The 143,535-nt window shown below is 45.9% G+C and overlaps 4 protein-coding genes, 1 long non-coding RNA gene and 1 other non-coding gene across 15 annotated transcripts; 3 read left to right on the top strand and 3 right to left on the bottom strand.

The window, feature by feature from the left end:
- The first annotated feature begins 13,051 nt into the window (after positions 1–13,051).
- Positions 13,052–46,991, top strand: LOC142814306 (uncharacterized). The gene is made up of 12 exons (XM_075892949.1): positions 13,052–13,204; positions 19,168–19,323; positions 20,208–20,420; positions 21,834–22,087; positions 25,382–25,550; positions 29,270–29,461; positions 36,804–37,039; positions 40,605–41,066; positions 43,162–43,246; positions 43,564–43,698; positions 45,320–45,512; positions 45,980–46,991. The coding sequence occupies exons 1-12, from the start codon at positions 13,118–13,120 to the stop codon at positions 46,126–46,128; spliced, it is 2,331 nt and encodes a 776-aa protein (XP_075749064.1). The 5' UTR covers positions 13,052–13,117; the 3' UTR covers positions 46,129–46,991.
- A 15,851-nt stretch (positions 46,992–62,842) lies between these two features.
- Positions 62,843–67,599, bottom strand: LOC119171415 (uncharacterized). The gene is made up of 2 exons (XR_005109815.2): positions 66,992–67,599; positions 62,843–63,738 (listed from the first exon to the last, which is right to left on the bottom strand). It is a non-coding gene; the product is annotated as an uncharacterized LOC119171415 (long non-coding RNA).
- LOC119173030 (U12 minor spliceosomal RNA) lies at positions 67,092–67,246 on the bottom strand. The gene has a single exon (XR_005109985.2). It is a non-coding gene; the product is annotated as a U12 minor spliceosomal RNA (small nuclear RNA).
- Positions 67,600–67,911: 312 nt separating the features above from the next.
- LOC119172121 (THAP domain-containing protein 1) lies at positions 67,912–89,867 on the top strand. Of its 4 annotated transcripts, XM_075892942.1 has the most exons (4): positions 67,912–68,206; positions 70,108–70,369; positions 74,293–75,934; positions 76,921–81,816. In XM_075892942.1, the coding sequence occupies exons 1-4, from the start codon at positions 68,080–68,082 to the stop codon at positions 78,436–78,438; spliced, it is 3,549 nt and encodes a 1,182-aa protein (XP_075749057.1). In that variant the 5' UTR covers positions 67,912–68,079; the 3' UTR covers positions 78,439–81,816. The 4 variants fall into 4 exon arrangements, with proteins under 4 accessions (XP_075749057.1, XP_075749058.1, XP_037279020.2 ...); XM_075892943.1 differs by lacking the exons at positions 74,293–75,934; positions 76,921–81,816 and adding an exon at positions 88,459–88,848 and having other exon boundaries at positions 67,924–68,206; XM_037423123.2 differs by lacking the exons at positions 74,293–75,934; positions 76,921–81,816 and adding an exon at positions 89,066–89,867 and having other exon boundaries at positions 67,927–68,206.
- On the bottom strand, positions 82,255–104,266 carry LOC119172119 (uncharacterized). 6 transcript variants are annotated; one of them, XM_037423117.2, is made up of 9 exons: positions 104,110–104,247; positions 102,503–102,761; positions 98,006–98,192; positions 96,489–96,584; positions 92,914–93,028; positions 90,973–91,144; positions 89,866–90,136; positions 84,092–84,438; positions 82,255–83,145 (listed from the first exon to the last, which is right to left on the bottom strand). In XM_037423117.2, exons 1-9 carry the CDS (start codon positions 104,111–104,113, stop codon positions 82,497–82,499), a joined length of 2,100 nt encoding a protein of 699 aa, XP_037279014.2. In that variant the 5' UTR covers positions 104,114–104,247; the 3' UTR covers positions 82,255–82,496. The 6 variants fall into 6 exon arrangements, with proteins under 6 accessions (XP_037279014.2, XP_075749060.1, XP_075749061.1 ...); XM_075892945.1 differs by lacking the exon at positions 104,110–104,247 and adding an exon at positions 103,178–103,486; XM_075892946.1 differs by lacking the exons at positions 96,489–96,584; positions 104,110–104,247 and adding an exon at positions 103,178–103,220.
- Positions 104,267–104,467: 201 nt separating this feature from the next.
- Ciao1 (cytosolic iron-sulfur assembly component 1) lies at positions 104,468–136,860 on the top strand. Of its 2 annotated transcripts, none has more exons than XM_037423121.2 (5): positions 104,468–104,712; positions 113,361–113,627; positions 125,108–125,199; positions 125,884–126,152; positions 136,601–136,860. In XM_037423121.2, exons 1-5 carry the CDS (start codon positions 104,571–104,573, stop codon positions 136,839–136,841), a joined length of 1,011 nt encoding a protein of 336 aa, XP_037279018.2. In that variant the 5' UTR covers positions 104,468–104,570; the 3' UTR covers positions 136,842–136,860. The 2 variants fall into 2 exon arrangements, with proteins under 2 accessions (XP_037279018.2, XP_037279019.2); XM_037423122.2 differs by having other exon boundaries at positions 104,469–104,520.
- Positions 136,861–143,535: the final 6,675 nt, after the last annotated feature.

Raw genomic sequence — 143,535 nt, 5'->3', positions numbered from 1 at the left:
TCCATTCACCGGCACAAAGGTGGAATCTGCTGATTTCTTGAGAACTTAGGCACCGGCGATGTGACTAAAAACTCAGTGACAAATTCGTGGATACCACAGGAAAGCATTCTTGAAAGCAGGAGCCGATCTTTGCGCGTCCGCACTGGTAAACACCTAGAGCGTCTCCCCACAGCGTTTCGAGACGCGCGCCAAAACGGACTACTTCGCGTAGAGCTACATTTGCAGAAGCTCCACTTCCGTAGCTTTCCCTTCAGTGCCAAGAAAAGTTGTCGCAGAGTATAGTCGGCGCATCTTTCAGAAAAGAACCGGAAATTTCAGTTACTCTCTTTAATTCAATGGAACTGTAGAGGCTTCAAAAATAGGGCCAAACGGGCCCATTTCTGCCTTTATCTTGAAACATTTGAGCACCTGTGCGCCGTCATTGCCCTTCAAGAGCCAGGCAATGCCGTGCGCCTCTCAGGTTATAACACTTTTCAACGGGACCCATTCACCTGCCTTCTTGTTCATAAAAACTTAACTACGCAAGAGGTCGACCTCGAAATTTCAATACCGTACTCGTACACTATGGTCACGGTTCTTTCCCTGCGCAGAACCAACCCTCCCCCACCCCCGTGCACATCCTCAATATTTATTGCAAACCTAAACTCAAAAACATCACATTCGCTGACATCTTCAGCAGGGCACTGAAGCTCGCTGGGCATGACGCCCTTTTGATAGTGGGTGACTTCAACGCCCCTAGTAGGCTTTGGGGCTATCGCAAGGAAGAGGTGCGTGGAAGGAAACTTGCGGAGCTAACTTCCACGCCAGGCATGACTCTTCAAACAGACCCCGCGCAACCAACTCGTGTAGGTAACTCTATTAGCCGGGACACCTGCCCCTACCTAACATTCACGAAAAACATCAGACACGCAGACTGGTTCAATACCGAGGAAACCCTCGGTAGTGACCACTGCATTCTCAACACTACTTTTTCTACACGACCCCCACAACGCCCCATCGCACAGGCTCACCTACCAAACTGGGAAGCCTTCCGGCAGTCCTTACCTGACTCTCCCATCCTGGAGATCGGTTATTCCCAGTAGGCTCACTCTGTGCTTGAAACACTAAGGAAACACAAAACCAAATACAACTCACGGATAGTCATCCGGATGTAGATAACCATCTCCTTCATTTCGGGAGGCCCGTCGCAGCCTCACAAAGAGATGGCGCTGACAAAAACACAACCGCAAACTCTGCATGGCGCCGGATAATGAATTTCACCCAGAAGGCAGCCGAGTACGCTGCCCAGCTCGCCGACTCAAATTGGGTAGATCGCTGTAACACTGCCAGCAAGCAAATGTCCAGTCGCAATACATGGAAACTCGTCTGCAGTCTGATTGATCCCACTCAACCGCGAGGTGAAACGCAAAAACAACTGCGCCAAGCCTTTCACAATTTCCACGGCTCCACAACACAACTAGATACATCACTACGGGGCCGATGTCTTTGCACTCAGCAGGACACGCGAGGCTCCGAGTATCGCTATGTAGGCAGAGAGAACTCGGCCCTGGATGCTTCTTTCCAGCTACACGACCTTCGCGCCGCTTTTGCCAAAATGAGGCGAGGTACGGCTTCTGGGCGAGACAAAATTACCGTTAAAATGCTGGCAAATCTACCCGATGCAGCGCACCAGTTGCTTCTTGACTACATATTAATGCGATCTGGTTCGGAAAAACACCCCTCCCACTAGACTGGAAAACGTCTCTAGTAACCTTTATTCCAAAGTCAGGAAAACGATCAACACTGAGAATCTCAGACCCATTTTTCTTACTTCTTGTGCGGGGAAGCTAATGGAAACTATGGTCAGGGATCGTGTTTCTCCCTTCTTGGAAGAGCGCCACAATTTCGCCGATTCTATATATGTATGGCTTCAGGCCCAAGAAATCCTCGCAGGACATACTCCTACAACGACACCACGAAGTACTTAATTCCGTAGAACAACCCCACAATGACAAGATCATTCTGGCGCTTGACCTTAAAGGAACCTTCGATAACGTCAAGCACGAAGTCATCTTAGCTCACCTAAGTGCCACCAACCGCGGCCAGCGCACCTTCAACTACATCCTAAACTTTCTTACTGACAGAGCTGCGTACATTCGCATCCAAGATCAGGAATACGGCCCCTATCCCCTGGGCACGCGAGGCGCACCACAGGGCGCTGTGTATTTGCCTCTGCTGTTCAACTTAGCGATGGCACAGCTCCCGGCCAGCTTGGCTGCTGTCGACGGGGTAAAGCATGCGCTTTATGCAGACGACATCACTCTGTTGGCCACAGAAGGATGCCTGGGCCGCATGGAGGACAGCCTGCAAACCGCAGCCCATATAGTGGACGAATATGCGGCGTACTGCGGCCTCCTGTGTTCCACACAGAAGTCTGAATTCGTGCACCTTCGGCCGTCGGTGAAGTGCACTTCGTCCATCAACCTTTACCTGCATAGTGGACCTATTATTGAGGCACAGGAGATCCGTGTCCTTGGACTCCACATTCACAAACACCGCAGCGTCGGGACAACACTTCACAAGCTGCGGAAGTTTGGAGAACAGGTGGGCCACATGGTCCGCCGAGTCTTCAACAAGCGGGGACGTCTGAAAAGCAAGAATGCGCCTCGTCTCGCACATGCTTTTGTCACTAGTCGCATCTTGTATGCGACTCCGTACCTGCACTTACGGAAGCACGATGAAGATTCCTTGGAGGTCACCCTTCGCAAAATTGTCAAGAGAGCCCTAGATCTCCCGATCACTACTTCCAATGCAAAACTTCTTGCGTTGGGAGTGGTAAACACCTATCGGTAGCTCCGGGAGGCTCACCTAACAAATCAATACACGCGTCTGGCGCAGACCCCGTCAGGCAGACGACTCCTAGATCGCCTACACATTCGGCATGCATTCCACACAGAGGAGTGGGTACGAGTGCCCGAACATTAGAAATACGCGATTCATGTTCGACCTCTCCCCACCAATATGTCACGTGAGTCACACGCTGGCCGTCGAGAGGCGCGGGCTCTTGCTCTACGGCGCTAATTCGGCTTTAGACATGCATTTTACACGCATATCGCCGGCCCTTGCCACGTGGGTTGGTATACGGCCGCCATGGTCCACCAAGACAGGCAGGTGGATGGTCTGTCCTTCCGCGCAACCAATGCTACCCATGCTGAAGAGGTGGCCATAGCTCATAGCTGTGGCTATATCACACGACAGTTCTCAAATTATATTATCAGACTCCAAAGAAGCTTGCCGAAATTTTCAACTGGGATGGATCATACTCCTAGTTGCCGAAATTCTTAAATCTTGTCTGCGAGTAGGTTACCCCTCTCCGAGTTCAGTAATCTGGACTCCTGGCCATCAGGGCCTCACAGGCAATGAAGCGGCGCACGCTGCCGCCCGCGCACTCATTCCCCGGGCCACTGCCTCGCCCACCAATGACCTCTGTGTTCCTGAAGAAAACGCTCCTCTCCTAACTTATATAGATATAATTACCTATTACCGGGACTCCCACCACCGATTTCCTCCACCCTGCAAAGGACTTAGGAAGGCGGACGAAAGAATTCTTCTCCGCCTACTTACCAATACTTTACTGTGCCCGACAGTGCTTAAACACTTTGACTCTTCCTTTTCCGGCCTCTGCCAGTACTGTGCTGAGATGGCTGACACCTACCGCATGATATGGGCATGCCAGCTCAATCATTCTTTACCCCCGAACCCAAATCCAACAAGAGAGGACTGGGAGGCGGCCCTGCTCAGTTGCCAGGATCTGGCGGCCCAACTAGTCATGGTCCAACATGCCAGGGCAGCGGCCACGACCAATGGGGTCCCTGACTAGAGACTCCATCTAGTACTGCAGGGAGGCTGACCCACGAGAGGCTGGTCTCCTTAGCAACCTCTGTTTTTTTTCTAAATAAATGTTTACTACTACTACTACTTCACAAAGAAAGGGTTGCGCAAATTAAATATGCAGCACACCATAGACAGGGACACAGGTGTCGATCGTCTCTGTCTATGGTGTGCTGTGCTTTTTGCGCAACCCTTCCCCTCTGAGTTTGTGAGACAAACAGCAGGTGTCACCAGGCGATGAATTCCTCAAGTGATCTGCATTTAGACATGAAAAAATTGGCATATCCCACGTACAGTGGCAATCACATGCGAAGCACGAATAAGAAAAGTTGAAATGTCACTTTAAAATCAGCACAGCGTTACGAGGTAGAGGTAAATGACGCGGTACATGACTTTCATATCATGATTATCATGTTAAGATGTGTCGTTTACCTTCGTCATCTATTCACGTCACGTGATACCACATTTAGTATATGTGGATCTAGCGAAACAGCCGCGAGCACGCTATTACCGTGTTATGTTGTCATGTTCTTACATGACACGCGTGTCGGGATTATCATGTTTGCACCAGTCATATATTTTGTCATTTATTGACGTCACGTAACACCAATTCGGTATATGTGGAGCAAGCAAAATGGCCACGAGCGCATCATTGGATTGGATTGGATAAACTTTTATTTACACGAGCGCATCATGAAGGGCCCAATATATTCCAATGTAGCGTTGACGCGCGTGCACGCTGGGCACAGCGACGCTACGTTAGCAAAACGCGAGCATTTGTGCGACCAGCGTCCGTCGGCTTGGCCCGACGGCAACCGGCGCGAAATACGACATGTTGTATTTTACGCGGATGCGTTACCGCGAAAATGCTCGCGACAGCGACGCGACGTAGATTGCCTTCGCGCGAACAGTCGCCAGCGCAGGCAAGCCTCATTCACGCGACGGCTTCGGCGAGCGAACTCCACCGTTGCTTGCATGAGGCCGTCTACTCGTACTAAGAAGACCTCGTAGTGAGTAGTATGCAATTTAAAAATAAGATACATTGTTGTGCAATAGAACGGAAAGTGTTTATTGCCTAACAGCACTTTTTATGTGCACGTGCATAAACATTACGTTATTTCTTCGTTGTGCACGCGTGACTCAGGCAGAGATACGAGTGAGATGAGGGCACGGAGGAAGGAAGGGTAGGAGAGGCCCTGACGTCACTTGTTGGGAAGCCCCGATGAAGCCGGAAGTCGGCAATATTGACTGGGCAAATTCTTCTCTTTTGTTTACATCCGAATGTAAAGCATAAGGCACACCCTCTCTCCGGCTCTGAAAGCACGTGAGATGCGCAGCGCACGTGTCGTGACGATCCCAAACTAATGAAACGGGGCTCACATTCTTGGCCAGCGCGACACCTTCGGCAAAATCATTTCGTCCAAGTATTAACAGCGAGTAACAGCTCACCGACAACGAAGCAAGTACAAGAGAACGCATGCTAGAGGCACTGGCAGCGGCGAGTGTTTTCACGTCATTAATTCAGCAACTGTACAGACAACACGATCGGTCGCGTGCCTTTTTCGGTTGCATTCCACCACGCGGCCGACGCAGCGTCCGACCACTGTGTCCGTGTTCCGCGTGAAACTCACCTGCATCAGCAATCTGCGACTATGGTGACTTTGAGCACGGTGCAAGTGACACTTGAATGCGGTTGCTGTTACGTTGAGATTACACGCAATGCTGGGGGAGAGGTTTGGCCTTTGCCCAGACAACACTGCGTCTCCCTCTTTTCGTGAGGGAGGCGTGCGGATGCGCGCATGAGTGAGGACGCGCTGACATTGAGCTTCTGCGTTTTGGGTGTCTTTGTGCGAATTCTTCGGGTGCAATGACCAGAAACGTGCTTATTGTCTTCCTGAGGTGAGGAACTCAACGACATCAATATTTCGGGCGTGGACGTCTCCACTTCCGAAAATTCACCGAAAGTAAACCGGCTGCAAGTGGGCACGACGCTTACCCTAGCATTGACGACGGCGGCGTTGCGGTGACGAGGTGGATGAGCGGTAGCTCGCAGCGACGCTGAGGGACGCCCTGAGCCCTGTGACGATGAATTGTGGAGCGAAACTGACTTCGGAAACCACAAGTGCCAGTGGTGAGCCTTTTTTAATCATTTACGCTCGCCAGCGACCAGCCATCAGGCAGCGCAGCAGAGCTCGAAGACGGCTCCTGGGTCACACCAAAAACGACGCAGGGTGGCTTAGACCCCCTAGATCTGCAGCACAAGTACAGAATGGCTGCACCCAAGCCCTCAAAGGCAATGCCTGAACACGCCAGTGCCCCGGCACTCGTCGTGCAAGCAGCGCGTCTGCCGCAGCTACCACGCCGGAGGCCCATGCCGAGGCTGCCAAGTGAACATTACAAAATTGTAGTTCGACCCAGATACCCAATGAACCTGTCGAACATTGGCCTCGCTACGCTGATGGAAGCCATCCAAAACACTGCCAAAGTCGACCCGGCCCAAGCAGAAGAAGAAGACCAAATAAGATTTTACCCTATTAAAAATACCCTTACAGTCAGTACACCCGACAGAATCTGGGCAGAAGCCTACCGCTCACTGGAAGTGCTCAGAAGTAAGAGGTACAATATGAACTTGCCAGTGGCCACCTATGTACCAGCGCCGGACGACTCCATTCGTGGAGTAGTTACAAGGCCTACACGGACGAAACAGACCACGATCTTCAAGCACAACTCGTGAAGAAAAACCCTGATATTCCCATATCATATGCCAGGAGACTGGGCTCATCAAAACACCTGGTCATCACTTTCGCCGGACGCAAGCTTCCTGCCACGATCCGTTTCAGGTGTTTCACCTTAGAAGTGCATCCCTTCAGCGAGAGACCTGAGACCTGCTTCAACTGCAGGAAGCTTGGGCACCGCACAGATCTGTGCCCGCTGCCCAGCCCTGGAATACCAAAATGCTGAAGATGTGGTGGAGAACATCCCCCGCCGCCACTGGGAGAACAGCCAACATGTACACCACAGTGTGTAGTCTGCCTCGGCGAACATCCCACTGGCAGCAGGAGCTGCAAGCTACGCTTCACACCTGTCAAACATAATACCAGCAAGAAGACATCGATGTCCTCCAGCACCAATGAGGGAGGAAAATCAAAATCAACAGGCCATCGATCAAGATCAAGGTCACGAAAAAGAAGCAAGAGCAGGAACAGAAAATCTTCCATCTCTGCGCAGAAGAGCTGTAGTCCCAGTTGGGAGACATCCACTTCAATGCCAGCAATACACAACAACAAGAACGCCTGGAGCAACGGCCCACCAAAGAGCGTAGGTTGGAGTACCGACGATCCAGGGCAAACCAGCAAAGCGGCAACTACTCAGCCAGCACCCAACACCAAACAAGGGGGCAAGACCGGTCAACATCCCGGACTCGAGGCGGCCATTCCAGATCCAGTTAGAGATCAAGGACGCAGCCACCAGCCAGACCTCAAGACAATCAGGTGAGGGAACTTTCAGAGCTGGTAAACTCTTTACAGCAACAGTTGGCTTCGGCCAACGAACAGATCAGGCAACTGAAAAACAATTCCAATTCGACCTTTACCCCACCCGCGGCTGAGGAACAAATGGCATGCGCTCACAGTGAGGTAACTAACATGGAAACTGACACAATTAGAGGTGAAAAGCGCAGAGATTCTAGCCCAGCACGAGAAATTGCCACGGAATAAAAACGAGAAAAAGTAAAAAAAAACTCGACACTCAGAACAGCCAAGCTAGAAACTGCAATAAACGCGCGCTTAAAGGAGCTAGAAGCCAAACAGGCTGAGTTTCAGGCATCTACTGAGGCTCACCTCACCAGAATCGAAGCTGCGATCGAAAACATGCTGGCAGGTCTTAATCAGCTCAAAGTAGCTAACACAGGCGCACTGACACAGCAGCAGCAGCAACACCAAAGCCATGTTGCACAATTACCACTCCTAGTTAGAGGCGAGGGACCTAACAACAATACTAGCTTAGATCAACGAACCCCCGGCGGGAGGCCCAATCAGAATACACGGACCACGTGCAGAAACTCCTAAGCATTCATGATGGCCAGCGACCAACTTTTGATCCGGCAATGGAACTGCAGAGGGGTTCCGATCTAAAAGGCGTGATCTCGAATATAGGATCCATCATTCTACATTCAAACCTGATGTTATGGCGTAAACGCCAAGCTTGTTGGCTACACAACCTTCAACACGTCAGTGGCGGAAGGCTTTAGTCCCTCCACGGCACTCATGATACATAGAAACCTCACCGCTAACGCGATAGATCTTGCAATCGAGAATATAGCCTACAACTTAGTAGAAATCCTCCCCAAGAAGAAAACTTACCCCCCCCCCCCCCTGTACACCTTAAACGCATATCATCCACCAAAGAACAGAGGCATCGTCGCCTCTAAGCTTATTGTAAAGGCGCAGAAACATGCCAGAAGCTCACCACTAATCATAGTAGGTGACTTCAATGCTCACCATCCGGCATGGGGCTATAAGTCTTGTGACAAGAAGGGGACCAGCCTACGGACAGCCTCACTAGAGCTAGGCTTAACCCACCTCACAGACCCAGAGCGTCCCACCCGAGTAGGTAACAGCATCTGTCGAAACACATCACCTGATCTAACATTCATCAAAAACATAGAATTCGCCAAATGGGAAAACACAGAAACTAATGCAGGCAGTGATCATCACATCATAGTCACCACATTCCCACTCAGTAAAATAAAGAAAGGAAAATTCAGAGTGAAACATACTAATTGGGACACCTTTAGAGACATTAGAAATGAGAGAAAACCCACAGAACTCACAAACTTGGAAGAATGGACATCCACTCTAATCCAAGACGCGAACAGGGCCACGACTGAAGCCATGATCGAGGAGGATCCCCCTGCCCCTGACTCACGGCTTATACACTTGTGGGAGGCTAGGGAAAGTATTCAGAAGAGATGGATGTAACAAAAGCACAACAGAACCTTACGAAAGAAGATAGCTCAAATCGACAACGAAGTAGAGAATTATACACAAGCATTGAGTCGAGAACACTGGCACCAAATGTGTGACCGGCTCAATGGCCAATTAGCAAACAAAAACTCCTGGTTTCTACTCAGACATCTGATAGATCCCGAACAAACGAAATCTAACGCAAGTAAGAACCTGCAGAAACTCATTCATTCCTATCCTGGGGAGGAGAATGACCTAATACGGGAACTGCAAAGCAAATACTTCAACACCAACACGGACATGCCCACTCCGGCTAAATATGAAGGAGAAATAAATCCAGCTTTAGATAGCGATATAGACGAAGATGAAGTTAGAGCAGTCATCTACCAGATTAAAACCACTGCCGCCGCGGGGGAAGACAGAATAACAAACAAAATGCTCCGAAATTTAGATGACCACTCGATCAGCCAGATCACTAAACTATTCAACACTTACTGGGCTGATGGAAAAGTTCCACCTAGCTGGAAACATGCTACCGTCATTTTTATTCCGAAACCGGGCAAGAAGTTGGAACTGGGAAACCTTCGACCAATTTCTCTCACCTCCTGCTTAGGCAAGGTCACGGAGCATATCATATTAATCCGACTCGACAATTACACTGAAAAAGAGCATCTGCTACCTGACACCCTAATCGGCTTCAGAGAGTGTCTATCAACACAAGATATTGTGCTTCAACTGCAAGAAGACATCCTTGACCCAGGCCCAGTACGAGCCACTCGGACCATACTGGGCCTGGACGTCAGTAAAGCTTTTGACAATGTCGCGCATCAGGCCATCTTAAATTGCTTATCCCAGTTGAACGTGGGCGAAAGAACGTCTGCCTACATTTCCAACTTTCTCAGAGAAAGAACGGCCACCATCCAGCTGGGTGATGTGCGCGGTCAAAAGTTTACGCTAGGCACAAGAGGAACCCCGCAAGGTGCCGTCCTCTCACCGCTACTCTTCAATATCACCATGATGAACTTACCACACCAGCTAAACAGGATACCACACATCAAACATGCCATATACGCGGACGATGTTACAGTCTAGATGAACAGTGGCTCGGACGGTGCGATAAATGACGCGTTACAGGAGGCAGCCAACGTTGTTAGACACAACGGGTTAACATGCTCCTCCTCGAAATCCGAACTTCTAATCATTAGAAGTAAAGCCAAAAAGACGCCAGGCACGGACGCCCAACAACAAGCACTGATAAAAATTATGTTGGAAAGCGGCTCGGTTCCTCCGGTTCTGACCATTAGAGTGCTGGGTATGCTCATTCAACATAACACGCAAAATACCATGGCCCTCACAAAATTGCAGAACACCGCCAAACAAATTGGTGGACTGCTCAGGAGAGTGGCCAACAGACATAGAGGCATGAAGTAGATGGACTTGTGTAGGCTCATTCAGGCCTTCCTAATCAGCCGCATAGTCTACTCTTTCCCCTATTATCATCTCAGGAAATCAAACAAAGATAAAATTGAAGCTATAATTCGACAGGCGTATAAATGGGCCCTAGGTTTGCCTGTTTATACCAGCAGCGAAAAGCTCCTCCAACTTGGAATGCATAACACCCTAGAGGAGCTGATCGAAGCACACAAAACAGCACAAATAGCACGGCTTTCAGACACGATGACGGGACTATACATATCCTGCATAAACTGAAAATTCAACCCATACACACCACGGGAGGTAGAGCACCACTACCTCCCTCGATCAGACATTACCTACAGATCAAACCAATACCCAAAAACACCCTGGCAGGCAGACACGACGCCTATAGGAGAAAAGCCAGAGCAGATAGGCTAAGTGAAAAGCACAAGCAAGACCAAACCGCGGTCTTCGTCGATGCCGCCAACCAGGGACACAACACATACACCCTTAGTGCTGTGGACGGAGAACTTAAAATCGTAAATGTGGCTTATTCTAGAGCCACATCAATCAAAGAGGCCGAAGAAATGGCCATGGATAGCGCTGGCCATTATGCATCCAACTACCCATACTGTCCTTAGCGACTCTAAGAGCGCTATTGTCAGCTTTGTAAGGGGAAGTGTGGGACTAAATACAGCCAAGGTCCTGAGAAACTTTAATCAGAATGATAGAATCAAAATCAATCTGGTCTGGGTCCCCGCTCACTCGAGAAACCCCGGTAACGAGGAAGCGCATAAAGTGTCCCGAGGGTTAGCAAACCGGGTAGCGCTTTCATTGGAACCGGGCTCCCCGATAGGAGAGGCAGTGACCTCCTATAACGAACTTACAAATATGTATAAAGATGACAGGAAATTATATCCCATACTGCACAGCAACGTCACGAGAGCGCAGCCCACTATCCTCCGCCGAATTCAAACGAACAGCCTAACCACTCCTCACCGCTTAGCGGTATTCACAGGTGGAGAGGTTGACTCAACATGCAAAAATTGCGACAAAACTGCCATAGCAAACCAAAGTCACATCCACTGGGAATGCGAGGGCTTTCCCCCACCCAGAGAGCTTCTTCCAGTTCCCTTCGAAACGACATGGGAGACCTTAATATGGTCCCCCGACGAAAAACTGAAGAAAGCAGTCATTGCATGGGCACAAGAGGTCACCGCAGACAAGCGGCCACCTCGAAACCCATGAAATCTCTTTTAATAAAGTTTTATCCTCCTCCCTCTTTTCGTGACGGAGGGACGCCAGACGCGCTGATACGCGCATGCGTCAAGGAAACGCAGCGTGGTGCACACCTGCGAGTATATGGAAGAACCGGCACCTGGCTTTTTCTCTAAATGAATGCCGGCGAGCACGCGCACCATCTCCCGTTGAAATGCATTGGCGCCTTGACTGTGGCATGTAGTCATGTTCTCACATGATACGCATCTCGTGATTATCATTTTTGCACCAGTCACATACCTTCCTCATCGATTGACGTCGCTTAAAACAAAATTTGGCATATGTGAAGCTAGTGAAACGGCCGTGAGCGCATCATGAGTGTGGCATGTAGTCATCTTGTTACATGACATACATCTCATTCAAGTTTGAACCAGGCACATACCTTCGTCATCCATTGGCGTCACGTAATACCAAATTTCGCGTATGTGAAGCCAGCGAAACGGCCGCGAGCGCATCATCAGCGTGGCATGTAGTCATGTTGTTACATGACACGCATGTCGTGATTATCATGTTTGAGTGTGTCATTTACCTATGTCGTCCGTTCGCGTCGGGTAATACCGAGTTTGGTACATGGGAAGCTAGCGAAATGGCCGCGAGCGCATCACGAGCGTGGCATGTAGTCATGTTGTTACATGACACGCATCTCAAGATTATCATGTTTGCACCAGTCAAATACCTCCGTCACCAATTCACGTACTGTAATACCAAAATTGGTATATGTGACGCTAGCGAAACGGCCACGAGCGCATCATGAACGTGGCATGTTGTCAGTTGTTACATGACATGCATGTCATAATTTTCATGTTAGGTTCTGTCACTTGTGTTCGCCATGCAATTAAGTTACACCATACAAGTTTTGCAACATGCGATGCGAACGAAGCCACCGCAAGAGCTGCAGGACCATGAAATGTGAGTGATCACATTCATGACATAAATGTCGTGATTTTCATGTCATGACTAGTCAGATATGTTCTTCATACAGTCTTGTTATACCATGCCAAGTTTGGTATCGATACCGTTATCGAAACGACCAGAAGAGCTAAAAGTTGTAGGCGGCTAGATAGATATATAGATAGATAGATAGATAGATAGATAGATAGATAGATAGATAGATAGATAGATAGATAGATAGATAGATAGATACGCTCAAAGTCACCGAAGTGCGCTAAGAAATGCTTCGCATTTAATAAAAAGCTAGCTAGTGCACTTGTGCTGCAAAAAAAAGTAGCGCGAGGCCAATGGTATTCACCAAGTCATTGAATATTTAGTCATCGCGCCTGACAAAGCTCGTTGACGCCCCGTTGACCAAGTGCGTGCCGCCCACTGCACGCAGACTGCCGCTAGTCTGCTCGTAAGTGAATCGAGGCCCGAGGGAAAAGGGACGTGGGGAAGCGCGGGAGAAAAGGCGCTGCATCGAACGCGAAAATGGGGGAAAAGGGGAAACCCCAGACGTGCTGCGCCCCTGCGGCGGCGCTTTCGGCGGCCGCTTTCTCCTTGGTTCGCGAGAAGCCGTGGCTGCCACTGTTGCTGCCAGCCTACGAAAGCTGCTGCGACGGGGAGGTTGGGTCGGCGGTAGCCGATGGGGCTGTATGGCGGTGGGCGGCACATGGACCGACTTTCAGAGACTGATCGCCGAACCCCTGCAAGTGCGACTCTCGCCGCGACTCGACTCGCAGGTGGGTGCCACGAAAGATCGATTCGTACGCTAGCCGCCATCATCACCTGGTAAAGCATGTGCGGCCTCGAGCGTAGCTTCGCCTTCATTTTCCACTTATCTCTTCGCGTGCGCAGCAATCAGTCACGAGATACAATCTGCTTTCGAAGCACGTTACATGCTGTGTGTTTTCGCGTGGCGTCGTTCCATGTTAATATTCAAAGGGCCGCCAGCGGAATGACCTGGATCAAAATCACACTCACTCGTACTTTGACAGTGTGCAAGTTTCACGCCGAAGGCACCATTTTACATCGTGTTTTCCGATTATCCCGAAAAGGGCACCGCATTACCACGAAAAGCGCCCGTGTGACTGCCGTACGGCTGCTCTGATTGTCCATACGCTCCGCGGCCAGTCTATGTATCGTGGCACTACATGCAGCGGACCGCTCTTGCACAATCAAAAGAGCCACGGAACGACATCGCACTTTCGCATTCGGCCAAATTGTTGCGCATTCCCGCCACGAACCCCTGCTACTGGCGGCCTCCCCATTGGCTGAAAAGTGAGAATCACCCGATGACGAGTGAGTTCCGGTTAGAGAACATATGTTCCGGTTGTGTGCGTATGCCCGTTGTAACTGCAACGGCAGCGGGCGCGCGGAGCGCGTGAATTCGAACGCTGCGCGTGTATTATGAATGAGATGAACGCCAGGCAGTGAGGTAGCAGGGCGATCTTGGGGGCAGCCATTGCGTTTTGGCTGTCCCGATTATTGTGACGAGAGGCGTCGTTTGGATTGAGGGCACGATCTGCTGTTAGACCGTCAAGTTGCCTTCGGGCCTGAGCTTTCTGGAGCTGCATAATGGTACGTACGTTGTTAACATGGCCGCTGTCTCGAGCGTCCCTGCTATTTCTGTGCCGCGTACGATTGTTATTCGCGGTGTCGTGTTTCGAATTACGTATGTTACGAGATCACGCAGTGCCTCGAGTGCGCGTAGTGTTCCACCCTACTATGAAGTGCTCTTACCGCCGCAGTTCAAAGCTTGCGTAAAACAGGTGTACCGGCTGCGAACTGATCCGATTTTGAATCGAAGAACCGTTAACTTTGAACTGAATAACCGTTAATCGAATAACCGGGCGTTATCGCGTAGAAACGGTTCTTGTTACATTATCGTCTCGTGTAAGATAAAAGGGCTGATAAATTCTGCACACCTCGAAGTTTAATTTAGTCGTTCAATTTCGGGGAAAAAAAGAGAAAGGCTTCACACCGCGGCGTAGTTGCACATTTAATTCATTATAGCCTATTGTCGGTTGAACTGATTATTAATTAGATCGCAGCGCACTTTTTCTGTGTGCGTGGAGAAGGTCCTCGATTGAATATTTTGGGTATAATCGTGCACTTTCCTGTAAAAAAAAAAAGTTATTTTTAACCTACTGACTACAATGTTTCATCTTCGCTTCATTCCATGCTGATTACTGTGCAAGGGCTTAAGAGGTCAGAGGGAATTTGAGGCATGACAATTGCATTTCTTACAACATTGTTTATGACATCTCTTCAACACCGCATGTGTTCTTGCATGGAGCAGAGGATACCCCGGCATAGATTTTTCATTTGCCCAGGGGGAAGGAGGATTAAGCCAGGCTTGACCCTCTACCCCCTCCTCGAATTTATGAGTACTGGGCAAATATAATGTACTTGAAAGCTTGTTGATAAGCAATACTCTTTTCAGTAACTGCAGTACCCAGGAGAGCATAATTTAAAAAATTAAAAGTGATATTACTAAATTAAAAATATAATGATAGAAACGCAGTGCATGGGATGTGTTACTGTCGAGCTCTGGGTTTATGCACCCTTGCTACTGGGCTGCGGTGGTACTACGCCTCATAGCACAATTGCTCACAATACTTGCTTTTCTTCTCGTTTTTTATAAGAATATAACACCTCAAAGTACATTTGATGTCTATGCAAGAAACCAGTATATCACAATGTTTATCAACGTTACAAGAATATCGTCCACTCAGACACTTTTAGATATTCTTGTTGAACACTCTCAGCAGGAATGAAAGAAAATAAAATCATCTGCCTTCATCCTTATATGTATATTCCAATAAATATTCATGTGTTCTTGAAAACCAGCTGTGCATTTGCTCACACGGTGGTTTCCTGATTTATGGGCAAATACAAAGTATGCATACTTGGTAAATATTCGTGTATTGTATGTATATTTGAATAATACTGTGCCTTCTGTGATAGCCAAATGTACAACTCAAGTCTGTCTGTTACATGTAAAATAAGTAAGTAGTAATATTTCAGGTGCAAAGCAGCGTAGGGGCTAGGCTTGTCGGCTTCTGCCGTCGTCGAGTTGTGCCATGTAGTCATAATGCATCCTAAAGGTTGCTGTGTTCCACAATGGGGAAATGTCTCACCACCAGTCCATTGAAAATGACAAAGGCTACAGTTGTACCAATAAATAGTCAATGACGTTAGTGGAACAAGCACCCTTCTTTACATGCTGTGGGGAACTGACACCGAGCTTGTAGGGAAGAACAAGATGAAACACCTTAGGGGTGAGTTGCATTACGACAGTTTTCGAATGTTAGTGGAGCAGAAACATCCTTTCCTACATGCCTGGTTTCAGGATTGGCACCACTAGCGCATCAAAGAAATCAAAGAAAACACTGCGTGCTTCATCTCTCCCCCATGATTCATGTTAGTGGGGCTCAAACACCTTGCCATGCATTGTTCTGCACTCCCCTGTTTTTAGATGCGAAGCAGCTTAAGAGCCCTCTTACTGACCACCCTTACTGACCACCCTTACTTATGACCACCCTTACTGTGCATGCGCATCCAGTGCTTCGCAACGTTGATGCAGGGAGCGTCTGCTAACCCATGCTCGCTCCTCTAGACATTCCTCCCTGCAGCGCTTACACTGAGACATTGTGCATGCACGTACTCTCGGCCTCTCACGCTCCCCTCTCTCACCTCGCAACGCCGACGCAGGCAGCATTAGCTAGTGAGTTTCTTGGTTGAAAAAACCGACTGCTCGCGCTGCATAACCATTTATTAGCCACCCCGTATATACAGGCGCTGGATCTTGACCTCCAAAGGTAGTGCCGCTGGGAGATTTCTCCTGTGTGTTGTTGAACGATAGAAATTTGCAGCGTGTGTGCTAACTAAAAGCGGACTGCGGGTGTCTGTGTCCAGTCAGAGTCTTCTGTCTCTGATGGCCCATTAGCAGTGATTTGAATGTTCTAGTACGAAATACTGGTCTAATCACTGCATACTTTGTGCCTCCGCAGGTTTCTCTCCTGCACAACGCCGCGATGAGTGCCAGCGTTAATGGCGCGGCCAGTGTAAGCGTGACCGACTACCGCTTCACATCTACACATGGTTCCCTTTAGAGGGAGACTGTGTAATTTTTTTATTAGTTTTTTGTTTTCTTCAATACTTCTTAATCATGCTCTTCTGGTAGAGAGCTGTATTAGAGTCATCTGCCTGTTTGCATGTTTAAACAATAAGCAGGAAATTACAGTAGACTCTGATTTACAGCAGTTTTTAGTGTGCCGGTCGATCACTGAAAGCTGCTGCTGCATTGGCCGCTGGGCTCGCGACAGCTGCATGGAAATGACTCGAATCAGCACGCAACACCATGCATTCGCTAATTGTTATGATCTAATTACAGTAAAATCTTACTAAATAGAACTGAAAAGGTTGGGAAAATGTGTTTCAATCAATAGGAGCTTCGTTTACTGAGAGGTGAGCTGGGTTGCAGCATTTAAGTATAAAACAAATGACGTTTGAAGCAGTTGCTCTATTTAAGAAGCAGTTCTGTTTAACATATTTCCATTTACTGAGAGTCCACCGTATCTGTGCACATCAGGCACCATGTGTTTCAGGTACAGTGGTGTTTTATACTTAAGTTTATCATAACTATCAAGGCTCCTCATATAGCAATAGGGTGAAGCTACTGAATGTCGTTTGCAGGGCACATCACTTTGTGTTTCACCTCGGTCCCAGGTCTGAATCGGGGAACATTTCTGACAGAAAAGCTGTTGTAGCTCACCATAATTTGTGTGGTGTCACCAGAAAAACATTATCGTGAACCAATACGCACTCTCTTGCTTGCTCCTCTCTTCTGGCTTTTACCCACTAAGGAGTATTGGCCAAGAAGCTAGTGGTTGATGCAGGTTAACGATTATGGATTGTGCAGGACACTAGGAAAAGTGATTACTGTGTTTGTTTTAATAGAACACAATGATTTGGGTGCATGTAGAAAAAAAAAAGAAATAATTAATGACAGAATTATTCATGATACATCATTATTTAGCTGGTTAAATTAATGCAGTGTAATAACCAAATGCTAAATTTAAGCTTGGTTTGGAAAGAGCTGATCCATGACTTAGCAAGGTAATCCCCTTGTGTCATACAGCTATTCGCAGATGGCCCCGCACACGTTCCTGTCGCTAAATTTCAATGAAGCTGCCCCGAAGGACAGAATATTCAGAGTGCTAAGTGGAATTCCTAGTTTTTTAAAATAAACTTGTCAAACATTTTTTCCTTTGATTTCTGAAATGATGATATCCTAGTAGAAAACGGTCAATATTTTCAAGTTCGTTACAGCTTTCGTCATCCTTCTGCTTTGCTCCCAAAACAGAAGTGCTGATTTTGCTGGCACGGGATGCAATAAACTTAACAGGCAAATCGACAAGTAGAGAGAGAAAAATGAAGACAACGAAAAGTGAGAAATTCCAGGGGAAAAAACTTTCTTTGGGAGGCGAGTTTCGAACCCACATACACACCATTCAAATGCAAGTGGCTAGCAGAGTACATCGTAGCCTTATATTGTACACTATAACGAGAAAGTGAGAAAGGAAGGAAGGAAAGGAGGAGTGTGTGTAACTTACGATAAGGACAAACAAAAAGATGAAACAAAGAACAAAAGGCAGACAGAAAGAGATGGGGCAAAATAGAATCCAAGAGAGAGACAGATTGAGAAAGGGAGAGAAAGAGATAGACGGAGAAATCAAGGAAGACTATATTTATGTAGAGAGAAGTGAAAAATGGAGAAAGAATGGCATGGTTCATTCCTCAGTAGATAAATTGAGGCACATATTTCAGGAGTGAAGCAGAAGACAAAGAGCAGGACAGAGTTCTTGCGCTTATTCGCTGGCTGAGCTCATGATAATTATAGTGTTTGTACACAAACGAAGGAGTTTTTTTGCTTGTGAAGAAATTTTATTTAGTTTTTTACTCGGCACTGGGGTCGCCCATTTGCTTTGGTGTATACCCACCCAAGGTTTTTTGTCCATGATGCATGGGCTTGCGCTCGGCTTCAACAGATCTGCTGTTAGAACCTGTTTGAAATTCTTGTGTTCTTCAGCCTGCGAATAGGTTGTTGGCAGTTCATCTGTTTCATGTACCTTACAATCAAAAGGCAGATGCATACTGTATACTTTGATGTTGCATTGTATACGTTTAAGTGCCCTACCATAAAATGCCGAGCCAGCGCCCCTTCTATGCTGAAGAATAATCCGACCGGATTTGGGAGGGGAGCATTTGCTCAATCCTGCACAAGTTATTGGAGCTCATTTGGCGCCTATTTAAGATCTCCTGAAGAGGGGCGGGGGCCCTTGCTTGGCGTATTACGGTACCTCCACGAACCTCTGATAATGGTAATGGCCATTTAGCACTTTTTCACTGATCACTTTGCGTAGTCTGTCGAAGTATCCAAAGTGGTGCAATTGTAGGAGTAATATCAAGAAAATAAATAATCAAAAGACAAATCGAGTAATTTATTTATTTGTTTGATAGTAAACACTAAGTCGTTAGTGTGACACATTCGCTGCTTATTTACCACAACTGACTGCCGAAAAACCATTGCTGTCACTATGCCCCTTGCAGAAATGCTGAAGCCAGTAAATTAAGAACGCGTGGTTAAACTATATCTGCACTGGTAAAGCTATGGACATTTTTTTTTTCTTGGTAACAGGGCGATGAATGGTGCTCCGATGCCAAGCAATCCACGACGAGCTGGGCTGAAATATCAGGATGCCACAAGGAGTTCTCATCTATGATTGAACCGCTGCTCTCGCTCTCTTCCTACAATGCTAACTTGGGCTACCACCAGAAGACACCACTCAATGAAGTGAGTCACCAATACAGATCGACTTCTCAAGTTGAGTTGACTTCAGAATGTCGGTAATGCTGGGAAAAATTTTGTTTACTTTCTCGCTCATTGGTCTGCGCATGTTTCTCCGGTCTCACGTCTCTGTTCTTACTAGTCGATATTTAATTGTAGGGCTAATGACCCCGCATGACAGAGTAGTTTACAATATTTCAGATAACATAAGTGGGGACAAAAAAAAATTAGATGTTTTGAAATATGAGACACTGGCTGACAAATACTCTGTCCCTAATAGCTACCGTGTCTGGAAGTGTGGTTATGATCAACCGGTGTGCAGTAAAAGGATTAACGAAATAAATAAAAAGAAAACATGCTGTGTGATAGTCGCATGTCATGGTCAGTGATGTTCCAAGCAGCACCTGCTACGTAGGGCGTGCGTGCGTGAGACTTGTCTATTTCTCAAAGTGCTGCTGCCTCAAAAGGAGGAATGTATAGCCCTCTCTTTTGCAACTGAACTGCTTCTGCACAACGTTGATATTTCAGTCCTTGCGGTTGTGATCGCCACTGAGCGATCTATGTGTCACATTTCTAATAGCCGAGCTGTTTTTAAGCTTTTGGTTGGGCAACATAGCATTTAAAAAGACAATCATCATTATTATGAAGGGCTATGGCATCTCGTGTCGCCTAGCAAGGCATTGTAGAAAATAAGATGAGAGGAAGCTGTAATGGACAAGGAAAAAGTCACCAGCTGTGCTGTTTTCTCAGTCTCAACACTGCTAGTCCCTAGCTGCAGCACTTTTTTTTTCCACTGTGCAGGGGGCCCCTTCAATCTCAACATTAGTCTTTCACACATTTCACAAGTTGTAGTCTTTTGTTGAGCCCTCTCTGTCCCTTGGGATTGACAGGCGCAGCAGCAAGGCGACGTTGACAGCAAGCCGTGGTGGCTGTCAGAGCAGAGTCCAGGGCTGCTACCACATCCAGACAACAATCGCTTCAGTCCGCCCAACATCGAAAAAAACAATACTGGCAGTGGCACTTCATACTACTCTCCCTGGAACCAGCCCAGTCCGTGCCAGCGACCAGGAGGTAACAGAACCACAACCAATGGAATCACTCAGGTGAGCCCCTTTGTTTCCTTTGCTGGAATGCCGACATATAATTTTCGAAGTGGGAAGAATTACTGTACACTTCGTTTACAGGCATGAATAGATCGTGCTTCACAAGTTTTAGAAAACACCTGTAAGGGCTTTTATTTCATGCTTACTGTGGTGTTGAAGTCCCGCTCTGATGTCATCGACATTGTTGTGGTATGGCCCAGAGCAATGCAGTGAAGCCTCAATATAATGAGCTTGTACAAGCAGAAAAAAAAGCTTAGTGATAACGTAAATTTTGTAGCATTGAGCTTTTGATAATGTAGTACTAAAGATATAAAATGCGGCCAGCTCTATTTTATAAACACTGTGGGAACAGCAGTGCCAATGCCTGCTTCGTCAGGCTATTGCATTTCAGTGTTTTGCTCACGCTTTTAGGTTGGCCTCTCATAGCAAACCTTTAACTTCAGCCTTTTTTGCTCGAAGGACACTGGGGTTAGCTTGACAGCATTGGGATGTGAACGTCAGCATGGAGGCTGTGGTTAGCTCGGACCATCATAATTTGCTCGGACACTTTGGTTACTTTGACAGTATTGCGATGTCAACATCAGGGAGTATGGGTGGTTTGTTCCTTGTGAGGATGAGAAATCTGGATTGTTCCGAAATAGAAAGCCCCTGAACCCTGGTACAATCACTCATATTCCACTGAGCCTCATCCCTCCCCATCTTGGCGTGCCTCTCATGGGTACACCCTCTCCACTGAGCCTTGACATTCTCTCTCTTTGCGTGCCTCTGGTTGTTTCAGTCGCCCATCTTTGAGAACCTCTCATTGGTTCGCCTAGCCTCGCCCTCACCCATCTTGGCATGGCACAGCCATTTGCTTTCCAACTGAGACCCACTCACGCCTCAAGGCCATGGGGCCAACGCTACACAGCCAATGAATGGGGAAGCCTCCGTTTATTGGTACAACTAATCATAAAGATACACAAAGGTACAACTAATCAAAATACATAATACTTTTTTCAACAGCAGCCGTGAGGTGCCACATAAAAGCGAAACGCACAAACGCTACTCGACGGGAAACAGTAGGAAAGGGATGACAGAGCTGGTGGTTAATGGCCGGATCGGGCGCATCAACTGGTATGGAAAAAAATGTAGGAGGCACTGGTATAATGTAGCAAAGGGGCAGGAATGAAACTCACGCAAGTTGAGAGATGGTGAAGCATATTCTTGTATAGTACTATGGCATAGTGAGGGGTGGGAAAGATAAGTGAGGGTGAGGGGCAGGCAAAGGAGTGGGAAAGGCTGCCAATTCCGCTGTTTCCTCAGTCTTCGCGCCATTCATAACCACCCTACTGTATTTATGCAGTAGGGCGGTTATGCCTCTTTGCACCATTGTTTGGCTCCATTGCATTACATCTACATTTTCTGATGTCACAGGTTGGCCGCCAGCTGTCCGAGGGTAATGGCACGTTGTGTTCGGGAGGGCCACCTTCAGAAGCGGTCATGGCACTCGACGACATGGTGTCACGCCTGGTGGATGATGACCACGGGATGCCTTACCAGCAGGCAACACGTGGCCTGCTGACCACGAGGCAGGGTGTGGCTGGAGGTGGTGGCGGGGTTGGAAGAGGGCACTACGAAGCCTCCACTGGACAGGGCTTCTCCTTGCCAGGTCTTGGCAATGGCATCCTGTAAGTTTGATTGATTAATCTGGTTTATAAAATAATGCCAATAAGAAAAGCTGCTGATCAGGGTGGCAATGTGAGCATTTTGGTATTGCATTCTACATGATGGTAGTGTAGGCTAAAGGAGAGACAACAGAAAAAAAAACACACACTCTTCACAACACAGCACTGTGTTGCATTGGAGTTGGATTGAGTGTGCCTTTTCTGTTGTCTTGGCCTTTATCTTGTGCAAGCATCAAGTAGAGATAAGATATTTCACAAAATCAGAGAGTCTTACGAAATGTCCTTTGATCAAAAAGAATTCTTGGTGAAAACAACAGAAGGTGACGACCAAAAGGAACTCTTGTTTTATTTTTCTTCTAAAGTGGACATATCGAACTCCACTTCGTACCTTTGTTCACAGTCAAGGGGGCAAAAGTCCTTTTTGTCTTACAATCATGAAGAATGATTACATGTGGAGTCCCAAGGGTCAGTTTTCAAAGAAGAATGAAATACAGGAAAATCTTGAACAAAAATATTCCAAGTAAAACTGTCTCTTGAATAGAACTGCTTATAATATGATTTGTTTTATACAGGAATTCTGCACCTCTAGTTCATCTCAGTTAATAGAACCCCTGTTAAATGAAACATGTCCTGTGTCCCTTTAGGTTTGGGTAATCAGTCAACATGGTGATTCACATAAGATTGAATAAAGCATAGCCGGTTGACCAGTTAAATTTATTTCAGCGTTTTATATATTGTTGCCTGATGAGTGGAAAGAAAAGATCCGCAATCGGTTTTGCACGAAAAATTTTTGTTAGAAGCACAGTAAATGAATAATGACGAAGAGGTGGAGTGCCACGCTTACTTGTTCTACTGCTTTTTTCCGAATTTAGTGATGAAATACACAGAATGTATTGTAGCTGCCTACTTCGAATTTAGTTGGCCAAATATATGCATATTTATGCTTATGTTTAGTTCTTTTTTGTTTCTCTGGGTAGTGCTGATGTTTTTATAAAAGATTGTGAAAATGATTCAGAAAATTATTTTTGCCTACTTTGCAGGCCTTTATTCAAAAACGGCTTGCGACAGAGTGGTGAAAATTCCTCACTACTTTCTCGGCATGCTTATTTATGAAACTGTCAAAGCTTATATTATTAACACTTTTTAATAAAAAATTGTGCTAACTTCAAGAAAACAGCATGCAAGAGAAACTTCTGATGAGAATGAAAAAAAAAAAAAACATTGTTGATATTTTTAAACTTTCTCCACCTATTCTCTTTCAATCAATAAAAACATGTTGCATAACATGGTTTCACTTGAAGTTACGGCCCATCAAATAATGCCTTTGCGCAAAGATAGGCAATAGTACAGTGGCTAGAATAGGGAAGTGTGATGAACGCGCCGGCTAGCGCGCGAGCAATGTGAAACATTTAAAATATATTTTTTTGCTCGTGGATGGCCTCAACTGGCAACCGAGAAAATATGTTAATTGGCTTCTGGAAAACAGGATGCCTACGCGGGTGCACGACTGATCTGGAATATCGTCAGGTCGACAGGAGGCCGAAAGTGAGCGCGTAACGGCACTGAAACATTTTATCGATGAGAAGTGGTAGAAGAGTGGAACGATGAGCTCAGTTGTGAGCCATTGCTCACAACACTTTTCCCGGCGAACTGTCATTTTTTCAAGCACTAATTTGTAAATAAAGCCCATCAATCAAAACGTCATAATCAAAGGCGAGAACCACGAGGGGTGTCTGAATGAAATCCTTTCATTTCTGCACACAGGTGATAAAACACACTTCCGAGTAGTCACTCACTATCTGTTTACAACAATGCATTCATAATAATTTGTTGCACGTCCTTTTTTATCCCCAAGAAAAAAAGTTTATTAGTTCACAAGTGCCCCACAGAACATTGGGCTGCAAGCCTAGGTGATGCGCTTGAGCTTCAGACACTTCTTCTTTTCACGGGAAGATGCTTGCTTTTTGTGGAGTACCTTTGTGTAAAAACGCAAATGGGTCAGTAGAAAAAACTTGTTTACTTGATTGGTGAGGCTCGGACCATGTTGTGTGCAGCTCAGTGTGACATCTTTTTTTTTTTCTCTTCCAAGCTGCCACTGTGAAGCACGTTGTAGCTAAAGCAATTTGAAAAACTGATTTCAAAGGCGTCTACAAATGCGAAGAGCTTCTCTGAAAGTCCTACTCATAGGCGTCTGCATGAGGGGGGCAAAGGGGGCTGGAAGGGGGGCGCTAAATCTGTTCTATACATTGACTAGGCAGCGGGGCACTCTTTTAGTCATCTAGAAGGGTGGCGTAAAATCTGCCTTATACACTAATTTAATAAAAAAGAGGCACCTTGCAATAAACCTTCGCCCCCCCCCCCACCCCTCCCCTAAACCGCAAGCACGCCCATGGGTGTACCCCTTTCAATGGGGACAGTTTCGCCCATCGCAGTGTGCTCAAAGTGCCGGGAGATGTACCGCTCTTTGAAGTGCAGCTCGCACACAGTCGAGCTTTCCTGAAGCAGCTTGTCAGCGCACGGGATCGCTTTACGCCACTGCGCTAACAGAGCTATGTCCTTTGGAACGCTGAACAATGCATGCTTCTTTTTAGCTGACTTGTAGCCTGTAGTGAACCTGGGGACGAAGCAATGGCTTTGTTTTCGCGCCATGAGAGTGCATACAGAAGCATTGGTGTCAGAGTGCCACCACGATTGAAAAAAAACGAGGATGAACGCACCCGACAAATCTGTCGGAAACGTGCAAACGACGTATAAATGATTGCCCGCGCCCCCACGCGGTTCCTCCTCGGAGGCTTCAGTGCGCTCCGTAGGCGCCGCTTTCCGCTCATCACACTTTCCCATTCTAGCCACTGTAGCAATAGTAGATCGGACTTCCTGCCCTCAAAGTATGAAATGTAGGCCTATACTTCAGTTTCTTAAAAGGCAAGCAGCACTGAAATAGCTGTTGGCTGCACTGAGGATGTCAATTTAATTGGGCTAATTAAGGTCAATTAAGTCAAATTGGTGCTCTTATAAACTCTTAGTACAACTAAGTTTTGTGTGTTCAGACCGACCCCACCTGAGGTCCTTGAATTTTATGCGTCTTATTTGTGCAAATTAAGCCTAATCAAGCTAATTTATATTGAGCCTATTGTGGATTAGGTAGGAGACCACCAACTTTACTGTGACTGCGCCTTGCACCTGTAGCATAAGCTACCAACTTCCCCCTTTTTTTTTTACACTAAAGAAGAATAAGTACAAGTGTGCAAGCCCGAAAAGTACTGCATTATTCCAAATCCAACCTATGGACCCTTGCAGCTCCTGCAGCAGAGAAGGTAGCAACGATGGAAAGGGCTTGGACTTGAGCTCTCTGGCCCTGGCATGTGCCTCCGAAGCATTTACCCAAGATGCCTTGGGCTATCTCAGCAGCCTTGGAGGTGGAGGGCCCCTTTCCAACAGCAATGTTAGCGGTGCAAACCTACATCAGGTGTGCTTCTGTAACTTCATATTCGGAACTTGTAAACTGTGAGGTAAACATGTAGTAACTGACATGTAGGCGACATGAGTGCTGTGTAGGCTAATAACAATGTGTACAGCTAAAGTTGAACTGAGTGTGTCTGTATTGACTGCAAGGAGTTACAGAGTTGGGTTTTATCGAATGTGCCTTCATTGTGTGCTAGGCAGGATATTGCTGTACCCGCAGGTCGCGGGATCGAATCGTGGCTGCGGTGGCTGCATTTCCGATGGAGGCGGAAATGTTGTAGGCCCGTGTGCTCAGATTTGGGTGCACGTTAAAGAACCCCAGGTGGTCGAAATTTCAGGAGCCCTTCACTACGGCATCTCTCATAATCATATGGTGGTTTTGGGACGTTAAACCCCACATATCATCTTCAGGATACTGCCGTGCGCTCCTCGAAGAATTTGCTGCCGGCCCTTCACAAAACGCCTCCTGGAAGTGCTCCAGGATACTTCTGGATGTACTTTCAAAGCAAAATATGTTCTTTATGGCTAAAAAAATAATTTTCCACGAACAGAAAGCACAACATAGTTTGCAGTCGCTGTCTTTTTGCAGAAAGTGTAGTACTCTCTTCAGGCAATGAATGCAATGAGGACCCCCTGAACTCACCTCTTGCGTGAAATATGGGCAGTCGCTAAATGGAAACTATGTGAAATGTCTTGTTCAAGGTGGGACTGCCTTTATTATCAAATGGTGCATAACAGAGAAGCTTCAAGCCAGTGATTACACTGTTTCGCGGCAACCGACGGAGCTTTTGCATGTATGAGTTGTCTGCATGTATGTTCATACTGATATTTTTGCTTTCGCTATGAGCATGTTATGGTGTTGTGCCATTAACTTTAGGCAGCAAAATATGAGAATTGGTGAGTACGCAAACAGCTTTATTGTTGTGCGAATGCTATCAGACCAGCTAAAAAAGAATTTGGTTACAACTACGACTTCAGCTCATCTATGGAAACTTGTGATGATCTATTCTGACGATTCAGTGGTATTTAAAATTTTTTTTTTGGTCAAAGTTTGTGTATGTTTTAGCGACATTTAACATGTTGCCTTGCACTGCATATTAACCGGTCTTCTTAGTGAGCAATCACCGCTGCTTCTGTTATTTCAGTGGGTTTGTTTCGTTTGGTGCTTATACGAATCATGAGGAAACGCAATGCCTTTTTTCATATGGCTCTTAATTAGCTGCCTCCGTGATCAGTGGGCCGATCAGAGCCAGTCCTAAACTGCGATAGGTGCAAAATTTTTCGAAGTGGGGTGGAGGCAATCAGTACATTGACTGAGAAAAAAGAGAAGGTGACTTTTGCCTTCCATTTATTATAGGGCAATGCATAAGGAACCCTGTGAGTTTCGAAACAGTGGCACAAGTGTCCGCAGCCCATATTTTAGATGCTGAGCATGGAGCCAGTGATCAAGAGGCCTTGCAGGAACGTCCTGATATGGTATCGCACGAGGCAAAAGGCAGCGCCTTATCCGTCCTCCTGGAGATGAGGACCATTAGTCGGTGGGAAGCGCGTGGGAATCGCCATCTAAGTGCCCGCTATCTGCTACTCAACATCTCAGCACTGACGCAGTAGCGAAAGTAGCCGTCACGGAAGCGCTTGTTATACACACTACTCATAGACGATGGCTGCTTGCCAGTTCTCAGCTCTACAACCCACTCTTCACAGTTTAGGGGTGAAGCTCCTTAAGGCGTGGGTCGTGTGTCTCCTGTATGTAGTAGCCACCTCGCGTTTCAGTCCTTGGGATGTCCGCTGGATGGCGGTACTTGTATATGATGAATATATGATGAAAAGATGCGAGATGACGGCACTTGGAGTGCTCACTAGATAGACGGACGGACAGACATACAGGCGTACAGATAGACAGACGGACCAGGCCAGCGTATAATTCACAGTTGACCAATAAAACCCTTCGAAGCCTCGCTCCATTCATAACTGTTCAGTCCGTGGATATGCTGTGATTTTTTTTTTTCTCCCACGTGCACTGGTACAGGTTTACACAGAACTTTATTGCATATATGTACAGCAATGCAGCATAGAGCAGTCAGAGCAGCATGTTCATCGCTTTCTGAGGCAGCTTGTCGTGTTACGATAGGTTAATTTGTGTTAAAAATGCAAGAAAACCTCTGCATTCATACAGACTGCAGTGCAGGCAGAGCTTAAAACTCGTTTACAAAGCGTGTGGCTGTGCTTTATGGGTAGCTGACGTAGCCCCTGAGACCACGTGATCCTGCCAAGCACGTGACGGCGACGGTGGTGCCGGCATTTCCACTGGTGGCTTTTGATGCCAGATTGTATAGCGCAACTAATTGATCTAGCACTATACAATCTACTGGGATTAGGCTTGTGCGAATACTCGAACACTTGTAATATTTGAACAAGTATAAACGTGTTGGAATTTTCTTCGTTTTGAATTTAATGAAGTTATATGAATTTTTGAAGCATTCGAAATATATGAATAGGTGTATATGAATTCGCATATCACACCCCTGTAAAGGTGGTTTCACTGCAGTGAAGGTATGCTATCGCGAATACATTTCTCCAGGTGAACCTTGCACTGCCACGAACTTGCCTTTAGTTAATTGAACATATTGACATCGCATCGATTCGTCCTTTTTTCAATTCGAAAGGTTGTTATGCCAGCTTATATGCTCCAAGTGTAGCAAATTTTGGAGGTAGCATATTTTACTGTTAGTCATGAGTGGCGTTGTACCAAAAGTCATGTCCTGTGTTTATTCTAAGTTGCTTGCACTTCCTTTCGAACCAGATGAAATGACGTTTGCCTAGGCATTGTTTTGAATTTTAAAGAATGGTGTGCCGGTTAGTTGGTCATGACAAATATGCAAAATTTTTTTCTAATATTGAATATATATTATTTGAAGTCGATTCAAAAGTTATGTATTTGAAGGTTACTTTGTACTGAAAGTGTCACAATAAATGTTCGACTAATTGGACAGAATAAGAAAAAAAACAAATAATTTTATTAACAATTAGAAAACATTATGGTGAATGAAAGTGCTAGCAACCATGACTTGCTGCCACACATGTGGAGCTACCATCACAGTGGGCTTGCAGCACACACGAAGCTGGAAAAAAGACTTAAAAGAGAATGCAGTCTCAAGAACTGTGGTTAAGTGAAGCTGTCGTGACCCGTGGCTGCTTGTCATCAAAATGTCAAGTGTTGCCCCGAGCTGCCTGATGATGGTGTCATCCTCATTGAACTGAACTACTTTCTCACTTCTTAGCTTGATAATTATTGAACATTTAAAACCGTCGCTCGTTACAGAAATAAAGAGGCTTCTGTCTAAAACTGTGTTAAAGTAAGATGACTTCCTTTACGGACCCTCAGTTTGTGATGCTCGTGTTTTCCATATGTGACATCACATTTCAGAAGAATCTAGACAGCAATTGGGCAGCTTTTAGAGCCAAGTTTTAAATAGTGGAAGACTTTAGATAGCCATTGGGCAGCTCTTAGAGTAAAATTTTAAATAGTGCATAAAATTTTGCCACCACCTGTCATGCAGTTCAACTTATCCATCAATTAAAAAGAAGAGATGTGGAATTATATTTGGATTTTAGTGTAATGGCTTGTTGACTGTAGTGAAGTTATTATGTTGAAATTAATGCACACAGTCTTTTGCTTCAGTGCTTATTTAGGCCAGTTTAGACGTAATGGTGCACTTGCAGCAGGCTTCCCTGCTGAACATCGAGGACTGCCAGCCTTTGCAAAACAGCGATTCTGTGGGGCCTGCTTGGGCAACAGCGGCCACTGGTGCAAAGTGGCCCTTGCCTCCACTCAGCCGCCAAACCGTGCAGAACACGGAGTTTGAGCTAGTACCTCGTGGAGGAAGTTATGGCCATGCAAAACCGTTTCAGCAGGTGAGGCAGAATTTAAAAGCTCTCTTTGTAATTTATGCTGGTTTGTGGAAGCAAGGGCTGCGCTAGCAAATTATTTTAAATGATGTGATGATTTCCAGTATTTTTTTTCTTGTTGGTTACAGTTGAACCCGCGTATAACGAACTCGAAAGTGGCGCGGAAAGTAGTCTTTATATCAGTAGTTCATTGTTCGTATATGTACTCTCCCTTCAAAACACCCGCTTAGCTACAATACGCTATTTTTTTGCACGTTTTATTAAAAAGTGGTGGCAACGGCTCCAGTGCCTCCTTTTCGTGTTGTAAAATGACGCCCGCTGTGTGCACAAGCTAATTAAATTGCCTCTGCAATGAACCGACACCGTTTCATTGAAGCATGGTACCGCCACGTGAAGCCAATCATCCCTGGCTGGTTCCCTACAGCATGGTGCACCGGTTCGGCTCACGCCTTCACTGTGTGGCCGTTTGATGTATTACGTGCATTTGTGCGGTCTTTGTGCCCGCGTTTTATTCCGGACCGTTGCGACGAGTAGCCTGTTTGCTCAATGCGATGAAAACAAGCATTTTGCAAGCAACATGCACTCTGTCTCTGCGTTGGTGTGCCGGTCCCATATGACGAGGCGCGGCGTACTTGGCATGTCGCCCAATAAAACACACACTATACGCTCACTGTCACAGTATCGACATTTGTCGGGGCCTGTGCTGCTGAAACAAGCAAGCTCCTTTTGTTTCTAAGAAATGACGCGCACATTTATCTCACACGGTGCAGCGGCTGCAAACGGCACCATCGCACGCTTGTACGTCTTGTACTGCTTGTACCGCCGTCAATCTGAACAGTTCACAGCACACGTGCATCCGAGAAGGTAGCTGCAGACAACTGTGATAAGGTTTATAATAAGTTACCATTCACCTGCATCGCCGGCGGCCACATCACCTTCTATCTCTAGGCCTCGCTGCAATAGTGTGGAAGTTATCGAACATTGATCAGTCTTTACCATCACCGAAATGATGGAAGACATTTTGCAGCACATTTTGGTGGCCCCCGCAGGGGCGTCTGCGTAAGCAGGCGTTTGGTGTGTAGCGACACCACGAACCCGAGCTAACGGGGGAGTTTCGACTCCCTCTCACGCCTAGCCGTGCGTGGCTTTGCCGTGTCCGGGGAAAAGGGGATCCTGGGGGTTGAGCCGACACCTGGTGATTGGACCTTCAAGGCCCCCCGGCAGAGGCAACACACCCCTTTGGCCCCGGCTGCACGTAGACGGCACCCCTGGGCTGACCCACACTGGGGAAATCGACAGTCGCCTTTTCCTATCTCTCTCTCCCTACATCTTTGTCTTTCTTCCCACTTTTTGTCTGTCCTGTCTACTCCTCTCTTCTATTTGCTTCCTTGTTCTCTGGCGGCAAGGCCTTGTGTGGCTAACCACCCTGAGTTAAGCCATATTCGGTTATAGTCATGGTATACAGCTGGCGTGGGCAGGTCTTGTACGTGAGACCCTGTTCCGTCCTTTCGTTGGGCTCCATGGTGGGCAGCTGCTACTGCGGCTGAAGCACACACAAACTAGATGGACTCTCCAGTCTTTTCACATGATCGCCACCCTCAAAAGAGGTCGCGCACCGATGTAACATCAAAATTTTTCACTAACAACCAATGCACATTCCCAAGATTCCATGTGATTCACAGCGAGCACTCAGAAAGAACAGCGAGACATGTCTCCCCCTTTAAAGTATCCAGAACCCTAACCGCCACTTTAGGGCAAGGGTGTAAAATCAAGAAACTAGCCAATGGTGACCTTCTTTTGGAAGTACTGTACAAGCACCAGTATGAGAACCTTTCAAAAATCACTGCTTTCGAAGACATTCCAGTGTCTATTACACCTCACCGATCACTAAACACTGTCCGAGGCGTCATTTCTGATGATGACCTCAAATATATAAGTGAAGAAGAACTCCTGGATGGACTGAAGGACCAAAATTTCACAAATGTGTATAGAATAAAAATCATATGAGAAAAAAAGGAAATACAAACAAAGCACTTCGTTCTCACTTTCGCATCGAGCATGCTACCAGAAACTGTGAAGGTTGGATACACCAAACTCAAACTACGCCCATACTTACCAAACCCGCGACGCTGCTTTAAATGCCAACGATACGGCCACGTCTCGCAGAGCTGCAGAGGCCAAAACACATGTGCTAAGTGTGCCTCTGACGAACACACTTCCGAAAATTGCGAAGTCGAACCACACCACTGTGTGAACTGCGAGGGTAGTCATCCTGCGTACTCGTGTGCTTGCCCAATATGGAATTAAAAAAAAAGAATTGTTACTCTCAAAGTTAAGGAAAACATCAGCTTCAGAGAAGCGTGGAAGCGTCTTTCGTTTATGTAAAGCAGAAGCTACTCCGTTGTGCTGCAACAGGGCACGGCAATACAGCGGCCTTCAACCCCTGCCCAGGGCACACCTAGTGACGTCAGGGCACAGCACCCAGCGTCCAAAGTGGCGCAGCTCCCGCTGCACCACTACCTCAAACTCGGGCTGTGCGAACCCTAGGGTCAGCGAGCCTCAGAGCCTCTCTCCATGCGGCGAGGCTGAACGAGAAAAAATCCGTACAATCAGGACGGACGTCCATCGTATCAGGCGATGCGATGGACACGTCAGGGTATTCCTGTACCGTCGATGTTAGAACGGCGGGGGTACTCCTTAGATCGGAAAAAAGACAAGCCCAGAATCACTAGGCCTGATAACAAAACTTAAGTTTTACACTACCCGTAACATACAACATGGCTTTTATAAACTGGAAGTGTAGGGGACTCCTACATAACTTAAACGACATAAAGGACATACTAGCCACTTTCTCACCAGTAGCCTTGTGTTTACAAGGAACTAATCTAGGTCCTAAACATAGAAACATCTTGAAAAACTACAGTGTATTCCGGCACGACCGAGAGCAGGCAAGTAGGCTCTCAGGTGGTGTTGCAATTATAGTCAAGAGTGGAGTACCAGCGCGAGAACACAAACTTTCAACCAGAATAGAAGCCGTGGTGGCCACCATACACACATTTAAATCGATTACATTGTGCAGTGCATACTTGGAGCCACATCTTAAAATATCCATTTCTGATTTAGAACACCTTATAGAACAGCTGCCGGAGCCATTTTTGGTGGTTGGAGATTTTAATGCACACTCCGTTTTTTGGGGTAGTGAAAAAACTGACACTAGAGGCCAAATCATTGAAAATTTCTTATTGAGCAATAACATATGCCTACCTAATACAGGAAAAGCAACCTACTGCTCTCCTAGCTCAAGAAAATGAGCTGCATAGACTTATCATTTTGTTCACACTCTGTTTTTATGGATTTTAAGTGGGATGTACTGAACGACCCATATGGAAGTGACCATCTGCCCATACTAATCAGCCAAACAACACCTCAAGTCATTCAACAAAAACCACCATGTTAGAAGCTACATTTAGCCGACCGGGCCCTATTCCAAGAAAAGGCTTGCCTGGAAAAACTAGAAACAGAAGGCCTCAACATAGATCAACATAATGAATGTATTACAAACTGCATCGTAACAGCTGCCCGGCTATCTATCCCTCAGACATCTGGACTCACAAAAGAAAATCGCAAAGCCTGGGGGACCTTTCGCAGGTACCCAACACCGGAAAACTTTGTAAGTTTTAAAAAAGCTAGAGCCAAGGCCAGATACATCCGTTGCAATGCTGAAAAAGCATCGTGGCAAAAGTACATCTCTTCCATAAACAGCACCACGACATCAAAGGAAATGTGGGAACGAGTCCGGAAGATAGACGCAAGTTTTTTCCGTTTACTGTACCGTTGCTGATGCCTCCTGGCATACAGACAAGCATTGAAGAACAGGCGAATATTCTAGGTGAATTCTTCTGTGCTGTTTCCAGCTCGTCGCATTATACACAATCATTTCTGAAACACAAACACGCAGCCGAAAAACAAAGACTTCCAACAAATGGAAATGCAAATGAACCATACAACTGCTTGATTACTTATCAAGAAATACACTACGAAATGTTAGCCCACCTCTCCGAACGCGCCGTAGAAATACTTTTAACATTCTTCAACCAAGTTTGGATATCCGGAAAATTACCTGAAGCCTGAAGGAAGGCCATCATCATCCCTTTTTTGAAACCGGGAAAGCCACCAACCAGTGCTAGTAGCTTCAGACCGATAGCTCTCACCAGCTGTCTCGCAAAGTCCTTCGAAAGTGTTGTTAATATCAGGCTGTCATTCGTCTTAGAATCACGCAAACTCCTCGATATTCATTAGTGCGGTTTTAAAAAATCATGCTGCACAACCGATCACCTAGCACGGCTCGAACACACCGTCCGTGAAGCCTTCGTACTCAAACGAAATTGTCTGGCCGTCTTTTTTGACTTAGAAAGGGCATAGAACACTACCTGGAGGTTCGGTATCCTCCAGGACCTGGCTGAGCTAGGAATCTGCGGAAGGATGTTGAACTGCCTCAAAGACTTCTTCTCTAACCGTTCATTCCAGGTACACCTAGGTTCAACACTATCGAAAAGTTTCACTCAAGAAAATGGTGTACCACAAGGGTGCATTGTAGGCACAACACTATTTGTCACAAAAATGAACTCGATCAGCAAAGTAATACCCAAGTCCATCATGTACTCACTCTACGTCGACGACCTCCAAATAGCTAGCACATCCTGCAACACATCGACATGTGAAAAACAAGTGCAGTTAGCGATTAACAAACTAACAACATGGGCAGACAGAAACGGTTTCCGCTTTTCTGCACAAAAAACTGCGGCCATTCTCTTCTCTCTCAAACGAGGCATACAGATAGACCCTACCTTACACCTAAATCAAACCGAATTACCAGTAAAGAAACAACATAAGTTTTTGGGTATAGTATTTGATAAAAGGCTTACATTCCTTCCACACATAAAAGCGTTAAAGAAAAAAGCATCCCAATCTCTGAACATACTGAAGGTTCTGTCACGCAAATGCTGGGGTTCAGATAGGACAGGCCTGCTACAAATTTACCGCTCTGTTGTACGATCCTGCCTAGATTATGGTAGTATAGTATATAGATCAGCAAGAAAATCTTATCTGAAACAGCTGGATCCGGTACACAATCAAGGTCTGCGCCTCGCAACCGGTGCATTTAGGACGTCACCTGTAAAAAGTCTGTATGTAGAAGCAAATGAACCACCACTGGGAGACAGAATAATCATGCTCACATGCTAATACGTTCTAAAGATTCGATAAATGCCCAACCACCTTTGTCACGCTATAGTGACTCAGTGCCCATCCAGAACACTATTAACAAACCCCAAGCAATTAGGCCGCTCCTCCTCAGATTTGAAGAGATGTGCCAAGATTTAAATATAAAGGACACGTTGTCGACGATTGCACAGAGACCCAATGCACTCCTTTGTTGGTACTGCCTCCCCTGTGTGTGCGACTTCACGCTGACTCAATTTCAAAAAAAGAAAACCCCGCATGAGCATATACTACAAGAATTTGTAGCAATTCAGGCAAAATATGCGAGACACACAGCATTTTACACCGATGGTTCCAAATCAACACGATATGTTGGAAGTGCGATAATACACAATCACTGGGAACACACAGTTCGGTTACCACAAAGTGCATCCGTATTTACCGCAGAATGCTATGCTGTATCAATAGCGGTGAAAAAAATCAAAAATGAAAACATCGAGAAAAGTATAATATACACAGACTCATTAAGTGTACTAAGAGCCCTTCATCCGAGAAATGCGTGTGTACTAATGATAGGCGACACCCTACACAACATAACAACAGTTATAGAACAGGGACACAACATGATGCTTTGCTGGGTATCGAGCCACGTCGGAATCTGTGGAAACGAGAAAGCAGATGAAAGTGCAGCAAAAGCACGACGTAAAGAAATAAAGAACGTCAGCATTCCCTACAAACATGTCGGAAAATCAGTACACCACAAACTCAGAAATGCATGGCAGGCTAGATGGCACTCAAAGACAGAAAACAAGCTCCACCTAGTGAAACCCACTGTAGAAGAATGGAAGTCCTGCTCGCACCAAGAACGGTTCATAGAAGTAGTTTTATGTCGTTTATGCATTGGACACACACACCTCACCCACAGTTACTTACTAGCAAAAGAGGACAAACCTCCGTGTCTGAAATGTGGAGGCGAGCTATCAGTAAATCATGTTTTAATGTCATGCACTGAACTAGAAGAACTACGGAAAAAGCATTTTATCGTATTTTACAATCAACGTATACCTCTTCATCCTGCACTGCTTTTAAGTGAAGAGGCGCTTGTTGATAACTCAGAAGTTTTTAGCTTCCTAAAAGAAGCAGGTTTCTTAGACAAACCCTAAACTTATACACTGCATCGTCTAATTACACAGGAACACCTCGTAGGGCTTCCCACTTTTGAAAAGACGATCAAGGTTTTTTTTTGGGGGGGGGGGGGGGGGGGGACCTAGTTGGTATCCTAAAGGCCCTTGCCTAGGCAAGGACTCGGCGAGGCATCCCAACATTTTAAAAGAATCATACCATGCGTTTGGTGCATGATGGCCTAAGCTGCGTATGTACCACAAAAACCAAACCAAACCAAACCATTTTGGTGGCAAGTTAGAACATTTATACAAGGAAAAGTTACCACTGTCATTGTTTATTGCATTTCATGGCATCTTGCATTTTGAAGCATAGGTTCATCGTAGGTAGCCATAGCTACAGAGAACGGCACCAGAACAACTTTATGTGATAAAGTTGATTGCAGTGCTTCATGCTATCTCCTATTTCTTTCCTTTTTTTTTTCATATTGCACTATCATTCTGCTGCTGCAAAAACGTCTGAAATCTAAGCAACCTCGCTCACAGCTTCCAAAGTCAGCGCACGGCGCTCGCCGATCTAGGTTACCTTCACAGAGAGTAAACTAGGAGAGCAAGCGCACGTGGGCCTATCTCATGCATTAGAAGGTCCAGTTTAGCTGTTTAAGAGCTTTTCATGCGTCATATTTTCACTGCGACCGTGTCTGAAGTGTTTGTTGTGAGAGTAGGTGGCCTTAAAAAAGGCTCTCTATATGTGAATGCAGTTTCAAAGGGTAGCATAAGAAGATTGCAAGTGCACTGAAATACGGTCGTTCTGACGACTTGGGACATTGCGATGATGGCATACGGTGATGTCATCACATTATGATGATTTTTTGCATCGCTCATGTTGACGCCACCACAGTCACTTTTCGAGTTTGAAAGTCTTAGACTAGAGACAGCGTTGGCAAACCTCGCTGTCAATGTCGCGTTTGAAAGTGTCCATCGCGCTCATTGTACTGTGCTTGCAGCACAATGTGCCATTGGACCTGAGCCCCCGTGGGTTTGGAGCGGGCGCTGGCAACTATAGCGGCGGTTTGACAGCATCTGCGACCAACGAGTATCGGCAGCGGCAGCAGCTCCTGCAGCATCTACTAACCACTACGGGGGGCTATCCCGCTTTGCAGCAGCACATGGCTGCCATGGCAGCTGCTGCCAGGGAAAAGGAGAATTTCCCGTGCTCCCCGCTGTCCTCCACTGACTCTCGGTAAGCGAAATTAAGACCTTTCGACATTAAAGTGAACAAACGAATTTAATTTATAACACTCAAACCTCATTACTGTCGAACCCCTTTATAAAAGAAAAATGGTTTTAAGGGACACCACTGTGCCTGTAGTAAAGAAAGGGTTGAGAAAAAAATGCTTACGAGGTACCCTGCTTATAAGAGACGTCTCATAAAAAAGGCAACAATTGCTGCCTGGAGCATGCTTCTAATAAAGGGGTTCAACTGTATAACAGCGACATCTGCCATGAAAATGCTTTGTTATATCCAAAAATTTGTCATCATATATTTGTAGCACTGTATCTATGACAGAGCTATTCTTCATTTACTTTGTTATAACTGATAATGCATTATATCTGAATTTGGTTATTTAGAGGTTTGAGTGTTCTAATAATTTAATGATTCGTCCTCCACTGATTCTCGGTAAGTAACATTAAGACCTTCCGACACTAAAATGAACGAACGAATTTGGTTTATACCACTCATACCTCATTATAGCAGTCACACCTGCCATGAAAATGCTTTGTTATATCCGAAAATTTGTTATGAACATATATATGTAGCACTGTATTTATGATGGAGCTGTTCTTCATTTACCTGGTTACAACCGATAATGCGTTATAATCAGAGTTCATTTTTTCTATCGAGGTTTGAGTTTACTAATAATTTTTCTTTGGAAACGTTGTCATTATTTCTGTGATTATAGGTTTTCTAATTAAGAAGAAAATGGCTATGGAAATTTCTATTTTATAATTTCGCCCTGATATTTGAGCACATGAATTTCAGCATGATGTCAAGAATTACAGGCGTTTCATAAGTTAGGTGCATTGGCTTGGGGAAATTTCCTGGGAGAGAAAGGTAGAGGAGAGAGGGAGAGGTTAACTGGGGTACATGCCCAGTTGGCTACTCCATGCTGGGGAAGGAGGAAGGGGGTGTGAAAGAAAGAAAGAGAGGAAGGCAGTCTGATACGGCACTACAAGGTCATGGAAATGGCTCTTTCTAAAAGCAACATAAGCATGTAGCACTGAACTGTCACTTGTAGGCTTGTGTGAATATTCGAACACCTTGAATATTTACACGAATATTAACATATCTGAATTAAGATTACTGGAAATTTGGAAGTACTTGAAATGAGCGAGTAGGTGTATGTTTCATTCTGCATGCAACACCTTGTAAAGGTGGTTTCACTCGGTGGAAGAGTGCTGTAATTCAAGCCTTGATTTAGTGGACCTGGATATAACGAAAGTAAATAAAAAAAAGTCTTCGAATTTATATAGCTTCAAGAACATACCTTTATAACAAATTTTCACATATACATATAATGAACTTATTTTCATGTAAGTTGTAACTTTGTTATAATGAGGCCTGAGCGTATTATGATTACACCATTATGAGAAAAATCCACACTGCCTCTAAGCCATATTTTAAGGTTACCTTCACATTGATTCTTCCTTTTTTTTAGGTTAGAAGCTTCTTGTGCCAGCGTTTATGCTGCAAGTATAGTAAATTTTAAAACATCACAAGCTTTACAAGTTATCACTTGGCATTCTCGAGTGAAAGTGAAAGTCTGCTACCATTAAAAGTTGCTTATATATATATATATATATATATATATATATATATATATATTAAAGCTTAGTGGGGTCATGGCAAATATGCTCATTTTTTTCTCATTATATGTGACATACTAATACAGTCCGATTCAAAATTACACGAAACATATCACTGTTTGCCTTGAACCTGAAATTTACCATTCGTACAAGCCTAGTCACGCGTCATTCTGTCATGTTTCTGTAAGGAACTGCAGCGACGCCCTTCTCTCACAACGGCCGGTGTTGACATTAAATTTGTCTGATCAGAGTTCGTTAGATATCTTACAAATTCCTGAAACTTGGCAAGTGTCTGTGGCTTTCATAGATGACAATGTAGCTTACATTTACCAATTATGAATTCAGTAGGCCGTGGTGGACATTGTTGAAACCTATGCCATCGTGGCGAGTTAAAGAGAAAACTTTAAAAGGGCACTGCAACACTTTTTGAGCATGGTCAAAAAACGCTGCTGATCGGTAGTACAGGCTCTCGACAACTCGCGAGCCAAATATTATAGCGCAGCACGCGACCTGGAATTCAGGATAAATGATTAAAGCCAGCTAGAAAGTGCTTTCTCTTCTCTCGAAAAATGACAGAAGATGCTCAAAAATCACTGTTAGCATGCCAATCTATCAGCCATTGGCTGCTTTGAAAATGGCGTGCTTGGTCGTTACAGAGATCGCCGCAGGAGGCCACGACTTGTCCACGCATGCGCGTGCGATCACACTGAAAAGCCATGCATTCGAAGAAAAAAAAAAGCACTCAAGGTCATGTGATGCGGGTGACGTTTTTTCTTTGCCCCTGCCATTCCTCCCTGCTTAGGTTCCAGCGCTTTCTTCGGGGCGAGAAAAGAGAGAATGCAATTGCAACATGCGACAAATCTTGGTAGCTCCACTCACGCTGGACGGATTCTTAAATTTTTTGCGGCATGAATTTGTAAGACAACAAGCTCTTACACTGAATTCCTTCCATGGTTACTTAAAAAAGTGTTTCAGGGCCCCTTTAAGGGAGACATTGTGAACTGAATTTTTCTTTTGTGCATTTTCTCTCTCGCCAAGCATCTTGTCGTGGCAAGAGTTGTGCTCTTCGTACTAAAAAGGTGATGTAATGTTACTGAAAAAATTGCTTGCCTCGTTAGTATCCCTTTAAAAATTCTCTTGGGTGTTTTTTTTTTTTTTTAATTTCGCACGCAGTTGGGCTACTACTAAAGTATATTACTAGCACCATTATTTAAACGAAGAACAAAGCATCAAAGTACCACAGTCGCCTTTGATATTACTGCTTACCTGTGTGCTTTCCAACAAAACTGCACCCTAATTTTAGGTGCCGTAAGAGGCTGTGCTAAATACAAATGGAATTTCATGTCATGTAGGAAAAAATAGCAAGTTGCACACCTCAGCTTCTTTATGGCAAAAGGAGCAAGGGCCTTAATTGCACTCCACAATGACATGTTTGCTTTAGTAAGCTTCATCAAAACACAGTTGTGTAAAGAGGTGAGGCATGCTAATATTGGAAATCGAGCCCAATGCAATAAAGTGTGCTGCATGTTGCCCATAAATCTTGTACTGAATTACCAATTGTATAACTGACTATACTGTTATACTCTCCAGATTCAAAATATATCTTGGTTGAACTGTAGTGTTGTATGGAGATACCTTTGTTGCACCCAAAATTTCTTGAAAGTATAGCTTGTAGTCTATTGACATTGGCATTTAATATATAGCAGGCAATTTTCTGAAGCATGAGAGCAAGATATTAATTTCTGGCCACGACGGCCACGTTTCGATAAGGGCTAAAAGCAAAACACTTAATGTGAGCAGACCTGAAGGAATGGAACCTCTGGCAGCCGGAATTAATTTGGAGTGTTCCACTATAAGGTGTCTCATTAGCATATAGTCATTTTGGTACATAAAGCTTACTATTTTTTCTTATCATATGCATTTATTATTGGTACATGCAGCATGGCACCCAGCTGTGGGGCTCGCCCAAGTGTAGGACTGCTTCGGCCTACTGGTAGCGGCGGCGGCATGTGGAACGGCTGCGGCAGTGGCAACAACAGCTCGTACGAGCCAGGAAGCCTGACAAACGGCCAAGTGGTCGGTGGGGGGGATGGCTGGCCAGTTTCGCCAAGTGCCAAGCGGCCTTCCGACGTGCCAGCGAGCTACCAAAATTTTCCGCGAAACTTTAACGTCGCGGCTGGCGGATCATTCCGAAATCACCACCACAACCCGCGTCACCCACTGGCGCCACCGTGCTGGCCTCCTTCTGAGTATCCCACTTCCCAGCTGGGCTGGCCTCTTGGAAACGGCAGCATGGTTCCTTGGGAACAACTGTCTGCCTCCAGGGGACGCCTTTTGACGACCCTGCCTGCTGCGGCTGCCGCTACCCAGCAGGCCAACTGCTTCGGGCCGAGACTGCTGCGGTGAGGACCCGACGAAAGGAGTGTGACGCTCCCTGTATAAGCGTTGGAGTTCGTTTTTCAGTCTGGTACTACAGTACACTCATGAAATGGAATCTCAAGGAATGAAATGAGACGACTTGATTTAGGTTCTTCAGGGTAAAAGTTACTGAAAAATCTTGAGCAAGTTCCCTCATCTCGTTTCAGGGATATTTAGGATATGTAGCTATAACTAAGCAAGTCCCCCGACCCTGCTACCTGCCACTTTCAATATTTTTATTTGCCTGTTGGTGGCGAATAAATGCATTTAATCAATGCATAATCAATAAAGTATTTCATAAGAAGCACAGCTGCGCATTCTTATTTCTAAGCGGCTGTCTCGCCACCTCTTTGAATTTAGGTCCACCAACGAGCAAGGGCCCCACACCCAAATCTTGTACGATTATCCTTCACTGTAAGAGTGTGCGCTTGTTCGGGATTTTACGGTAGCACATGGCGGGCCGCTCCTACAATGCGACACATGGACCTAGCATATTTGCCATGTTGCCGGCCTGTTGGACTGCCCATAGGTTTGCTTCGAAATTCGAGCTGCATAGAGCAGCATCCTGCTTGGATGACGTAACGCCTTAGTAACAGTGGCGTGCCAACTCTTTCGCGAGTGGGGGGCTAACATACCTCACTCATATATATATATATATAATATATATATATATATATATATATATATATATATATATATATATATATATATATATATATATATATATATATATATATATACATATAGCAGGAGAAAGAACTTCATCGAAGCGCTCGCACTTCTGTATGAATTTGCATACACAGAGGAGACACGAGGTTCAATCAATCTTTAACAGACCGAGCAATGGCACCCTTAGCCCAATTTTCGCGTCCAGTATGCGATGCTCATCTTGCTATCACACCTCATTCTCTTATTATGCTTTGGCGGTTAACATCTACAGATACCACAATAGTTTAATCAATTTATCGCGGATGTTAGTCGTCGGTATAAAATGTACCAAGCGTCAAAGAGCATATATCCATGTTGAACGGGGTTATAGCTGCCAAACACCGAAACATACATTCGGTTAACCCTTTTTTTATTAATGTACAGTAAACAGTTAATTACTTCTGTAGGCGCATTGTATATATTCTTTGAAGAAAATTATTTTCTGGAAGCAGCAAATGCTTTGACTGGTCCATAAACTGTTTGCTCATTCCCATCCATAAGTGTATCAACAAGTCACAGCAGAATAAAAGCATGAACATGTCAGGTAATATTATAGGGCCCCTGTTCAGTGCTTGCCTGCTCTGGTATACTACAGCACAAGACGCGAAAGCATCGCACAGGCGACCCGCGCCGCAAAGAGCCTACAAGGAAAATGATCACAGTGGAAATGTTGGCGAAATTTTGCTCTGTTGTTACATTGCCTTGTAACAATTTCATTCTCCCGTAAGAACAAAATTGAGCCATTACTGATGTGATGGGAAACTTCGCCCTGCTTGTTAGTTTCCCCAGCGTGCAGCCAAGAGTGACCATGGTGCACTGTCTAAAGTGGGAGGGCTCAGCCCCCCTACTTTTCTCAGCCCCCCAAACTTTTCCCGACTGATAAGCCTATGCTTAGTAACCCCATAATTCGGGGCATCGTCGAAGCGTGCGTTCTAAACTGGCGCAGTCTGAGCAAAGCACATAGGTGTTGGATGCCTGAACTTGGCGATAAACTCTGTGCAAAAAGTACAAGGCTAGGATATGCCCCGAACTACAATTGTCTCGAGTGTCAGTGCCTCAGGCTTATTTATGATGAACTAATACTGAAGGAACAAGGAAAGTGTGTTTCATTCAAGAGGAGTTCCATTTAATGACAAATGAATAGGGGTACAGAATTCTAGTATGAAATCAACCGTGTTAGAGGGAGTTGATTCGCTTGAGCAGCGTTTCTATTAAAAGATTTCTACTTACTGAGAGATAAATGTTATCTCAAGAGATACATGTTCTCAATTCATCACTTTATCTGTTATCATTTTCAGATAACTGTTATCTGAAAGTAGTAGCCCAACCTAAAGTCGCCGAGGCTAAAAAAGTGATCCTTTGCCTTTGCAGGCGCAGCGGCCCTTCCAACGAACTACATTTGCATCTGGAGATGTGCTACGAACAGTTTCACAGCCTCGAAAAGGAGCGCAAGAAAGTGAGCACAGAAGCATCTACAAGCATGGGCAGTGGGGATTACATCTAAATCCTGCATCGAAGTAAATGCAGATAACTCACATTTATTATTATACTGAAGTGCCACTGTTGTAAAATTTATTCGGGGTATCCTGTTATTAAGTCAGCGACATTTACACAATGCATTGCTCTATTTTTTTGGGGGGTAACTTTGACCATCCCATACTATTACGTCACCATCCTACAACTTTGTCAAAGGGGGTGTCGTAGACCGAATCTTAAGGACCTAGCGAAGGTATTGTTACGCAATTTTCAAAAGTTAATATTATTATTGTCCAGACGGAAGCTGAATTGGCTCGACAGAACCCTGGGAAGCGCGTGTCTAGTGCCAACAACATTCCCGTGCCACGGCTGCCCCTAAATCCGTCCCGTGTGGATCGCCTGATTGTCGACCAGCTTCGAGAACACGCTAAGGTGAGCACCGTCATCTCATCCAATTTTGATAGTGGATTTTTTCGCCTCTCTTACTCTTTTAGTCACACAAAAATTCTCACTAGGTAAAAAAAAAAACTGGAGCCCTTGTTTCATTGGAAAATGGTGGCAAGCGAATCTCGGCATGCACATTCCTGATGTACCGTATTTACTTAGTTGTAAGTCGACTCGAATGTAGGTCAACACCATTAATATCGCACCGTGAAAAAAAAAAAGCATGAGCACACTTCATAAAAAAAATGTTCACGATGTCTCCAAACAAAACAAAGTCGATCTCTGGTGTGTAGGCTTGTGCGAATATTTGAACGAGCAATGCAGTATTTGAATTCGCTTCGAAACGAACGAATACTACATGCATATGATTCCGCATGTGACACCTTCTCTAACAGTTCGCGTGTGACACCGGCTCTTGAACCTCGTAATAACAAAGTCACGCCTACTATGAAAATACTTCGTTATATCCGAAAATTTGTTATAAACATATACTCATAGCACTGTACCTATTAGACTACTATTCTTCACTTATTTCGTTATATTATACACTTCGTGTATACCATGCCCGCATTTAACGTCTATTTTGTGTCATCCCCTCAATGTCTTTCCTTATTTATTTATTTAATACTGCAGGCCCTGTACAGGTTCAAGCATGGTGAGGGCAAAAAATTACAAAGCAAGTACAGACATTGCGACGAGTGGGACATTTGCGAAATGATCCCAATGACATCAGAATAACAACCTACAATTGATCACTATTAATCTAGCGAGCTGCACTAAATAGAGAATCTTCTGCGCATTAAGAGATGTAAAAAATGCTGTTTGTTCATTTCTGTTTGATTCACAAAAAAAAAAAAAACAACAACCGTGGGACGTTACTATATAGGGATTGGCACGAGTGATTCAAAAATTCAATTTTCGCCTGGTTAAACTGGGCAGGTCGTGCAGTCTAGCGAGGCCCAATTGAACCATGCATGCCTGCCATCCCAGAGGCCATGGTGGGAAATTGTTCAGTGGCCGTTGTTGCTGCTGTGGCTCCCGCTGCTTTCACTCTCTGCGACTAGTTGTCGGCGGCTGCGCAGTAAAGCCGGGCAACGTTATGCGTGTCAACAGTGACGCGAGACAGCCACTTTCAGGCGGGGGATTCGAAATGTGTTATGCGATGCGGACCTCTAACACGTGATTTTATTTCAAAATAAGCATTTTCTTGGCACAAAAGTAGCACTAGACTGTTTCTGGATCGCTATTTCAGCAATCAACATGGACTTAATATCTGCGTTTAGTGTCCCTTTAATACTATTTAGAACCATCACGGCGTGACTGAAGGCTACAAAGAATCATTGCAGTCTGTTGTGGTGCGTGGGAAAAAAGAAAATTTGAATAAATCTGTTCTCGTAAAATATGATGCCAATGAATTAGGATATGGTGGTGGGGAGTAAGTCTTGATGTTGAAGGCGAAAGATAGGGTCGTATCATCATGGTCCCACTGCAAGCCGTTTTGATGGCAGGTATGGAGCCTCGTGTTATGGGTCCTCACTGTGTTTGGTAAGTTTGTTAAAAAAAGAAAAAAGAGATATAAAAAATTCAGTTCGACTGAACACTCTTTCAGGTGCTGACATTGGTGGCCAAGATGGAGCAGTTGCGGGGCGCTGAGATGCACCCGGACGTGCATGCCAGCGTGGAGCACTGGCTGGAGACATTGCGACGTGTTCAGGCCTGCAGGCGTGACGAGATGATGCGTCAGACTCACCGGCACCCCCGCCATCTGCTCAACCCACCTGCCCGCTTCCAAGACGATGCTGGTGAGCTTGCACCAGCATCATTTGCTCCTTTCAGATTCCGTTTAACACGAGTATACTGTGTGCTGCACTCAGTGACAGCTTTTCAGTGATGCTATGTAATGCGATGGTAGTGTAAAATCTCTGCCGCATAAGTCGTGGTATTATTGTTGACATTAAACAACAACGTTAATGCAGAGTTGCACATAATGTGAACCAAAAGATTTATATTCATTGCAAAATTACCTGTACAGCACTCATGAATCGAAACGCGACGTTTTTTTCTTTTTAGTAACAACTGCTTCGAGCAATGATCGGTATAACTGCATCATGTTGCTTCAAAGCTGGCTGGTAATGGCAGTTTTGGCTCTAGTGTAAGTGTTTGAGTTAAAATTATGCCGGCACGATTCGAACTGTAGACATCGGAAATGAAAGTATGTGTATTGGCGCTTAGTTCTATAAGTCGTAACGTCTGCTTTGGCTCAACGCAGATGTGGTTGCCCTGGCCCACAGTATCCAGCAACTGAGCCAGGCGTCACGCCGTGCCCGCACCGCCCTGTGGTGTGCCCTGATCACCACTCTACTCGTTCCCCCACATTCAACGCCACTGCCTGCGATTGCCTCTTCCTCTTCCGCCTAGTCGACCTGCCTACTCTGTCTTTTCTTTTTTTACCACGCGGAAAAGGCTGTCGAAGCTTCCGTGGCTGCACCAGCCGTTGTTCACTGTGCATTTGGCTTTCTTGTAGTTTTCTACCTCGAGGGGAAAGTGCACGCCATGGTTAGAGTGAGTGGAGGAGAGGTTAACAAACTTGGCAGGGTTCGCTTCATAGGCTGGACACGAGCCAGTCTGATCATTTGACTCTAGCACATCCAGGAGCGTGTTCTGAAGGCAAATGTATTCTTGTTCTCATACGGTGCAGCTCACTCATGTGAATGTCCACAAGCCAAAATGAAGTCTTCCTAAAGCCACGTTTCAGTCACTTTAGTCCTCGGCTTGTGTAGTTTAAAGAAAAGCTGTTTGGTACATTCCAATTTTAAACACACTGGCAGTGCACTTCCACATGGTCTCAAAGGTCGTTTCATTCAATGAATTTCGGCTTCTTTAAAATTTTCAGTGCACTGCATTACCTGCCACGTTTTTCGGACACCTATTGTTATTTGAACAGTGGCGAAATTTTGAAACTCCGCTGGTCAAGTTGTTGCAAAGGCAGCGGCAAACTCTTAAACTGTGTGAGCTGACTTGCCTCGGCTGACTGTGTCACGATACTTTCGCTAGCTCACTCACAGTGCTCTGCCCAATGGTGAGAGCGGCTATTGCCACTATTGGCTGTACCAGAGAAATAAGAGATGGGCATTTCTTCTGCATCAGAAAAAACAGTTCGGCAAGAACACATGCACTGCTCGTTAAGTGACAGCACAGACGAGCTGACTGCCTTCAGAACACCCGATGCCACTTAGCTCAGTAGGGCAATTAGCACAATCTGGTGCAGCCTATTTTAATTGGCAAGATGAGCTCTTCCACTTGCTCATACAGCTTGCCGCTTTCCTCTGTCATGTTATCTGGTCAGTGCCTACAAGGTGCCTCTTGATTGCCGGTGCTAAACAACATCTGTCGATTAGCACCGGCAAAGTGAAGACAGGCTATAGGAAGCCTGACTTTCTATCAGTAGAACCTTTGCTTTTCTACGTTTTCGCCACTATGATAATTTCTCGACTAACATTGTCGTACTATTTCAAAGCACTTTATATGGTTTCCTTCTTTGTGTCTTTAAGGGGTTGTCAGATTTAAGGAACATTGTCGCATTACTTGTAACTTGTTTCTGCTCGTACTCACAGGCACATTAAAGCCAGGTTAAGCATAAGCGATATTTTCGGCGTGCCATCGATGTAAAAATTTGCTCGAGGTTACCATTGGGGCTCGATACTTTTTGGCACCATGTAAGCACTTGACCAGAAATTTGTTTTATCCTGTGTGCCTCTCTGCTGTACACATGCTTCTATTATGCAAGGCTGCAGTGTGGATATGCTGTGAGCACGTTGCAAAAAGTCTTATGCTTGATTTTTTACAGTTGTTGCTTTTTTGTTTTGACACGAGTGTAGTCAGACTGCTGACAAAGCTTACGAAGACAGAGCGCTCTGTGTTGCCCGTGTTTGTGAAAGCAACCGTTTTACTGGTTGGGCTACCTTGTTCTTGACTTACAGTTGTTGCTTTTTTTTTCTGTTTTGACACAAGTGTAGGCAGACTGCTGCCAAAGCTTACGATGACAGAGCACTCTGTGCCGCCTGTGTTTGTGACAGCAACCATATTACTGGTTGGGCTACCTTGTTCTTGTCTTACAGTTGTTGCTTTCTTTTTTTTTTCTGTTTTGACACAAGTGTAGGCAGACTGCTGCCAAAGCTTACGATGACAGAGAACTCTGTGCCGCCTGTGTTTGTGACAGCAACCATATTACTGGTTGGGCTACCTTGTTCTTGTCTTATAGTTGTTGCTTTCTTTTTTTTTTTTCTGTTTTGACACAAGTGTAGGCAGACTGCTGCCAAAGCTTACGATGACAGAGCACTCTGTGCCGCCTGTGTTTGTGACAGCAACCATATTACTCGTTGGGCTACCTTGTTCTTGTCTTACAGTTGTTGCTTTCTTTTTTTTTTCTGTTTTGACACAAGTGTAGGCAGACTGCTGCCAAAGCTTACGATGACAGAGCACTCTGTGCCGCCTGTGTTTGTGACAGCAACCATATTACTGGTTGGGCTACCTTGTTCTTGTCTTATAGTTGTTGCTTTCTTTTTTTTTTTTTTTCTGTTTTGACACAAGTGTAGGCAGACTGCTGCCAAAGCTTACGATGACAGAGCACTCTGTGCCGCCTGTGTTTGTGACCGCAACCATATTACTGGTTGGGCTATCTTGTTCTTGACTTACAGTTGTTGCTTTTTTTTGTTTTGACACAAGTGTAGGCAGACTGCTGCCAAAGCTTACGATGACAGAGCACTCTGTGCCGCTTGTGTTTGTGACAGCAACCGCATCACCGGTTGAGCTACCTTGTTCTTGACTGCATTGGGAAGCCTGACTGCTGGGTTATTGTTAACAACAGCGAATGATGGGCTTCCCTTTGCTGTTTTGTAGTTATGTGTTTACTAGTCTAGTTTGTCTGTTCTTGTTTGTTTGGTGCCATGGAACTTGTATGTTTTTGTCTTGTTTGAGGGTGTGTTTTGGGATATTGTTTGCATTCCTCGCGTTTGATTTCTTTTATTTAGTTTGTTTCTTGGCAGACAATGAAATTTACACATGATGGTTTTAGCTTCTGCGGGCGACGTGCACTGCGTGAATGGATTTTGCGACGGGATCTTCACTCTGTGAGCTTTGGAGTTAGCCGATTGCCAAAAGAATGACTTAGCGATCAGTGCTTTGCATTGGTTTCTCTGCGAGATTCTATTTTTCGCTGGTTGTTGAGTCTCTGGTTGTGAATGTAGTAAGCCTGCCGGTCACTCCTTTAACGCGCACACTTTGATGGCACGGTTTTTTTTTGTGTTACTTTTTCTGTCCGCTTGGATCATTAAGCGGGCATAGCGTTCCAGCACAGTGTACTGGCTGTAACAGATGCTCATTTGTTGGAGCCTAGCAGTCAGATCAAGACAATTTTTTTGTTTGCCAACTACAGCACGATATCTCCCATTTCCTATTTGATATTGAAGCCTAATGAGTAGCATACATTTTTAGTTCCTAACAGGCAGAACATGTCTATTAGAAATCCTCAAATGAAAAAAATTTGTTGATCTTTTTTGTATTTGAATGTAGCCCTGCAATGTCTGCAGGGAAGATAACTTGGCATTCCAGCCTGTGCTGCATTTAAGCTGACCCAGAACAGTAGCCCACTGAAGGATACTCACGTCGACAGATTTTGAGTAGACCGGCACGGTATCGTATCTTTTCTAGGTCTGTGTCGAGAATACGAGTGTTAGTGTAGTGGTAGTCCTCACTAGATGCATTCTGCCGAACTCCACGAGGAGCTTCTTTATTTTAGTTGTTGACTGTACACAATGTCATTCCTTGCGTCATCTCGTGCATTTGTCTGTTAGTTGGGACTAGCAGCTTTGCCTGTTGAAGCTTCCTTGGCGCATGCCTAATGACGCCCCGGAGCTGTTCAGCTTCTAGTCAGTTTTTCCAAACCCCGGTGACTGTGTAGTTGTGCCCTATATCTCATGTCTAGGTTCTTCTATAGTTTCTCAGCCTGTTAATTGTTATGCGAGTTCTAAGCTACACATTCCAAACGTTTATCTCTGCATATTTTGGGGGGGGGGGGGGGGGGGGGGCAGAGGTTAACAGGGGGGTTTATTGTTATTTTTTGTTTTTGTTCGACATGTGGGACTGTGCAAATATGTACACACAGTTGCTTACCAGTTAACGAAATGGCACTTTCCCAATAAAAAAAAAAACAAGCTTTGCCATTTGAACTTAACGTAAGAAATGTGGCACAACGACATCTATACTAAATGCTGATACTCATTCCTCTTCTACTTAATATTCGTTTTCGATTGTTTGTTTTTCTGAACATTTTGAGTTTGACTAGTCTTCTTTGAGGCGCTACTTTTTTAACTTTGTCACATAGGACACAAAGCAATTCTGTGGCTGCTCCCAACCTTTTGTAATCCTCAACTGTTAACGTTTGGAAATTAGCGCGGAGGCTTTGCTTGGTGCTGATTGACAAAAACAAAAATGAGCTGCTAACGGCAATATTAGCTTTGGGTGTGCCTTTTAGCGTTTAGTTCCTCGCACCTTACACCAAGAGCGACGAGGATTGCCTTTCGAAGGGCCTCGTCGTGTACTTCTTCGAGGTGTTGCTATAAGCGGTTTCTAGTCTTTAGAGCTGAAGATATTTTGCACAAAAGCTTACTTTCTTTTTTTATCAGCACGCTAGCGCCAAGTCGTGGCCCAATCTCACCAAACGCAGAGCACAGAACCTCAGCCACATGCACACCTGGGGTTTCGTAGTGCAGAAGTAAGTTCTGCCAACTATACTAGTTAGAAATAGTCAGAGCAATAGAGGGATGTGTCATTTTATGAGGTCACGTAGATGCAAGAAGTACACTTACCTGTTGTGATAATTGTCTTTGGGTGTGTGTGCTTTCTACAAGTGTTCTGCCGTGATTGTTCCTATTTGATTCGACTCTTCTTTCGCGATATATGTGTGCAGTAGACCATGTAAATGTGTTGTTTGTGGCAGTTCCATTGTTGTTGAGTGCATATTGTTGTCGTCCTCTCTTGACGCTGTTTGAACGTGGTGGTATACGTTTTCTGGATGGCAGACATGTTGAATGGCATTTGGTGCACACCCCAAGAAGTAACTTTCGTTCGTGGTGAACTGTTTGCAGTAACAATAACGTTGCTTCACTGATTGTAACTGTGTCGGAACATGATGTGTACTAATGTGTGTTTAACTGTTAACAGAAGAACTGATACAGGATTGGCCGGCTGGTTCATCTTCTTGTGCAGTATAGCTTTAAGTGGGTGATCCACGCATAACCATTGAGTTTTCTTAAACGTATTGCCTGGCCTTGCTAGCATTACTATCAGCTAAATAATGGAAAACAAAGAAATTCAAGAGGTTGGTGCTGTTAATACGTTAAATTTTCGGGCAATAGGGCAAGAGACTCTGGTTTGAGCGACAGTTTGAAAGCCATGTTATTTTGCCAACATGATTATTGTTTTGCATCCAGCAACAACCTTGAAAAAGGCACAAACATTCAGACTCATTTTATTTAGATACATACTACTTTCTCCTGGTGCATGCCCGGAGTGAGAGAAACGGTTGAAAAAACAAAAAAAAAAGTGTTGAACAGCACGTGTGAACTAGCACAAAAATGCTCAAACGTGCATATGCTATTGTCACCAAGTCATCTAGTGCAGCAATTATCCTTAGCAATCGGATTGAGCAATCGGAGTGTGCAATGGCACATGTAATAGCCATTCCCAGTCGTGATTTGCAATCTCGAAAAAAAAAAAAAGAATGTCACCCCCCGTCTCTTTTCTTTCTTTCTTTGCAAAGTTATAGCTTTTTGTGTGTTGTCATGTTTTCCTGAGGTATAACTTAATCACAGCTTTCCTCCATATTTGTTTTGCAACTGTTGGAGTCCTTTGCACCTGAGCTATGTTGCGCAGTTTTGAATGTTTGTGTTAATTTTTGTATTTACAAGGTGACAAGCAACTACGCTTACTAGTGAAGGACTTTCTGTTTTGTACTCACTCTCATCAGAAAGTTTTGGACTCCTGATTGCACCCTTTGCACAAAACTGTTAAGCCAGTAACTCTCGCTATGCATTAGGGAAACAGTCATGTAATTAAAACAGGGAATGTATTATTTTTATAGTCACCATATTTGATGCATGTGTATGTTAAAAAGTAATGTAGGAATAGGTGTACGGAACTATTGAGTTTGTTTGAATGTGATTCAATGCCAGGGCATGCAGTATTTCGCTGCACGATGGGTTTGCGACATTTCACAACGCAGTTCCGAATTGTAGCTCTGTAGTCTTCATCTATGATGGTGCAGTTTCGCTAGTTCAAAACCCGCTACTAGTCCCTGGTCTCCCAGAATGCGTGATCTTTTGTCAAATCACTTCCATCTGTGTCATTTTTGCTTTTCGAGAGTTTGTTCAGACATTGCTTTTTATTTACCTTGCTTAAAGTGCCGAACAATTTCAGTTATTACTCGTGCTTGTGCAATGCCACCTGTTCACAACGACAGTTGTTTCAGTGTTGATTCCAGACTCGCCGCAGATGCGAATGGCACGCTTCCACTCTGCGTTTGTAAGGCATTCTTCTGCTCTGTATTTTGTAACGCTACTCCTCACCTGCCCGTAGCTTCAAACCCTACCGCAGGAAAAAAAAAAAATGTGAGCTCAGGAAAGGGCACTAGTGAAATCTCTCTATTGTCTCGTCACCCTACACCCGTGAATCTCTTCTCCGAGGCTATAGGATGGTTTCTCATTGGCTGGAGTCTGGCAGTGGCATAACTGCAGTCGTGTTTTCATCATAACAGAGGCCAGAATCATCACGGTAGCCATGATGCAATGAAAAGAAAGATGTGCAAGATCCTAGCTACTGTCACACAGCCAAGATTTCTGGAAAATGAGGGGAAAAAACTTTGTAATTCATGTTCATCCTGCCATCAAAATTGCTCGATGATAGACCACTCTCCTAGATGTGAACCAAGTATTTTCTGTGTTACAACTCCACGTGCTGCTAGCAGTTCATTTAATAAAAATGTGACGAAACTAATAACAGTAAGATATATATTATATATATACAGTATATATATACATTGCCGTATACACATTCCGGCATACTATTACTTGATAGTGGTGGTCAGTCAGTGAAAGTGCCTCGATAATTTTATAGCTTTTACAAGGAGAGCTCGACAGCACTGCGAAGTGACGGCGGGGCTTGTCCGGGTGTCTCTGCCAACCCCTTGCATGGTCGCTAGATGTCTCCGCTAGAGCCGCTTTATTGTTGTTGTTGTCCGAAGGTCTCCAGGTGGGGGGCTAATGGCGTGGACGAACCACTGATGTCTGGTGCTGTTTTTTCTCATGTCTCTACCCTGTTGGCCACTGCACTGCATTGGGTGTTCCCGTTGCCTTTGTAAGCTCTTTCAAATATCAGGTCGATTCCGTGGAGGTGTCAAAAATCCTCAGTGGAGCCCTAAAGGTTTCTCTGGAGCTTGCTAAGTATTTTGCTGCTGCGTGCATCTAGAAATTCCTGCACTTTTGTAACTGACGATGGCATTTAGCCTTCGTACATTGATGAATACGCTTACCTTTTGCATTTAATGGATATTAAAGCCAAGTGTGACTTTATGCTACTTGGGGATTTTATTATTTTTTTTGTACCATTCGGGGCCATTGGAGTGTGAGGGCTAGGAATTTTGTAAAGCAATACATAGGGGTAGAAGCTGGGCATATTGGCCATGTTTTGTGACGTATTTACTGTGAAGCAGATGAAGTATGCTTAACCCTTTAATGCCCACTGTTATCATATTTTATAGATTGAATATGATACCCCAGTAACACTACAAAAAGCTACTATAGGTGTCACGCTAAGCAGCTATAGTAGATTCGACATGTTATGATGAAGGTAGAGTGACTTACATATTCTAAAATAGCAATTAATTATTTTCAATTATTGCTAATTAAGTTATGCCTCAAACGAAACTTCATTCATGTTTTGCTTAAAATGAACTGTACAAGAAGAGTAAAAATGGTCAGCGTTTTCTCACAATTTTTCTGATGGCATAACTGTTCCTAGGCACTAAAGGGTTAAAGACATAACAGATAAGCCACCCGTTTGCACGGTAACATTCTTTGTCCTACATTGCACTGTGTCACTATCGGCTCATGCTTCAGCTCATGTAGCTGCTTTGATTGTGTACCGAGGGAGCATCGTTGTAAAGCACAGATGTATATTTTCACATGAACAACCAAGTTGTGTGTGGGATTCGATTAAACTTACTCCAAGCTCCAGTGGATTGTATTTGAGTCTTAAACAATTTTCAAATGTTGACGAAATCGTTTCGCATTTCATGAAGCGAATCCTGTAAACCATAACCGCTGACATCAAGTCCCGACAGTCTTGACCACTGTACCGCAGAGCTGTGGCAGGGCAGGTATGCATCCATAAGCAACCTGCATCATGCTTGGCAAAGCATTCTCGTCCGCTGAAAAGACTACACTTAACAATGCTTCCTGCGGAAAACATTGATTAAAAAATGCAGTGGGTGTAACATTCCGCTTTTCTTTGATCTGTTTGCTAAATCACTCTATATGACTGACCGAGAAAGTATTTCTGGAGTAATATCCTTGATGCGGCCGAATATCTTAAATGTGCTTCTTCTCGGCTGCAAAGTAAATTATTGTCGTCATTTTCTGTTCTTTCACATACTGGGTGCTTCAGAAACAGTACGTGGCTGGCCATTTTAAAAGCGACCTCGACAAATTTACTCAGGGAGAGCAGCGGTCGTCCGAAAGCAAGTACGAGTTAGTGATGCTGTGCTTCAAGCTGACCGTAGATTGTTTTCAGATGTTGTGACAGCTAGATTGGAAAAGATTCCCCCTTTCTTTTTGGTTTGCTATCAATTATTGAGGTAAAAGCACATCACCTATTGAACACACACACATACAAGCACCACTGTAGAGAGTGAAGTGTTCGTTAGCCAGCTCGGTTATTTCCCAAAGCGTAACAAATGCAAAGCGTACGGGGACTTCGACGCACGGTGTAGTAGCCAACAACCAACCCATGACTACAAGTCTATTTTCTCTGTGTGCATTCAAAAGTGGTGCACCATCCTGAAAATAGTTGCTGTTCGGGCAACATGGTCTTAGTGAAGTTGCACTCTTTGAGCACACACATCTTCCGTTGGCCCAGCATGATGCACGGGCTTTTGCAGGGTTCCAGAAGCTTCACACCGACGAACTCGGTGGATAGTCATGTTAAGTAAGGCATGTTAAATTTTATCCGACTCTGTACCACGTGTTTCGTGATCATCCTTTTTGTCACACGGAACAGAGACAATGTTTGGTGCATGCCGATGGCAGTGTGCAGCTTCGTAGTTTCCATGAGCCTGCAATTATAACTATAAAACCATAAGGAGATTTATTTACATGGCGCTTGAGGGCCACAGCAAAATTAATTCTAGCCGCTTTATTTACATGGTGCTGGAAGGCCACAGGGAAATTAATTCAAGCCAGGCAAAGTGATGTCATGCCTTTCACTAGTTAGGCTGTCGGTGCAGAACTGCTTGTTTCATTTTCTAATGTGTTCACCAAATTTTGTCTCTGTTCCAGGAAGCAGCTTGAAAAATGTGATGCATTTGTTTGCACTGAGGAAGAATGTGCATATTCTGCAGTCTTCTCTGCCCATGAGACTGTAGTTCTTGCTTGGTTTATTTCTCAAGTGAATTTGAGTGCTTTATAGAGAAGATTCCGGCTGTCTACTCCTCTGCAGATATTATTGAATGTCTTGTAAATATATTAAGCAACATTTATGGCCTATGCCACTAGATGTCTTGCACTAGGCGCCATTTTATTTCAAATTTGATTGTAGATATGAGGTGGTAGTTCATGAAAAAAGTTTAGTTTTTCTTGTAATTGCATTTGTTGAAGCGTACGGTGTCACAGTGACACTTATTGTAAGTCTTTGAAACTACTCAAAACTGTATTTGCTTTTGGGCATGTAGTTTAAACCTGTGAAAGTGTCACAGCACTGCTCTTTCTTCTTTAAAAAGAAAAGACGTGGTCTTATGACTGATGAGATGCCGCTATGGTTGTGAGTTACTAAACTCTTTATACGTCTATGGCAATATTTGTAGAGTGTGCCGGTATATTTAACTGGCAGAACTGACCATAGTGAGGCATATTTCTATGTCAGCCGTCAAGCAATTGGTAGCATGTGCTATTAATAAAGCTGTTTGCTGTACTGTCATGATTGGGGCAACTTTAGTCGCAGGGATGCAGACATGTACGAGAGGTGTAGTTATCATAACATTCATGCCATATGTTGAGTCTCTTTAAAGCTGAAATTAAATATGTTGCTTTTGTAGGGTCTCGGAGTAGCATTGTAGAATGCTTATCAGCTGTATGCCTATGATCTTCCACAAATACAGGGAAAAGAGGTTACTTATCAGTGTTTATGTTTCTTGATTGCTTCTGTTGAAATGCATGTGGCTGCATATAAATGTGTTTTTTTGAGCAGCAAAATGAGTTGTGCAAACTCGATCTGAACTTGGACTCTGTCATGCCCAATAAGCCAACAATGAAATGTGCACTCGCATGCAATCTTCGGGTGCAATGCCAAGCCAGGGTGAGGTTCAGATAAAATATGCTTTCGCGTATGCTAGTGGCCAGACATATCAAAGCGGGGGCGGCGCTCATGCATGTGCTATCGATATTGTGATACTTACATCTCGCTGTGGTGCCGGTATGCATTTCTGTGTTTTGTGTGTGAACAAAGTGTGCTTGTCTCGTGTGTTCCTGCACTGGTAGCACAATGTATAAGCTATGCCGTACATAACTGAGTCATGTGTTTGATGAGCAGCGCAGCAGTACACGTAAGAAGTCGTATAATGTGTTAGATGTGCAGAAGAGTATGTGAGTTAATGTTGTTTAAAATTGGCAGCATTGTAAGTTGAATTCGGGAATCAGTAAATCAAAATTTCTGTCAAAATTGAATGTGAGACTTTGTTATATGCTCCCACCACTATTTCCTGTAAATCCAAATATGCGAACACCAAGAGTGGTCCTTTCACTAGCGCATTAAAGCATCGCCACACGGCAGGAGACCCTGCAAATTTTGGCAGAAGTAACCTGTGTATATGTAACAAAAAAGTGTTGGCATTAGCTCCTCGGCCAGTCACCTAAAACTCTCTTGCAATCAACTGGGAACAATGTGTACATCTTAAACTTCTAATCTGCGAAAAAATTCCCCCGTCTCAGGCATCCTGCTTTTTGCATAGGTAGCCTAAATGCTGTAGCCCACACATACATTGTTATAAACATTCCCAGTGTATACGACTGCAATGAGTTGTGCAAGGTGAGAAGAGAATGCGACAAAGTCGACAGCATTAAGTGTAAAATTTTAACTCCAACAAACATGGCATATCACAAAGGCTGCTGCGCTGCTCAACTGTTCTGCAGATCGTGACACGGTAACCAACAGGAGCATGCATTTTAGTGGAAGGTCCGCACCTTCTTGCCAAACACTGGTGTCTGGGTCGCAAAACATGCAATACAATCAGCAGCACCTTCACGTGCCGCGCTTGCTCTGTGCAAGCGACTCCTCCTCTGTGAACCACACATGCATCGATCGACGTTGTCTGTTTTCTCTCTCATCACCGTTGTTTCTGCGGCGTTTCTCCTTGGCTGTGCGCGACTCTAGAACCCAACAAGAGAGTTGGAATGTGTTGTTTGTGTTCGCTCGGTGTGACATACCACGCTTGTTGTTTGTGTACGTTGCCAGAGAGCCTGTGCTCTGGACATTCATGTTTTGTTCCTCTCCCTCCCTTTAACTGGCCAAGGTCACATGTCTGTAGTTGCTCAACATTACATCACTCTCAGTGTGACATCTTGGCAGTGGTCGCTTAGCTAGTCGTTTTTTCGAAGTGCGTTTTTCTATTTACAATAAAGCAATGTTTCAGACTGTACAGAGTTTGCCTGTCTCTACTTTGTGTGCTTTAATTAAGGAGGTATTCTGATGTAATGCAAGTGTTAGCTCTGCTGTGCTTTTAAATTGAATTCTCATGTCACTCCCCGACTGCCTCGTAGTAGTACTAAATTAAAGCCCATGTTGGAAAAAAAGATCGAAGATGGCGAGGAGAGCTGGCTCCGGATTCACGTGCTGCAGCAGCAACCCACGGAGTCGGGCTTTTTGCTAGGCAACAAGAGGCTCGATTTCCTAGAAGATATGAGGCCAGCTCTCGTCATCGTCTTTATCGTTATCATTTTCCAACAAACTGCCCCGCGTGCAGAAGGTCATCTAAAATTAGATTCAGGAGGGTAAAGGCGTTGAACTGCCCACTTAATGGTAGTTCCACTCGGTAGCCACAACGTACAGGATCTGACATTGCTATCTCTTCCTTTGCGGAGCTCTTCTATTCGAACAACGTTCCATAGTTGTCGGGGGCTTACTAGTCTCTTGAAGGAGAATAAGGTCGCCTTTCTTGATTCGATCAGATGAAGTCGCTGATTTGGGAAATGGCATTGCTTTCAACTCCGAGAGGTATTCTTTAGACGAACGCTCCTAAAAAATTCTGAGAGTGTTGTTTCTTTGTTCCCACATAGGTAACATATTATGACTATTGACTGTGATCTCGGCGGGAGTTTGGTCGGGAAGTGCAGATAAGCGTCTTCCAATGAAAAAGTGAGCTGGAGAAAGTGGTTCTAGCTCTCAACAGTCGTTATAAACGTATGTTATTGGTCAGGAGTTGATGACAGCTTCTACTTCAGTTAAGGTCGTCTATAGCTGTTTCTCTGTAAGAGACGCTTTTCCTATGCACTTCTTCAACGTCAGTTTGACAGACCTGACAAGTCTCTCGTGAAAGCCACCTCACCATGCATGGCCGGCTCGATTTTCTAGAAGTGGTGCCGAAAACCATCGAAATAGTGAACCACATCGATGGACTCAAGGTAATCGGCTTCCCGCTTACGGATTCAACCGACCGACTTACAGCTGCTCACCGCGTTGACGAAACATGGAAGCTCTCAAACTGAAGCGTAAATCCGAGAGAGCCCAGGCACGACATCAACAGTCCACAACCGAGTCATTAACCACATCGGCGAAACCAGTTACAAGCAAGAACGCCTGCTTTTTTTGTGAGGCATACACCCATAACACAGAGCAGTGCGACTGTCCGATTTCTCTTGAGGAAAAGAAAACAACGACTACCCAGTGCAGTTCGATGTTTCTGATGCACATTTCAACATCATTTGGCAAAAATTGCAGAAGGAATGTGACATGTACAAAGTGCAATCGAGGTCATGCCGAAACAATATGTGAACCTCGGTTGCTGAATTCAATTAACAGTCCACAAACATCACCAGCGCCGATGCAGCTAGAAATGATTGAAACTGGCAGCTCCAAACCGTGTGTGTTTCTTCAGACAGCTAGAGCTTGGGCCATCGGACAAGGAAACAAATGCCTAGTTCAAGTTTTATTCGACGGATGCAGTCAGCGCAGTTTCATGACGAAGCGACTGGCTGATAAACTTGCGTAGTTGATTACACGGTCACGAAAATCTTTCAGTGGGCTATTTAGGAGGACGACATGATGAGGATCCCTTCTCACACGTGTTTATCACCTTGAGTTCAGTGCGTGGTTGCAAGTCACAGCAGATAGCCCTCGTCACGACGAAGATCAGCCATTAATCAATCCCACGACCAACAAGAGAGTTCAACGATAAACTCGGACACTAAGGACTTGACTTCTCCAATGTAGACCAAGCTGAGAGTCCAAAGGCTGTTGACATCTTGATCGGCAGTGACTATTACTGGTCTTTTGTCACTGGAACCATCGACAATTTAGAAAACGGACTAAAAGCAGTTGAGACTTAGGCTGGACGCTACATAAACTAGCAACATCTTGTGCTACCGCCACACACTGCAACGAGGTCATTGTACTAAAACCAGAAGTGATGAACCGTGAGACAACAGAAAATTACGAGGACTTGTAAATAATGAAAATAAAATCAGAGGGAAGTAAGAACATGTACAACGAAGACCCAGAAGCTCCTTCATTCGAAAACGCATCCCTACAGCGGTCACAAGCCGGCGAGATATCATATGCTTCTGTGAAGTTACAAAACGGGGCTTCGGACGATCCACATGTTATTGGAATGAAGTCTACGCGACCCCCACAGTTTAATCTCGCTGATGTGGACAATGTACCGAAGGCCTTGAGTGAGACTGCTACAGCACACTGATGCCGGCGTATTGTCGTGTGGTGCGAGAAACGCTGATGAATTCATTCAGCAAAGGACCGACAAGAAACCCTTCATCCTGCATATGGCATCTTGCTTACGCTGCATATGTGGCAGGTTGAAGTCTTCCTCGGATAAGAGGAAGCAGAACTCTGGAAAGCAGAAGACTGCTGAATTTTTAAGAAGAAGAGCATCCTTAGCCTGGTGGACTAGAATTGGCTTACTTGAGAAGACAGTGAGTGGTCATCACGCTGTCTCTACACAAACTCTGCCAACCGTGTCACAGCTTGGCTACTACAATATGCCTCCAAGCGCAAACTGAAGGGTGTTTCTAAGGAAGCCTTCAATGCCGAAGATATAAAAGCCGGTGCAGCATGCTTTCCTGGGAACACTTATTTAGCGGAGGCCTTTCTGACATGAGAAGAAGTTTAAGCCAAAAGTTAGCGCCCCGTTTACACTGGTCAAGCAAGCACTGGAAAATATATATATATTCTTCAAATAGTGGAGCTCCACAGCCTACCACCAGGTAGAGCTACTGTGAAACAACCGGACCTTTCAGCATCTGTATCCGCTGGAATTGAACTTTTTGCAAAATTCTGCGCGCAGGGCGGTTTGTTAGAAAGAAAGATCGAAGACGACGAGGAGAGCTTGCTTCAGATTCACGCGCTGCAGCATCAACCCAAGGAGTCGCGCTGAGGTTTATTTCAAATAAACCCTTTTTTGCTACGGAACGGGAGACTCGATTTTCTAGAGCCCAAACCTAGTCTAAATCAGTCTTTTTTTTTTTTTGAGCACTTGCGTTTTCATTTCTTTTAAAAGGAGGATTATTCAGTGGAGAAACAGTACACTAAGGTTCCTTTTGTCAATGAGAGAGGATGAGTATTTCTGAACAGTTTTGATTCGTGACAGATTCCTTTACAAAAAAACTTTCAAAGCTTGGGGTGCTGAATTTTATGTTGCTTTAGAATGCGAATCAGTGTTTCAATGAATAGTCACCTAGCACTCAATGAAACGAAGTAGTATCAAGTGAAAGTTATATGTAACAGTTCCCTTATGTAATAGTTTGTTTTGAGAACTAATTAATTTTACTGCACTTTATTCATTGAGATGGCACGAAAACTAGTTACTGATATTCGAAATAGCATGTGGCTACATGTGTCTATAATAGGCATCGCTGCTTTTATTATGTAGTGTTACTTGTTGTGTGGATAGTAACAGCACAGTCAGCCAACTTTGCTCCTGCCTATAAATTGGGTAAGTATAGCAACCGGACAGAAAAGCTGCAATAAGTCAGCATGGCTTTATCTAAACTTGCACCTGGTCCACACGAGAATCAGATGAATTATTGCTATAAATGTATTGGGAGATGTAAAAGTAAATGTAACCTAAAATTGGTAATTTAAAATGCTTGTCATCAGAGGATATTATACATGCACATTACATGTACAGTCTATGTGGCATATATGTTGTAGAGGATGTAATGAATAAGGTTACGGAGTACGACTGTGGCAATGAACAGCTGCTGTGCTCTGTAGCCAGTATGTATATGTGTACTTTCTTACTTGCAAATGCTTCACTAGCCATTCCTTGCTTTGCTAGTGAAATCTTTGTCACTTGCAAGTCACTTTACAACAAATAACACCTATTATTATACTCTCTAGCGAATGTCGGTAAGTGAAAACCTGTTTATTTTTCACATTTATTATCTTGTTAACCTCCTGTTGATCATGTTGTTTCATGTACATTTTCGGCATGTCTTTGCAAAACCAAAACAGCTTTGACAGTCAACTTAATTTAGGCTTGGTTTCAGAATATTGGCTTGCTTAACAAATATCTATGTAAAGTTTGTTGTGGATGCAATTCTATGCTATGTAAAACTAGCGTATTTGTACGTTATCTCGTAGTGAAATACTATGCGGTATGGTTCGCTATCAGCCAACCAAGATAAAAGATTGTGGGTCAGACACCTTGAGTGTAAGTTCGGTCGTTGAGCACATAGAGTTTCCCACAATACTTACTAGAGGGAACTCTGGCGCTAGTGTCTAGGGGAGCAGCAACGCACGGCGCTTCAGCGAGCATGGGAATGATGGGTAGTACACACATTTGTCTATTATTCATACTTCTGGCCTGCCTTTGGCTCTGTGTGGGTTCGTGTGGCTTGGAGCTGTTTTCTTACGAAACAAGTATTAGCAAATGTTCAGCGATTGAGCTTCATCATTTTATTTTTTTAGACTTACTTTCCAAATTGGCTCGCGAAGTTCAAAAGCATTCAATCTTTCTTTCAAAACAAAACCGAAACACAGCAATAAACGAAGCCGCAAGTACGATTCGCCGCCCGCAAGTACGAAGACTAGGCAAATGTGTGTACTACCCATCATTCCCATGGTCGCTGAACGATCGCAGCGCCAGAGTGCCCTCTAGTTAATTTTGAGAAACTCTATGGTTGAGCAAGGTGATGATTGCGATGTGGTGAAAGTGTGTGCCAACATTCTCCAGAACATGTATGCAGACTCAACACACGTGATACAATGCAACCAAATGTGATGCACACAATTCTGCTTCAGTTTGTAATGACATGCGGTATCATGCTCTTGACTTTTCAAGATCTGTGCACCAAAAAGCAATGTTCAATTGAAATAAGTGCAAATTAGAAATGCCTTATCAGAAGAAAAAAAAAGGATGGTGCACAGAAGTGTATGCAGTCAGATAAATGACAAATACAGTATGCATATGTAACATCGCTATCCTCTCACAAATATTTGGCTGCCAGTGTGGAACGAAAATGGTCATTCAAGTGCACGGAGGACTATTTACAAAATTCTGCTATTCATCATTGAGGTGAACACACAGCATGAAATTGCAATGCCTCTCGTGAACACGAATGCACACTGGTACCACTGAAGTTCAGCATTGAGTTTATTCAAACATACATGAACTGACATAACACATTGGTGTAAAGACGAGGATACCAAAGTACAGTACTAGGCTACTTTGAAAACAGGCCCCGACGAATAAGCGATAGGAAACAAGAATTATGAAATACAGAGCAGTCGTAAAAAGTGATACTGTATGTCTCTCTCGATATAGAGTAAACGCTCATTAGGTAGAACCTGAAGGGACTGGGAAATTATGTCCCATGAGGGTGCACAATAAAAGTATGAAACCAATCATATCAAACGCAGTTGTTCTATTTAGGCAGCAGTTCAGGATAAAGCAGATTTCTATTTACTGAGAGTTTACTGTACAGGTTGTTTCAAGAAATGTGTCCTAAATTGAAAAAAAAAAAAATCAGGAAGATGTGTTATTTGCTTGCTGTCTTCATAATTTCTCTTTCTGTTGTATTAGGTGCCTCATTCTGGAGGCCTCAGATGAATATGGCAGTTGCGCTCGTAGGCCTTCAGTTTCACCGTTTTCATGGTTGAGTTTTATTACGTGGCAGTTATTACATGAACAACTTCAATTGTTCCATTTAACATAGCCATCTAACTTTACTAAGAAGTTAATTACTATAACTTCTCTAATTGCTATCTCAGATTATGTCCTTAGCCATATTAGGAAGTCTGTAGTTACGTAACAAACAATTGTGAAGGCGTCAAACAAATATCCCATTTTCTTGTTTTTTAAGGATTCTGGGCACATTTATTGAAACACCCAGTGTTACGCGCGTGCATCTGTGACAGAAGGTAAAAACAAGTGATGTTCAACCATAGTGTGAACAGATTGCAAACAAATACAATTAGTCACTAGCCTGTGGAGTAAGCCTTCACCTACGCTGATGAGGTTCACAGGTGATTCTGCAAAGAATCAAGTAGAATCATGAAGCCATGGCACACACCCACGCTGGGAGACTGATCATGAACTGAGTAACTTCAGAAGAAATGTCTTAAATATATGTTATAATTTATTTATTTAACAATGACAGAAAATAAAATAAAAACAATATTGCAAATATTAAGAATAAGTGAATATGGAAGCACTGATATAAGTAGCAAGTGGAGAACTTGGGCAAGGAAAAAAAAAGGCAATTGGGAAAAGCAGGACAATAAAAATTAGGTTTATTAACGAGAAACAACTGTTGAGTCCATCCCAAATTGGCTTTAGATCTGGATATTCCATATGGCATGCACATGTAGATCTGGAAAGTCGTATTCATATTGCCCGTCACAAAAAGCAGTTTGCGGCTTTAGTAACATTAGACATATGTAAAGCATACGATAGTGTAGAGTATTCTATCTTGACTAATCGGTTATGAAGTCATGGTCTTCCACCTTGTATAGTAGCATGGGTGACGAAATTTTTAAATAGAAGAGAATTCTATTGTTATCAAGACGGTTTCTCTTCCTGTAAGCACAAGCAAACCCGAGGTGTACCTCAGGGTCAGTACTTTCCCCTGTATTATTCAACATATTGCTTAGTACCATCCCCGTTCATCCAGATGTGAAAACCTATGTTTATGCCGATGACATTGCTTTCTTTGCTATGGCACATGACTTCCACTGTCTCTACACTATCTTGCAAGCATATCTTAATGAAATAGAACATTGGCTGGATGGATTGATCTTGAACCTGAATACCGGTAAATGTGCTATTCTCGTTTTTCCTATCAAAGATCCCGTGCACATATCTATTAATTACAAGCTTCAAGATATCCAACAAGTACAATCATTGAAATATCTTGGAGTTATGTATAATGAACATCTAAATTGGCACCCTCACATTGAATACATCGCGACAAAAGCAGTACGCGCGATGGGCGTATTGCGGAGGTTGAGCAATTGTAGATCAGGTATGAGAAGGACGGCACTTTTGATTATATATAAAATGTATGTCCGACCTGTGTTAGACCTGTGCATTCTTTTTTCTGGTGCGCCAGCCTACAAACTTCGGCCGCTCGTTCTATTGGAAAGAGAGGCTTTACGGCTCTGCTTAGGACTTCCAAAGTATACTGCAAATGCAGTGTTATACCTTGAAGCACGAATACCAACCTTATTATGTCGCTTTAACATCATCACTGTGCAGACCTTTTTACGACTATATGAAGCACCGTTTAACCCTGAACAAATTATTTTTATTTCCAATCCCGACCTATTCTTCTCCATGCATTGGCCCAGATTTCACAAACCACAAATAGTATTTGTTCAATCGTTACTTCAGCCTCTAAATGTACAACTTCGTGATCTGATTCCTTTAATTGAGCAACAAAATTCTCCAGAAATTGTTTACCATGATATCTTCCCAACTCACGCTAAGCTATTACCGACAGGCATTTTAAATGGTTTATTGCAGGACCATTTAAGTACTCTGCCAACAAATGTCATTATAGCAACGGACGCATCTAAATCACATGAAAAATCAGGCGTTGGAATATATTGCCCCGTACTTGATTGGTCATTTTCACTTCGCTTACTTCATTTTCTTCCTGTCTTTCTGGCTGAATTCATGGCAATAATGTTAGCTTTGCGAAAGGTAAACATTTCCGTTCCAGTCGTAGCAATCATTGTGCTCTTCCCTGTCCACATCTGGTCGCTCACCCATACTGAAACTTTTTAAATCATTGGTTCCCTGTCATCTCCGAAGTATTCATTTAATCTGGACACCAGGGCACAAAGGTTTGTTGTTAAACGAAATAGCTGATTCTTTTGCGAAGGCATCGCTTTCGACACCAATTATTCCTATTTTCCCTCATGCAGTATACATTACGGTGGCGCAATTTCGCACACTTAAAATCGGGCAAAATTTATCAGACCCTGCACTTATGGCTTCTCCAGAGTACAAACACTTGTTATTTCCCTGGCGCAGTGAACTGTCCAATTCAAGGATGATGGAAGTTGTCATCACGAAATTTCGTTGCCACGTTATCTCCCTCAATTTTTACTCGCATAGATCAGGTATATTGAATTCCCCTATGTGCATTTACTGTAATCAAGAGGAAACAATCAGTCATTTTTTATTACATTGTTGCCGTTTCGATGTATTCAGGCAAAGCATACTAGCACCACCTCTTCAAAGACTGGGCTTGCAATTATCACAACCTGATCTTTCATTTGGAGCCTCTACACTGGGTTTCAGCCACAGGGATGTTTTATTCGCGGTTCAGGCATACATCACTGCGACTAAACAATTTTATTGCTGAATTACGGTCTCACTATTTTTCTTCAAAGTTACAAAAGTTCTGTAGTAATGACGCAATGCTGAAAGTATAGGGCGAATTCACCTTATAATCGGCCAATCCCCTCCTTTGGGTACGAGCCATTTGCACAGGGAAACAACAACAACAACAAGGCATTGGCAATCAACCTTCTGGTCACTCTATCTGAGAGACGAAGCCCTCTAAGAAAGTACATTTGGTGCATGAAATCTAATCAAATGGGTCAACTGGCGCACGGAAACCAAAGTAATTGTGTGCAAGGTAGAGTACTACAGCGAATGATGCTCTGTTGTCTCATTGATTTAAAAAAAAAAAAAAGTAGGCAGGGCAAAGCTGCTTGACTAACTCATTTGACAATGTAGTCCTTTGATAGCAATTCACTTGGTCGTGTTTGACATAAGATCTAGTGATCGATTCACGCGCTGTAACTCTAATGAGTCGCCCCGCCGCGGTGGTCTAGTGGCTAAGGTACTCGGCTGCTGACCCGCAGGTCGCGGGATCGAATCCTGGCTGCGGCGGCTGGATTTCCGATGGAGGCGGAAATGTTGTAAGCCCGTGTGCTCAGATTTGGGTGCACGTTAAAGAACCCCAGGTGGTCGAAATTTCTGGATTCCTCCACTACGGCGTCTCTCATAATCATATAGTGGTTTTGTGACGTTAAACCCCACATATCAATCAATCAACTCTAATGAGTAGGTCACCGACGATGCAGAAAGTTCATTTGGCACTTATAATGAGTTTGGATGCCGGAATTACATGGATAACCGGGCCATTGACATATTTCATTGTTGGAGCATCCGCCCTTTCTTTCAGAGTGGGGCCTTGATGTTCTGCAACATTCACCAACTAACGTTATTCTTATCTGCGTGAAAATGAATGACATTGCACTCGACACATACCATTACTCATCAGCAGTACGGGAAGACCACTTCGACGGTGACTCAACCAACCCGCAGCGACATGTCCATCCAAGTTAATCATGATTTTCATTTCAGGTTTGGGGCAGATCGCAACAACCCGAGCACCCCACAAAAGTAGGCGGGGCGCCCCTGGGACGACCTGTGCCCCCGCAAAAATTCCGACCGTATTGCGAGTACGGTGGAGCCGGGCGTCAATCCGGCTCGTTATTTTCCTTACTCATTAGTTTAAGGCACGAATTGATAAGGGCATGGGTAATGAGACTGACCAACAACGACCATACTAAATGCGCAAGGTACGCGAAGTAATTTTTGACAGTTTATGTTCACAACTCTAAAGTTCGTCCAATTATTTTACACGTTTAAGTTTTGTAATTTTACCTCAAGCGCACCTTTTATTGAATATTAATCATTTACTTCATTTCTTTATTTAAAACAAGTTAAAGCTTGCGTTCGGACCATCTCACAGTTTGCTAAATTCGTCGGCGCGTTGAGATGCAAATATTACTTGGCTTGGCTACCTCAAAAAAATGCGGTTATGAAGCTGACGCATAAAAATAACGCTAAAAATGGCAAACGTACTATTCTGCACAAACTTTTGCGCATTTTTTTCACAGCTTTTATACTCAAGATTTTGAAACTTGCACAAATTTTATAGAGCTATTATGAAAGTTGTAGTACTTGTGTTTAGACTGCGTACGCTAGCAATAAATGACAAATAAATAAATAAAACATTTAATAATTTATGTTTAAAGCATAAGCGGTAGTTTACTTACTGGTTAGCAATGGTTTTCAACGAGTATAAAAATTTAAATCTCTGAGGCTATGCGTAGCGATGGGCCGACGGCGTGAATATTAGCGACACTTAGCTTGGAGTCTGTTCTAAGTTCGGGTTTTGGGCCCTTGCTGACCCGCTATGATTATGGTTCCCGCATCGTATGCAAGCTTTGCTCGGTGGTACCGTCAGTTTGGTGCCGTTACGATTCTATATTTACTGACAGCTATGTGCGACAGCGATTGGCACAACTGAGGGAATCTCACAAACCCGAGGACCGTGTTTGCGTAGCGAAATGGTGCAGTGCTGCGTACCATTCTGCAAGTCGACACCGGGCCCATCGAACAATTACTCGTTTCACGAGTTTCCCGTCACGAAGATTCGTGTCGAGTGGCTACGACGGATCGCTCGCAAAGCTAATGGTAATACGCAGCTACGGTGAACGCTGCTGTGAGTGAATGTAGTTGCAGTCGCCGTCTGTCGCTTGCGAACCCGTTGTCAAAGGCTGACAACGTTCGCGACTGTTAGTTTGCGCCGTCTCGTTGTGTTGCAGCACGCTCAACTTCAGTACTTCGAGGTCTCCGTGCATTAGATTCATTGTTCCAAATTGAAAATGGGTTTGTCTTTTTCGTGTGACGAGTAACGTTTTCAAGACACTAATCACACTTCAAACTGCGATCTCGCGCTAACCTTCATCACTCGGTAGGTGTTCACATTTGTCCAAATAGACAGGCGAGCATTGCAAGAGCATTCCCTCGCTCTTTGTTGTTCAGTTGCCCCAGTAAACAACTCGGGCAGTTCGAGTACGTGCCAATTAATCCAGTGCTCTAGAACGAGACTGTCCAAGTAGGCAGAGCTAAAGTAGTCAGTGTCACGGTAGATGTGCCACTGAGTATGTGGCAATCTCTTGGCCGTTGTCCCGGTAGGATTGGGCCCAAGTAGACAAGGTGGTCAAGGGCACTAATTCAGTGGCACTGGGAACGTGGCATTGGATATGTGTGCATTGAGCCAACAAGACAATGTGTAGATTCGTTACAAATGCCTCATACACGGAATAGCTGTGCAGCTGAATTACCTAGCAGGACAGCAGGCAATAACTGAAGGAGTTGAAAATATGGAAGCAGCCCAATAAAAGAAAAAAAAAAGTGAACAGAGTGAGGCACTTAAGAATAAAAAAAGATTGACACTATTTTTGTAATGTCTCGTCTTGCTTGTCGCCACCTTTTTGTGCAAACTTGTCCAGTATCTCACTCGTGGGTTTGTTCTGACACCTTTGAACCTCGTGCATACATTGAACAAGGAGTGGCAAAAAAAAAAAAAAAAAAGCGGGGGGGGGGGGGGGGGCAGTTACAGAGGAGTGAAAAATACAGTGAGAAATTTACAAAGTTGGCTACAGAGAAGGCTGATGCATATTTTGCGCAGAAGTTTCCATCAGCAGAATCTACCTTTCCATAACATTTTACATTAAGGAAAACATCAAAAAGAAAAGTTTTGTCAATCTCAATTCTTGCATAAGCAATTAGCAACAAACCTGAAGCATTGCAAATGTGAGAATGGTCACTGATTGTACTTGAATGTGTCTTTGGTGCACTGTCTCCATGTTGTTTGCATGCCGATTGCATTGATTTCAACAGCCACGGTAGAATGGGCTATGCTGGAATTTTTTTTTTTTTTGCATTTATAGTGCACGCAGCACTGATATAGCACTGTGAGTGCAAAAGAGGCCAGCTTGATTGGCATCTGTAGCTGGGTTCTGTGTTCACGCAACCTCAATGAGGTTGCGCGAACCCGAATTGCCCCTTAAAAATTTATGCCTTGCATGTATCGCTTTGTATCTACAAGAATATATACAGTACAGCTGAACATTTTCTTTTATAAAAGTGGACAAGTCCAGCAGAATGACATCCAGTTGTCAGTCAAGAAAGCGAGTGTTATTATAGTTTCCATGTGTTACTTTTTCCTGTTTAACCTGACTTGAAGAACAGTATATATTAATGGGTATGGATAGTAATTGTTTGTTTACAGGTAAAGCAGAAATTGTCCTGGAAGGCTAATACTAACACTGCACATGCACTTGTGTTACACTACATAAAATGAATACACTCAAGCTTCATTGTAGCAAAGTCGCATTTACATAAAAGTAACTTTGTTATAACTGAAAATTTATTATAAAGGTGTATTCTAAATTTGTGTTGTTATAACCGATATTTCGTTATATCCAGGTTCGTTATATCGAGGTTTGAGTGTACTCAAAATAACTGTGGGCATTTTTTGTATAGTTGGTCAAAGCAGAGCTAATTGTTCATCTTTGCTTGTTATGCAGGCACGAGTAATAAACCATGGTGCCCAAGCGATCGAAGCAAAGTGTGTAGTCTGCACTTCCGCGAGGAGGACTTCCGCCGGGATCTCAAAATACGCCGTCTCCTCCCAAATGCTGTGCCGTCCATATTCCCGGGATACCCTCCCGAGATGCAATTGGCCCGTCGCCTGTCCCCGCAAAAGGGCGATGCACTGAAGCTGCTGGAAACAAGCTCCGCCACTGAGGAAAGCGTTGCTAGGCCACAACGAGGACGCAAGAGAAAACGGTGAGCTCGGTGGAAAACTGACCTTGTGGTAGCGGTAAAGAAGATAAGCAATTTCATTTTGTCTCTTGTGCACACTACTGCACTGCAGAAGCACGGGCAGGCTGAAAGGAAGTACAAACAAACAGAAATAAAGCATTGTATGCGTACCTACTTCAAACTTACAATGAGCAATAGAGATATGAAAAATGGTGAAGGTACTCAGCCCTTCAGCTCATTCTTTCTGACTGAACCACGCTGGTCTTGGGAGCAGAATTCTGTATTGAAACAGAAATGAATGAGCTAGGTTGTTTTCACATCTTCATGTTTTATTTTCATTGACTTGTAAATTACCATCGTTCTGAATGCTCATTTTTCTAATGCTCTACTACTTGTGCTACAGCGGTGGTTATTCCATTGCCCACATTGTATTGCATTCCTGTTTATCGCCTGCTCACTCACGGTACTCGAGTAGGTTACATTATTGCTACCTGGCAACTGTTGACGGTACATAGTATGTACGCATACCAAGCATATCCGGCACAGTTATGCGCACTGTGGTATGGACACTGCCACTGTTACCAGCAGTCCGTGCTCATTCTCTTGGGTTGCCTACATAACACACGAGGCTGCTGACACAACACCTATGCATGTAATCCTGTGGGTGTTGGCCAGTGCCATTCGCGGCCGTGGAAGCAAATTTGAAACATTCCTCTTTGCCAGGTGGCATTCACTTAGCGTGTGAACTTATTACAAGCTGACAGTTGACAAATGCACTCTCGCATGCTACTTGAGGGCATCATGTCTGCCGGGACAAGACCTTTGCAATGATAGGATAAAAAGAAATGTATGGATCAGGGGCTTATTTAGCTGTCTGACACAACTTAAACTAACAGAGGCCAAGGAAAGTATAGACCTTTTTAACCTGGGTGCTGCCTTATTGCCTAGTAGGTGATGCTGTCCATGGTCTGGCAAGCTGCTGGAATGGGCGAAGCTCCATGTGTGTATGGAAGGTATTTATGCGGTTGCGGTAGCAGTCGATTCTCTTTGTTCTGGCTGGCTGAAATTCGTATCAAGTGTAGGTCGGAATGAGTCCGTGATACACACTGAAAGGTTTTGATCCGTGCGTGGTCAAACATGATATAATATGCGTTGGTGTTTGAATGTGTCACAAGTGGTCTAGGCATGTTTTCGGCACTCTCTATATTGGAAAAAATGCGTGAATATTTTAACTCGTTATAGCAGAGCAAGCAAGTGCTGGCACCTTTTGTGTTTACAATGAATTTTTTTCCTGGACTGTAATCTTCATGTTTGTTTTTTCACTTGAGATTCGTTTATTCTGTCACAGCGACTGCTGCTCGCACATGTGGTCATGCATGAGCACGCAGTCTCAATTTCATGGCAATGACGGCATCTGTTTGTTGCACTGTTGTCTATCTTGTTGCTTGACCGTTAGGTGATTGCTTATTACTCGCTCGTTTATTGCCCACCACTGTGGACGAAATTAGAATTGTTTACAGTGAGGTCTGGTACATAATAGTCGATGCTGATGTTTACATGCCAGCAAGTTTACTTTTCTTCTTTTATATTTTGAAAGTCATGTCATTTGATTGGCTTTCGGTGGTCATAAAGCGAGGATGGTTAGAGAGCTTTTTCTCCCGGTGAGGCACAAAGCGCGCTTGGGCTCAAGCCTATGATCAGCATAGGAGGTATTTTGTGTTTATTTTTTTAATAATGTTGTCTACCAGTTGTACAGTTATTGTAGAATTCTGCCTGTCTTTTGCAAAGCTAAGCAGTGACATTGACAGTTATAGAAACAATGGACAGTCGTAACGACACGGTTTTTGTTTTGCCCTTTGAAAACAATTAACTGTTGTATATTATTGCGTGAGTTTTTGGACAAAGATGTTAATCGTGCAAAAAATTGTCTTCCTTAGGTAGTTATTTTACACCAGTGACAGAACTCTTGTTTTTTTTTTTTTTCACTATTCGGCTTTCATATCGCATATGGTGCATGATACATTTCGCTGTCTTACATCAACAACAACAACACAAGGATCTCATCTTGTTCTTTTCTCACATAATTACGTGAATGTTCAAGTTTACCTAATGAGGCCGATGCAGAGCACAAAGTAGATGTGTCATGCCTGTTGCCCTACTGTAAAGCGAGAGGTTTTTTCATCCATGATAATACAGCTACATCAACCGCAGTGATCACCGTGTTGAGGTGAGCTACGAGGCTAATTCTTTCGACCAAACACATTACATTAAAAAACATAGCTGACCCCTCTGTCTACGAATCGGTCATACACTAATGTTAAACGTGTCTTCACAGAGGCAGTTGAACATTTATTGGACATTGTTTCACGACAAGAGCAAAGTAATGAATACTACAGCTACAAATTGTAATGTCATGCGAAGAATGGCAAGCAGCTCGAAACTTGCAGTGCGTACCTCAAGCAGAAAGCATGCACGAAATGAGCACACAGGATGAGCGCGGGCAAACAACTATCACAGCTCGAGGCTTAAAGCTCTAACACAAAGAAAAGTGCAGAAAACAAATGCACAAGTTTACAGAGGACGATCGCAAAGAGCTGTCACAGAGCTAACTTGTTCATGTGTGAACATTACGCTCCTTCCCGCAAATGCGGCCATGGCAGCCTGCAAAGTGACCTTCGTGCTCTCTTTGACCACTGTAACTTCAAAACAAAGTTGCGATAGAAGCACAAAACGTACACCGCATTCACAAGATAAGCGTGCGCAAGCATAGCGACGTGCGGGGCTGGCGGGGCGACGATATTTAGAGCATGTCCTATGCTCAGGCTTCACAACATATCTCAAATGATAACAAAAAGCCGCTAGAGTTGCTGAACACTGAGGACTGCTAACAGTATACAGTGTACATAAATAGCTTGCTGTTAGCAAGCTGGACAATAAATGCTCTGTGGCTTAGTGGTTTCGCTGCACGCAGGGAAGCGAGAGGTCGAATGTTCGACACATAGTGGCGAATTTTTTTCTTCTTGTTTTTAAGACGATAGTCATTTTTGGGACCTTCAACGCAATAGCCTTGGTCCGTCTGTCTGTCTGTGCATTTGTCTGTTTGTCCGCCCTTAACAGTACCCTAAACGGCACCGAAGTAGCCAAACGATACTCCAAACAGCCGACCCCATCCGCAGCGCCCACCGATATTGCTCAAGATTCAGCGTTCTACTTGTGCAATTGTCAATTAAAAAGCAATCAATGTGCATATCTGAGGCACCATAACAACACGTCAATATTCTGTATGTGTGTCTCTTACTAGGAAAGGCATACATCAGTAATTATAAGAACCGCAGCGTTTATCACGTTGCGCTTACCAGGCAACGCCTGCAGGAAAAGGCAAGTGTTTCCAAAGCTTTGCTAAGATGACACGGTGGTGGCACGTGCCCGTCGCTTTGCGTTCTACACCTTATCACCTCCGAGATGCGCACTTCGTTTTCCAAGATAACTGCCAGATAGCGCTCAAGTCTCACATGTGACGTGACTTGATGCACTCGTTTGCCTCCACCGCAGGCTCGAGACACTGTAATGCAGCGCCTCCAGTATACCATTCACCGATTTTCTTGTGCAGAAATTAAATAAATGTTTTGTTCACTCTCTCCAGACGCAAGACTATAATTTTGTCAACGTTTGCAGTGTAACACGCAGATACGGGGCCAATTTTTTGCTTTGCTACCTGTTAATATTTTACAGCATCACATCCGTGACTGATATACGTCAGCGAAGCCATGGTGGACCCCGGCATTAAACACTGTCGTGTTAAAATGTAATAATAAAACGAAGTGAAAACAACACGGGTGGCTACTGTAGTGTTGCTTAGGTGTTTTGCACGTGTTGATGGAAATTAGGCCTGGTTATGTCTTGTGCTGGACACCCAGATCACAATGTTGATCCAACTCTCTTTTTAGGTTGACATCAGGCAGTTTGACAGACAATACTCAAGTGACGGTGGAAGTGTCAGGCACTGTGGCAGGAAATACGATGACCACCACATCATTGACTGCTACTAAAGAGAAATTGAAGAGAGCTTGTGCGCCTGAGCCGAAGGCACGTTGCAGAGCGGGCCACAGAAACCTTGCTGATTGCTCAGACCTAGTGCAAGAGTTGCCAGCTGTTTCAGCAACTGCAGGGCAACACAACCAGAGTTTTTCATCGACATTAACTCCAGCATCTTGTTTACAGAATTCGGTGATGAATAACTCCACCTCGAATTTGGTTATCTATAGCATGCAAAGCTTGCAGAAATCACCTTCTATGCTTTCTGCAAACTCAGCAGAAGCTGCAACCAACTCATGTGCTACGGAAAGACCTCTGGTAAGCTCCATGCAGCTGGAGAATGAAGAAGGAACTGTGACAGCCGCTTGCATTGAAGCCTCAATTGTGACTGCTTTAGATCCGGTGTCTGAAACTACTGTTGCTGCTGTCAAGGTTGTTGAAGATGCTGCTAGCAATTCAAAGACACTTGTACCTAGTTCAATCAATGCAGCCGCAATCTCGTGCAGCCAATCGTCGTCTACAACGGACTCCCAGCTGCCCTGTTTAGTGTCGCCACAGGCAGGCATGGTGTTATCGCTCAATCCCTCCTCTAGTGAGATGGTGCAACAGGGCGAGTCATCACAACTGGAGCCGAGTGCACCGTCATCAGAAGCAGTTGTGGTCTCTGTGAGCACACCACCGATGCGTGCACCACAAAGGCTGGCAGCAGAGCCTGGGTCTCGTATATTGATGTTAACAAACAGTTCCACAGCCACAACAGCTTCCTGTAAGCAAAAGCTTGTGGCAGTTGCGCCTTCGGGAATTAAACCTGAAGCGGTGAAGGAATTGCTGCTGAGTTCTGGGCGTCTATCAAACACTGTAGTATCAGGTAGTGCAAACCCACTAACAAGCAGGTTGATCAATGCGAGTGAAAGCAATGTAGCGACATCATGTGCATTGAGAACTACTCTGGGCATGGTGAAAGCCGTCCGGCCAAAAACGCCAAGGCACATAGTGAAGGTGGGGAGAGTGGTGAACAAAAGAGAGTCTTCAAGTAATGTCCCACGTGTGGTAGAGCAAGTAGACTGTCCGAATAAGCCGAGGCACACAGTGACTCCGCACTTAACATCTACTCGCCGATCGAAGTCTCCAAGTCAGTTGTTGATTTTTGACAGTCCAGTAACCACAAGTCAGCTTAGCAGAGGGTCTTCAAGTAATGTCAGGCGTGTGGTAGAAGTAGACTATTCAGGTAAGTTGAGGCACACAGTCTCCCCGCACTCAGCATCTGCTCATCGTTCGAAATCTCCGAGTCAGTTGTTGATTCCCGACTGTCCAGTGACTGCGAGCCAGCCTGAAGTGCGTGAGAAACTCCCTACGCGAAGAACGGTGGGGTCACAAACACTGCTCAACAGGCCACGGCTGCGACACCTGTGCCAGCGGCTCAAAACATTGCAACGGAAGTGCCTCAGACTTCAGACCCACAAGCAACATCTGCAGCAGGAGCTGTCCACTGCACGGCTGGAGGCCAAGCGTGCTCAGACCATCGTCAAGGAGCTGCGTCTCACCCAGTTTCAGGCAAGATGGCAAAAATGAATACTGTTGCATTGTAGTGGCATTCTCCCCAAAAAAATTATATAGATTTTTTTCTAGTGTTCATCAAAGTATAACTGTTCCACCTCATGTTCAAAGATAGTGCAGGGACCAGTGACAATCCTGTTTAGCAAAATATGAGGTACTGAATTTATGCTGCTTTCTTGGGAAATTCAAGTAAGGAAGCAAAAACTGTACACGTTGCTCACGACATGATGTGTCACAGTAGCTCTAGATGTGTTGGTTCATGGCTTAGTAAGGCCTACCATTTCGCTACTAGTACTATTTTCACTTCACGTAATATTGGCTTAATGTTGGCTTGTTCACACAGATCAGAGCCATCATAACCTTTAGTGACCAGATTCACTGCAACATGACGGGGTTATTTTGAGCAATTGTGTGTAAAAATTGTTATATTGAAAGTTTTGATTTCGTGTTTCAGTTTGTGAGCACTGTACATCAGCAAGCAATTGTTGACTCTTTGTCAGCAGGAATGGAAAAATGATTTGCTCGTGTACTATCTCTAAGAGAGGAAACACAAACAATGGAGCGCGTTGCTTTTGGCTCAGTCTGGTAGTGACATACCTTGATTGTCTCTAGGCAATCCATTGCTTCCAGCTGGTATCATCGTAGCCATAGAATTTTGCTCTGGCCGACGCCGTTACGCTGCGTGCGTGTTTCAAGCGCTATGCATGTCTGGCAGCTGGTAAGCACACACAGTGCTAGCCTGGGCAATATTCTAGCACTTTGGTGATGCTGGCTGAAAGCACTTATTTGCCTTGTGACAGTCAAGGCACGTCAGTATGAGACCGTGACAAAAAGACCATGTGTTCCACCGTTATATCGCGATAGCACATGTTTCGCAATAGCAGATGTTTGTGCATGTTTGACTTAGGATTGTGTTTCTTTTTTCCTTCTTGTGAAATAAATTGTGGAGTTTTCCCCCTCCCCATTTTTATTTATTTATTTAGGAACGAGTGGCCAGCGGTGATGCACGCTGCCTATTTTTAGAGGAGCAGCTCCGCTGTCTGGGCCAGCCCAAGCACCGGTGGCGAGAAGAGACGCTGCAGTGCTGTCTCCTGTGGAATACGGTGTCTCCACGTGGCTACCGCCTCATATACCAGTCCGGGCTGCTGTCACTGCCGAGTTGCTCCACCTTGAAGCGCCATGTTGATGCTGTTGGCAACAGCACTGCCTTGAACCGGGAGCCACCATCCCCCACCGGAGAGACACTGCCCAACATGGGAGACATAGACGACATTCACGAACTCCCAGATGTTGTAGACGTTCATTTAGTGGAGAATCGAACAGAAGAAGGACCGAGTGAGGTGAGCGAGCAGTCTGACGCTGATGACATAGATGCACGTTCTGAGACTACAGTGCCGGACAATATTGCCACAAATGAGAGTCTGGACCTGCCAGCAGAAAGAGATCAGCCTTCCACAAAATATGCTCCCTTGATTATGTGCCCAGATAGCGTTCACAAACTGAAAAGTGTCAGGGGTTCTGAGACTGGGAAAAAGTCTTTAACTCGCCATTTTGCAAAGGTACTTGCTGGAAACTCTACGCCACAGGAAGGAGAGCAGTTACTGCAAGTGGTCTACACGAAACCGTCGGATATATTGAATGACATTCGGACAGACGACAGTGTGACGCTGGGTGCTGGAGGTACCACTGCAGCTCCAGAATGTGATAATGAACTCGCGGAGGAGACTGTTGTCCAAAACACACGTGGAGACTGCAGTAATGCCGACCAAACGGATTATTTTGAACCCACTACGGAGTTTATGGCACCATCGAAATGGCTGACTGGTGCAACAGACAAGCCTTCCAATCGTGTTCACATTGTCACCATGCCAAGAAAAAAAAAAGGTGCTGAACGATCAGCGATTGCAAGAAAAAAATGTCACCAATCAATGGTGAAGTCAAATGTACTGCTTCCTAAAGCTTCCAGGACGAATGGGGTTTCCTCGATGGTTAGAAAAGATGCCTTGGCAATCGGGTGTTCCAGTCGCTTACATCAGGCATCAAACCCTTCTTGTACAGAGTCTGCGAATGTAGCAGCTAAAACGAAAGACTTTCTGTCGGAGGGAAGTCTGCGGAGAGAGCTGGCTTCTCCTCCCAAAGACCTAGCTCAACTATTGAACATTGTGGGTGCTGACACTACTTCTAAAGGAACGGTATCTGCGACCTATGCATTAAGTTCTGTGCGAGGCACTGTTGCAGACAACGAAACGCAGAAAGTTGCATTACAGCAAACAAATTGTCCAAAAGACGCAGCGGAGCCGCCTGCGTTTCCTTCAGCGACGGGCTCGCCCATTGTTAATGTTGTAGGATCGTTCCCTGGTGACGGGGCACAAGTTTTAAATATGATTTGTGCAGAGGGCGGACAGCGTGAACTGTTTTGTGGCGAGTCCTCAGGCGAAGGAAATCGGGTTTTCGAGATACTTTACGTTTCCACCCCAGAAAATTTGGAAGCAGGTCAGTGACCCAAATTCTTTGAGGTTGCAGACATTACGACTGCTGTTGTGTACAAATACAATGTAACTATTAGTGCATTGGTTTTCCTTCTTAGCTTCACGCTCTTCTTTTGCTTTTCTTCTCCAGTCACGTAAGACACGTGGATACCATGGTAACAGGAGTTTCTAAGAAAACTCCTGTTACCAGCTCTGTAGCCAACGCTACAGAGCTGGAGCGAGAGTGTGACAGCATCACTGCATGCGTAGCTTCAAAGCTAAACAGTTTCTTTTTGACAATGCAAATACAGCAGTGCACTTTAATTGGTCCCACTGAATAATGAATAATATTGCGACATGCTTTTCTCACACAAAAGTGTTAAATGCAGGTGCCACTGATAAATTTGCGTCCTGTACCTACTTCACCTAATTGCCAATGCACTCATTCTATTCTGGGATTTCTGCATAATGGGGCTCTTAACACAGCTGTGCAAATAGATAAACTTTGAATGTTAAATAAGTTTGAAAAATTGTAGTGTTAGTGCGAACTGTATTGAATAATTCAAAAATATTTCTAAAATATTTTATTTTTTTACTACTTTGAAGCGAAATTGCAGAAAAAAAAGTTGGAGAGAACTCCTACGTATAGTCTTGCGAGATAGCTACATGAAAGTGTTTCCTTTGGCTAGGCTGATGAAGCGATGGCAGGGTGGTGTTCTATAGTTGTCTTATCAAGAATGAGGCAGTGAAGATACGGTTCTATTTACATGATTTGGTGCAAGCATTGTGGTGTCACAACAATTTGCATGTAAAAGGAAAAGAGGCTATTTCCCCCATCTCTCCCATCCCTCAATCTCTGCGGAGGCCCAAGTGATTTGGCAGACAAGGGTATGCTCCCTTCCAGTTAGCAGTTCCCAATCTGCCTTGTAAATGCCAATACATCAGAACATTTGTCATTTCAGGCACTAAAAATCTTCAGCGTTCAATTTTTCTGACTCTCTGCCCAAACCTCAGGTTCAATACGGCATTAACTGAACCCCCTGCTCTCTCGAATCGAATCTCCAAATGGGAACCAGTGTTTTATCGAGTCAATACATTTTTCTAGTCTTCACTCCCTGTTGACTTCATATTGCTTCATATGGTTCATTCGTGGCTAAGCAATTATAAAACCTTTGTAAACGTGACAGTTTATCGCCGTAGGGTGTTTCAACTAATGACATGTAGTTTAGAGAATCGGAATAAGATTCTGGTGCATTGCCCTTAACTTGCTGTGCTTCCATTTTTGCTTTTAAGAGTCTCCATGTTGTAGTAAAATCATGAAACTTTATATCGGTGTACTGGTTTGTTCATTTGGTAAAGTGTGGCTTCCTTCTTTTTTGAACTGCAACCTATTTTTAAGAATTACATTGATCAACCATCTAAAAGGGAACATTGCTACATTTCATGAACAATTCCATAATTAAACCAAAGTATTCCCGGAGCAAGATAGATAACGCTCAAGCACATGAGATAATGCAACTTCTGTTGACAAAAAGCAACATTCTTGACAGTTTCACTGTCCCCGCCCTTTCATTTTTTTTTACTTTTTTAAGGTTGAGCTGGATTCAGTTCCAGCTCGCTTGTTTATTTGAGGATTTTGGGACACTGTGTAGCTCACCGACGCCGACTTTTAGGCACAAATAGTGTGCTTCCTGCCGCGATGGCACCTTTCCATGTGTGGTAACTAGGCAATAGAAAAGCACCTAGTGCTTTTCTGGCTTTCATGGACACAATGCCAGCGCTGTCGAGCTGTGTTACACTAGGTAATTTGCATACTTTCCATTGCATGCCTAGCTCCTTACACACAGTATGAACCCGGAAAAGGTCCAGTATTAGTGGAAATTTTGAACGCGTATGCACATGCATGCGTGTACAGTATATTTCTGTGCATTGTGAAAGAATAATGAGTGAGTTAGCTGGAAAAATGAAGCCCATCGATTTGCAGTTAACAGTATGTGCTATGGTTCTTGCATAGTTCATAACTGTTTGACATACAGTAGACTCTCATTAAATGGAACCTGAAGGGACCAGGAAAACATGTTCCGTTTCCGGAACGGGAGTTCGGTTCACTGAGAGATGAACAAGGTTGCTGAATACAAGCATGAAACAAATCTTGCACCTGTTTTATTTACTATTTAAGCAGCACTTCCGTTAAACAGATTTTTGAAGACGATAGTCTTTTTTGCGGACCTTTGACGCAAAAATTTGGGTCTGTCTGTGTGTCTGTACATTTGTCTATACATTTGTCTGTTTGTCCACGCTTAACAGCATCGGGTACTTGAAACGGCGGACCCCATCCGCAGCGCTCACCAATGTTGCTCAAGATTCAGCGTTCATACTTGTGCAATTGCCAAATAATAAGCAATTATTGCGCATGTCTGGGGCACCATAACAACACGTATATATTCTGCATGTGTGCCTTTTACTAGAAAAGGCATAAATAAGTAATTTTAAGGACCGTAGCGCTTGTCACGCTGTGCTGACCATGCAACGCTTGCACGAAACGGCATTTCCAACGCTTTGCTAAGACAAGATGGTGGTGGCACTTAACCGTTGCCTTGCGTTCTACACCTTATCACCTCTGAGACGCGCCCGTCTCAGAGCCACGCGCTTAGTTTTCGAAAAAAAACTGCCAGATGGCGCTTATGTCTCACATGTGACGTGACTTTATGCGTACGTTCGCCTCCGCTGCACGCTCAAGGCACTCTAACGCAGCGCCTTCAGAATACCTTTCACCGATTTTCTTCCGCAGAACATCAAAAAATGTTTTGTTCACCCTCTCCACACGTAAGAGTATCGTCTTTCGACGACATTTGCAGATTAACATGCAGATACCGGGCCAATTATTGTTCACTGACTCTACTGTACGTTAATTGTACCCTTTGCTGGTACCTAACTGTTCTATAGGAGGGGTTGGGTTGCAGTTCTCTATAATCAAAACCCTCATTTTGCTTGTATATCAATTATTAAACTTTTGGGCACTGTTTGTTATAATTCTTTCAACCAATAGGTCTTCTGGTTGGCTAAGAATGTCATGAGAAAATATGAGCCTAACGAAATAAGACCTTCAGCTAGTTGTTTGTTCACATTTGAAGTAAAAGTAGTGCAAAATAGTAGATGGAATACGTACACACACGTGCAAAATAAACGCGTGCAGTGCTCTGTAAGTGGCTTTCTTGTGATTCACTCCCACCTCCTTGTAGTTAGTGCTGCTCTTCAATTCTTTAAAATTGATTGCTTGGATAAATGTTGTTGCTGGGCCTCTAGAATCGCTTATCTGTATGAGACAAGTGCTCTTGTACCTTTCATCACTGTAAATATGCCATTTCAAATTTATGCCATGTTATGCATCAGTAAAAGTTTACCTAATTATGTATGCTTCCATTCAGTTCTTTTCTCATTGAAAAAGCTGTCAAAGACCATTTTCGTCTGCAAAAATCGCACTGCTCTTGAAGTTGTTTGTTCCTAAATAATTCTGAAGGCAATGCCAGAACAGCCAGTTTTTCTTTTTTGTAAAGGGAAGGCACCTGACTGAGTTAGAGAATTGATCAGTGTTCTCAGCCTGTGATGGTGTATGCTCATAACTCTTTAACAGATGAATACCGAAAATTTTACGCAAGACATTCGTCAAGGTTTCTCAACAGTGTTAGAGGGTACAGTGACAAGTTTGTCAAGAGAATATCTGCAGCGTAGACATGAAACGTGTGTAGTACAGACATGGAGCAGTGAAATCATAGCTGCTCAGCTTAGTTATTAGTGGATAATGCAACTTCACCTGTTTTTATGAACACTCACTTCCACACAGTCACATGTGCCAATCAGTGCAGTCTTTAATTCATGTACACATATATTGAAGCCTCAAATTCATGAAGCAAGTAGACATGAAACGTGTGTAGTACAGACATGGAGCAGTGAAACCATAGCTGCTCAGCTTAGTGTTTAGTGGATAATGCAACTTCACCTGTTTTTATGAACGCTCACTTTCACACAGTCACTTGTGCCAATGAGTGCAGTCTCTTTGATTTATGTACACATATATTGAAGCCTCAAGTTCACGAAGCAAGTGTTCTGGAAACAAATATGGCAGTGACTGTTTGTACTGAGGGAGAGTCTGTAATCGTTCCTGAATCGTGTGAACCTGATATTGTTTCAGTGTTTAGCTCGGTATCCGTTTCGTGCATCCTCCCTTCCGATTGTTTATCCATATCTAACGGTGTCTTCGTTCCAGGCTGCACCTCTGTCCCTACTTGTGTTTCTACTTCTGCAGATGTAGCAGTCTCTGACGATGTGGCTACCCCCGTTTCTGGCATTGTCGTCATATCTGATGATGTGGCCACCTCCTTTTCTGGCATTGTAGTCGTCTCTGACGATGTGGTTACCTCCGTTTCTGGCGTTGTAGTCGTCTTTGACGATGTGGTTACCCCTGTTTCTGGCATTGTAGTCGTTTCTGACAATGTGGCTGCTTTCGTGGACAATGTTGTTTCGGGTGGCGTAGCTGCATCTCGGGGCGTTCCCATTTCTGGTGGACTTGCATTTTTTATTACGAAGATAGTGGGTGCACTGTGACCGGCTTGCACGACTGGAGCATTTGCTAACTTCACTGCACGCGGCGCTGAAGAGAATGTTGACACACTTGGCTTTGAGGCTGCTGCAGGAATCCAGGATATTAACTTTCGGTAACGAGGCACAGAGCTTGCGAACCTGCAAACAATAGGAAAAAAAAACTGCGATTTAAATTTGTGGGTCTTAAAGAGGGGCACAGGAGGCTGGCATTGTGTGGCCTGTTGCTAACTCGTTTAAACTTTGTAATCTATGAGCTCATACGAATAAAAGGGGGAATTTTAAGGGCTTGATTTTTTTGATACAATATTAATAAAGCCAAAAAAGATATAGGAGACATTAATTGTACTGTTTAACAGTAGTGTAGTAATTATGATATAAACGTGGAGAAGCTAACTAGACAAAAAGACAACTTGCCACCGGCATAAACCGAACCTGCTACCTTCGAATAACAAACTCTATGCTTTACCAATCAAGCTACGGCAGCGGCCATCTTCTTGCACACTTAACTGGGTATTTATGTGCACACAAACCCGAAAGTGTTAGTCAGCGCAGCTGTTAGCCATAAAGGCGAGTGTAGAACACTCGTCATGACTACGAGCTGTGCGAACCGGCGGCCCGCTGTCTTTTTGTCCACATTACTTTCTTCACATTTATATCATAATTGCCACAGTACAGTTAAGACACTACAATAAACGTACCCTGTACCATTCTTGCCTTTATTATCTGTTAGTTTTCAAGAACTCATATGGTGAGATAACTTTTGTCAACTAGAGAATGGTAGCTGACTGAACATGACTGTTGTTACAATTTAGAATTTCTTAAGACAAGTGTTGCTATATACTCGCAGAGCATAATCCGTTATTTGGGCTCATTAATTGATTGATAGCTCCAAGAAACTGAGACGACAATGTTGAAAAGTGCAGCTGAGCCAAGAACTACGGTCATCTCATGTTGCGTATGCTATACCGTACCAATACGACCGCAATATTCTGACGCAGCACAGTACCAGTCTCGTGCGTTATGCTTCGCTGAGCTTATGTGGTACTGTCAGAAGGGGCACACCACATGACCCTGTTTTGATTACCTGCTAGCAGGCAAGGTGTTGTCTCGAGGCCCAACCGCAGTGGTTTCACTTTGGCTGCTGGGTGTCGTCACCACAGCAGCACCACCGCTCTCCCGGCTGCAGTGAGAGGACATGGCGGTATGGCGCCGGACGAGGTAGAGTGTGGGCATGGGCAGCCACTGGGCCACGTGCTCGTAGGCAGTGCGCGAGCAAGCGTGCAGGTCAGCGGCAAAGCGCAGCGTCGTGGCGCTGTAGCGTCGCGCATGTGGCACGCGTCCGGCGTTCTCATGCCAGTCGCGTAACAGTTCCTTGGGCAGCCGGTCGCTCACTGAAAACTGCTGCTGTGTTGGCCGCTGGGCTAGCGACAGCTGCATGCAGAATGACTTGAATTAGCATACAACACCATGCATTTGTTCATGGCTACGGACTAATTACAGTAGACTCTCGTTAAGTGAAATCTGAAGGGACCGAAAATTATGTCCCATTTACTGAGAGATGAACAGGACTGCTGCGTACTAGCAATGCCTCCTTTATTTAGATGCCTGCTGCATGAGAAGGAAAACAGATGCCACACCCTTTCCCTCCTTCATTTAGAATAATGTCGGTCGTTAGCGTCACCTGTGGCGGACAGTGTAACAACTCAACATTCTGCAAAGCCTCCGAAATAGTCGTGTGCTGTTGCAGGTCTCGAATAACTCTCCACTGATGCGGCCCCTATGGGCCGCAGGTGAAAAACGCTTAGTAGACGACATTCGCGCAGCGCGCAGAGAAAAAGCATGCAGGGTGCAGTTTTGCTTGGTAGTTACTGCACACGAACAAACAAATAACTCGTATTATGGCAAAATTAGATGCAAAAATGATAAATATTAAGTTTCAAGATTGTGGGAGGTCTTACATTGTCTTTGAAACTGTTTTTGTCGTTTCGTGCGAGAAATTATGACAGCGAGCAGATGTACATTGCATTGCAGTGCGAGTCCTAGTGGTAGGCACGCTTGCATTATTGCTTGTACTTGCTTTTTTTTTTTATTTCGAAAGGCTTGTGCCTACTACTTGTGTTGTGCGTGCGTCCGGTCCAACCATCTACACTCGGACATGCACTATTGTTGCATGCCAAAGTTAAGGTCTAGTCAGCGGCGAAACCAAGACGGTATGTCTTTTCATGAGACAGCGGCTGAGAGCCCTTCACGCGAGCGATGGTTAACCGCCATTTCAAGAGAATCGTGGGTACCAAACAGTACCCCGAACTATTCTATGGTATGTAGTCTGCACTCTATTCTATCGGAGTTTAGAGACGGTTGCACAAGACTACTTCTAAAGCCGGATGCTGTTCCTAGCGTGTTTGATGACCCGACTGGCGAGACTGCAGACATCGAAATGGTCGGAGTAAAGCAAGACGAAGAATACAGAAAAGAAAGCGCGAGGCTTCTCCGAGCCAATGCCAGCAGCCACGACGACAGTGGTACCACAGCCTTGTCGACAGGAGGAAACGATATGGAAGCAAGTGGTCCTAAAGTTGACGAGTCGCCAACAAGCGAGAACAAGAACCTGAGCGAACCCGTGCAAGAAAGTACCAGCTTATTGAGCAGCAATCACGATGTTGGTTTGCTCGCGATGACAGGGCCTGCAGTGGTGACTGATGTCGCAACATTTTCCCTCGATGCAAAAAAGCAAGATGTGCTTATCGTAGTTAGCGCAAAAATGAGCACCAGAAAGAAGGTGACCCTGCCCTACAAGCGCTTTGTGAAGACTCAAACAGTCCCAAGCGCGTTTTCATCGCATTTTTTGGTTCAGCGCAAGCGATGGCGCAAAAAGGAACGTGCTCTGAAAGCTAAAAATGAAAGGCTGCGAAGAACTGAAAACGCCTACAAGAACGAACTCGAAAAACTTAAAGAAGAGTGCAATGTAAGCGCATTTTTGGAAGTTGTAGCCGATGCTGAAGAGGGAAGCACAAAAGCTGTGTTACTGTTAGATCGAATGAAGAATTATAAAAAGAAGAGACCAACGTGGTCAGAAACAACGATTAGACACTGCATTGTCATTCGAGACTTATTTACAAAAGCATATGAATACATTAAGTCAGAGAAATTACTAACTTTGCCATGTCGCACTACTCTTCAAAAACATAGTGGCAGCAGCTCCGGAGAAGTTGGTTTCAGTGAACTCGTTCGCCTGCGCCTCCAAACAGAACTGGAAAATTTACAGCCGCCCCAGTCAAAAGTTTGTGGCCTCATTGTCGATGAGATGAGGATACAGCAAGAACTGCTGTACCACGAGCAGCGGGATGCCTTTGTTGGCGTCGTAAACATTGGTCCTGGATTGGAACAACTAGCTCCCAAATCAGGAGAGTATCTGACCAACTCACTAATGTGTTTCGTTCTGTGTGTAGCCTAGGCGCCAGGTTCAAGATAACAGTTGGGTATATTTTTTACAAAGGGCTGCACCGGTCAGCAACTTGCTCTGGTCATAGGCCACGTGCTAAAAAGCTTGCAGACGCCAGTTTTGACGTTTTTCGCCTTGTGATGGATAATCACAAGATCAACGTGGAAGCCATGAACATAATGTGCAATGGCAAAGCAGCTATAAAAGATCAACATCCCGCCGACTTTTCTAAAGAAATCTACCTCTCCTTTGACCAGAGCCATATCATGAGAAATGTCAGATCTCAGTTCTTGGCAAAGGACTTTCGTAGAAATAAGCACGTGTCATCAAAGTATGTTAAACAATTGTATAGGATGCAGAAGCACCCTACAATGAAGCCAATGAGATTTCTAAACCGCAAGCATGTCTACCCTTCAAATATAGAGAAAATGAGCATTAGGCCTGCTGTGCAGTTGTTATCGGCAGCAGTGGCAGCAGCTGTTAGCTATCTTAAAGACCAGGCCAGACACACCTGGGACTTGGAGTTCACATAAGCGAGGCCTACAATCGAGTTCATGAAAATTATGCAAAAATGGTTCACCCTCACAGACGTGAGTAACTTTCAACAGTATACTCACTGCAACAACGAAGACGCTCAGCCGTTCACAGACGTCGAAGACCCGAGGCTTGAATGGTTGGAAACTGACCTCCTCGATTACATTGAAGACTTGAAGAATGAAAGTTTGGCAGGAAACTTTTTCAGTAAAGACATGTATCATGCTATTGTCTTCGCAACTAAATCAAACACGGACTGCACACGCCATTTGCTCACCTTGAAGCATATTAAGTTTGCGCTGATACGCAAGTTGTCAAGTGATCCAATTGAGTCACTTTTTGGCTTTTTATGGCGAAGTTCCAGCAGCAACATGTTAGACGTGAAGAGCGCTGTATGCAGTCTAGAGAAAATGTTGAAAACTGGCACCATTGCTGCTTCCAAAGAAAGCAATGTTTAAAGCTCGACGGCCTTTGCATCGAGACAACTTCTCTCTTCTCAAATAAGCCCTACTACTAACCCGGGTGCGGCTGAAAAGATCTTGAACATGGCAGTTGCCGTGTTAGAGGAACACTGCCTTTCGGAACTACCATGCCATTCAAATCCCGATGTAGCGGGGCAATGGTGGGACGTTTTATTGTCCGAGCCGCAAGCGAGAGTATCTCCTGTCAGAATAGTGTCCCATTGCTGCACTCACCTTCTTGGGCTTATTGAACATCAGGACCGTGGTGGACTGCTATATCCAAGCCAAGAACTCTTGAAGCTTTTAGGAGGGCTCAGGAAGTTTGTAGACGGTGTTTTGGCGCACAGAAGAGGCATCACAAAGCCCCCTGAGGTTTGCATAAAGTGCACTGTTGAACTACTTGTTCTACTTCCAGTTCTGAGTTGTGGAAACGCAGACGTCGACTACCGCAAGCAGCTCTTCGAGCTCATTTCGAAGAAGTTCATAAAGCCAATGCTCAGTAATTATGCACTCGGTGCGACTGACAGCAATGCTACTGTGAGAATCATGGAGAACAAGCCTCTCTCTCTCGAAAAGTGCTGAAGTTGTAGCACAGCTCGACTCATTTGCCTGTGCGTGTTAATTTATGTTGCTGTTTGTGTTCATGAGCCAGATTTCTAAACATTCAGATAAAAATCATTGCTGTCGTTTTCGAAGCTGTTTATTGAATCTACCCAAATTTCGCTCTGTGTAAAATTGAAAAAAAAAAATAGGCACAAATACGTTCACCCCAATGTTCATCTTAAAGCAACGTGTGCAGGCATTTGGTAAGGAAACCCTTTGTCAGTGACGCTGAAAATACCGGTGCATACGCCATGTCTTGCACGAATATTTCAGTGTGTTTTTGGAAGTTTCGTTGACTGTCTCTACATGTACTATTTCACCACTACCGAGTGCTTGCTGCTCACAGTAGGCCATTGCTTCTCCAAAGACATTTGCGCCACCTTTAAAAAACGCACCCATACAATCATGCAGAACACAGCGCATGCCGGAACGTCAGCAGCTGCCGACGCGCTGTGGTATCGCCTGTCGCCGTGATGGTAGTGTCGGTCGCGAGCGCCACCTCGCGGCACTTGCTCAAGACTGAAGGCAGGCCAACTCCGCTGGGAGCACGACCCATTCCTCAGGCATCTTTCTAAAAGAGGCGTTGGTATAACCATGAGACCAAATGTATCAGTGGCAGTTGTTTCCTTTAAGCAGCAGTTCTGTTTATAAGATTTCAATTTGCTACTACGAGTCTATTGTATTTCTACTATTTCTGCGTTTTATAGTTCATGTGGCTTCAAGACAAGACGCAGTGTTTGGCCAAACATTGGAAGTATGTAGTGCAATATAATACACATCTAATTAACCCTTGTTAACAAATTGGTGTCTCTTAATCCTTTTTTTCATGCAACCACTCTGAAAACTTACTCATGCAAGGCCAGTAAATGCATTGCGTTATGTTAATCTTGCATGTGATGGTCCTGTACCGCCTATTGGTATTGAGTCAAACGTCAGTACGTATAATGAAGTTTTACATGAAGTGGAAAACTTCGTTGTATAGTGAAATGTATTACATTGAAGTTCATATGTTTTGCAGGTATACAATTAGCAAGCACGCCGAAGTGCCACAGACATGAATGAAGGACCACAGACTGTCTCGCTGCAATAGAAAACATGAAATTCGGAGAGTGGAAAAAATTTCGACTTTTTTACGTGACTGGGTAGTAGTGCGCAGCTGAAACGCCAAACCGGATTTCTAAACATTGACAGGGAACGCAGCACTGCATTTGCCAATAATAAGCATGTGACACTGCTACAGATGACTGACTAGAAAGAAGCGATTTCATATTGACACTCAGAATGATCATGCGCTGCACCACACATTCATTGACCGTATTGCGCTGCACTTCTATCACTTCTTCTTTCTCTTCATTTTATATGTATGCATTTAAAATTCTGGCTGCATCAAACTGCCTAACAGTCCTCATGCTGTTTGATAAACTGATAAACTAAGATTTGAAGGTAGCTATTGCTACATACCACTCTTCTGGTGCCATATGTGGGAGCAGGGCGCTATCTCAGCACACTCGAGGTGCTGCGTTAATGTTTTAAGCTCGGCATCTTTTTTTTTATATATACAGTAACAACAATTGCATCAGTATTTTCTTTTTTTTAACTTTCAATGTAGAAAATGGCTGTCCTTGCATCTTTAAGTGACCTACTATTCTTTTCAAAAATGTAGAAGCTGTTCTGTGTTCTAATCTGTTCTACTATCCAGACCAGTGCGTTCCGTGCGTCCCAAAAACTTCTTTGCTGGCAAGCCTTCAGTTTTTCGACATTCCTAAAAATTGGCTGCCAGTTTCAAACAATACAGCATTCAACGAAAGGCACACAGACCTCAAACTTGAGCTCCTTGTTGGCATTAAGCAGTTTGTTGTACGCTTCTGACTTGCGCTTCAGCTTCTGTTCAGCCACACCGAGGCGCCGTTTAGCAAGCTGAAGCAACAGCTTGAGCTTGACCACCTGCTCTGGCTCTTTTTTCCCGCCGCAGTATGTGTGTAGAAACAAGGCTCCCGTGGCTGTCGTTTCGGGGCCCGGTTCACCCGAGTCGAGGTCCCGGTTCACTGTTTGTCCAACAACTTCAGCATGTATCTCCAAGACATGAGAGCTGTAATTTAAGAAGGATAGTTCACCATGTGTACTAAAGGATTTTTTCAAGATTCCCATGCCTTTGATACACTAAAGAATGCGAAAAAAAATTTACTGCTTTTACAGGTTACATTCTATGGTAATCTGAGCACGTCAGGGCAAGCAAGGTGGTTATCGCACGTGACTACATCTGCTGATATTGTCTCTCTGGGAATACTTATTGAATTATGTATCGATTCCAGGAAAAAAAAAGGCAAAAACGGTTCTGTTTTTGTGCAATGTATAGAAAATAACTATAGTGGCTTGTAAAAGACTTGGCGAGAGATAGGTGTGAGCCATTCGCCGTACAACATGGCTACAGTTGCGTGGTGAACCTCTCGCATACAAAGCAAAACTTTTATAGCTGTACTATGGAATAAATATTATTGATGGTTCAAGGACTGTTGACAGAATCCATAATATTTATAATAATCATAATGCATTCATGGCTTTGAAGCTTGTGGTGTTACTATAGGCAAGGTTCTGCAACTCCTTAAAATCATAGGCAGCGCTCGCCTGTGTTAGCTCTTTTTCCATGCATTCTTATTTTTTCCTGCGCTGTTGAAATTTTCATTCAAGAACTACCAACTCGCCTTAAAGACTTGACGTTAATAGATATTCAGTAAAAATTCCACGATATTGCTCTCTGTTTGATGTTTGAACTAAATCGATAGCATTATGTAAAAACACTCACATACCAAGAAACTGGCAAATCTGTGACGTGCACTCAGAATCTCTTTAAAGCAGAGTAGCCAACTGTTCTGTACTTTAGTATAACCCTTCTTAGCTTACATCGAAGTCGGCAAGCCAACTCACATGTTATCCCCGTCTGGGTCCTCTTCGCTTTTAATACCGTTGGAAGCAACTGAATTTAGCTTCTCGAAATGAGCTGGCTGACTGATACTGGCATCTTGCTGCAAGTTGAACATTCGTTTTTTAGGCAATGGCTGGCCCTCCAAACTTGCATCTCGAGCCTGGGTTGGTGCATCTGTTGTAGATAAGAACAGAGAATATTATTCTTGATGAGTTCAACTACAAACAAGCTTAGTTTCTAGCTAGTGCATGGCTGCAAGCAGCATTTTCCCAGATACTATAGTGAAGTAAATGACACAACAAAACATCTGCTGCATGGCTACAAAAGTGTTGTACCATGCAACTGTACCAATTGCATGATAGGTTTGCATTCACAAAAATCGCAGTCTTCGTGCTCTGTGCAGCGCTTCTAGCTTTTCCATAGCGAGTGTTCGATGATTCACTTTAGGTTTCAGCAGACAGTGCTATGCTAATCTGGCCCAACCAATCTCTCCCTGAAGGAGTCCAAGGAGCCATTACCATAAACCATTACAAGACACCAAAACACTGAAAAAGCTTACCTTCATAATACTCCAGGTGAACAAGATGACAGATAAAATGTAATGCATACAGGATACAGAACGCATACTGTATTCTTGCATAGGCAGTGCCATATTCTAATCACACATGTAATAAGAGGTGTAGATCTGGATTGCATTTACTGATGTCTTTGATTGCAAAGAGGTTACAATCTGCCTTTTTCATGCACCTGCACTGCCCTCTGCTATTTTGATAGGGTTTTAGTAGGAAACTGGAACAGCCGCTATTGCCATGACAAAAGCCTCCAAAATAAAGGGGCGTCTTGTGACTTTTCTGCTTGCGGAAGGGCCCATGCGCCGTGGTATCGTGAAAAAGGTGGATTGCAGATTAAGCTTGTCGAAATTGTATGGAGGGCACGACAGTTCCAATTTTACTAGGATAATTTTACGTGCGATGTGTCTCATACAAGCGACACATTAATACAGTGTAAACATGCACAATCACACATCTCAAGTAACCTGAGCTTGAAAAAAATTCTTGCACCCCCCCCCCCCCCCAACAAAACAAAAAATTGCAGAAAGCATTTTCAGAACATCACGCACACTGAATAGGTTTCCTAGCCAAATACACAAGGTTGTTCGAAAACTGTTAAATTAGACAAGACTGCTTTGCAGTATTCCTATGCATGAAACTGACAGGTTTCTAACTATGACATAGGCACTTGAAAACAAAATTTTATAGAGTTTTTTAGAGACTGGTTTCATTTAAGATAATTACAGCGACCAGTAGAACATATTTAGCAAAGGCTTAGCAGACAGAGGTGTAATACTGCACGCAAAAGCTCTATCCTGGAGTCCATGGCAGTGTTTTTTATTCAGTAGGAAAACTCTACAACACAGAAATGTGAAGCTCTGAATAGATATAAGGGAATGGCAAGCTTGAAATATTATGAGAATGGCTTGAGTAGACATGGCTAGTGTTTTAATTTTATACTGGGCGAGGAAGACTGCTCTTAGCTAACCTTTTGCCTATTTGTTCCCGAGCGGCTTTAGAGACCCCACAAGCCACGGCATACCATGATAGTTGGAGAAAACCCGAGGAATTCAGCCAATTCAGAGTAAGCATCAACATAATGTGCATATATAAAAAGGACTCAGCGATTCACACTAGCATATGTTGTACTTACGATTACTATGCAAAACATTATTATAGCAGAAGAAAGCAGGAGCAAGAGAGCCATAGCTGCTGAGAGAGCTTACAATGTTACACATATGAGCAAGGAATGCCATTGGTTTGCAAAGGTCGTTGAGAAATTTAACGACCATGACTCTCAGTCTAGAAGGAAGCCGTGTTTTGCCTCTTGACTGCTATTTTGAGTTCATGCAATCAAACGGCTGAGAGACATTGCCCTAGCGATTCACTTACCATTTACGGGTGATGATGTTGTGTTGGGACCGGTGATTCTTCTTTGCAGCTGCTTTTGTGCTTGGTTGGCAGTTTGCTGGACCTTGGTGGCTGCTCGGGTTGCTCTACTGTGTGTCTGCGATGCGAAGAGCCAGATTATAGTCACTCTTCTGCTGAACTCGAAAATTGGATGTTGGAAAAAAAAAAGGATTACGCAGAGCACTGCGCTGTCCAACTCCTCCTCTAAGCCTCGTTCATTAGGTGACAAAAAAAAGGAAAGCATTCGACCGGGATCAAATGATAGATTTTTGCTCTGAAAGGTCACAAGCATTTTTTGTCAAGAATAAATGTGGCAAGTTAAAAAATAATGCAAAAGCAGGAGGGCAGCCACAATTGTAAAAACTTGAAGCAATGTCTTGATGAGCTCTCTAGTGGCATCAATAATTAGAAGGCATTAGTTAAAAGACAATTAACTTACAAGTAAGCGAGAATCGCAAGTGAGCAAGAATGCAACAACTTGCACAACATTAATTTGAGTCTGACCTCGACAATTTTCCTTAGGGGTAATGTCTGCCAAAGTGAGGTGCGTTCTGACCTTTTGAAAGCAAGATTTAAGACGTCCGATCCAGTATGTGATTTTCGTTCGTCGGTGACACTTCTATGGCATAATTTTTCAAGACTTACAAGCCCTGCAAGCTTTCGGACCATTACTTCTTGCTTTTAGTATTACTGATTTAGATGTATGTAAGGCAGCAGTTGATGTAAAAATGTCAGAAGTGTCAGGTACAAGGTGTGTTCAAACGAAAAGGCAAGAAACGACACTGTCGATACAAGTGAAGACATTATTCAGAGTATCCATTTTGTGCCTGATCACAAAAGCCCGATTAATGAATGAGCCAAAGGATTTCTCATTCTCGGAATTCCTGTGGGCATGACGGTACCCAAGGCTTAGGAGAAGGGTGTATTGAAGGGTCAGTTGGTACATGATATTAAGGGGGAACAGCACAAAAAGAGGATGAAGAAATGCTCGTGTTGTGTGAACATTCTTTCGTCGTCCCACTTTTGCGGTTTTCTCTCAATGCTTAGTAGCGTCCTTGAGTTTGTCGCCCGAGCAGAAGCACTTTTCTCTCAGACGTTTTTTCAGGGACCAAACACTCTGAAATCACAGGCAATGAATGGTGGGCGGTTTAAAGCCGTCTGCTGTCAGAAATCAGATAATGCCTCGCTGCTTCTCCGTCGTCGAATTATGTAAGGCGAACATTGTCCTGTCCTCGCACACACTGTGTCACGTCAATCGGATGGTGCTATTTATAAGATCCCCTGCGAATATGGGCGCCCTCGCGCGCTCCGATCTACAACAAGGACTCCAGTCACATCCTTAGATGTCTCGGTACATTTACCCGTAATGGGATACGCACCTATCTTTATGGTCATGCTGTTACAAGGTTCTGTACCTTCTCGTTCAAACACCCCTCGTAGATGATGCTCTACATATTACAGGCAACTGTAATAGTTTACCTGTACTCTTTCTACACGGCATCCAGGATGCATGAATAGTTTGTCACTTAACTAAATACAAAGTGGTGTGAATGCACTGTAAGGATGCAAAAATTTCGATACACTGAGGCATATTCAAATAGCCAATCAATTCATGTGCTGTAAGTCCCGCATATCAATCAATCAATACATAGCAATGCATGAAAATTTGACAGAAATTCGTCTTGTTGGGGGAGAAGCAATAGTTAAAAACAACATACACTAAATAAAGGCAGTAACTGAACAACCTTTACGTTAAGAGTAAAACCTGAAGTTCAGGGGTCACTTGGGCCCATTCAACTGAAATGAAAGCGCCAGTGAGAGCAACACACACATGCGCACCCAAACACACACACCCAAAAAATGTTTTTTTTTTTATGACGATGATGAGTACAGTACGATGGATGATTGAAGACAAGGGTGCACACAAGAAATATGGTTTTATTAATACTTCGACTGGTCGGCCAGAACGTTGCTTCACTTTACTTCGAACAAAAAAAAAAGTTATTTATACCTGTGCAGTTGAAAAGCAAGTTAGTCAGGTATGAAAATTGTGCAGGTTTAGTCGGGTCTTGACAAAAATGCTCAATTTTCTTAACAATATCAGATATACTAGACGAACTATCCAACCTGAAATTGTTCAACGAAATCACTATTTATTTCTAATCTCAAACTTACTATTTGCCCATCTATAATATACACGTACAACTCCTTTGCTAGTCGTATGAGAGCCAACGTATTCGTTGCCAAGGCACATCACCACTATGCCTCCTTTGATCATTTCCTTATCATCGGCCCTCGTGAACATTGCACCGCGATAACGGAAGCATAAAACGAGGTGGCGATGTCCCTGACAAGTTGGCATGCAAAACGCCACTTTATTTTACTTATGCAAACATAGCACTAAAATGCATACAAAATAATACAAAATGTAATATCGTATAGTTTGTAGTATCGTGAAGCATTCAGGCAGCTGCCAGAAACGTCAACCGGTTAAGGTGCTGTTAAGTATTTCCAATGGCGTCCAGTGTCTCAGAAAACAAACATGGAAGTTCCCACTAAGCGAAAAAAGTAGCCACCTGTGTGTATATCTCTCATTGGTGTCTCCCGGTTATCCCTGAAGAGGGTATATAGTTAGTACTCAAACATTTGCTTATGTATGTAACATACATATTCTTTACATGCATAAACCACATGTTCTTGCAAAACAGTGAGTAAAGAACCGGGACTGGCAACAGGAACTCTTGCTTTTGCTTTAATGACAAGGTCGTAAGTGCATAAAACTGCTCTTTTATGGAAAATTCTTCCATTTTTTTATTTTAAACAATGTTTGCTTCGCGCCCTGTTCACTCTTTATAAATATAATGATTCAAAGTGTAATCTTTTATTGTATTCAGATACCCATAACTTCAAGGGCTTCTTGATGGCCTTTCACAAATGGTCATCCATCGAATAATGACCCTTTTGAAAGTTGGCAATGACATCTGCCTATAACATAACACTTAAGCAGTGCAATTAAAAGCTCAGTTGAATGAAATTAAACTGTATGGTAATTATTTTATTGAATAAAAAACAAAAGAAAATATTATAAATCTAATGCTGTCTTTTTAATAAGTGAAGGTTTTTAACATTGTGTCCGTACACACATATATCTCATGAAAAGTGCTATTTGAGCACGTCTTCAATCATTTTCTTTAGGAAACATTGTTAGGAGAAATTGTATGTTTGGTATGTAATATATAAAGATGCACATACACAAACCTACATAGAGAAGAAGTTTGAGAAAAGCGTTGCAAGGTCACCTTCTAGCGACATTTATTTTATGCCGACCTCATAACAGGAGCTAGTGTCTCATCAAATGACTGCCTAGGTGTAAATTAAAAAGTGTAGCACAATAGAGTTTATGGCCACCGACAGGCTTCAATAAATACTTATGTGATCAGTGAAGTGATAAGAACATCCTGCAACATTGTAAATATTTTTGAAAACCCTCGGGACCACTACTTCCAGTGTCAACTGGCACAATTGGGCAGTGCCAATCACATTAATATGCTCAATACCTCCCGTTGCTGACTGCTGCTTGATGTCAACTCGACTTCTGGCTGTGCCATGCACTGGTTCTGTATTGTATTTAGTTTGGTTTTTTTTGCTTTATGCTGTGGAGGGAAAAAAAAGGGAAAGGGCAAAGAATTCATTATTCATGCTTTTCAAGTTTGCATGCAAGTGAAGTGTTTGCCTATTACAGCACAATGGAGATGCAACTAATTATGTTTCTCAACAGGTATAACAATGTGGTCACACAGGCAACTCCACAGAGCACTGTACTCATGAATCAGGATCTGAAAATTTCCCGAGTGAAGAAATTAACCCCGAGGCATCAAATACTGTAAAATGCCAAGCAAGTGCACCTCTACAGTGAAGGATAATTTGACCAGATTTGGGAGCAGGGCGCTTGCTTGAACCAGAACCGGTCATTGGTGCTCATTTTGGGCTTATTTCAGATCTCCTGAGAAAGGGAGGTGGGCGCTTGTTCGGCATCTTGCGTTAAATATGTGGCTTTCTGAATAATGTGAACCACGAAACACAATACCGTGTTGAAAATTAAGTGAAACTATACGACAAATCTCTTCACCTGTAGAACTTTTTCATTAGGCTGGTTACTGTTACATGTGCAAGGTAGTCCGCACCAAAGGTGAACATCACATCAGTATTCAAGCTCTCATATAAGCAGATGTTTGATACATATTTCTGGCAACTATTGTCGTGTAAGTCGACACCAAGATTACATGTCATACAACGAAAATTTCTCTCCTGTAGTAGGATAAACTTTCTAGTTTTGCCGGCTTGAATGTTATAGTGAGGTGTTCACTTTAAATGAGGTAAACCCTACACAGCTGCCTCAATTTTTAGTGACCACTTCTCCGAGTGTCAGCGTCTTTTGATGGAGCCGAGTTGCAAACAGGCCGAGTGTAGGCGCATGCCCACAAAGTACGCTCACTCTGGCTCACCAACTGCTACGCTCTTCCTTCTTAAGGACTTCACTCTATATCAGTACACTTCAGACAAACAGACGTGAGTAGGCAAATAGTTCTGAAAGTATTTTATTTTCCAAAGATGATCATTACAGTCAAAGAAATGAGACTTAAAGATACGCTACATGCCCCCAGACATGATATTAGCAGAAAAACGTGGTTCGTCTAAAATGTACTAACACAGGGTTACATCCTTAAGAAGGCACAGCCCAGCAGACGATGGACCCAGCTGAGCGAGCGTTGTGGGCATGCACATACCCTGGCTCTGTTTACGCTGGCTCTGTTTACGGCTCAGCTACATCATACAGTGCTGACACAGAGAAGAGTCGCTGCTCACGCACGCTAGTTCAAAATTTGGGTAGCTGTACATGCAGTTGCGTTCAACATGAGCAGCAGCACGGGGCATGCCAGCCAGTGACCTATGGAGGACCAAATTAACTTTTATCACGCTCACTTTGGTCTTTGAGCTAGCTTTGTGCACACACACATGATGTGTTGAAGCAGACTAGAGTATCGAACTGATTACAGAAACTAGCTGTGATTACCTTGTGTGCAGTTGGGAACAATGTTGGTAAGCTCCCAGCTCGTATTCGAACCGTCTGACCAGTTTTGTCAAAGCATTCGGCCGTAAAATGCATGGAGCACAGACGGTCACCGTCTTTGGGGGTCCAACCGTCCCACCGATTCACAGCGCGCGCCCATGCTTCTCGCACAGCAGCAGCCTTTGGAAACCTGTCAAGAGATCGAAATAATCTCAAAAAACCTTCAGGCAGGGGGAGAGGCACTAGTGTCTACTTAGTTATGTAAATGTAATTAAAGATTTGCCTCTGTATTTGAGCATGCACCTTAATTTAATGCCTCTACCTGACCTGTTCGCAATGAGATCGAGTAAGTCCCGCCACAAACATGCCCAAGCCGCTCTTTGCTTTTCGGCACGCTCACAAGAGGAGTTGCAATTACACGAGGTGTCACGGCAAGGCTTCAATGTCAAATTTCGTGATGTGAGCGCTAGTTTTTCAACAATTCGAGACCTAATTGATCCAATTGCTGCACTGTGTAAAGGAATCAGTGCGATAGATGTACCACGAGCTCTATAGAAGGAAACAACAGAGCAGAAAACTGACAGAAGTGCTTTTGGCACTGTCACCATGCTACTACACTGCTGATGCAGTCCCAGGTAAACCTACTAATGTCCCTGTCTTTCTATTTTTCAAGCAACACAAGTTTTTACGAATTTGCAATTTCTTCTTAAGCTTCGTATCGCGAGACGAAGCGTTGCTCTGCTAAATTTCGCCAAGTACAGTAACAACTTTGAAACAAGTCCAGTTGAAACAACTTTTGAAACAAGTCCAGAAGAAGAAGTACAACGCTTAACGTGTAGCGTTTGCGGTGCAAGCTATCGCAAGCACATCACTGGACGCATATACAGTTTTCGCAGTTCGACGAATTGGGAAGGCACTACAGCATCAAAAACAAAGTTTCAGGGATAGTTTTTCGAACCAGATGCATGCGAGGCAATCGAGGACAACCGAGTAAAAGGCGTTCATCGAAGATGCAGCAGCGCGTACGGAAGCGCTTGTGAGGTGTGGCAGCTTGGGCTAGTTGGTATGGCATGACGATAGTTATAGCGCGAGAACAAAACGACGACACAGTGTCCTTCTCGTCTCTGTGTCGTCGTTTTGTTCACGCGCTATAACTATTGTCAAGCTTGTGAGGGCCGAGTTTGAAAACGCGATTTGAAATGCGAAACATGCAAAGAGCTGGGACGTATCACGTAGGGCATACTTACGCGTGGAACGTAAGTCCAGAATCCCGTTTCACACGGTTCTTGCAGCCGGGAGCGACACATGTGCCAACCATGGCCCGTTAGAATGTGGGCACAAGCAGCCGAATTGCAGACGTTCTTCTTTCAGCCCCTGCCAAAATGGCGCTGGCGGGGTCCGTTTCACGTTTTTTTGTGGCGTCATTCGTTAACGTCGCCGCTCTCTGTGCTGTTAGCGTTCGAACTCACTAAAAGATATTCGGAACTGAAAGGCATCCGGGGTTTTTTTTTTCAATAATCAAATTAATATCGAACATAATGTAGCCCCCAAGATGACGTACATAAAGCGCTGCGCATATCTCGAAGGCGATATCATTCAGCCGTTTTACTTGAAATGAAAAATTTTCTAATACGCATTTTTGAACTCTTGCGCCCCTGATAACCACCAACTATCATATCTACCAATGACGAGCGTTGCAACATGCTCCTTTGCGACGCGTTTTTTTGCCGGCGTCACGAAAAACTTTCAGTTTCGGTTCAGTTACGCTTGAACACGTTCAGGGCTTCACAAACTTGTAAATGGCGGAAACAGGCCTGCAGGAAGTGAATATCGTACTGCCATTCGTTACCACAGCGGTATGTGAGCGGTGTTGCCTACATTCCAAAAATTATGGACACAAGTGCCCACAACTCTCAAAACCGAATCTTCGGTACGCCACTACGCAGGGCGTCTACGACTAACCAACCAATTAGAGTGCTGAGTGACATTTTACGGAAGGTGCAATTGATCTTGCAGCACTTGTAGATATTCGTACGTAACGAATTATCGGCAATAACAATGTACCACCGTCCCCAAAAGATTGCGGAGCCGACATTTCCGACAAGGCTATATTCCAGCTTTGTCTGAGAAAATAGCATCTAAATAGATGTTTCTTCATGTAGTAGACCTTGGTACCAACGCAGCTACCAGTTAGGTTAGAAGCGCCGCGCACTAACAGAGCAGACATTCGCATTTGCAGTGAAGCCCACATTCCGTAAACTTTTGGGTGCAGAATATAAAAAGTACACCAGCAATGGTGTATAACACTATTGGATATAACAAGTATTATTTCGCATTGAACGTAATTTCATTGCGAGGTATGCCAATTCATATGATGGGTGAACAGCTGGAGCGCACTTCTCTCTGTCATATGACCGGTTCAAGTAAATGCATAATCAAGTAAATGCATATCTTGGTCGTTAAACCATACACATATAGAGGTTACGATCGGCTTTTTTTTTAAGCTTAATTTTATGCTGACCATGCACGATATGCCTGCTTGAAACCAGAATTATTTGCCTGAGGCAATAACAGTTCAAGAACCTACAATTTGTGGAAGTGGGATGGTAATACCAACTCATTGTAATGGCAAGAAGGCACATATGCAGAGCACACATCATATTACGGCTCTATGAATCACAACATAGTGGCACCACTCTCTTAACACAAATTATGTAATATGTTGTTTTGTATCTCCATTGCTGATGTGTACTTCTAATTTTAATGTGACAGCGTTAAAGACGTAGTTTCACAGAAATTCTGGCGTTGGCATTGTTGGTTGCAAGCAAAAAATCATCATTTTGTGCTTGGCCACGAAATCGAGAAAGATGCAAATAAAATAAATAATAAAAAATTGTGGGTCTGAGTTGAGACCAAACCCAGGTCGTCTGCGTGGCAAGTGGGTGTTTTATCACAGAGCCACGTTTCTGCTTGGGAACACAATGAAAATAACATTCTCTGCTTGAAAATTCAGAGAAAATAACTTTCAGATTTTACAAACACACACGTGCAGTATACATGATTCACAATACAGTATGAAATATTGCAGTAATAATGCGTGGTACAAGCGTACTTTGCCATCGGGCATCAGAACATGTGATGATCATAATGACTTCATAGTTTGAAGCCAGTGACGCACTACAAAAGGCACAGACGTTACTGCACCTATTCTTTCAAGGATGTGTAATTGTTGCGTAGCAAATTCGAAAAGACTTCATGCACTAAGTGTTTGAAGTGTGCACTAGAAATGGCATATCGCCATCACGTTCAACTCTGGAGAAGCTTAAGGTTCCCAATTTACTTTATATAAAAGAAACAGGCATGCACTAAGTGCTTGAAGTATGCACTAAGAACAGCATATCACTATCACATTCAACTCTGGAGAAGCTTAAGGCTCCCCAATTTATTTTATAAAAAAGAAACAGGCACATAAGTGCCCTAATTAAAAATGATAATGTTCCTAAGGTTCTTAATGTGTCGTCTTATATTAAAAGACATTCACTGCACAATTCCACCTCGACATGACTCACGAATGAAAATAAACTGATAGTTTTGCTGGAACCCTTGATTGTAAACTCCACTAGCACTTATGCAGCATTCAGTACACTAACATAGCAAACTCAACTTTTTGCAGGCTACTTCTATGCACATATATTAACATACTCCAGCAAGCAAAAACATTACACATTCAAGTTTTTTTTTTATGTCTACTCTACTTCTCAATATCACTGTCGGTCTAGAGCCTCTACATTACGATATTCTCATTCAAACGGTGGCAGTGCACGGTTAAACCTCATTCTAGGTGATTCTTGGGAATTCTGTCAGCAGGAATAACTACTATTTCACTAACATACCCTTTTGTGGAAGTTGGAGATGGTACCTTGAAGTGGCAGCATTGAAAATGGGATGCACATATGCTTGCTTCTGCAAACATTTTACACTGGCACTGCGAAATCGCAGCATCATTTTTAAGCAAAGCCTATATTTATGTCCGAACTCGTTTTGCAAAAAATGTTTGCTAATTGGATTTGCATATGTATATATAGATCAATTCTTGCATTGCAAATGAGTTCTACGGAAACCCGCAAGGTGGTGGAAGGGTTAAGAAAGGGAAAGAAGATAATCACTCGTTTGTAGCATGAAACCGCAAGAAAATCCGTACGGTTATCTCAGAAAGCCTCTTAGCTGCCGAAAAATTTATTCTGTTTCGGTGTTCAAACTTGCGACCAACGCCTTTCCGGGGCGGTCACTCCATCAATCGACCTAACCAGGAACCTAGCAATTGACAGCGCGAGTCAACCAAAACGTATAGACACAAGCACATCAACTCGAAGCACATGGACACAAGTATTGCAAATGAGCTCTGCGAAAACCCGCAACCAATTCCAATAGATCAATTTTCTGCTTATAGTACATCAGAAAAAAAAGAAGAGAAAGCATTTCTTAATTGCACCGACTCACCAGACTTGGGACTGTCTCGACAACTGGTGACGGAGTGGCACTAAGCTTCGTGCTGGTGTAGTTACGCACCCGTTCGCGACAGCCAGAAAACTCTGTAGGCACGGCTTCTGGCCGCAGGCATGCTCGATCAAGGCCCGCATAGAAGCAGCTTGCTTTAAAATGTTGGGAGCAGATACGGTGGTGGCTCTTTGGCTGCAAGTCCTCGCGGCCAACGGCCTGTAACCAAAGCCGCAGCATTTCTGCGTCACGTGTCGGAAACCTGCATAAACAAGAAAACCAAACCGTAACCTGATATTAAATGTTGACTTTCAGTCAATTTTCGAAGCTATTAATGCATTTACGTACGAAATTGTGAATGGCATTGAATTAAAGCAGCAGTTGACGGCTGTTTAATTGAGCCAGCAATTGAGCCTGTTTTAATGAAATATGCATTGAAATCAATGCTTTCAAATGTGACAGCCAGAAAAACTTTTCAGAGGAAGATTGCACTTTCCCGAAAAATTTGACTGGTCAGTGAAAGCAGGGCAAGCAGGTTTTGCCGAGTCGTTTTATTTTAGTTACCCCTATATGGTAAAATTTTATATGCTCCAAGACGGGGTGGGGAGGGGTGGCCGATACTTTCACAAGAAATGACAATTAACAATTGTTTCACAAAGTTTCGCTATGATTAATAACCTTTTGAATTTGTTGTCGAGTTGGTCATACCACTTGCTTTATATTTTCGGTGGCAGACGCCGATTTACTTTATATTCTGCCTCTTGAACCCGGCTACTCGAAGAGGTCACAACTTTCATGACAACTAGCAATTCACAAACATTTCACAAAGTTTCACCGTAACCACATATGATATGGCCATTCAATCGAAATGCATTTTGGTGCTTCATTATATATGCAAGTTTCGGTATATTTGGCAAAGCGCACCCGCCGAAACAGGGAAGCGCGGAAACAGTGGATTTAAAGGGTCCGCCAGAGCGGATTCCAAAATGGACTCGCCCAATCAGCTGATCAACTCTCTCCCACCTTCTCCCACACCACGCCCACCGTCGCCTACACCACGCCCTTCTTTTTTTCGACTTCTTAACTCTTTTTTCGTCGTTGATCAGATGCCTGCCCTGGTCGGTAATAATTTCTATTTCAACGACCAGAACAACGTTATAACAAACCTGAGAGCGTTACACATTCGCAGGAAGTGATTGATTATCGATCACGGCTGGCTAGACGCGCTCATGGCGGTGTTGCTTTCGCATTCTCACTACAGCTAGCGCTCTTTATTTAGTGGCCAACGTTCGCCACTAGTACAGTGATACGCCTCTCCGAAATGTGAAACTCCAAAGAAAAAAATGAGACCTGATCAGCGCGTACAGGAAGAGCGCAAATAGTTTACCGCGTGCGGCAAGAAATGTATGGAAGCACTTGGCACCGTTTGCCTCTGGCGCGGTGATTAGCGCCGCCACCTACACTGTTTAAAAGCCTGATAGCTAATCATCACTTTAATCGAGGGCCTGAGACACGAAACGCGCCTGTTTTCATGCAATATAACGCGAAACTCGCAGCAGACAGCATCCATCAACAAACAAGCGCAGATCGCTGCGAACGGCAATGCTCACGCATGGAAGGATATGTTGACTCCTTTTTGATGCCTTGTTCCGCAACCTCTTACAGCGCAAAACGCTGGCATTGTATTTGTAAAACGTTACGCCACAAAAGACAAATCAACATGCAGTGGGACTGTTGGCACCAGAAAAAAATGGCCCCTACGTAGCGCTTGATGCTGGCGTCACCTTTTAGTGTTGCGCAATGAAAGCAACGTCAACTGTTAAAATATGAATTCTAGACTTATTACGCTGCAGTAGTAATTCAAGTAGGCGCATCACGGCATTTTTATTGAGTTTTTGAGCTATTAAAACTAAATGATTGGTAAATATTAAAAGTCAAATTGTAAGCCAAACGGCCAAGTCTGGTCAACTTTTGTGCCGCCCACTAAGTCAGTTGACAATCGTGAGCATGCTGTGGTTATGGTGAGAAATGATGCGATGTTCTTGAATATTCTCGTCATTGTTGCATCGATATGGCGGACGAGATGAAAATGACATTGGTGTCCGAACTTAAAGGACATAAAGACCGTGTGTGGTGTGTCGCGTGGAATCCTGCGGGAACCGTGTTGGCCAGTTGCGGAGGCGACAAAAGCACTCGTCTCTGGGCGCTCGAAGGTGGGGCATCTGTAGATTCTTGGTTCACTGCTATCTCTGGTCATTTGAGATCGATGTCAAGCTATCAACGTGTCATGATCTTGGTGGTAATATGAGACGCTTAAGAACTACACAAACCGAATCAGATGCAACTGCGCGACAAGGTTGGTTCTGCTTGGCGTTGCGGCTATGTTAGCGCCGTTTCCAGCAGAGCGGTTACGCTCGAGCTTTTCGGTGTAGCGTTAGCTGCACTGGCCTCGCTGAGCCTATTTCGCGTGGCGCTGGTCTTCGCATGCGCAATGATACTCCGCCGCCGCCGCGCGCGGCTCGCCGCGGGTGGCGCGCAATTCGATGCGCTGTCGATGCGGGGCATTCATTCATAAAAGTACAGACTGGCAAAGGGTCAAGCAGGAGTGCAAGGAACATTTATGACTAAAAGGGAAAGTGGCAGGTCAAATGACACTCCTTGGTTTCGTGTACTTGTGGACGGGAGCAAAGGCCAGAGAGGAAAACCAGGCAATGGTAGAGTGTATATCAAAGGACATTCAGGAGTTAGGAAGAGAGGGCGAGATAGTTATACTAGGAGACATGAATGCGCACATAGAAGATATAGATGGGTATACCGACCCGACAGGCAAAATGATCATGGATATGTGTGAAAGGCTTGATTTCATCATTTGCAACAGTACCGAGAAGTGCGAAGGGCAAATAACATGGGAGGTAGGAAGGCTTCAGTCGACGATAGATTATGCACTGATGTCACATAGGATGTATGATAAGCTCAGGGGAATGCACATAGATGAAGGTGGCTCCAGAAGTCTTGGTAGCGATCACAAACGTATCAAGCTAAGTTTTGGAAGAGCAGTGAAAGTGGGAAGGAGACAAGATGAGCAACTACAGGAAAATTTTTATTCAGAAAGGCAAATTGAAATAGCCACTGAACAAATTGAGAAAGTAATCACGGAGGATAATAAGACAGTGTGGACATACACGAATCTAATTAGACTCTTTGAGTTAGAGCTTGCTAAGACGCGTGAGAAGTCACCCCGGAAAAGAAGACACAAACCCAAAAGTTGGTGGGATGAGGAAGTTAAGAGAGCCATAGCAAAACGTCAGGAAGCCTCTAGGGAACACAGACATGCTAAGCAGCGGGGTGAACCGACAGATGAAGTTGAAAGAAAATGGGCAACCTTTCTAAGCTGTAGAAGGGATGCATCCCTTCTGATCAATGAAAAGATTAGAAGGAAGGGAGCTCAGTGGCTGGCAGAAGTACATAAAAAAGATAGAGAGGCAACTGCGAAATTTTGGAACCATCTAAACTCCCTAAGAAATGAGACGAGTCTAGAGCAGAGTTTTATAACTACAGCCCAAGGTACTAGGCTAGAAGGGGACGAAGCTATTGAATATATAAGAACAAGGGTGACAGAAAAATTTCAACAAAGTACTTTATGCACCACAATAGACAAGGACGAATCAAGTGGTGCAATGGCTCCATTTTCACAACAAGAGTGGGAAAGGGCTGAGAAAAGGGTCCCTAGTAGTACATCAACAGGCCCAGATGGCATTCCAATTAGGCTGATAAAGACATTAGGTCCGAAGTCTAAGCAGGCTTTGAGAAAGTCAGTGAGCACAATAATAATCGATGGTGAAGTTCCCGATGGATGGAAACTTAGCAGGATGAGCATGATCTATAAAGGAAAGGGGGACAAAGCTGACATAAACAACTACCGTCCTATAACAGTGACATCAGTGGTCTACAGGCTGGCGATGCAGATTATAAAGGAAAGACTGCAGGCGTGGATAGATGATGAGGGGGTGCTGGGGGAACTGCAGAATGGGTTTCGGAAACACAGGAGGTTGGAAGACAATCTGTTCTCACTGACGCAGTGCATCGAAATAGCAGAAAAGGAACACAGGCCTCTGTGGCTAGCATTTTTGGATATCAAGGGAGCGTATGATAGCGTGGTTCAAGAGGAATTGTGGGGAATTCTGGACACACTAGGCGTGGAACATGTAGTCACTAATCTTTTAAAGGGTATCTATAAAGGTAACAAGGTAGTTATAAAGTGGGAAAAACAGGTATCCAAGCCTGCAGAGGTAAAACGGGGGCTTAGGCAGGGGTGCCCCCTGTCACCCTTATTATTCACGATGTACCTACAAGGATTACAGGCCAAATTAGAGGGAAGTGGACTGGGCTTCAACCTCTCTTTAGTCAAACAAGGAAAACTTATTGATCAGGCACTACCAGCATTAATGTACGCAGATGATATAGTGCTAATGGCCAACAACAAGGAAGATTTGCAGAGATTGATGGACATCTGCGGTAATGAGGGAGATAGGTTAGATTTTAGATTCAGTAAGGAAAAATCAGCAGTCATGATTTTCAATGACAACGAAGGTAGTGAGCTTAGAATACAGGAGGTCACGCTAGAGATTACACATAAATACAAATATCTGGGCGTATGGATAAGCAATGGGACCGAGTATCTGAGGGAACACGAAATATCCGTGACGACTAAAGGTAACAGGAATGCAGCAGTCATGAAAAATAGGGCCCTGTGGAATTACAATAGGTATGATGTTGTGAGAGGAATATGGAAAGGGGTCATGGTTCCTGGGCTGGCGTTCGGCAATGCGGTCTTGTGCATGAGATCAGAAGTTCAAGCAAGATTAGAAATTAAGCAACGGGGAATAGGTAGGCTTGCTTTAGGAGCTCACGGGAATACACCAAATCAGGGAGTACAAGGTGATATGGGATGGACATCATTTGAGGGCAGGGAAGCTAGCAGCAAGATAAAATTTGAGAAACGATTGAGAGAAATGGGGGAAGAGCGTTGGGCTAGGAAGGTTTTCAGCTACTTATACTTAAAGAATGTCGATACGAAATGGAGGAAGCGAACCAGGAAGTTGACTGGTAAATACTTAGAAAACAGCAGGTGGCCAAACCAAAAAGAACTGTCGGTTAAGAAGAAAGTGAAGGAAACTGAGACTGACATGTGGAGAATGGGCATGATTAAGAAGTCCGCACTAGAGACCTATCGAACCTTTAAGCAGGAAATTGCCAGGGAAAGGATCTATGATAATACTCGGGGTAGTTCTCTACTGTTTGAGGCCCGGACGGGAGTACTGCGAACCAAGACATATCGGGCCAAATACGAAGGGGTAGACACAGTATGCAGTGCGTGTGGAGAGGAAGAAGAAACTGCCGAACACTTGATAATGTTCTGTAAAGGGCTTCACCCTATAGTTCAGGATGATGGCGCTGCGTTTTTCAAAGCACTGGGATTTAGGGACCAGGAGGGCAAAATAGACTTTAAGCGGGTAGACTTAACTAGAAGGAGGTTATCTGATTGGTGGCTAAAGTCGAGGCACGAGTGAAAATTAAACTCTTCACTGCAAAGTACGAATCCTCAAACTCACTTTTTAAAAAAAAAATATAGTTTTTGGTTCATTAGGTATTACGGCTTGGTGGCGCTAGCCACCGCCCGATCTAAAGGGTACAGCCATATCCATCCATCCATCCATGTGAATTTCGATGCGCTGCGATGCGCGAATTTCGATGCGCTGCGCAATTCGATGCGCTGGGAATGATGCCAGAGAACAAAATAAAGAGTGGGTGGACTGCCTCAGGAAGGACATAAAAAAATTTAAAGAATCTGGCGAGGTGATATTGGTAGGAGATTTAAATGCCCACATTGAGGATCTGGATGGATATACAGACTATAATGGTGCAATGGTTATCGATATGTGGTAAGAACAGCAACTGGTAATAGTTAACCGGGAACATAAATGCGACGGGCAGATAACGTGGCAAAGCGGCAGTAGACAGTCTTGCATATGCTACGGCCTGGTCTCAGAACACACGTACGAGCGGTTGAACCAAATGACGATAGATGAAGAAGGAGAAAACAGTCTGGGCAGCGACCACAGGCGTATTATCCTGAAATTTGACTGTGGGGGGGCTAGAAAGAAAACACAGGAGGTTGGGCTCCCGAAAGTAAGCGAAAAGCAGATAGCAGACATCGTCAATAGCATCGAAAGAGAATTAGAAGCACAGCCAACAAAGGTGTGGGAATATGACGAGGTTGTTAGTTGTATACAAAAGGAAATAAACAAACTAAGGAAAAAAAACCGCTGGAGGGGTAAACGGAAACCACGAACCTGGTGGGACAAGGAAATTAAACTGGCTATTGAAGAGCGACGACGGGCCTCTAGACTGCACAGAAAAGCAAAGCAAATGGGATATCAGGATGATGAGGTGCAGTTACGGTGGAGCCGGTACCGAGAAAAGAAATTTGAGGTGCACAAACTAGTACAAGCGAAAATTAAAGCTGCGAGTGAGAAATGGGTATCAGACATACGTAAGAAGGATAAGAGCGCCCCCCGAAAACTCTGGAACCATTTAAAAGCATTGGGAACGACGACTAAAGAGATGCAGACTCATATACAGGACGGGGACGGCAACGTTATCCTGGGGGACAGCGCATTAGAATACCTACATGGAGTCATAGGAAATACTTTCGGCCAAGCACGCGAGAGGTCGGCTAACTGGACACAGGTGGCAAATAGAGTGGCAGATGAAAAATTTAATATCGAATTTTTGGACTGGAAAAAGGCAGAACACAGTGTTCCCAAAAGTACGGCAACAGGACCGGATGGAATCCCGATAGAGATTATCAACCATTTGGGACCAGCGGGACAGGCGCACTTGTATGGAGCCATCGAGCGCGCTATAAAATCTAAGAGGATTCCTGCGCACTGGCGCGAAAGTAGAATGAGTTTGATCTACGAAGGCAAGGGAGAAAGGGACAAGGCGAGCTCTTACAGGCCGATTACAGTCACGTCAGTGCTCTATAGATTAGCTATACAAGCCATCAAAGCCGAGTTGTTGAAGTGGGTTGAAAGTAACGGTATTTTAGGGGAACTGCAAAATGGATTTAGGCCGGGTCGACGCTTGGAAGACAATCTTTTCGTCATAACCCAGACCATCGAAATTTCGGCAGCACAGGGCAGACCAACATGGCTACTGTTTCTGGACATAAAGGGTGCCTATGACAACGTGGACAGGGGACTGCTGTGGCATATACTGGAAGAGGAGGGGATTGGGTCGGAATTTGTAGGGCTGCTAAGGGCAATATATGAGGGTAACAAGGCACACATTACATGGGAAGGGCGTACATACACAGAGCCCGTGTACATCCGAAGAGGTTTAAAACAGGGGTGCCCTCTTTCGCCATTGCTGTTCACACTGTACATTAGAGGAATGGAAAGACGACTAGAGGAGAGTGCATTGGGCTTTGATTTGTCACACCGAAGCAATGGAGTGTTAGTGGAGCAACGGATTCCGGGATTGATGTACGCAGACGATATAGTGCTGCTGGCGGATAATGCAGAAGAACTTCAAAAACTGGCTGACATTTGTGGTGATGAGGCAACGTACCTAGGCCTACATTTTAACCCACAGAAATCTGGAGTCATGGTGTTCAACGAGGAAGCTCATGTAGCACCAATAAGGATACAACAGGAAGCCATACCATTAGTAAATAAGTACAAATACTTGGGGATCTGGCTTAATGAAGGAAAAGGCTACCTGAATGCTCATGAAGAACACCTCAAACTGAAAGGGAGACGAAATGCAGCAGTAATGAAACATAGAGCACTTTGGGGACACAATAAGTACGAGGTAGTACGAGGCATCTGGAAAGGGGTAATGGTGCCGGCGCTCACATTCTCTAATGCCGTATTATGCTTAAAGTCAGATACCCTGTCGGGGCTGGAGGTTAACCAAAAGGCAGTCGGCAGGTTAGCTCTGGGAGCTCACAGTAAGACTACAAACGAGGCTGTACAATATGGGTTGGGCTTCATTTGAGGCGAGGGAAGCACAAAGTAAAATACGGTTTGAGGAGCGACTTAGACATTTAGATGAGAAGAACTGGGCAGCCAGAGTGCACAGATACCTGTACCTGAAAAGTGTGGACACCAAATGGCGGAAGAGGACGCGAAAGCTGGCGACTAAATATAACTTGACCGCGGCAAATAAGCAAAGGGGGCCAGTTAAAAAACAAGTGAGGGAAACAGAGACGCTCATGTGGAAAGAGAGGATGGAAAAGAAGGGATCGCTGGGAATCTACAAGGCAAGCAAACAAGAGATCCGGAAAGAGAACTTTTATGACAACAATAAAGGTAGTGCGTTGCTCTTTGAGGCGCGGGCTGGCTGCTTGAGAACTCTAACTTACAGGAGCAAATATTCGTCACAGGATGAGACATGTGTTGGATGTGGCATAAATAAAGAAACAATCGACCACATAGTCATGGAATGTCAAAAGATTCAGCCGGATAGAAATGGGGGGAAGGTCACACTTCCTGAGGCGCTGGGCTTCGCGGTTGATGGAAGCATTAACTGGTCAGCAGTAGGTATTACTAAGCAGCGGCTGGAGTATTGGTGGAGGAAAAGCAGAGAAGTCGATAAAATAACATCCCAGCCAAGAGTAGCGGCTGGGCAAAATTAAAAAGACATCCGAGTTGAGGGACAGAATTTAAACTCGAACTATTAAGGTAGGCTAGATGGCGCATGCCGTCACCCCGATTCAAAGGGGAGGCCTTTATTCATCATCATCATCATCATCATCATGCGCCACGGAGGAAGGAATGGTGGTGGTGGTAGTAGTGGTTAGAATGAAGAGGAAAAAGGCCCCTAATTTCTGTCTGCCTTCAGGCGACACGGCGCAGTGCCTTATAGGGGTGGGGGGAAGGGAGGGATAAAGAGAATAGAAGGAAATAAGACGGAGAAGAAGATAGCCAAGCGAGAGAAAAAGAAGGAGATAGGAAAGTGGGGATCCGGTCGAAGCAGTCCAAGGGCGGGGTGCCACAATGCGAGAGCTGCACGGCGTCAGGAGACCGCGGAGGGCGAACCAGTCGGCGGGAGCTACGCTGATGTCGGAGATCGCGAGGGCACAACCGTCCAGCTTGAAATCCTGCGAGCGAATCCCGAATGGTACGCTGCGCAGTCGATCAGTGGTGTCACGCACCGGAGCCGGCACCTCCCTCGCACTCGGCCGCGGCCGCGCGCGACTCGCCGTCGCCGGTGTGTGCTTTCCAGAGGAGTGCCGTCATAGCCTTGGTAGACATATGGACGCCGACGCGCGCGCCTTCCCTGTGCAGTCGCCATCTGACACTTCGCTGGAGCCGCTTGATAGCGCCTCTGACTGGCGTTTGCCACTGTGGTATAGCCATGGAGAAGGAGAGTGCAAATGCTTCTCAACGGTGCAGTGGAGCGGAGAAGCTTAACTCATCCCATCCCGAAGTAGTTGTCCGGCAAAGTAAATATACATGTGCCGCATAATACGTATATTGTGTGTGTCATTGGAACAGCTGTAAGCATGATATCTGGAAAGCTAAGAATAATCAGCTGAACCTTTGATAACGCTACGTATATCCTGGCATAGCTGAGCTAAGCCACTGCCATTTTTTTCTCTTCATCATTGTCCTCGTCTTTGTTCCCAGAACACATGCGCCGATTTGTCTGGCATGGAATGCGATAACTTATGAGCACGATATTTAGTACAGAGGAAAAGAGATAGGGAAAAAAATAGAAAGAAAGAAAAGAAAGGGGAGAGGACGGCTTCAGAGAGAGGAAATAAAAAAGTTAAAACGGCATAAAAGAAAAAGAGATAGGAAGAAACATGTACAAAAAATATTAAAAAAAAAGGAATAGCAATTTCTAGTATAGTATAGCGAAACTATAGCCAAGCGTGCCCAGCAGCTCTGCTGTGACTCAGCCTTGTGTGTCTCAGGGCACGTGGCACTAATTTTTATTGGTTTAGGTTATCTGCTACAAAATAAACTTAAATGATAATTTGTCAGAGGATACTAAACACCCTGTGTCGTAATAAAGGCGCGGCCGCCGAGACACTAAAACTACGACGCTGTAAGCGCAGAAATATTACATTTCTTTAGCCTCTTAACTACCACGGCTTGTCACGTCCTACATACTGTTGAATGTGACAGTATGCAACGATTTCGCGATCCAACTAGGACAAATAACTGACGCATTTTTATGAGAGACTTGTTACACGTTTCAGTTATGGGCTCGTATGTAGCACTTGAAGCGATCATCGCAAATAGCCAGTTAGTGTTGTAACTATTTACATAATGTAGTGGGCTTCATTGCGATATATTCGCAATATAACATAGCACCTGTCATTGTGGAAGCAAGGATCATTCCCCCTTTGGGCTAGGAATTCACCATCATTTTTAAAATTGCAAGCTATATGACAAAGCAGCAGTCATAATCAAGAAAGTTTCAGGATGAAAGCTAAAAAAAAAACTACAGATTGATAACATTATGAGGTTATTATGTATAATACAGTGCCCTCAGGCATAACACCAAGTTATCATTCCGTGGTAGATGCAATGATTTCAAGCAGGATATGTGGAACTGGTTTAGCATTGCTATCTTAATTATATAATTATTGTAAATGACTGCTGAATCGCCTATATTTTACCATTATGTTGAATTGTTTGTTGTTACTGCTTTTAGCCAGAAATGCTGTTGCTCTTGTCAATGCCAACACAGCCATAACCAGGGAATCTTGGGTCGGGCACTAAAGCTGTCGCAGCCATCGTCTGGTCCAGTGTCAATTGCTCATTACTGTTCTACGCATGTGTAGGTGGAGAGTGGATATGTAAAGCCATGTTGCTGGACGGACACAAGAGGACCGTGCGCTGCGTAGCGTGGTCTCCGTGCGGCAGCCGCCTCGCCTCGGCCAGCTTTGACGGCACTGTTTGTATATGGCGGATCGATGAGGAATCGCGCACATGGGAAAGTGTGGCCACTCTGGAGGGACACGAGAGTGAAGTGAAGGCTGTCGCATGGTCCCCCTCGGGACGCCACCTGGCCACGTGCGGCCGAGACAAGACTGTCTGGATATGGGACGGTGAGTTATTGGATAACTGACTGCAGTCACAAGTGGTCTGAGAGACTGTATAACTAGGGCTACGGGTTTTCTGAGATTTTTTTTATTCAGGGGGTGTTTTCCAGAGTTTACTTGTTGTTAACCTCCAATTCTCCAAAATTCAGTGTTTAATTATTGCATTAGCAGTTGGTGCAATTTCTTCCTATTAATTTCATTTCCAATGACATGCGGTGCATTGTTGCTGAAAGCCCTGTTTTTCTATCCTTTCATTTTTTTCCTCACTGCCTGCTCGTTTACCCTGCTAATAAGGATGTTGATGTGCACTGCCACAGACTGGCCTAAGTGTACTGCTGAGAGGGGCAGCAGATGGTCAAGCTGCTTTTCAGCTTCTTGTGCCAGCTTCCTCATGATCCTGATGAAAAATGAAGTACACATTATTATTATTATTATTACTCTGAAATCTTAGTTGAAATTATATCTGAACACCAATACATGCGAACACACTAAGCATGTTTTAAATGCCTGGAAAGTTTGAATGGGCTAACACATATGTATATTTATACAAGAACAAATACTTGAATACAAAACACCTACGTTTGTTTGGATCACAACCTTACGGCTTTTTGTAATACACGTGTGCATACTTTTCGAAGTTGCTGCAGCTCATGGAGGTGCGCTACCATCAAGGGATAATCGTCAGTTTTGAAAATGCCCTTTTAAAATGGCAACTTATCGGATAAATTCGAATTGTCAAAAATGTTACTGGTGAGTGTTTATCGCATTATTTTGGATCTATCCAAAAATGCGGACCTCACTGTAGCACGGTGCCAAACATATGAACAAAGGAACAGAGTAGAAAAAAAGCACCGGCCTTCAAATTATCTTTATTTTGCTGAAAGAAAGAAATGCGTATGTGCCGCAAAAATTTTTAAAACATTGTCAAATTAAATCTTTTTTAGCACATGCTCTTTGTTTTTCCATAACCCAGCCAAGCGGTAACAAACAGTCGTGACAGTTGCAGTGTCACAGTTCGAGTATGATCATTTGACCGGGTTGTTGTGCAATCGTGTACACATGCTAAAAGTGCTCTGACTTGATGATATCTTTATTAGGCTTGCACATGTAGTTCTCTTAGCGTATATAATTTACTTTTCTGCAAAATAAAGATAAATTTTGAAATCAAGGATATTTTTCTACTCTGTCCCTTTTTTTTCTATATTGACATGCTGCATTGTACACCATCATGAATCAAAATCAACTCGGCCAAGCTTTTACTCTTGTATAGATAATCAAGACAATGCATCATTGTCAATCATGACAAGCAGTCAATCACTATTGTCAATCATGGCTATTCTGATGGGCTATGCCACTTCTCGCTATCACTTCGTTTGGCTACAGTCACCGTTTTGCGTAGTGGCAGACAATGCAGCTGACCAGAGACTAGCAATTTTGTGATTATAATAAGTGACACCAGTTTACGCTATTGCTATGCTAAAGTATCAGTTATCAGTTTCTCTCAGTGATATGCGTTGAACTTATGCATATTCTTGCGAATTGCAACAGTATCACAAAATCACATTCCAGCGAGTGGTCCCTTTAATGTTAACACATAACAATCAAATCATATTCATTGACATATGAGTGAGTCATGTTGATGCGAATCTGTAGCGATGTGATTCTGTTTGATGACACCTGAAGGAAACTGGCCAGATTTCAAATTTTCGTAAGGAAACCTATAAAAACATCGCATGCCAAGCTATGCCTTGTGAGCAGAGAGCAATTTCGTTGCTTTATCTTGTTGTTGCCAGGTAACGGTGCGTGCTCACTGAGCCACCACTGCCCAATGCAGTTATCTGCTTGCTAAGACGAAAGGTGTTCAATAACATGTTGGGGAGCCCAGCAGTGCCCTTATGCTTAGTTGGAACATGGGAAAGGCCCTGTTTCAGCTGCCCTGTCTCATAGAAAAATGTATAAGTATTTGTAGGCCTAGTTGAATTGCTGCATATGTCTGAAGATGACTTGCAAAATGTGGATGGCATATTGAAAGCAAGCAGTTACAGAACGGCCAGTGTAGTCAAAAGTGGTAAAGCGTATCTTTATTTGGTATGTGAGAGCTGACTACTGTTATAAGCGAGCTTGTCCGGCCTACATACTGCTCACACAAAAGCAGTGAGTGAGCAGGTCCTCGTGATCATTGTTGTGCTGTGACTCATCAGATCTGGGCAATACAGTGTGTACAGCGAAACCCTGTTAATTCGGACTTCGCGGGACTGGAGAGAATGTCTGAATTAACTGAGTACGAATTATCGTGAGTATGAAAAAAACACTTGAAAAATGTCTCCTACACCATCAGACTTCTATTTCTTAAAAAAAGTATGTGATCGCAGTTTGCTTCACAGACGTAATGTGCGACGAAGTTACAATTTTGCGAATTTCCTACAGGTGGCTAAGTCCGTGCACACTGTTCGAGGAAAGCATGCATATGTCCTCCAAATGGCCAAGGCATGTGCAGCCTCCGTCATTGTGTGGCATGGATGCTCGTCAGCATCACTTACGTCCTCGTCAACCAATTCCCTTTCGCTGTCCAAGACTTCGGCGACAATATCGCTGTCGTTCACTGTGCCGGCCACGGCAACATCGCTGTCAATTGTGAAGTAATCGCCCAGGGGTACATCAGCTGGCATAATGTTCACATAGCAGCCACCTTGCTCTCCGCCGGTTTCTTCATCGGCCACCACACCTGGATCAGCAGTGTTGTGCACGAAGCCGCAATGCCTAAAGTAGTTTGCGACTACTTCAGGCAGTGTGTTGTTCCACACGTATGTCAGCATGTGGATAGCGCTTAGCAGGCTTACTTTGTACTGCTTGCCTGACTTTATGCAGAGCAACATCCGCTCGAGTACCTGCCGTCGATAGCGGCTTTTCATGAACTGTATGATTTCCTGGTCCATCGGCTGCAGGGAAGTCATTGTGTTCGAAGGCAGGAATAGCAGCTCAATGTTCTCGAGCCCAGACACCTTCGTGCGCGCACTACAGTTGTCTGGCACGAACAACACCTTTCCGAGCCTTGGCCGCAAAGCGGTGGGCGAGCTGACACAGCCAGACTTGAAAGAGTTCGGCAGTCATCTAAGCCTTTTTTTTTGAACCGGTAGTCGACAGGCAGCTGCTTAATATTCTTAAAACATCTTGGCTTCGCAGCCTTCCCGATCACCAGCTGCGGCAGCCACTCTGTGCCGGTCATGTTAGCAGCTAGAGGAACTGTCATGTGCTCTTTACTTCACTTTCCACCGACGCATGCGTCCCCCTTAAATGCGATTGTTTTGTCAGGCAGAGCCTTATAGAACAGCGCTGTCTCATCGGCATTGAAAATGCTGCCTCATCGCAAAAACGCTGCCTCATCGGCTTATAGAATAGCGCTGCCTCATCGGCGTTGAAAATGTTGCACAGCTCGTACGTAGTGTTGTGCCACCGACAGGTTCCTCGTTCGGCAGCACGTCTCACGAGATCGAGCCCTGTTTCGACGAACTGTCTCCCCCCCCCCTCCCAGCGCCGCCCTCTGTGCAGGAGAACCGTGCAGTCCGGAAATAACGTCGTTTCCTCCGCCGGGCCACTTTGCAGTTCCGGGTATGGCTACATCTCCCCCTCCGAGCCCGAGAACTGATCCGAAAGAATGGACCAAGGACGCTATTTAAGGCCGAGCCGGCCCCATGTTAGAAGATTTTGCCCCAGCCGACGTTGTCGTGCTGGCCGGCTCTGTAAAACGACAACCTGCTTCAGTAAACGCTATTTTGTTGCTGTTTTTCAAACGGATTGCCTCCCTGTTTCACCTTCGGGCTAAGGCTTCAGCGAAGTCCGCTCGACGGCTCGCCGCTCTCCGCAACCGCTACCGTCGTGACAGAGCAAAATTCCTAACAGTGGTGGCAGCGGTGGGATACGCTACCCCTGTCCTCAACGTTTTGCTGCCCTGGGACCCGCTACGCCGACTTCTACGGCTGGAAAGTTGGAGCGGATCTTGGCAGGCCCGAGGACACCCACGACACCACTCGACGGCAACGACCAGATGGCCGAAGTCACCCGCTCTAGTTGGGTGAGTGCCTGACGTTCGTCTTTTGTCGTCAGACCCTGTTAGCACAGAGTAGCCAAGTATGTTCTTTTAGATCTTTAGGTGGCTAGTGCTTGGCTGGTTCTCGACTTGCTTCACGTCGAAGAATATAGCTTCTGAGACAAAGCTATTTCAGAAAGGAACGTGCACGAGTTGCGGTACACAATGGAGAAGCTCAGAGTGAGGGACCTTCTCGATGTTTGTGAGCAGCTGGGTGTTTCTGTTGCTAGGACGAGCCGCAAGGGAAATATTCTTGATGTCATGAGAGCGGAAGGAATAACTGAAGAGGAGGTGGAAGAGGCTATGGAGACAATTAAAGAAAAACAGCGGGAGGCTGAGGAGCGTCAAAAACGCGAACGCGAGGAGGCTGAGGAGCGTCAAAAACGCGAACGCGAGGAGGCTGAGGAGCGTCGAAAACGCGAAGGCGAGGAGGCTGAGGAGCGAAAAAGGCGAGAAGAGCGTCAACATGCTCTTAGAATGAAAGAGCTGGAACTTGAGCAACTTCGCATAACATCGGCGCAGTCTAGTTCGCTATCCGTGGCAGACGAAATGCCAAGACAGAAAATCCAAGATTTGATTCTGCCGTTTAGGACGGGTGGAGACATCGCGCTTTTTTTAGTGAACTTTGAGCGCACGTGCGAGAAAATTGGGATAAATGAGGGTGTCTGGTCCCAGAAGCTTCTGTCAGTCATTCCGGGAGAGGCCGCGGAAGTAATCGCACGGTTGTCTAAAGAAGACTCTGACGACTACGCTAAGGTCAAGGCGGCCCTCCTTCGTAAGTACCGCTTGTCTGCCGAGGCATTTCGGCAGCGATTTCGGCAAGCAAAAAGGGGCAGTGAATCATGCACAGAGTTCGTGTACCAGCTTAAGTCTAATTTGAAAGAATGGCTTAGAAGTGCGGATGCTTACGGTAACCACGACAGGGTGATTGATTGTGTGGCCCTCGAGCAATTCTATCGTGTGTTGCCTGAAGATGCCAGACTCTGGCTTCAGGACAGAATGAAGGGAACAGACATTGACAAAGCTGCTGAGCTAGCTGATGAGTATTATACGCGAAGGAATTTCCAGTTGGATCGCGATGATACAAAAGAGAAGAGGGACTCCTCAAGGCGGCTTGCTGCTCAAAATGCAGCACAAAAGATGGCTCCGCCGCGTAACGAATTCAGTCAGGGAGCGACTAACAATGAAAGGGAAAGGAGAAAGCCAGGAGAGGCACCTGAGTCGACAGCAAGTGCGAGGGAACGCGTCGACACCGCTCGAGCTTTTGAATCAAAACGACCAATTGTATGCTACAATTGTAAAAAGGAGGGTCATATCTCATCTAGCTGTAAGCAAAAGTTTGTTTTTGCTGGCATTCGCGAGTCGGACGAGAACTTGAAGTTACTCGAGCCTTACATGCGCGAAATTGTGGTCAACGGAAAGAAATGCCGGGCACTCCGTGATTCAGCTGCGACGATGGACGTAGCACACCCATCTTGCATCTCCCCTGGCGACTATACTGGCGAATGCGCCTGGATCAGACAGGTTGCAGAAGAGCAAAGTGCCTGTTTGCCAATTGCTGCGGTTGTTCTAGAGGGAAGTTTTGGAAAATTGCGCACTGAGGCGGCCGTGAGCCCTAATTTGCCCCAAGATTTTCCGTACCTTTTTTCCAACAAATCAGAGCAGCTCCTTAAAGAAAAGGGCCAGTCATTTTCATCTCCCCTCGCGTGCATGGCACTCACGCGATCTCGGTCCCGCGCTCTCGCGGGGAGACTTGAGGTCTCGGTTTCGAACGAGGAGGCGGACGAGCGTGAGGCAACTCCCCAGGGAGACTCGGGCCAAGAGGCGACTAGTGTATCACCGGACATCGAAGACAGTAGGGCTCCGGATACGGTAATGGCTGCCGAACGCGACGAGCCTGTGGAGGTGGATGAAAGCAGAGCGCTTCAGGAGAGCGTTCAGTCGTCCCTGCTTGGTCCAACATCCACTTGTTGGGAAGAGCTCAGTAAAGTAGACAGAAACACACTCGTCACTGCACAGGCAAGTGATGATACCATTAAGAATCTGCAGCATAACGGGAAAGAAGGAGTAGCCCGAAAGAACATCTCTTTCTACACGAAGGCAGGGCTCATGTATCGAAAGTATCGGGACGCTGAGGGTAGAACGTTCGACCAGCTTCTAGTGCCAGAGAAGTACCGACGACAGTTTTTAGAACTGGCGCACGGAAATGCCTGGGCGGGCCACCTTGGCATCAAGAAAACAAAGGCGAGGCTCGCACAGGATTTCTATTGGCCTGGATGCTGGAAAGATGTAGAAAACTTCGTACGATCGTGCGACACGTGTCAGAGAGTAGGCAAATCTACTGACAAACGGAAGTCCCCGATGAGATTAGTGCCTGTTATCACAGAGCCGTTCCGGAGGCTCGTAATTGATATTGTTGGCCCCCTTCCAGAGTCCCGTTCCGGTTGTCGCTACATTTTAACTGTTTTGTGCGTGGGAACGAAATTTCCCGAAGCGGTTCCGCTAAAAGAGCTCACCTCTCCCTGCATTGTGGACGCACTTTTGTCCATTTTTGCCCGCGTTGGCTTTCCAGCCGAGATTCAGAGTGACAATGGGAGCGTATTTACCAGTTGTCTCACAACAGCGTTTTTTGAACGCTGTGGAATAAAAATAATCCACAGCTCTATAGGACATCCACAGTCTAACCCCGTGGAGAGGATGCATGCTGTACTCAAGCGAGTTCTGAGAGCTCTTTGCTTTGAACATAACAAAGATTGGGAGGCATGCATACCCGCGGCACTGTTCGCCATACGGTCCGCTCCCCAAGAGACAACGGGATTCAGTCCCGCCGAGCTTGTCTATGGAAGAAACTTAAGATCTCCATTTCGGCTATTGAGAGACTCGTGGGAAGGATATGAAGAAGACCCACGCGTAGTCAGCTACGTTTTAGATCTGTTGGAAAGACTATCTAAAACCAGAGAGCTAGTTGAGGAAAACATGAAGGCGGCTCAGAGTTTAGCGAAGACTTACTACGATAAGTTGTCCCGGAAGCGCACGTTCAACATCGGCGACCAGGTAATGCTGCTACGACAGTGTAAAAAGAACAAAATGGACATGCAGTGGGAAGGGCCAGCTAAAGTAATGTCCAAGCTTTCAGACACAAACTACGAGGTAAAACTGGGCCGAAAGAAAGGTAAGGTTTACCACAGTAATTTAATGAAGCCTTACATCCAGCGCCATGCCGTGGTTAACATGACACTGAATGCGGCGAACGAAGTGGAGACCGACCTTTTAAGTTTTCCACGTGAGAGCGACGCGCCAGCTAACAGGCTCGTACAGCTTATTGCCGAAGAGCAAAGTCTCACGGAGAGTCAGCGTGATGATCTCACGAAAGTAGTTAGAGACTACGCAGACGTGTTTTGCGACAAACCAGGGAAAACCTCTTTGGTAGAGCATGATATTCAGTTATCAAGTGAAGAACCGATCTCTAGCAAGGCTTACCGCGTATCGCCGAGGCAAAGAGAGATCATGGAAGCCGAGATCCGCCGCATGTGTGACTTGGGGGTCATCATTCCAGGTGAAAGCGATTACACCTCCCCACTCATACTAGTCGAGGTTCCGGGAAAAGACCCTAGGCCATGCGTGGACTACCGCCGGCTAAATAAGATCACTTTAGATCAGACGTATCCGATACCTAATATCGAGGAGAGAGTAGAAACCGTGGCAAAATCCACATATATCTCCCTCTTAGATCTGGTACGGGGATACTGGCAGGTCCCGTTGACGGAGCGAGCCTCTCGTTATGCCGCATTCATTTCCCCATTGGGAACATTTCGCCCTTTAATGCTTGCTTTCGGCTTAAAGAATGCTCCCTACTGCTTCTCAAACCTCATGGATCGGGTGTTGCGGGGTTTAGGATATTTCGCCCTGCCGTATCTCGATGATGTGGCAATATTCTCTGATACGTGGGTCGAGCATGTGACTCACTTGAGGACCGTTCTGGCTCGACTACGTGATGCAGGCCTCACCGTGAGAGCGCAGAAATGCCACTTAGGGTGCGCAAGCGTAAGTTATCTGGGCCACATCGTGGGTCGTGGCCAGCGTAGCCCGTCCGAGCTGAAAGTTGCGGCCGTTTTAGAGTATCGTCGTCCCACCACAAAGTCGGAATTGAGGGCGTTTTTGGGACTGGCGGGGTATTATCAACACTACGTCAAAGGTTACTCAAACCTCGCTAGTCCGCTGACGGACTCTCTCCGCAAAACCGAGCCCACCGTCATTTCGTGGGACACAAGAAAAGAGAATGCTTTCAAGAGCCTCAAGAGCGCCCTCGCAAAACGACCCGTGCTAGCGGCACCGGACTTTTCTCAGAGTTTTATTATTCAGTGTGATGCCAGTGACCGCGGCCTAGGAGCAGTTTTGTGCCAAAAAGACGCCGAAGGGCACGAGCGGCCAGTTTTGTATCTCAGCAGAAAGCTCAGTGTCAGAGAGGAAGCTTACAGCACTTCAGAAAAAGAGTGCGCCTGCCTTGTTTGGGCAATTGGTAAGCTAGCATGTTATGTCTCAGGGTCGAGCTTCATAGTAGAAACTGATCACTGCCCCTTGACTTGGTTGCACAACATGTCGTCTAAAAGCGGTCGGTTACTTAGGTGGAGCCTGACGCTTCAGCACCATAACTTTAGTGTGCGCTATAAGAAAGGCAAGCTGCACACAAATGCAGATGGTCTCAGCAGAGCTTATTGAAGTGCAGCCCAGCTCCCTCATACAAGTTGAGGCACATGCTTCTGGTTTGACGTGTTTCGCAAAATTTTGGCGTCTATTATTTCATTTTGATTTAAACTGTATTAACAATGTCGCATTGCACTAACAGATGTAATTTTGTTTGAAGTGTACTCTGATATGTTACCAGGAAGCCCAGCCTCTACCATTCTGGTAAATTGTTTAAAAAAAAATGCACAGAATTGGTTTTGGGCTGCTTCAGCAGTTTCCGACCCGCTCTTATGGCATTGGGGATGGTTTCGCGTGGCCTTTCTTGGCATCGGGACTGCGCAGTGTAATCACAGCATTCGTGAGGGCCAGCGTTTTGAGGTCTCTAAGGGATACGTTTCTCGTGCTTTTTAAAACGTACAATAGTAGAGACTCAATAGATCTCTTTGCTGCCTTGGTCTGGCGCTATGAGAGACGTTCAGAGGGTGCTTGCTTCCACGAAAGTGGTTTGGCTTTGAGTTCAACTCCGTCGTCCCAGTGATTCCCTGCAGGGCTCTGAAGATCACCACGGAGTGGCTACAGCCTCAACGGTCAACCAGCATTCCTCCTTCCGAGCCGCGCTGACGGCTCAAAACTCCGGATGCATTGTCTGGCGGCGGGGGTGCTGTTGTGCCACCGACATGTTCCTCGTTCGGCAGCACGTCTCACGAGATCGAGCCCTGTTTCGACGAACTGTCTCCCCCCCCCTCCCAGCGCCGCCCTCTGTGCAGGAGAACCGTGCAGTCCGGAAATAACGTCGTTTCCTCCGCCGGGCCACTTTGCAGTTCCGGGTATGGCTACATCTCCCCCTCCGAGCCCGAGAACTGATCCGAAAGAATGGACCAAGGACGCTATTTAAGGCCGAGCCGGCCCCATGTTAGAAGATTTTGCCCCAGCCGACGTTGTCGTGCTGGCCGGCTCTGTAAAACGACAACCTGCTTCAGTAAACGCTATTTTGTTGCTGTTTTTCAAACGGATTGCCTCCCTGTTTCACCTTCGGGCTAAGGCTTCAGCGAAGTCCGCTCGACGGCTCGCCGCTCTCCGCAACCGCTACCGTCGTGACAGAGCAAAATTCCTAACAGTAGAAAGGCGCACGGATAGTCCAAACCACCAGTCCTGCTCAAGACTCTCATCAACCGCACCTATTTCACCCCACACGTTGCGGAACACCAGCACGTGTCGCTTATTGAAGCGATCGAACCAGCCTTCCGAGGCACTGAAGGAGTCGGTGTTCATGGTGACCGCGAACATCTCTGCTTGTGCGCAGATAAGGGGGCCGCTCAAGAGCAAATGCGCATAGCGCAAAACGGCAATCCAGCGGAACAGCGTTTCTTTTAGTTTGGGATGTGCTGCCGTTTGAAGCCTCTTCCTTTGGTCACCAAGCATGTCCCCGTCATACACTTGCATAATTTGCTCTTCGTTCTTCGCGTAAGTGCTCAGCGTGCTTTTCTTCACATTGAACTTTTCCCTCACTTCTTTTCGAAATGCTCCTGCTTGCAACGCCTTCAATATTTTCACCTTCGCAGCCGAATTCTTTGCTTCGTACTTCGCCCTCATCGCTGCGAGAGCTGGGGCATTTGGGACCGCAAGAGACGCAGGGAAGTCATTCCAGCGTCGCTCGCGCGGTGGTCATGCGCGCGCGCACGGAGTGGACAACACAGGCACACACACACAAAAAAAACTGCACAGTGATAGAAACAAAATAAGAACCGGCAAACTTTTCAAAAAACAGCAAACAGTAGGACTGCAGATGGTACTGATCACAGATAAAAAACTTAAAGCACACTAAAGGTGAGCAATTCAACTTAACCGTCACGCAAACGTGTTCGACACACAAGAAAAAAGGAAAGGCAAATCCATGGGTTGCCCGTGTTGCTCGTTGCTGATTACAGTAGCGATGCACTAGCACTGCCTTCCATTTTGGTTGCTTGAACCACCATGTGTGTGTGTGTGTTTTTTTTTTTGGCTGCTTTCGAGATGTACAGCTAATTCTCACCCATGGATGAAGTTTTGAATCTCAGAGGCCGCAATACAATCCCAAAGTTTTTTAGGTGCACCGTCGATTTGGCTGGCAGAATTCGCAGCTGCTTCCCCGTCGTGACTCGACCGTGGTTGGGTGTTCGAATTAACCGAAGTGCGGCCGAATTTGTCCGAATTTATGAAAGTTTTCAGTCATAGAACAATGTACATTTTGGACGGGACCAGACGCCGTGGCCTAATTAACCAAACTTTTTAATTAACAGGGGTTGAATTAATGAGATTTTACTGTATTATGTAAGACAGCAACCAGCACTTCCTTCGAACGAAACTTATGCAAGAGCCCAGTGTCTTTCATTCAACGAAGGCTGCAAGGGCTTCCTCCTTCTGTAAACCTCAGAAGCTGGAAGAGGTTGTTTATGATGAAGCTTTTATGACTAGGGCTGTTCTTTCTCATAACTTTTCTGTCATTTTCAGTATGCCCATCATTCTGCCGAGACAATGGGCCAGGATTGCCTTGTTTGGTAGTAAAACTAATCTGCGGAAGTTATCTGTCAGCATAGTCTGTGGACACAGTGGATATCTCTCTTTATGACAAGCTACTGTGATAAAAAGGAGGGAGGGTGAAAGGCATTTTTGTTTTCTGCTTGTAGAAGTATAGATTCATAAAGTGTGGTCAATTCTTTGCTCTCTGTTTCAGTGATCGACGATTCGGACCAGTACGAGTGTGCATCTATTCAGACATGTCATACCCAGGATGTCAAAACAGTGATCTGGCATCCGACAGAAGATGTGCGTGAGAATAATCGGAACTGTTTTCATCTTTCAGGCCCTATATAAGTGTCTAAACTTGTTAATTTAAAGACCTCCTCTGCTTTGTACCATAGTGTTTCTCCGTAGTCATATGCAACTTTAGAAGGCCCCAGCCACAGAGTTTCAAACAATAATACCTAGAGAGGGATCTGGCACTGTGATCTTGTACCCCCATGGGAATTACGGGAAGTACAAGCTTCAGATTGGATTGTGTTAGCTAGAGATCTGTCTAGGATCTTTTTGTGCAGTTTTGAGTTTTGTCCATGCTCAGTGGGTAGTGGGGTGCAGTGCAAAGCACTGATCCAGTTCTTTTGTTGTTTAGAGAAGCTGAAGACCGCTAGGTCTCTTGATTTGGTGCGATGTTGGAGCTTTACAAGTTGTATTTGACAGTTTAAGCAAAACTTCGTCTGCACATCGCTGTGCATAGATGTAGCGTCCTATGCCAGTGCAAGATATCGCATAGAGTTCATTTTTTTATCATCGTTTCTCATCACAACAGACAAAACGTTAAGTGTTTCTCACTTAATACTATTCTGTTATTTTCATTAATAGATAATGCATACCGGTGTGCATGCTTTTGGCATTCAATAAGCACAGTGACTCCACGTGATCTGTCAAAACAATACATTGCCAGCCACTACAATTTATGTACCATAATCGCAGGAGCTCGTGTCTGCCAGCTATGACAACAGCGTGCGTGTGTATGGCGAGCAGTTGGATGACTGGGAGTGCGCATGTTCATTGTCCAAGCATGAGAACACCGTGTGGTCTGTGTGCTTTGACGGCCGGGGCCACCGCCTCGCCTCTGGCAGCGCTGACGGCAGCGTTCGTATTTGGACGCGACTCCAGAAAGCATCGTCGGGAGATGCTAGCTGGGATTGCGAGGGCACGATTGGCACGCTGCACCCGCGGCCTGTCTACAGTGTCTCTTGGTGAGTAGCTTAAGTTTGAAGGGCTTCAGGTAGTTCTTGCTACGAGACCTGTTGTAATGTCTTAGCGGTCGAGAGCGTGCCTGCGGAGAAGCAATGCGCTGATTTATGGCCATCTTCAGTGCTGTTACCACTCGTAGCACCGAGCAATGCATGTGTCAATATATTTATCACGAAATAAGCAAATATACCATCGAATGTTAGTTATCGAATGTTAGTTAAGCATCGAACTGTTTGTTTAGTGAACTTGTGTCAGAAACAGAACAGTGAAAACGACGGAACGCAAGAAAAAGGTTGGGACACAAGCAACAGTGCTGCTGTTTGTGTAGTATCGTGCTTCGCGTCCACCGCACGAAGAACACAGTGCACAACGCTGAAGCGCTGGCCGACAAGAAGTACGCAGCAGCCAGTAGCCAAGCAGGAACTCTTCTATTATATACAATGCTGCGCATATATAGACAGGGTAGCACCCCCTAAGGGCAAAAATACTTTGCATGAAACCGAAACTAGCAACCATGAACAAAAACTGAAACACACCACAGCTTGTATCCCTCCTTTTTCTTGCGCTCTGTCTATCACCTTGTGTTCTGTCTGGGATGTCGTACCAACATGCCCAAGCATCCTTTTTAGGTGAACTTGTGCCAATGTAAGCAGTGTGCAAACTGCAAAAAATAGGTGGCAAGCACAGTCGTGAAACCTGATCTCGCATGTAAGGTTTGTCAGCATTTTATGTACGCATATCACCGTATATGACAATTCTTAATATTTAATTACTGTTGAACATTCGAATATGTTGAACGGTGTTGAACAAGCAGTCTTATTCTGCAAAACTTTGCTCATGGTGACAACATGATAGCAGGGATAAGACGATGAAGGTAGTGACTGCCCCCCCCCCCTTTCCCGGAAAAAAGAAGAGAACTTTTTTAAAGACAAAGCTGCCGCAATCGTTCTAGTATGGCCATGGTCTGCCGTATCGTAGCCTGTCTGTCCAGAAGGGATACGCGCTCCATCTCCCATCTGGCGCAGGTTCCCAAAACCCACTTTCGCTTCTTCCATTCGCTAGGCTGCGTGTTCAGGGGCTGCAGCTGTGTGTGTAAAACTTCATTGCACAAGGAACTCTTGGCATTTAGTTATGCTCAACATAATCAAAAATTTGGGAGTGCTTTCTCTATAGAGCAAATTGGGGCAAGCGAAGCTCGACATGTGCGGGCCTCAGCTGCCAGTACTTTCCGTTCTTTCTTTGCGTGGGCGCCACGCTAACGGCGCCTGCCAGTTGGCATCGTGTCTAATTGCTCATGTACCAGCCCTGGCATCGCAACCTGAGGTTATGTGTTCATATCCACTAAACATTGAAATACGACTACTCATTTTGATAAAACATCAGATTGTCATATCAAAAATGACTGGTCACTGACAAGCCCCCGATTTATACGGCGTCAAACATTGGAAAACAGTGCATACAAATACGCATATCACTGACGCACCTTTGAGGGTTACAATGTTGTGCACTCAAAGAATCGCTTCGTTCTCGTGCCAGGTTTTTCGTGCATAACAACACTGCTACCAAAATGTGTAAATCGTAAAAAGCTTGGTTAAAAGGGGAAAAAAACCTTTCGGCTTGCGTTGAAAAAAAAAAAAAACTAAGTGCTGCAGGCAAGTAGAATTTATTGTTTGCTACATTGCTTGATCTAAATCTAGTTAGATTTGGATCAAGCTAGGTCAGCAACTTGCGGTCTGCGGAGCAGTACTATTACAGTACACTGTAGTACCATGCGGCCCCTGGCAAGCGCAATGCCACCCCTTCCCCCTGTGGGAATTGAGGCTGGCCCGCTGCCTTTAAGCGGGCTTTCCCGCCTTTTCTGCCGTTCTCATGTCCCGACATGTCTGCCCTCCGTTGCTGTCTGCCGCGCTGAGAGAGCGGAGTGACGTTTAACTCCCTCACCCGGTAGCGGATGTTGACGGTGGCGCCGCGCGCGGGGACTCCCAAGAGAGGTTTTCGCGCGCTGCGTCGGGGGCGGTCAGATACTCTCCGGGACAGCAAACGGTGAGCCACGCTATCTTTTCGTCCGTCGACTCCCGTCAGTCGGGGCTCGTCGGACTTCGCTGACGGCGCCTGGCGCCCAAGGCGAACGCTCACCCGCTGTTGCCCCGCTGCGTACGCACGGCCGAAGGGCGGTACGGTGTCCTAGTGCGTGGCCTCGCTACGCCGACCCGTCTCCCTTCGAAGCCCACGCGAGCGCCTTTGCCCTCGCTCGAGCAACCGGGCCTTTGCTCCGGTGTCTCCGTGGATCGGCTTTACCGCGGAGACGTGCTCGTGGCACCCCTGTGTAGTACTTTGTGCCCGTGGCGTGGATAAGCCTACTTGCTTTCCCGCCGCGCCTATTTGCAACGGGCTGTACTGCGTTTGGTGTTGCCACAATAAAGTGTTGCGACTTGAGCAGTATCGTGTTTCCCGCCACGGCGACGGTTAACGCGTGCCCTGCGGCTCGCTAAGACCGGACCCACGCTGGTGGCCGTACTCCTTCGGGATACGTGTACACCACAATGGCGCCCAACGCGGTATCAAAAGCTCTAGCTTTTGATTGCTCTTAGCGAGTCAGTTCGCCTGCGCGATTCGGGCTCGTCGCAACATGGCTGCTTCGCGGGACTTTTGTCCGCTGTCCCTTTTAGCGGATGCCGCGTTGCACACGGAGGCCATTGCCTCTATGAACGGGAACCCTTCTGCACCCGTCCGTGTCGGCACCCCCTATTGCGGTGACGACACGAGGCGCCTAGCCGCTCCCTTTGGAGATGGCGCGTCGCTTCGGAATGGGCCTCTTGCCCTACCCGAACGTTACGCACAAGCGCCTCCGACTGCTAATGCGCCCTTTGGCATGCATGGCAGTTCGTCGGCACAGCGCTCGCAGTCGGTTCCCTGCGGAATTGACGGGGCCCTCGCCGACTTTTGCCCGCTATCAGCCGTGCAACCGACACTTCGACCGCACGCTGAGCAGGCGCCTGAATTGTCGATGGTAGCCGCACCAAGTGCGCCTTTGGTTCGACAACAGGCAAATCCCACAAGGAGCCTATTTTGCTCTGGGAATGGCGCGCAGGGCGGTGGTCTGTTTGAAACCGCCCCACTGATCGAGCTGGGCGACTGCTCGCCTTCGCTCGACCGCGCCGCTAACGCACCAACGGTTTCCTACGAAGCCGGTGCGACGACGCAGACTTTGCTGCAAAACGCCGTGCAGATGATCCAAGCACTCTCGGGAGCTGTGCAAACGCTTTCGGCTGTTCCGAAAAGCGGTCACCCCGCTGTTATGTTGCCTGTGCCAACCTACAGCGGATACGGTGATCGGCTCACCGCCCGAGATTACCTCGACTCTCTGTCACGTTATCAGAGAGCGATGGGTTTGGATGATAAGGTGGTGCTCGAACGTGTTGTTCCAGCTGCACTGACTGACACGGCGGCGAGATGGTATCGGCTTTCCGGTTACCGTGCAGCAAACCTCGAGGAATTTCGTGCGGTCTTTTTGCGCGAATTCCTACCCGCTGACTACGAAAGTAGGATGCGGCGAGAGCTCGAGCTCCGTACACAAGCTCCTGACGAGTCTTTACAGGAGTATGTACGGGCGATGGATGAACTTATTTCTATCGCTGAGCCCCGAGCCTCGAACGAGGAACGCGTCGAACGGGTGATACGGCAGGCACATCCGACTTTTTCGGCTTACCTGCGCGGCGGCCGCTTCAGTGATTTGGAAGCGTTGGCCGCCGAGGCGAAGCGCATCCAAGGCGACATTCTCGCCGCGCGCGCCTATCGCCCGCCGCCGCCAGCCAGCGACGCCCTTGAGCCGCGCTGCGCTTGGAGAGGGGCCATGACCCTTCCCCAACGGCAACAGCCTCTCGGCGCCGCCTTTGCGGCTGCAACCGGCTGTGCGTGGGAGTTGAGCGATCGCGCTCTTGACCCCTTTACGCATGAAAGGCGGGCAGCCTGCGCTGCTCCACCTGAAACCTCCACACAGGGACGCTTTTCGACCCAACGTAATGTTGGAGGTGCGGCTCGCAGAAACGTATCCTACGATAACGTAGCGAGCCGATCACGACAGCTCGAAGCTGCTCCGTCTGGGAATACAGACCGTGATGGAGTGCGCTGTTACCGCTGCCGTGAAAGAGGGCACATAGCAAGGGAATGTACCGGATCCAGGCCTCCTGCGAGGCAGGGAAACGGGCTTCCGGGTCGTTCGTGAATGCACGACCGACCCAACCTTTGCTTCTTCCCTCTGCGTGCAGGGCAAGCACTTTTCTTGCTGATACGCACGCGCCGTTCATTCCGGTCACCATTGCCGGCCGTGAATTTTCGGCTTTGCTGGACACGGGCGCTAGCGCCTCGTTGTTTGGCGAACAGGTGTTGTCCCACTTGCAGAAGCACTCGGTGCGCTTGCGGGACAGCCGAACGACATTCACCCTTGCGAAAGGCGTGGCCCATTCGGCAGGCGCTGCAAGGTTGACTGTCCGATGGGGAGATCGAATGAGACGCTGTCGTCTTATTCATCTTCCAGGGCTCAATGTTCCAGTGATTCTCGGTCGGGACTTTCTCCTTAAAACCGGTATCGTTGTGGACATTGCGAATGGCGGCTATCGTGATGGCCCATTTTGCCAACTCAAGCCGTTCATCAGCCCGCCGGCGCTTACCGTCGCCTTTGCGGCAGAAGCGTCGGAAACGTGCCCTGCGCAGAGTTCGGGGCCAAGCCCCCGCTCACCGCATTTGCCCTCTCACAGTCCCCTTTGGGAACGAGAGGCGCGGCACGAACCGTGTCGTGCGCCAACTCCGGGGTCGTACCCTGGCGTTCCGCGCTCGTCGGCTCGAAACCCCTGCTTGGATCGACCGGCACGACACGAAGAGGCACTACATCCTTTGGTCGCCTGCGCGACTCAGTTGGATGAAGCACAGAAGGCTCGTCTGTCGACACTGTTATGTCAGTACGACGAGCTCTTCACCGATCAACCTGGCTGCACCGATTTTGTGAGCCATGTGATCGAAACTGGCGACGCGCTTCCTTTGAAGTGTAACCCCAGGCCCGTCAGTCTCGCCAAAAGGCAGATTATCGATGGGTTGCTAGATGACATGCTTGCGGCTGGCATTATTCGCCGCTCGTCTAGCTCCTGGGCGTCTCCAATTGTGCTGGTGCCTAAGAAAGATGGCAGTCATCGCCTGTGCGTAGACTATCGCCGTCTGAATGGAGTGACTCGTAAGGATGCCTATCCGCTCCCCACGATAAACTCCATCGTAGGTAACCTGGGTGATGCACGGTACTTTACCACGCTTGACGCCTCTAAAGGTTATCTACAGGTCCGGATGGGTAACCGTGACCAGTGTAAGACTGCGTTCACGTCCCACAGAGGGTTGTTCGAGTTTACTCGTATGCCCTTTGGTCTTTGCAATGCTCCTGCGACGTTTCAAAGACTCATGGACCGCGTCCTCGGGGAAGCAAAGTGGTCATACTGCATGTGCTACCTCGACGACATCGTGATTTATTCACGAACCTTCGAAGAGCACTTGGCCCATGTTGCCGATGTACTCGAGAGGGTGAGGACCGCCGGGATGACACTTAACCCCGCTAAGGTCCAATTAGCGCAGACCCGTGTTCAGTTGCTCGGGTTTACGCTGGGCGAAGGCTCCATAGAGCCGGATCGGGAGAAACTTCGAGCTATTCTCGAATTTCCCGTGCCCAAGGACGTACGTGGCCTTCGCCGCTTTCTAGGAATGGTCAACTTTTACCGTTCCTTCATTCCGTCCTGTGCCCGACTGCAGGCGCCCTTGAGCAAACTCTTGGGTAAGTCTGCTGAGTGGCAATGGGGACTTGAGCAGCAGGAGGCGTTTTGCCGACTGTCTAACGCCATAGCGGAGACAGCGCAGCTCAAGCTCCCCGACCTGACCAGACCGTTCGTTGTACAGACTGATGCGAGCGATCTGGGTTTAGGAGCCGTTCTCCTACAGGAATACGATGGCGTGTTGCAGCCGTTGGCCTTTGCCAGCCGCTCCTTGGTCTCTGCGGAGAAAAATTATTCCGTGACCGAAAAGGAGTGCCTCGCCATCGTGTTTGCACTGCGGAAGTTTGACGTCTATCTTGATGGGACGAAATTCGTAGTGCAAACGGATCACAGTGCGCTCAGCTGGCTGATGCGGCTCCGTGAGCCTGCCGGCAGGCTGGCGCGCTGGGCTCTCCTGATACAGCACTATGACTTTTCGGTGCAGTATCGAAAGGGGAGCACCAACGTGGTAGCTGACGCGCTATCTCGTGCCCCACTGTCGGCCGAGGACCTTGATCCCGGTGCGACCGCCGCTAGCGGTGCCTTAGCACTTGCAAGCGTCGGGGGCGAAACAGCAGCTTCGCCGCCGTTCGGCGTGAAGGGTGAGTCCCCATGCGGACAAACCTTGGCTGCTAACCAGGTAAGCGGCGCACCGCGAAGCGGCCGAGCGGGGGAGCTCTCCGAAGGCCACGAGGCCGAGAGCGAACCCGTAACGCCGACTCAAGCGGTTGTTGCTGCGGTCCTGAGTGGGCGCGATACCAGACTCCCCCATTTTGGGAGAATGGGCATCGCTTTCAGCAGAGAAGAGCTTCTGAAGGCCCAGCAAAGTGACCCGTTTTGTCGCGAAATATGCGACGGTCTCAGAGAGATGGAGCGCCGTGACGCTGCTTGTCCTGCAGCGGGCGCCGATAACGACTGTCTCGACGAGACGGAGCGCCGTGACGCTGCTTGCCCTGCAGCGGGCGCGAATAGGGGGCTCGAACCAGCGTGTGTCGCTGAGTCCCCGGCGGATTCATATTTGCTGGACCATGACGGGCTCCTGCTGAAGTATATAGCCACTGACGACGAGTCCATAGACCCGTTTAAGGTGGTTATGCCCAAATGTCTGAGAGCCGCACTGTTGCGATCCTCTCACGACGAACCCATGGCCGGTCACCTGAGTGGCTCGAAAGTTTTTGCAAAACTGAGCCGCGTTGTGACTTGGCCCGGCATGAAGCGAGACATTTTTCGCTATTGCCGTTCTTGCCGCGTCTGTCAAACGGTGAAATCAAGGGGTGGCAAACCGCCCGGTCTGATGAAACCGATTGTCAGTGAGCGTCCGTGGCAAGTGGCCACCTGCGATCTAATGGGACCATTTCCCAGAAGTAAGCAGGGGTTCATTCACCTGATGGTAGTCGCTGATCACTTTTCGAAATGGGTGGAACTTTTCCCACTTCGGAAGGTGACAGCGCGAGCGGTGCTTGAGAAGCTGCAGGAAGTGTTTTGCCGGTTCGGCTTCCCGGAAAGGCTCATCACTGACAATGCTTCGTATTTCACCGCTCGGGTGTTTGGTGTCACGTGCCGTTCCCTCGGAATTGATCACTGCACCACTTCACCCTACCATCCCCAGTCCAATTTGACGGAGCGCGTCAATCGTACGCTCAAACCGATGTTGGCGGCCTTTGCCGAAAGTCAAAGGGACTGGGCAGACCATTTGAGTGAGCTCGCGTTCGCTATTCGAACATCCGAGAGTCGCTCAACTGGTTTCTCGCCCGCCTTCTTAAATTTTGGAAGGGAGTTGGCAAATCCGGTGACCAGCGTCACTCAATGCCAGCTCGAGGACGAGGAGGCGCCGGCAGACTGCTCTGCTTACGCGTCGGCACTTCGGGACAGGCTTTGTCGAGCTTTCTGCAAAGCAAGGCAAAGTTTGGCGTCGGCCAGGGCTCAGCAGAAGGCCCAATATGACCGCAAGCATCGCGACCTAGTTTTTGAGGTGGGCGATCTTGTCCTGAAGCGCAACCACGCCCTTAGCGATGCCAGTAAGGGGTTCTCAACCTCGCTCGCTCCTAAGTGGCTTGGTCCGTACCGAGTGGAGAAAGCTTGCACTCCACTCGCGTACTTGCTGAAAGATCCCCATACGGGAAAACTCAGCCGTGCCCATATCGCAGACCTGAAACCCTTTGTATCACGGTCTGACGAGCTCGCGCAAGAGCCCTGCGGCACTTCGCGCCAGCAACGAGGCACACCCGGAGCGGCGGACCGCATTCGGACCCCGCACCGGTATAATCTGAGGAAGCGGTCACCTTTGTGATTTCGCGCCGGACGGCGGACTCCTCCGCAACCGAAGGCCCTCAGTTTACTGTCTAGCCTCAGTATAGGTTAGCTTCTTTACGGCCTTTTCTCGTAAAGAAGTTGACCCCGCCGTGTCTGCTGCCAGTGTTTTTTTTTTCAAGTGTTCATGTGTATTTTATGTTTCTTTTTCTAATATTGAGTGTTATCTGTGTTTTGTGTTTTTTTTTGCCAGATCTTGAGTGTCATTTTGCTCTGTTTTTACTTTTTTTTCTCGCGTTCGTTTCGTCTACCGCGAAGGGAGCTGTGTGTGACCTTGAGTGTCGGTGCTTGCCGGGAGAGAGAGAGAGACGAAGGACGCTTTGCGCCTACGCTCGCGCAGCTGTCGGCGGTGTGTGTGCGTGCGTGCTTCCGTGCGTGTGTAAGTGCGTGACGCTTCGGTGCGAGCCCGCGAAGAGTGCGTCATGGCTTCCCCCCATCGATGCGGACGCTGGAGGTGCTGGGGGTCGTTGACCCACTGACGTCAGACTGTCTGGCTGTGCTCTGCTCTCGGCCGTCGCCGAAGAAGCCACGCTGCCTTTACCACCATGGCTCCTGCGCGAGGCCAGCTGAAAGCAGCTATATGCTGCCGGCCAACGCCGGGGCGCCTCGCAGCCAATTTTGGTTCAGCCTCCGTGACCACTGGAGAGGCCCGGCTTCCTGCAACGTTCCAGCTTCATCATCGAGCCAGAAATGCGGGGGCCTCCGAAGCACAGCCGAGGCAGCGTTCGTCGGACTCGCTGCTTATCAAGACCAGCAACGAGCCATCAGTGAGCCCCCCCCACCCCCCTTCCGGTACCTCTGACCTCGCACTCGGGCATCGCACCCAGCGGACACTGTCACGCCTTTCCGCCCCTCCGCGCACTGGACGCTATCCCCCTTCAGCACCACGAACACTAGTGCCACGTTTCTGTGCTCCCTTCCGCAGTTATTTGTATAGTGTCATGTGTTTATTTTGTTATTTATGTTTTTGTTCCTCACTTGTAATCTTTTTCTTTAGCAGCAGTAACAGGGCTGGACTGAGGTTAGCTGTCGCTCATAGCAGTGTCATTTTAACTGCATGGGTGACGCCCGGCTGCCTTTTGCAGACCGGTAAAGGGCAAATTTAGGAGAGGGGGATGTGGGAATTGAGGCTGGCCCGCTGCCTTTAAGCGGGCTTTCCCGCCTTTTCTGCCGTTCTCATGTCCCGACATGTCTGCCCTCCGTTGCTGTCTGCCGCGCTGAGAGAGCGGAGTGACGTTTAACTCCCTCACCCGGTAGCGGATGTTGACGGTGGCGCCGCGCGCGGGGACTCCCAAGAGAGGTTTTCGCGCGCTGCGTCGGGGGCGGTCAGATACTCTCCGGGACAGCAAACGGTGAGCCACGCTATCTTTTCGTCCGTCGACTCCCGTCAGTCGGGGCTCGTCGGACTTCGCTGACGGCGCCTGGCGCCCAAGGCGAACGCTCACCCGCTGTTGCCCCGCTGCGTACGCACGGCCGAAGGGCGGTACGGTGTCCTAGTGCGTGGCCTCGCTACGCCGACCCGTCTCCCTTCGAAGCCCACGCGAGCGCCTTTGCCCTCGCTCGAGCAACCGGGCCTTTGCTCCGGTGTCTCCGTGGATCGGCTTTACCGCGGAGACGTGCTCGTGGCACCCCTGTGTAGTACTTTGTGCCCGTGGCGTGGATAAGCCTACTTGCTTTCCCGCCGCGCCTATTTGCAACGGGCTGTACTGCGTTTGGTGTTGCCACAATAAAGTGTTGCGACTTGAGCAGTATCGTGTTTCCCGCCACGGCGACGGTTAACGCGTGCCCTGCGGCTCGCTAAGACCGGACCCACGCTGGTGGCCGTACTCCTTCGGGATACGTGTACACCACACCCCTTTTCTTCACTTGTCACTTCCTAAGACTGACATGGCAGTATTGACCTAAAATTTGATTCTCACTTGTAACCTAGGTTTATTTGCAACTGTGTGACATTCGTGCTGAAAATAAACACGATTTTTAATCCAGTTAACTTTTTGTCAGTTCACTAAATTTGTATGCTTTGCCTGTAAAGCACCCCTCCCCCACTCTGTCATCTGGGCTCGTGCTCTGTCGGCTTCATGTGATTTCACCCTCTGCCCCAAAAGACTGCCGACCACCGAGTTTAGAGGATAAGTGAAACATACCATAGTGAAATTTATCCATACTGGATAACGTCACTGTGTATTGTAGCTCTGCCGGTGCTGCAGCAGTGCCAATCTGGGGTATGATGGCGGCTGTTCACATTTAGACATTGCGACTGATCAGTCAGCCCGGACAAATCAACCATTAACTCTGTTACTGTTTGCTTCCCGCTCCTTATCTTTCCCCTCTTTTGCCATTTCGATTCGCAGGTGCCCGCTTACCGGCTTACTAGCCACGGGTTGTGGCGACAACGGAGTTCGCGTGTTTGTCGAAGAGCAGTCTGGCTCGGGAAAGCCTTCTTGGCGGTTAGCATGCCATGAATCGCACGAACAAGACGTCAACAGCGTCGCCTGGAACCCATCCACGCCTGGTCTTCTCGCTTCAGCTGGGGACGAAGGTCGGGTGCGCATATGGAAAATCGAACCGCCGCCATCAAAGGCCGTTCAATAAAATGTTCTGTTAATAAATATCCGTTGTGTTGTGTACATAACTTGTGTGTATTCTCTTCCAGTTCTCCTCAATGCCATTTGGAATAACTGGTTGCACCTAGGCCACACAATGTGCTTGCGCTATGCGCACCTACCTATCGCGAGCTGCAGGCGAGGCGCGCCCTCATAAACTGGACCCATCAAGCTAACTCCTGTCTACATCACCGTCGGTACGCATCCCTAAACATAACCAAGAGCCTTTTGATTGCTATGTTATATTGTAACCTTGTCGTCATACTTTCTATTGCACGGCATTTTCCACCCTTTTCACAATCAAAGTGTGTCTGTTAGTTGAGTGCTCCTAGATAGTTAACAGGGACATCTCGAGTATGGTGAGTGAGGTATGCTAAACATGCCTACAGGTGTGATGGCCACTATGTTAGCTTTGTTTGCCGCATGGCAGCTTCAAAAAGCCTCCTACAAATGCGCACAACGCTGCCTCCTTTCGAGCGCGCATGGTTTCGGATGTTGACGCCATCGCGTGCTGCTTGTGTGCGCATTGACCTTCATGCTTGTGGCATCTCCAAATATCCTAGCCAGGTGGTGAAATCAGGGACAGTGGTACAACGGGAATGCTCTATTTGTGTACAATTGTCAAGTAATCTGTCCAGAGGCGTAGCAGTGTGAAGGGTCTTGCTTGTAGTTTAGCCGGTGTCTCGCATCACATAGTCATGGAGTGCTTAATACAGAAATAGCCTAGAAATAATTGCAATAATTTACATGAAATCGTAGAAAATGCTTCTGAAAAAAAATGCAGCATCTCCACGGAGTGAACGATAATTAACGGGGCGAAGTTTAGCAGGGTTTTATCAGTAAACCGTGAATCCCTCGTCCATCGGTACCTGCTGAGTGAGTCAGCGAACTAGGCAGTCATGTACGAGCTAGGAGAGACAGACGCCCGGCTTTAGGAGCTTCGCCCCTGAAAACCAACTGAGACACACCACGTAAGAGAGGCATTCACTGCCTCGGCAAGCACGGGAATCACCGGGTTCTCCGTGCTACGCACTTCCCCAAGTTTCACATAAGTGGAGCTGCATTGAGTACAGGATTTGAAACTACACCAAGACCTACACGAGAACATTAGCTCAGAATTTTTTTTATTTTCATTTCATCTACAATCCATTGCATACATCATGCTGTTTGGTTACACCTGGCCCTTGTGCCAATAAATAATGCATTATAATCAATATCCAAAAACCTTTGGCAGGCTGTCACCAAGACGTCAACCGAGAACAACAATCCCGATTTGTGGCTTCTAATTGCTACAGAGGTGGCACCACTTACCCAGGGAGCATGCCATGATGGCACTGAGGTGTCTTGCATCCGGACGTTAATGGGTTAGTGGCACGTGAGTACAACAGCACAGATGGTCAACGTGCCTCCCTTCATTATTTGCGTAGTCTGTGGCTGTTCTGTCTTTCTCGTTACGATATTTTTTAGCGAATACCATTAAGGAGCTTGTTTCACAGAAATTTCGTAGGTATCGATGTCACCATCGATTGTGAGAGGGAAAGTGGCGTTGTCCACGAGCTAAAAGTGAAAAAAATCACAGCTTGTTCACGGAGTGAATGATGATGAGTGGAGTGAAGCTCGGAGGGTTTTATCGGTAAACCGTGAATCGCTCGGCCGTCCATCCGCACCTGCTGAGTGAGTATCGAACTAGGAGCTCACATACGAGATGGGAGGGACAGACCCACGGCTCTAGGAGTTTAGCTCCTAAAAAAGGTGTAATTAAAGAGAAATAAAAATGAGAGTGAAAATCTAACCCAGGCCTTTTGCATGGTAAACAGGCGTTTTATCAGAGACCGCGTCATTATTGAAGCCGCTTTAAGAATACAGCTATATTGAATGACATGTAGTTGCAGAAGTCTCTTTAAAGGAGTACTTACATCAAATATTTTTGACTTGTTGCGATAAATAAAAACGCGGCTGTTTTGGTTTTTCTTTGCAACCTTGTAGGAATTATTTTACTGATATCCCATTCGTGACGGTATGATGTTAGAGAAGTTTTGGTGGAGACCGGAATCAAACACTCGTATTAAAGCAAAATCGGACCGTCGTCCCGAAGGGAAATCTGATGAGATGCGAAGCAGCAGTGGAGCGCACGGCGTTGATTTGATTGAAAGGTAGGTGGTAAAAAACATTTATTTCAGAAAAAGTTTACTAGAGAGTGCCGACGTGGCCCATCGGCGTGCTAGAGTGGCAAGACCCTATTCCGGGACGCCAGTGGAGCTGGAAGCTGCCCGTGCGCGCTCCACCAGGGAGCGTTGTGCAGCCAAGGTAGAGCAGCCGAGCAGGTGCTCCTCCCAAGCCTCTCTAGTTGGGATAGGAAAAGGGGATGAGAAAGGGACGGGATTAACTGGGCACGATGCTACGACGTGATATGTGTCGGCGAGCACATGACAGGTCGAGCAGGTGCCATTGATTTCCGGCAAAAAGTGCCTGGCGACCGCCGGACTTATAAAGGTGTTCGTCTGCAGGCGGCGTAGCAGTCGTTCGTCCGCTTTCTCCAAACCGCGTGCGGGGTCCGGGTAGAGGCGGCGCGAAGCCCGGTAATAAGCCAAAATTTCGCGAAAGCGCGTCAGGTTGGTATTGCCAGATTCCGTCTCGGGACATGGAGGGGCCACGGCCCGGACATGAGAAGCGCGGGCAGCGGCATTTGCCGCCTCGTTGCCGGGCAGGCCCGAGTGGCCTGGGGTCCACACTATACGAATGGGATGAGGGTTAAAGCGCCAAGAGGCTGCCTGTAGTAGGCTAGCCGCCAGCGGAGCAATGGAACCCTGAAGGTACTGAGAACAGGCCGAGCGCGAGTCCGTCAGGATGGTGCGTGAGGCAGGGTTAGAGGCGGCCAAAGCTATGGCAACCTCTTCAGCGTGCGTTACTGTGTCTGCTCGAAAGGAGAGGCCATCTACGTGTTTGCCCTCTGTAATCACGGCAGCCGTGAAGTGACCCGAGGGGGAGGGACCCGAGACGTCCACGTAGAAAACACCAGGACGATCGGAGTGTCGCGTATGAAGGGCCGCGGCGCGTGCTAGTCTACGGCCAGGATGGAGGTCAGGGTTCATATTACGGGGTAGAGGTTCCACCCATAGCTTTTGACGCCAGAGCTCTGGTACCGGCTGCAGAGGGTCTTGGTCAGATATCGGGTTAAGGCCAAGTCTGTGTAGAAGACGGCGCCCTGAAGGCGTCTGCGACAGTCGATTGATTTGGTTAACGCGATGAGCTTCGCGCATCTCTGCAAAGGTGTTGTGTACCCCCAGAGCCGTGAATCGGCTGTTGGAAGTTGCAATAGGTAGGTCCAGAGCGCGTTTGTATACTGAACGAAGAAGGACGTCCAGCTGGTGCTCGTGTCGACGACGCAGGTGAAGGTAAGGCAAGGCGTAGAGGACGCGACTGGTCACAAACGCGTGGGCCAATCGGAGGGACTGAGACCCGCGGAGGCCGCCGCGCTTGGTAGAAACTCGCCGTATCATGCGGCTCACCTGTTCGCTGGTGCGTCTGAGGCCTGCTATTGTGCCCTTTGGATCCAAGGACGATGTGAGGTGAAGGCCAAGAACCCGAATATTTTGCACTGACGGGATGGGCCCGGACGGAAGAAAAATTTGAGGCGGCCGTAGCGGAGAGACTGAAAGAAGAGCCGATTTAGCTGGAGAGCACTCCAGGCCGCATGAACCTGCGTAGGTGTCCACCAGAAGGGCAGCCTTTTGCAGGCGTTCTTCGATTTGCGCTAAGGAGCCGGTGTTGGTCCAGATTGTGATATCGTCCGCATATAGTGCGTGTTGTATTCCCTCGACCTCGCTTAGAAGAGAGGGGAGGTTCATCATCGCCAGGTTAAAAAGCAGAGGAGACAGAACTGCCCCTTGAGGTGTACCCCGCGTGCCTAATAAGTACGGGCCGTGTTCGGTTGAATTAAGGCGAATGAAGGCGGTGCGATGTGATAGAAAGGCGCGAATGTAGTTGAAAGTCTTCTGCCCGCAGTTTGTGGTAGACAGGTTAGTGAGTATAGTGCTGTGTTTGACGTTGTCGAACGCCCCGCGGAGATCGAGAGCGAGCACGGCTTTATCGTTATAGCGCATAGTAGTCGGCTCTATGATATCGTGTTGAAGCTGGAGCAGGACGTCCTGCGCCGACAGATGCGGGCGAAAGCCAAACATCGTGTCGGCAAAGGTGCTCCTGGCCTCCAAGTAGGCGGAAAGGCGTTCGCGAACCATGGTTTCCATGAGTTTGCCTGCGCAAGACGTAAGTGAGATGGGTCTCAGTGCCTCAATACTAACGGACTTTGCCGATTTGGGAATGAATGTCACGACCGATGTGGTCCATTCCGTTGGAAGCGGAGAACCGTCCCATATCGAATTTATAAGCTGGAGTAGCGAGAGGTGTGCTTGGTCGGGAAGATTTGCCAGGAGCGATACTGTGATTCCGTCGCGTCCAGGGGCCGTGCCCCGTCGCATTTTCGTGAGTGCAAATCGTAAATCAGAAAGCGTGTATGGGGCGTCGAGGTCGGTGTTAGGGGCGCCGGAATACGTATATGCTGGGCCTGCGGGATCAATTGTGCGGCAGATGTAGCGGTCACAAAGTTCTCGCGCGAGTTCATCCGTAGTGCCCTGAAATGCATGCAGAACACGGTGGAGCTGGCGTTGCGTTTCTCCCCTGGTGGTGGAGGGATCGAGAAGGCTTCTAAAGAGTCGCCACGCACTCTTAGAGCTCATCTGGCTTGCAGCCTTCGAACAGGTGTCTGCCCAGTTAGAATCGGAAAGTTGTGCGGAGTATGCGGCCGCCTCTGCAGTGAGCGCCTCAATGCGAGCGCGAAGTTTCCGATTAAGTTTGTTGCGTTTCCAGCGCCTTATGAGCCCGCGGCGAGCGTGCCAAAGATGTAGGAGGTGTGGATCGATTGCAGGAGTCAAATTAGAGGTTGCAAGGGTGCGAGTGTTCGCTTGTTTCATATGGAGAGCGTATGATGCCCACGCTGCATATTCGGTCGAGGAGAGGCCGGCGGGGAATGGTTGCATTCTGAACTGAGTCCAATCGGTGAGACGGGCTTGGCCCCAGTGTTGGCGCATTTTCTGCCGCGGTGTGAACGAAATGCGGAGTAAAAAGTGATCGCTGCCTAGGTTTTCGCCTAAATTTTCCCATGTAGCATCGCGGATGTGACGGGTGAGGGAGAGGTCGGGGCATGTGTCTCGCGTGACCGAGTTGCCGGAACGTGTGGGTTGTGCCGGATCGGTAAGAAGCGTCAGGCTCAGCGAGGAAATGAGCTCCTTGAGCTCTCTGCCCCGGGCCTTCTCGTAGTGGTAACCCCAGTGAGGGCTGGGGGCATTAAAGTCCCCGACAATCACCAGTGGTTGTCGGGCCGCTATACGCAGTGCCCGATGGAAGAGATGCGCAAACGAAGCCCTCGCAAGGCGAGGGGGACAGTACACGTTTAAGATATGTATTGATGGTTGGCTCCTCCGCTGAGACAGCACTGATATCATGCAGTAGTCGTAAGGAAGATCCAGATCGAGGTCGATCTGTATCGCCGTGTAAGCTTTATGCACGAGGAGGCATGTGGTGGTGCCGCCTACATAGGAGCAGTATCCAGAAAGGGATGGAGCAGGGCCAGATTCTTGGAGCGCCAAGACGGCCGGCTGAGAGCCAAGTGAGCTGAGGAAAAGGGAAAGATGTGAACGCTTTCGCCTGTTCCCGAAGCCTCCAGGGTTCCACTGTATGATCTCGAATTTAGACGCAATGTTTGAACGGGACGTACGATTGGTAGCCATCGTGACTGTCCTAGGTTTTATATTTGGTCCTCCATGTCCCGCTCGGAATCCTCAGAGGCAGGGAGGGGCACGGAGGCCGCATTGTCCGACGACGGGGTGGTGGTAGCCACCTTACGACGACGCCGTGGAGCTGTACCCTCACTGCTCACCGAGCAGGAGCGGGAACGCGATGCCTTGGGTTGAAACTGGGTGATTGCCCAGGCTTGAATAGCCTGGGTAACCTCTACTACTATGCGTTGGACCGAGAAGCTGGTGAGGAGGTGATTAATCGAAGCTTCGACGCGCGTGAGGCGTTCCTCTACGCGCGGGGTGTGCTCTTCGCTAGGGAGAGTTTGGTTAGCGGGCAAGAGAACCTGAGGTGCCCCAGGAGCCTCAAGAGCTTCTGGAGTAGATGTAGCACCGGTTCCGAGTGCTGGAGTACACATGGCTGCTTGAACCGGCGGTTTAATGGGAGTGGACTTAGCGCGAGGACTAAGCTTGGACATAGCTGGCGTAGCCGCCTGGACAGAGGAGGCAATACCGGATGGCTTTGCAGTACACTGTTGTTGGGGTTGAAGTCGCTTATTTAAGAGTTCGAGTTGTTTAGTTAAAAGAGAATTTTGCTTTTGAAGTGCCGCAACTTGCTGGCGAAGGGCCGCAAGTTCGGGAGAAGGAGGATCGACAGAAGGGGGTGAGAGAGGCTTAGAAGCAGCTTTCCCTGCCCAACTGCTCACCTGAGGTACCGCCGCTGGTGCTTCGAGCGGTGGGAATGCTTGAGAGTCGGCGTGGAGTGGTGGAGCCAAATGATGCAGGTTTGTGCTGCTGTCTGGCTGTGACGAACATGAGGTGGTCCCTCGAGGAGATGTTGAGGGCTGCTTGCGTTTCCGATATTTTCGGTATTTTGCCGTGCAGCCACTG

The sequence above is a fragment of the Rhipicephalus microplus genome, chromosome 4, assembly GCF_043290135.1.
Source record: "Rhipicephalus microplus isolate Deutch F79 chromosome 4, USDA_Rmic, whole genome shotgun sequence".
Taxonomy (NCBI): Eukaryota; Metazoa; Arthropoda; class Arachnida; order Ixodida; family Ixodidae; genus Rhipicephalus; species Rhipicephalus microplus.
Note: the sequence above shows the minus strand (reverse complement) of the source record. Positions and strands in the feature narration are given on the sequence as shown.

What these genes read in the sequence shown, in the direction of transcription:
- LOC142814306 (XM_075892949.1), top strand. Translation starts at nt 13,118, where the DNA reads ATGGCGGTGGGCGGCACATGGACCGACTTTCAGAGACTGATCGCCGAA. An exon ending in ATGCAAAACCGTTTCAGCAG is followed by an intron (nt 29,462 to 36,803) that starts GTGAGGCAGAAT and finishes CTGTGCTTGCAG; the next exon opens with CACAATGTGCCATTGGACCT. An exon ending in TCGAAAAGGAGCGCAAGAAA is followed by an intron (nt 43,247 to 43,563) that starts GTGAGCACAGAA and finishes ATTATTGTCCAG; the next exon opens with ACGGAAGCTGAATTGGCTCG.
- LOC119172121 (XM_075892942.1), top strand. Translation starts at nt 68,080, where the DNA reads ATGGTGCAGTGCTGCGTACCATTCTGCAAGTCGACACCGGGCCCATCG. An exon ending in GATCGCTCGCAAAGCTAATG is followed by an intron (nt 68,207 to 70,107) that starts GTAATACGCAGC and finishes CTTGTTATGCAG; the next exon opens with GCACGAGTAATAAACCATGG. An exon ending in CGAGGACGCAAGAGAAAACG is followed by an intron (nt 70,370 to 74,292) that starts GTGAGCTCGGTG and finishes CTCTCTTTTTAG; the next exon opens with GTTGACATCAGGCAGTTTGA.
- LOC119172119 (XM_075892945.1), bottom strand. Translation starts at nt 103,205, where the DNA reads ATGACCAACTCGACAACAAATTCAAAAG. An exon ending in CTCGACAACAAATTCAAAAG is followed by an intron (nt 102,762 to 103,177) that starts GTTATTAATCAT and finishes TTGTTTATGCAG; the next exon opens with GTTTCCGACACGTGACGCAG. An exon ending in ACAAGGAGCTCAAGTTTGAG is followed by an intron (nt 84,439 to 89,865) that starts GTCTGTGTGCCT and finishes TTCTGCATGCAG; the next exon opens with CTGTCGCTAGCCCAGCGGCC.
- Ciao1 (XM_037423121.2), top strand. Translation starts at nt 104,571, where the DNA reads ATGGCGGACGAGATGAAAATGACATTGGTGTCCGAACTTAAAGGACAT. An exon ending in GACTGTCTGGATATGGGACG is followed by an intron (nt 113,628 to 125,107) that starts GTGAGTTATTGG and finishes TCTCTGTTTCAG; the next exon opens with TGATCGACGATTCGGACCAG. An exon ending in CCTGTCTACAGTGTCTCTTG is followed by an intron (nt 126,153 to 136,600) that starts GTGAGTAGCTTA and finishes TTCGATTCGCAG; the next exon opens with GTGCCCGCTTACCGGCTTAC.